The 125,044-nt window shown below is 43.7% G+C and overlaps 5 protein-coding genes across 6 annotated transcripts in view; 3 read left to right on the plus strand and 2 right to left on the minus strand.

Annotated features, from left to right (window-relative positions):
• Positions 1 to 1,335: 1,335 nt before the first annotated feature.
• LOC139555162 (uncharacterized) lies at positions 1,336 to 13,959 on the plus strand. Its single transcript, XM_071368730.1, has 2 exons — positions 1,336 to 11,297; positions 11,384 to 13,959. The coding sequence occupies exon 1, from the start codon at positions 9,794 to 9,796 to the stop codon at positions 10,508 to 10,510; it is 717 nt and encodes a 238-aa protein (XP_071224831.1). The 5' UTR covers positions 1,336 to 9,793; the 3' UTR covers positions 10,511 to 11,297; positions 11,384 to 13,959.
• Positions 13,960 to 43,949: 29,990 nt separating this feature from the next.
• Positions 43,950 to 58,684, plus strand: LOC139554345 (uncharacterized). The gene is made up of 8 exons (XM_071367097.1): positions 43,950 to 43,957; positions 44,299 to 44,408; positions 47,036 to 47,292; positions 47,462 to 47,754; positions 47,875 to 48,458; positions 56,131 to 56,240; positions 56,334 to 56,390; positions 57,923 to 58,684. The coding sequence occupies exons 1-8, from the start codon at positions 43,950 to 43,952 to the stop codon at positions 58,076 to 58,078; spliced, it is 1,575 nt and encodes a 524-aa protein (XP_071223198.1). The 3' UTR covers positions 58,079 to 58,684.
• Positions 58,685 to 58,724: 40 nt separating this feature from the next.
• On the minus strand, positions 58,725 to 116,120 carry LOC139555163 (probable acyl-CoA dehydrogenase 6). 2 transcript variants are annotated; one of them, XM_071368731.1, is made up of 9 exons: positions 115,882 to 116,120; positions 95,238 to 95,358; positions 68,420 to 68,549; positions 67,607 to 67,713; positions 64,735 to 64,902; positions 64,008 to 64,181; positions 62,831 to 62,992; positions 61,492 to 61,642; positions 58,725 to 59,296 (listed from the first exon to the last, which is right to left on the minus strand). In XM_071368731.1, the coding sequence occupies exons 1-9, from the start codon at positions 116,110 to 116,112 to the stop codon at positions 59,206 to 59,208; spliced, it is 1,335 nt and encodes a 444-aa protein (XP_071224832.1). In that variant the 5' UTR covers positions 116,113 to 116,120; the 3' UTR covers positions 58,725 to 59,205. The 2 variants fall into 2 exon arrangements, with proteins under 2 accessions (XP_071224832.1, XP_071224833.1); XM_071368732.1 differs by lacking the exons at positions 67,607 to 67,713; positions 68,420 to 68,549; positions 95,238 to 95,358; positions 115,882 to 116,120 and adding an exon at positions 65,403 to 67,083.
• Positions 116,121 to 116,551: 431 nt separating this feature from the next.
• On the minus strand, positions 116,552 to 117,778 carry gngt1 (guanine nucleotide binding protein (G protein), gamma transducing activity polypeptide 1). Its single transcript, XM_071368733.1, has 3 exons — positions 117,674 to 117,778; positions 117,268 to 117,369; positions 116,552 to 116,989 (listed from the first exon to the last, which is right to left on the minus strand). The coding sequence occupies exons 2-3, from the start codon at positions 117,364 to 117,366 to the stop codon at positions 116,861 to 116,863; spliced, it is 228 nt and encodes a 75-aa protein (XP_071224834.1). The 5' UTR covers positions 117,367 to 117,369; positions 117,674 to 117,778; the 3' UTR covers positions 116,552 to 116,860.
• A 6,447-nt stretch (positions 117,779 to 124,225) lies between these two features.
• Positions 124,226 to 125,044, plus strand: part of LOC139555195 (tissue factor pathway inhibitor 2-like) — a 4,214-nt gene continuing 3,395 nt past the window's right edge. The window contains exons 1-2 of the mRNA XM_071368790.1: positions 124,226 to 124,404; positions 124,647 to 124,817. Of these exons, the coding sequence (XP_071224891.1) occupies positions 124,329 to 124,404; positions 124,647 to 124,817 (247 nt within the window). The 5' untranslated portion in view covers positions 124,226 to 124,328. The remainder of the gene's footprint in view (positions 124,405 to 124,646; positions 124,818 to 125,044) is intronic.

A 125,044-nucleotide genomic window follows, 5' to 3' on the forward strand; every position in this document is an offset into this window, starting at 1 on the left:
CTCGAGTCTTCTTGGGTATAACATTACAAGCTTGGCACACCTGTATTTGGGGAGTTTCTTCCATTCTTCTCTGCAGATCCTCTCAAGCTCTGTCTGGTTGGATGGGGAGCGTCGCTGCACAGCTACTTTCAGGTCTCTCCAGAGATGTTAAATCGGTTTCAAGTTCGGGCTCCGGCTGGGCCACTCAAGCACATTCAGAGACTTGTCCCAAAGCCACACCTGTGTTGTCTTTGCTGTGTGGTTAGGGTTGTTGTCCTGTTGGAAGTTGAACCTTTGCCCCAGTCTGAGGTCCTGAGTGCTCTGGAGCAGGTTTTCATCAAGGATCTCTCTGTACTTGGCTTCGTTCATTTTTCCCTTGATTCTGACTAGTCTCCCAGTCCCTGCCGCTGAAAAACATTGCCACAGCAAGATGATGCCACCACCATGCTTCACCATAGGGATGGTGCCAGGTTTCCTCCAGATGTGACGCTTGGCATACAGGCCAAAGACTTCAATCTTGGTTTCATCTGACCAGAGAATCTTGTTTCTCATGGTCTGAGAGTCCTTTAGGTGCCTTTTGGCAAACTCCAAGCGGACTGTCATGTGCCTTTAACTGAGGAGTGTCTTTCGTCTGGCCACTCTACCATAAAGGCCTGATTGGTGGAGTGCTGCAGAGATGGTTGTCCCTCTGGAAGGTTCGTCCATCTCCACAGAGGAACTCTGGAGCTCTGTCAGAGTGGCCATCGGGTTCTTGGTCACCTCCCTGACCAAGGCCCTTCTCCCCCGGTTGCTCAGTTTGGCCAGGCGGTGAGCTCTAAGAAGAGTCTTGGTGGTTCCAAACTTCTTCCATTTAAGAATGATGGAGGCCACTGTGTTCTTGGGGACCTTCAATCCTGCAGAATTGTTTTGGTGCCCTTCCGCAGATCTGTGACTCGACACAATCCTGTCTCAGAGCTCTACAGACAATTCCTTCGACCTCATGGATTAGTTTTTGCTCTGACATGTACTGTCAACTGTGGGACCTTATAGAGACAGGTGTGTGCCTTTCCGAAGCATGTCCAATCAATTGAATTTACCACAGGTGGACTCCAATCAAGTTGTATAAACATCTCAAGGATGATCAATGGAAACTGGGTGCACCTGAGCTCAATTTCGAGTCAAAGCAAAGGGTCTTATTAATATTTACAGTGCTGTGAAAAAGTATTTGCCCTCTTCCTGATTTCTTATTTTTTTGCACATTTGTCACACTTAAATGTTTCATATCATCAAACACATTTTAATACTACACAAAGATAACCCAAGTAAACACAAAATGTAGTTTTTAAGTGATACTTTTATTTAGGGAAAAAAGCTATCCGAACCTTCATGGTCCTATGTGACATAGTAATTGCCCCCCCTTGTTAAATCATGAATTTACTGTGGTTAATCACATTTTTTGGAAAGCTGAGTTCAATTTCACTAGCCACACCCAGGCCTGATTACTGCCAGACCTGTTGAATCAAGAAATCACTTAAATGGAACCTGTCTAACAAAGTGAAGTAGGCCAAAATATCTCAAAAAGCAAGACATCATGCCGCGATCCAAAGAAATTTAGGAACAGATGAGAAACAAAGTAATTGACATCTGGAAAGGGTTACAAAGCCATTTCTAAAGCTTTGGGACTCCAGCGAACCACGGTGAGAGCCATTATCCACAAATGGAGAAAATTTGGAACAGTGGTGAACCTTCCCAGGAGTGGCCGGCCTACCAAAATTACCCCAAGAGCGCAGCGACCACTCATCCAAGAGGTCACAAAAGAACCCACAACAACATCTAAAGAACTGCAGGCCTCACTTGCCTCAGTTAAGGTCAGTGTTCATGACTCAACCATAAGAAAGAGACTTAGCAAAAATGGCATCCATGGCAGAGTTCCAAGGCGAAAACCACTGCTGACCAAAAAGAACATAAAGGCTCGTCTCACTTTTGGCAAAAAACACTTTTAGGAAAATATTCTGTGGACTGATGAGACAAACGTTGATCTTTTTGGAAGTTGTGCGTCCCGTTACATCTGGCGTAAAAGTAACACAGCATTTCAGTAAAAGAACATCATACCAACAGTCAAATATGGTGGTGGTAGTGTGATGGTCTGGGGTTGCTTTGCTGCTTCAGGACCTGGACGACTTGCTGTGATTGATGGAACCATGAATCCTGCTCTCTACCAAAAAATCCTGAAGGAGAATGTCCAGCCATCAGTTCGTGACCTTAAGCTGAAGCGCACTTGGGTTCTGCAGCAGGACAATGATCCAAAACACACCACAGCAAGTCCACCTCGGAATGGCTTAAAAAAAAAGGTTTTGGAGTGGCCTAGTCAAAGTCCGGACTTGAATCCGATTGAGATGCTGTGGCGTGACCTTAAAAAGGCGGTTCATGCTCGAAGACCCTCCAATGTGGCTGAATTAAAACAATTCTGCAAAGAAGAGTGGGCCAAAATTCCTCCACAGAAATGTGAAAGACTCATTGCCAGTTATCGCAAATGTTTGATTGCAGTTGTTGCTGCTGAGGGTGCCACAACCAGTTATTAGGTTTAGGGGGCAATTACTTTTTCACATAGGACCATGAAGGTTCGGATAGCTTTTTTCCCTTAATAAATAAAATCATCACTTAACTGCATTTTGTGTTTACTTGGGTTATCTTTGTGTAATATTTAAATGTGTTTGATGATCTGAAACATTTAAGTGTGACAAAAAAAATTGCAAAAAAATAAGAAATCAGGAAGGGGGCAAATACTTTTTCACAGCACTGTATGTAAATAAGGTATTTCTGTTTTAAACGTAATTTTTTTTATAAATAAAAACCTGTTTTTGCTTTGTCGTTATGGGGTATTGTGTGTAGATTGATGAGGGAAATACTGTATTGAATCCATTTTGGAATAAGGCTGTAACGTAACAAAATGTGGAAAAAAGTGAAGGGGTCTTAATATTTTCAGAATGCACTGTACATATCTACCTCAATTACTCCAGTACCCCTGTGCACTGTAATTATGGTACTGGAACTGACCCTGTATATAGCTTGCATTCTATATTTTTTCTCCACCGTATTTCTTGTGTGCTTTCTTACTTTATATTATTACTTCATATTTTCCTTAATAATGTTTCTTCTCACCTTGTTAGCGAATACTGCTGTTAGAAAGAGCTTGTTTTTGTGTTGCAGGGTCCAGTGCCATTTCCCTCCCTTAGACCCCCATCCCAAGTCTCCCATCCCATGAGGCTCCCACAAGAAATTAAAAGTATGCCATTTGCATGAATTAGACTTGGAGATACGGTAGGGCAGGTTGGCTGTTAGTGCTCATAAATAAAGATGAAGCTTCAGAAGTCCATAGACAGGCTCCGGAGAGAAGAGGCAGCCACACAGATCAATGCTCTTGAAAGATTTGTTTGCCCGGACCCAAGCTGAGGGAAGCGCTGAGGTAATCATGCATATGATAAAAATTCATTGGTTTATTGAAATGTGTCCTTGAACTTAAAGACATTGTGTTCTGCAGTCTAGGTCTCTTTCTGATTTGTTTGGTAGAATACAGTGCATTACGAAAGTATTCAGACCACTTCAGTTTTTACTCATTTTGTTATGTTACAGCCTTGTTCTAAAATTGATTAAAATAATAATGGAAACAAATAATTATAATTATGGAAACAGGATGCACCTGAGCTCAATTTCGAGTTTCATAGTGAAGGGTCTGAATACTTATGTAAATGTAATATTTCCGTATAAAAAAAAAAATTGTGTGTAGATTGATGAGAAAAAAACACAATTTATTCAATTTTAGAATAAGGCTGTAACGTAACATAATGTGGAAAAAAGTGAAGGGGTCTGAATAGTTTCCGAACGCACTGTATGAACAGGACAATATATCAGACAAATGGCTTATTTGAAACAGCTTTTCATACTTTTCATATGTAAAATTTTATGAGACAGGTTTGAATCATTCTTCTAAATGAGAAAGACCAGCAAAACGACCTCTAAAACCTTATTAGCGTTACACATAATAATGCTCTGTACGCACACACGCACGCACGCACACACACGCACACACACGCACACACACAGGCACACACACAGGCACACACACACAAGCTTGATCATCATCACTCGTAGGGTCACTGTTCATCATACCGTCTCTTAATGTGTCAATGTCAGTACACTAATACTTTATTAATCTAACAGAGAGGCTACTGATGGACTGATGGGCTGTTACAGTGTAGAGGTGATTAGTGTGGACTGATGGGTTGTTACAGTGTAGAGGTGATTAGTGTGGACTGATGGGCTGTTACAGTGTAGAGGTGATTAGTGTGTACTGATGGGCTGTTACAGTGTAGAGGTGATTAGTGTGGACTGATGGGCTGTTACAGTGTAGAGGTGATTAGTGTGGACTGATGGGCTGTTACAGTGTAGAGGTGATTAGTGTGGACTGATGGGCTGTTACAGTGTAGAGGTGATTAGTGTGTACTGATGGGCTGTTACAGTGTAGAGGTGATTAGTGTGGACTGATGGGCTGTTACAGTGTAGAGGTGATTAGTGTGTACTGATGGGCTGTTAAAGTGTACAGGTGATTAGTGTGGACTGATGGGCTGTTACAGTGTAGAGGTGATTAGTGTGGACTGATGGGCTGTTACAGTGTAGAGGTGATTAGTGTGTACTGATGGGCTGTTACAGTGTACAGGTGATTAGTGTGGACTGATGGGCTGTTACAGTGTACAGGTGATTAGTGTGGACTGATGGGCTGTTACAGTGTAGAGATGATTAGTGTGGACTGATGGGCTGTTACAGTGTAGAGGTGATTAGTGTGTACTGATGGGCTGTTACAGTATAGAGGTGATTAGTGTGTACTGATGGGCTGTTACAGTGTAGAGGTGATTAGTGTGGACTGATGGGCTGTTACAGTGTAGAGGTGATTAGTGTGTACTGATGGGCTGTTACAGTGTAGAGATGATTAGTGGGGACTGATGGGCTGTTACAGTGTAGAGGTGATTAGTGTGGACTGATGGGCTGTTACAGTGTAGAGGTGATTAGTGTGTACTGATGGGCTGTATTACAGTGTTGCAGCATGTGCTAGACTAAAGCTCATGTTTTGAGTCCCAAATGTCACATTATTCCCTTTATATTACACTCATTACTTTAGACCATGGGTCTTGGTCAAAACTGGTGCACTATATAGAGATTAGGCTGCCATTTGGGACTCAACCTAAAGCACATGGACTGTAAGGTGTACTGTAGGATGGGTTCCTGGAACCACAGGGACTATTAGTGGAAGAAAAGCACCGCCAGCCGTAGATAAAGTGGTTCAAAACAAGAACACGAGGCGACAAATTGAATCGTAAATGCATCCGTGGTTGAAGAGATTGTTGTCTCTTTTCAGACTGACCTGATGGACCTCTTGTTTCCCATGACAAATCAGACCGTAACAATTGTTGCTATAGACAGCTAGTCCAAAATATACCAAGATATATATGCTATCCTTTGTGTACCTACATTTCATGTACATTTAAATCCAGTAATTGATCCTCAATAATTCAGCCCTCAGTTCAGTCTGTCAGGCCCTGATTCTTAGTAAACCTACTCTTTTCCTAAGTGTTTGGATTGTGTCTCCCCACTGGGCAGAAACTGGTTGTTTACACGTCTTTTAAACCCAAAGATTCTTTGTGATGACGTTGAATCAACTTCGAAATCTGATTGGATTTGCAAAAAGTCATCAAGGTGAGGTATTTCATATTTTTCACCAAACTTTTAAACTAAATCCAATAACATAGTAACATTTTTATTATGTTTTTTTAATTTACGTTAGTTGACAACTCAACCAAATGTAAATCAAAACTAGATGTTGAACTTACACCTTACAACATATAAAACATCTGCTATATGATACAAAGACGGAGAAATCAGTCCAACCAAGGAGTCTATCTCTATATCCATCTAACTAGCCGCTCTAAAATAGCTTTCGTCATTTTGAATTTATATGTTCATGTCCTTTGTCCTTTTCAACTTGAGTGTGGAGAAGATTTAATATCAAAGGAAGGATTGTGTACAGATTAGAATGACAACTCACTGACTGAATTTCCTGCAGAGGAGAGGGATTACATTGTCATCCAGCAGCAGCGATGATATATGCAGGAGCCCTGGGATTCAACTGTTCAACTGTCTCACAGACAGTTACATGAGCAGATCTGCCAGCACTCTGCTTTCAGCGGGAACCGTCAAGTCAACCTCTTTGACCACTCCACAACCTTAACCCAGTCGAACGAACTTACTGCTCAAACAAGCACACCTGGGTTCAAATAGTAGGCCTAGTTGTCTTTTAAATATTTGCACTGCGCTTGATTGAGCTTGCCAGGCGCAATGGGGTGGCAGGTAGCCTAGTGGTTAGAGTGTTGGGCCAGTAACTGAAAGGTTGCTGGATCGAATCCCTGAGCTGACAAGGTGAAAATGTGTCATTCTACCACTGGACAAGGCAGTTAACCCACTATTCCCTTGTAGGCCATCATTGTAAATAAGAATTTGTTCTTAAATAAAGGTTAAGTGGTACCAATGACATAGTCTAATTAAGCCCTGCCCATCTGGCACTTAATACATTTTCTATGTATATGAAAGAAAAAAACAAATCGTTTTTGAACCTAGGAAACCCATAGTATTTCCATGTGCTCATTACAGACTCCAATACACAGAATCGTTGAAAAGACATTGACAGACAGCAACAACAGCAGGGATGCCTATGTGTTTAGAAGGATGGGAAGTACACCCAAGCTCTTTTCAGTGTTTACTGCCTCCAACTAGTTATTTTTTTGTGAAAGAATTCTGTTCACAATTTAAAAACAAAGAATAAACAACAATAAACAACAACAACAAAGTGAAATATTTACTTATGTCTGCACTTTAACTAATCTGAGAATCCTGCTGTGAACGTTGTTGTTGTCTATCGTCGGATGACATCCTTCAAAACTTCCCATTGTTTACTAAATGCACCCATCAGATTCAACCTCCTGACAACAGACATTGATACACAGTCATGAATTACACTGCTCAAAAAAATAAAGGGAACACTTAAACAACACAATGTAACTCCAAGTCAATCACACTTCTGTGAAATCAAACTGTCCACTTAGGAAGCAACACTGATTGACAATACATTTCACATGCTGTTGTGCAAATGGAATAGACAAAAGGTGGAAATTATAGGCAATTAGCAAGACACCCCCAATAAAGGAGTGGTTCTGCAGGTGGTGACCACAGACCACTTCTCAGTTCCTATGCTTCCTGGCTGATGTTTTGGTCACTTTTGAATGCTGACGGTGCATTCACTCTAGTGGTAGCATGAGACGGAGTCTACAACCCACACAAGTGGCTCAGGTAGTGCAGCTCATCCAGGATGGCACATCAATGCGAGCTGTGGCAAGAAGGTTTGCTGAAGGTTTGCTGACATTACATCAAAGTTGGATCAGCCGGTAGTGTGGTTTTCCACTTTAATTTTGAGTGTGACTCCAAATCCAGACCTCCATGGGTTGATACATTTGATTTCCATTGATAATTTTTGTGTGATTTTGTTGTCAGCACATTCAACTATGTAAAGAAAAAAGTATTTAATAAGAATATTTCATTCATTCAGATCTAGGATGTGTTATTTTAGTGTTCCCTTAATTTTTTTGAGCAGTGTATATACAGTGATTGCACCAGAAGAAATGGCAGCAGTTTTACGAGCGCCCAACCAATTGTGCTATTATGTGTTTTTTGACGTTATTTGTAATTTATTTTGTACATAATGTTTCTGCAACCGTATCTAACGGCAAAAAAGAGCTTCTGGATATCAGGACAGAGAATCACTCACCTCGGATTAGACAAAGATGTTTTATTCAACAAGCAAGATGCATAGGACATTCTCCAAACACCCCACAGGACCGACATCCCCGTTATTTGCAAGAGGAAGAAACGCAGGTACAGGTACACAGAGCGGGATGCTTCGTGAGGACCCGCAGAAGGCGAGTGGGAAAGTTGCCGTTACCGTCAATATTACTTGCCAACGTGCAATCACTGGACAATAAATTAGACGAGGTACGATCACGAATATCCTACCAACGGGACATCAACAACTGTAATATCCTATGTTTCACAGAATCGTGGCTGAATGACGACATGGATATTCAGCTAGAGGGATATACGCTGCACTGGCAAGATAGAACAGATTCTAGTGGTCTGTGCATATTTGTAAACAACAGCTGGTGCATGAAATCTGAGGAAGTCTCTAGATTTTGCTCACCTGAACTAGAGCATATTGTGATAAATTGTAGGCCACACTACTTGCCAAGAGAGTTTTCAGCTATACTTTTCGTGACTGTTTACTTACCACCACAGACAGATGCTGGCACTAAGACCGCACTCAGTCAGCTGTATAAGGAAATAAGCAAACAGGAAACCACTCACCCAGAGGCGGCGCTCCTAGTGGCCGGAGACTTTAATGCAGGGAAACTTAAATCAGTTCTACCAAATTTCTATCAACATGTTAAATGTGCAACCAGAGGGAAAAATTTCTAGATCACCTGTCCACACACAGAGACGCGTACAAAGCTCTCCCTTGCCCTCCATTTGGTAAATCCAACCACAACTCTATCCTGATTCCTGCTTTCAAGCAAACATTGAAGCAGGAAGCACCAGTGACTTGGTCTATAAAAAAGTGATCAGATGAAGCAGATGCTAAACTACAGGACTGTTTTGCTATCACAGACTGGAACATGTTCCGGGATTCTTCCGATGGCATTGACGAGTACACCACATCAGTCACTGGCTTTATCAATAAGTGCATTGAGGATTTCGTCCCCATAGTGACTGTACGTACATACCCCAACCAGAAGCCATGGATTACAGGCAACATTCGCACTGAGCTAAAGGGCAGAGCTGCCGCTTTCAAGGTGCAGGACTCTAACCCGGAAGCTTATAAGAAATCCTACTATGCCCTGCGACGAACCATCAAACAGGCAAAGCGTCAATACAGGGCTAAGATTGAATCATACTACACCGGCTCCGACGCTTGTCTTATGTGGCAGGACTTGCAAACTATTTCAAAGGGAAGCACAGCCGAGAGCTAACCAGAGACACGAGCCTACCAGACGAGCTAAATCACTTCTATGCTCGCTTCGAGGCAATCAACACTGAGGCATGCATGAGAGCATCAGCTGTTCTGGACGACTGTGTGATCACTCTCTCCGTAGCCGATGTGAGTAAGACCTTTAAACAGGTCAACATACACAAGCTGCGGGGCCAGACAGATTACCAGGACGTGTGCTCTGGGCATGTACTGACCAACTGGCAGGTGTTTTCACTGACATTTTCAACATGTCCCTGATTGAGTCTGTAATACCAACATGTTTCAAGCAGACCACCATAGTCCCTGTGCCCAAGAACACAAAGGCAACCTGCCTAAATGACTACAGACCCGTAGCACTCATGTCCGTAGCCATGAAGTGCTTTGAAAGGCTGGTAATGGCTCACATCAACACCATTATCCCAGAAACCCTAGACCCACTCCAATTTGCATACCGCCCGAACAGATCCACAGATGATGCAATCTCTATTGCACTCCACACTGCCCTTTCCCACCTGGACAAAAGGAACACTTATGTGAGAATGATATTCATTGACTACAGCTCAGCGTTCAACACCATAGCGCCCTCAAAGCTCATCACTAAACTAAGGGTCCTGGGACTAAACACCTCCTTCTGCAACTGGATCCTGGACTTCCTGATGGGCCACACCCCAGGTGGTGAGGGTAGGTAGCAACACATCTGCCAGGCTGATGGCCAGGCACGACTCCAACACCATTATTAAGTTTGCAGATGACACGACAGTGGTAGACCTGATCACCGACAACGACGAGACAGCCTGTAGGGAAGAGGTCAGAGACCTGGCCGGGTGGTGCCAGAATAACAACCTATCCCTCAACGTAACCAAGACTAAGGAGATGATTGTGGACTACAGGAAAAGGAGGACCGAGTACGCCCCCATTCTCATCGACAGGGCTGTAGTGGAGCAGGTTGAGAGCTTCAAGTTCCTTGGTGTCCACATCACCAACAAACTAGAATGGTCCAAACACACCAAGACAGTCGTGAAGAGGGCACGACAAAGCCTATTCCCCCTCAGGAAACTAAAACGATTTGGCATGGGTCCTGAGATCCTCGAAAGGTTCTACAGTTGCAACATCAAGAGCATCCTGATTGGTTGCATCACTGCCTGCATCACTGCCGGTAATTCTTCGGCCTCCGACCACAAGGCACTACAGAGGGTAGTGCGTACGGCCCAGTACATCACTGGGGCTAAGCTGCCTGCCATCCAGGACCTCTACACCAGACGGTGTCAGAGGAAGGCCCTAAAAATTGTCAAAGACCCCAGCCACCCCAGTCATAGACTGTTCTCTCTACTACCGCATGGCAAGCGGTACCGGAGTGCCAAGTCTAGGACAAAAAGGCTTCTCAACAGTTTTTACCCCCAGGGCATAAGACTCCTGAACAGGTAATCAAATGGCTACCCGGACTATTTGCGTTGTGTGTCCCCCCCCAACCCCTCTTTTACGCTGCTGCTACTCTCTGTTTGTCATACAGTATATGCACAGTCACTTTAACTATACATTCATGTACATATGTACATACTACCTCAATTGGCCCGACCAACCAGTGCTCCTGCAAATTGGCTAACCGGGCTATCTGCATTGTGTCCCGCCACCCACCATCCGCCAACCCCTCTTTACGCTACTGCTACTCTCTGTTCATCATATATGCATAGTCACTTTAACCATATCTACATGTACATACTACCTCAATCAGCCTGACTAACCAGTGTCTGTATGTAGCCTCGCTACTTTTTTAGCCTCGCTACTGTATATAGCCTCGCTACTGTTTTTCACTGTCTTTTTACTGTTGTTTTTATTTCTTTACTTACCTATTGTTCCCCTAATACCTTTTTTGCACTATTGGTTAGAGCCTGTAAGTAAGCATTTCACTGTAAGGTCTACACCTGTTGTATTCGGCGCACGTGACAAATAAACTTTGATTTGATTTGACATGTCACATCTGCTCCTGCAATGCCCTCTACTGCTCATCCTGTGTCTGCTTGACCTGCCGACACTTCTCCAGTACTCTCTCCCTCTCCCTTTCTCTTTCTGTGTGTGTGTGTTATTGTGCGGGCGGAGACAGGTGTGCTGGAGTCAGAGCAGATCCCATCAGCTGCAACCTGTTCCATAATCAAGACCTCTACAAATACTCAGCCCTGCCACTTCCACGCTGCCAGAACGTAATCCCTGCTCAGTCAGTCTGTTTCTAGCCATTTGTTACTATTCAGATCCTGTTGTGCCTGTTTTCCTTGTCTGACACTGTTTTCCTCTCCGCTACAGTTCTGCCCGCTCTGACTCTGGTCCCTGTCTCCAGTCCCACATCTCGTCATCCTGCTACTCTGTCCAGAATTCCCCACTCTACTACTCCCTTGGATTCCCCTCCGGACCTGCTTACCCTGTCTCAACCCCTCTCGCTCCAGCCTCAGCCTCCGTACCTGGTTTCCAGGAACTTGCCCGAGCTTCCCCTGACCTGCACTCCATCTCCCCCCTGTGTTTTAATAAATACCATGGTTACTTCATCCCAGTCTCCTCATCTGAGTCTGCTCTTGGGTTCCCCTGTTCCACTCCGCGTAACACAACATTTATGCTCCTTGGTTGTTTTTCATGAACCTAGAAGAAACAGCATTCAGTCCTGTGTTGCCTACAGATGATTTAACAAACAGACATTTGTATTTGTATTTATTATGGATCCCCATTAGCTGCTGCCAAGGCAGCAGCTACTCTTCCCGGGGTCCAGCAAAATGAATGTAGTTATACAATTTTAAAAACATTACAATACATTCACAACAGATTTCACATCACATTAAGTGTGTGCCCTCAGACCACTATTCTACTACCACATATCTACAACACAAAATCCATGTGTACATGTGTTTGTATGCATGTGTCTGTGCCTATGTGTGTGTTGCTTCACAGTCCCCGCTGTTCCATAAGGTGTATTTTTATCTGTTTTTTAAATCAAATCTTCCTGCTTGCATCAGTTACTTGATGTGGAATAGAGTTTGGTGTAGTCATGGCTCTATGTAGTATTGTGCGCCTTCGTTAGTCTGTTCTGGACTTGGGGACTGTGAAGAGATCTCTTGTGCCATGTCTTGTGGGGTATGCATGGGTGTCCGAGCTGTGTGCCAGTAGTTCGAACAGACAGCTCGGTGCATTCAACATGTCAATACCTCTCAGAAATACAAGTAGTGATGATTTCATTTAAGTTGCTCCAAAGTTCTTTAGACTATGATTCATTATGTCATTTATCTTTGTTTCATAGTGTAGTTTCTTCTTCTTTTTATTCAGTTTAGTCACATGATTTCTCAGTTTGCAGTACGTTTGCCAATCGGTTTTCAGACAGACTTATTTGCCATTTCTTTTGCCTCATCCTCTCAATCATACAATTTTTCAATTCCTCATCAATCCATGGGGATGTAACAGTTTTTACAGTCCTTTTCTTAATGGATGCATGCTTATTAGTAGCTGGGATAAGCAATTTCATAAATGTGTCAAGTGCAGCATCTGGTTGCTCCTCATTACACACCACAGACCAACACATCTTTACATCAACAACATAGGAATCACTACAACAGTTATTGTATGACCTCTTATACCTTCTACTGTATTAAGCCCAGCCTTCGGAACGTCGGTTTTCCTAGATTTGGCTACTATACTGTGATCACTACATCCGATGGATTTGGATACTGCTTTCAAGCACATTTCTGCTGCATTAGTAAAGATTTTGATGATTTCATTCCTGTGCTGTTCGTAACTACCCTCGTAGGTTGACTGTCACGCCTTGGCTTTATCTTTGTTTTCTTTATTATTTTAGTTAGGTCAGGGTGTGACATGGGGGATGTATGTGTTTTGTATTGTCTAGTTTTTTTTGAATGTTTATGGGTGCTGTGGCTTAGTTGGTTAAAGTGTCTAGTCTAGGTGTATGTATGTCTATGGTTGCCTAGATTGGTTCTCAATTAGAGACAGCTGCCTATCGTCTCTGATTGGGAACCATATTTAGGCAGCCATATTCATTAGGTAGTTCGTGGGTGATTGTCTATGTCTATACGTTAGTTGCTTGTGTCTGCACTTTCGTTTTATAGCTTCACGTCCGTTTGTTGTTTTGTATAGTTTGTCAGTGTTCTTCGTTTCGTCTTCGTTATAATTAAAAGAAGATGTATTGTTATCACGCTGCGCCTTGGTCCTCCTCTCTTCCACCATACGACGATCGTGACATTGACTGATAACCTAAACCAGGTTACAGGCACTAGTTACAGTTTGAAACTTTCTCTTGAGTGGGCAGCCTGATGAAAGGCAGTCAATATTTAAATCACCCCAAAAATATACATCTCTGTCGATATCACATACGTTATCAAGCATTTCACACATGTTATCTAGATACTGACTGTTAGCACTTGGTGGTCTATAGCAGCTTCCCACCAGAGTGAGCTTTAGGTGAAGCAGATGAACCTTTGGCCATATTACTGTTATGAATATTATGTATAATGACTAAATGATGTATACATTTAAAAGTAATGATAGGACTATAACTAACAGAATTCTACCCTGTCTGATGAAGAATGTTTATACATAGGCAAAGAGGAAGTGTTAACAGACAACTTGTGACCACTGTGAAACTAACAACAGGAAAGATGTCTCGTCCCCACTCAGGGAGGGGAGAAACCGTTGGACTTGCAGTAGATTGTGTAACATGTTGAAGCATATGATAAGCAATGTAGGCATAAGAGAAGACTTGTAAAACAGCATTGTCATTGTCTGAGAGGAGGAGGGACATTTATGACGAAATGAGAGGTATATAATCCAATGTACATGAAATGATGGGCAGAGCTCTCGAATAAACAATTCTGACTATTGTAGACTGGACTCTGTCTGTTTTCATTTCAACCAGAACCTTACAAACTCTGGGTTACAGACTGAGTATTTAATTGAAGTTCAGTTTATGAACCTTGGGAATTCTAATTCCCTTAACAATTACTTCAACAGTATTTAACATGAGATCCTCTCTAAGCTTTACAGGGATGTGGTTCTGAATATAAAAGGCCACACCTCTACCTTTGGCATTTCTGTCTTTTCTGTAAATCTTATAATCTTGCTACCACTGTATCATTAAAGGTATTATCTTATTTCAGAGATTGTCAAAATATGCATGTCATCTGTTACTAGCAAATTATTGATTTCGTTAACCTTTTTTCTTAATCTACACATGTTCAAGAATGGCCCTTTTCCTTTTATTTCGATTACAACCTCTCACTTTCGGTTATTTGAAAAATATTGCTATTTTAAAACAAGCCATAGAAAGTTGGTTGCAATTTCAGTTTAATCCACAAGAAAAGACAGAAAAAATATTACAACAAATATTGTGGTCAAACTCAAATATACTAATTGATAAAAAAAAACGGTATTTAAAAACTGTATAATCTTTGTAAATTATATCATAACTAGGACTGGTGGAATTATGTCACATGCAGCTAACAAAAATATATGTAAATGTCTGCTCTATCCAAAATTACAACCAACTAATTGCAGCATTACTGCAAAAATGGAAGAGGCAAGTGGAAGGGGGAAAAGTAAGGAACTTGTCTGTCGGCCCTGCATAAAAGACCAAAATTGGTTAAAGAAAATTGTGATAAATAAAAAATGTTCAGCTGTGCCATACAGATTGCAAAATAGTTGTCACGCCCTGACCTGAGATATCTCTGTTTTCTTTATATTTTGGTTAGGTCAGGGTTTGACTAGGGTGGATACGCTAGTTTTTGTATTGTCTAGGGGTTTTGTATTGTCTAGGGTTTTTGTATGTCTAGGGTTTTGTAGGTCTAGGTATTTGTATGTTTATGGTGGCCTGATATGGTTCCCAATCAGAGGCAGCTGTTTTTCGTTGTCTCTGATTGGGGATGATATTTAGGTAGCCATTTCCCTTTGGTGTTTGTGGGTTCTTGTTCTATGTTTAGTTGCCTGTCTGCACTATTCATATTAGCTTCACGGTTCGTTTTGTTGTTTTGTTAGTTTGTTCAGTGTTCATTCTTTTAATAAATTAGAATGTACGCATACCACCTTGGTCCGATTAATACGACGAACGTGACAATAGTAGGAATGAGATTTTTGATGTACCGATTAAATGGCACATGGTTTATGAACTGACAAAATTATTGCAACCAATAGAATGTTATATACAGTGGGGAGAACAAGTATTTGATACACTGCTGATTTTGCAGGTTTTCCTACTTACAAAGCATGTAGAGGTCTGTAATTTTTATCATAGGTACACTTCAACTGTGAGAGACGGAATCTAAAACAAAAATCCTGAAAATCACATTGTATGATTTTTAAGTAATTAATTTGCATTTTATTGCATGACATAAGTATTTGATACATCAGAAAAGCAGAACTTAATTTTTGGTACAGAAACCTTTGTTTGCAATTACAGAGATCATACGTTTCCTGTAGTTCTTGACCAGGTTTGCACACACTGCAGCAGGGATTTTGGCCCACTCCTCCATACAGACCTTCTCCAGATCCTTCAGGTTACGGGGCTGTCACTGGGCAATACGGACTTTCCACTCCCTCCAAAGATTTTCTATTGGGTTCAGGTCTGGAGACTGGCTAGGCCACTCCAGGACCTTGAGATGCTTCTTACGGAGCCACTCCTTAGTTGCCCTGGCTGTGTGTTTTGGGTCGTTGTCATGCTGGAAGACCCAGCCACGACCCATCTTCAATGCTCTTACTGAGGGAAGGAGGTTGTTGGCCAAGATCTCGCGATACATGGCCCCATCCATCCTCCCCTCAATACGGTGCAGTCGTCCTGTCCCCTTTGCAGAAAAGCATCCCCAAAGAATGATGTTTGGATGGTGTTCTTGGGGTTGTACTCATCCTTCTTCTTCCTCCAAACACGGCGAGTGGAGTTTAGACCAAAAAGCTCTATTTTTGTCTCATCAGACCACATGACCTTCTCCCATTCCTCCTCTGGATCATCCAGATGGTCATTGGCAAACTTCAGACGGGCCTGGACATGCGCTGGCTTGAGCAGGGGGACCTTGCGTGCGCTGCAGGATTTTAATCCATGACGGCGTAGTGTGTTACTAATGGTTTTCTTTGAGACTGTGGTCCCAGCTCTCTTTAGGTCATTGACCAGGTCCTGCCGTGTAGTTCTGGGCTAATCCCTCACCTTCCTCATGATCATTGATGCCCCACGAGGTGAGATCTTGCATGGAGCCCCAGACCGAGGGTGATTGACCGTCATCTTGAACTTCTTCCATTTTCTAATAATTGCGCCAACAGTTGTTGCCTTCTCACCAAGCTGCTTGCCTATTGTCCTGTAGCCCATCCCAGCCTTGTGCAGGTCTACAATTTTATCCCTGATGTCCTTACACAGCTCTCTGGTCCTGGCCATTGTGGAGAGGTTGGAGTCTGTTTGATTGAGTGTGTGGACAGGTGTCTTTTATACAGGTAACGAGTTCAAACAGGTGCAGTTAATACAGGTAATGAGTGGAGAACAGGAGGACTTAAAGAAAAACGAACAGGACTGTGAGAGCCGGAATTCTTACTGGTTGGTAGGTGATCAAATACTTATGTCATGCAATAAAATGCAAATTAATTACTTAAAAATCATACAATGTGATTTTCTGGATTTTTGTTTTAGATTCCGTCTTTCACTGTTGAAGTGTACCTATGATAAAAATTACAGACCTCTACATGCTTTGTAAGTAGGAAAACCTGCAAAATCGTCAGTGTATCAAATACTTGTTCTCCCCACTGTATATATATATGGGGATACAACCATCCCAGTTCTGCGGATATCGCTGCGAAGAAATAGAATCATTTGATAATTTGTTTTGTTACTGTCCATATGTAACTTGTTTTTGGTCGCAGGTTCATGAATGGCTGAAGAATTGTAACATTTACCTGACGCTAACTCTGCAAATAGCACTGCAGGGTGATTTGAAAAGTCATATTCAATCGATTAATAATATAATAATACTCGTAGAATTTTTTTTCATCTTTAATTTACAATCTGTAGAAACTATGAGAATAGAAAGGTTCAGAACTTTTGTGAAACATCACAGCAGAGCTGAAAAATATATGACAAATTGATTTCAAAACTGGATGGTCTTCAGAGATAGATGGGAGGGGTTGAGTGGAGCTGAAGGATGGGACTAAAAACAAACAAAAGATAACTAATGCAAATATACTGTGCCTGTAAAATGTATATAGTATGTATAATCTGGAAGTAGAAGTGTTGTTGTCCATTCGTTTACTCCAATTAGGGGAGGGGTGGTAGGGTTAAGGGAAAATAATAAAGGAAAATATATTTTAAAAATTATATAATATATATATATATATATATATATACACTACTGGTCAAAAGTTTTAGAACACCTACTCATTCAAGGGTTTTTCTTCATTTTTAAAACTATTTTCTACATTGTAGAATAATAGTGAAGACATCAAAACTATGAAACAACACACATGGAATCACGTAGTAACAAAGAAAAAGTTAAATAAATCAAAATAGATTTCATATTTGAGATTCTTCAAATAGCCACCCTTTGCCTTGATGACAGCTTTGCACATTTCAAATCACTCTTGTTGAAATATAAGAGGATCAGCTGAACAGTAATTAGATGTGCAGAGAGCAGTATTAGGCCTGTTGGTTTAGGGCGAGGCGAGTGTAGTGCTATCCAGAACCACTAGGGATAGAAACAGAGAAACACACACACACACACACACACACACACACACACACACACACACACACACTATAAGGGCAGTGGTCTGACAAATTAGCCGAAGTTGATACTTAATCAGCACGGTTGATTTGTTCATCAGTCAATGACTAGAGCTCCAGCTGTTTGAAGACTGAAGTGTCTCAGGCTAGCCTCTAGTACTGTGAAGATCCTCTCAATTCTTCATTTACCATCTTGTTTGCACAAATGTCCACCCAGAAGAGAACAAAATGGACTCATTATTGATTCTCACAGTGAACTGGACCAGTAATGAAATAAGACCCAAAGCAGCGATTCTGTGTCTGTGAACTGCAACATCATATTTCATGGTGAAGATCATGGCATAATCATACTCTGAATTAGTGTCAGCCTCATTCATGTCTCTTTCAGTTTCCCTCTACACCAGTAACCATCAGTGTCACATCCTGCTCTCTCTCTAACTCAAACACACATGCACGCACGCACGTACGCATGCATGCATGCATACACACACACGCGTGGACACGCACGCCCGCGCACACGCACATGGACACACACACACACACACACACACACACCACCCCAATGTAATCACTCAGACTAAAGATGCACAATTACGGCCCGGCTTTACTCTATACTGATAAATGTAATTTGTGAGCTTTGAATGGGTTTGAAGTGCTTTTAAATGGCTTTCAGACAAACTGACAGGGCTCATACGTAGGCGATGGGGGGATTTTGTGACACATAGCTAATTCTATAGTGTAAGAGTCTGAACTTCTGATTTTAAGCTCAGCTGCGACAGATCAGTCAGAAATCGGGAAACCACGGGATGAAAAACTATTGACCCTTGACCCCTTTCAGAGAGATAATATTTAGAGGTACAGAAGAGGCAGCCTTGAGAAATGTAAAAAATACAGGGATGGGGATTACATGTTTGTCATTTAGCAGACACTCTTATCCAGAACAACTGGGGTTAAGTGCCTTACTCAAGGACACATCGACAGATTTTTCACCTAGTACGCTCAGGGATTCAAACCATCAACCTTTTCGTTACTGGCTCAATGTTCTTAACCGCTACGCTACCTGCCACCCCAGGTTGAAATACAGTAGCTTCAGTCAGACTCAGAGGTAGACAGAAATACATTTCCATCTCCATTTTCATTAATAAGGAGACAGGTTGATGTTGTCTTAAATGACAGTGATGCTCTTTTGTAGACAAAAGGTTTCTCTGTACTTAAGGACAAGCATTGTCTGCTCTCTGTATTCATTTGTGACTACACATAAAAGCTCTGAGGGTTGTTTATTTCATATCATTTTTATGCAGCTAATTAAAGCAAATATCAACACTTATCTCTGTCACATGTTAACTCACAGTAGGTATACAAGATTAATTATGAACGCTAGTGAAGTGAGGAAGGTTAGAAATGTTTGAACACTTGCTGTGTTCAGAAAGCACAGATATCCACCATGAGAAATATACTTTTCACCTCAGAAAAGATCAATGAAGATATAGAGTACAGAACATTTCCAAAGCAAAAAAATGAGCACTTTTGATTTTGCACCGCAGAATATATATATATTTTTTTACAAAACACCATTTTTCGCCCCTTCTTTTTAATAAAAGTCTGATTTTAGATTAGAAGATGGTGTCCTGAAAAATGCACTGATGTCATTTGTATAATCACTTATGTACAATACAGACAACAAGGGAACTTTTGACTTAACATTAGGAACATGACAGACTGACCAGGTGAATCTAGGTGAACACTATGATTCCTTATTGATATCACTTGTTAAATCCACTTCAATCAGTATAGATGAAGGGGAGGAGACCAGTTAAAGAAGGATTTGTTTATCCTTGAGACATTTGAGACATGGATTGTGCGTGTGTGTGCCATTCAGAGGGTGAACGGGCAAGACAAAAGATTTAAGTGCCTTTGAACGGGGTATGGTAGTAGGTGCCAGGGGCACCGATTTGACTGTGTCAAGAACTGCAACGCTGCTGGGTTTTTCACGCTCAACAGTTTCCCGTGTGTATTAATAATGGTCCACCGCCCAAAGGACATCCAGCCAACTTGACACAACTGTGGGAAGCGTTGAAGTCAACATGGGCCAGCATCCCTGTGGAACACTTTCGACACCTGGTAGAGTCCATGTCTTGCCGAATTGAGGCTGTTCTGAGGTCAAAAGGGGGTGCAACTCAATATTAGCAAGATGTTCCTAATGTTTTGTACACTCAGAACAGTCTATGCCATATGTAATAATACCAAACTCAATTCCACTACTGTAAATGTTTACAGTTTAACCACATAGTTATGAATATATGTTCCTGCCACAGTTGACGTAGTAAGATCTCTTTTGGCTGGGGAGTAGATATGGGAGCCAACGTTTTCATCAAGATACAGTATGTGGGGGAGCCTAGAGGCTTGTGCTGAGAATCTGGACTAGATGGCACTGTTGCTCTTCTCACAGTAGTGTGCCATAAGACGGGATATTATGTCTCAACATAAAGGAGAAAATAGTAGGACCAGTGAGAGGAATCAACATACTGTATAGTCCTATTTAAGATGCTATAATAACTAGCTAATTATACTATAAGATGTATGTCATAAGATGCCATCACATGAATAATAGCTGTAAATAATTGCACTCTTAATGATAACTATTAATTAATGCATTCATGGACTTTCAATGGCTACAGGCCATGTCTACCCTGCCAGATGATGCAGAGAGAGACTTTCTGTTCAGAGAAGTATTAGGGCTTTGGCTTTGGTCTTTTGACAGACATCTAACAGTCAGGATGATTAAAATCATTCAAAAGGGACAGGGATCCTTCACACCCTCACTAGGTGCTCCTCCACACTCTGTTCCCCTCATAGAGAAGTCAGGACACGGGACGGCCAGAGAGAGACGCTGTTGATGTGTACCCAAGGTAACTGAGACCTTTGAATAACTTTAGTAAACACTGCAACTCATACTGAGTATCAAGAGGTTTTCCAGGGGGATTTGCAACGATGATTCATTTTAAAGAAGAAAAAAAAACGAATCAAGATCACTGCTGGGCTTGATTAAGAACGTTAATTAAGCCTGTCTTCAAACATATTCTCTGTGAGGCTTGTGTGTTGATCTCCGCAGATAAATACCTCTAGCTAGCTTCAGCTGTACGTGGTGGGATGTACGTGGACTTCTCTTTTTATTCTGCTTGCTTAAGGCTGACATTTCAAATCAAATTCCACCTTTCTACTGACAATTCATCTAATTCATTTGAATGTCACAAAATCTGTTACTAGAACAGATGAATCAAGGATATAGAGAATGAATACATTGATTTCAAGGAAATTACAGCCATATTTTGAAACGAACAAACAAGCTTCATTGTGTTTACCAGATGCCCGCTTCTCTTGTACTCAAACTGCTCATCATCCAATCTAGCGATCCACAGCCAGTTTCCACAGGGGAAATACATTCTCCAAATTCGGTACGGGACTGCATCTCTGCCAAGCAAGGCATGAATAAAGGAAACAGGAAAAGTGTGTCTAACAGGGTATCGTGTCGTTCTTGGAAAGGCAAGCACTTGTAACAAAACGTGAAGTCCATCGTTGTGCAGTTGGTTGCTACTCGAAGGGGGGTTAAACCAGGCAATTTACTCTATTCAGCAAACTATGAATTACTTGACAAAGCCTGTCACGCAGAGAACCAGCAGTTAGAGGCAAATGGTATTGAGCCATGCTGATACTCAATTATACAGGACAAAAGCATGCAGAGCACGACATACCGAACTGCCCTCCATGGGTAATAAGAAAATAGGGCTATGTCAATGTATACAATTGTGAATGTAATGCACTGATATCCACAGGGGCATAAATAGGTATTTACCGCTGAATGGATTGTGTCTGGTGGTGTCTGGTCTGTGTAAAATGAAAAGAAAGCTATTTGAAGACAAAACAGCGATCTATAAATAAGATGTGATGATGCAGGCAGATTGTACAGTTAACATATTCAAAGATCAAGAGGAGGACATCAATGCACAATGTCTTATCTGTTCAGTCAGTGTTCCCACTCTTTCATGACACTTGTCAGAATCAGGGCAGATGCAATGGCAATACAGGTTTCTACAATTATGGTAGACCAATCACCAAGACAACCCACACAACTACCCAATTAATTTCCAACATTATTTATTAACTAGGTATAGATAACTTTGCAAGTGTCTTATACAGTGACTCATCAGCTATGCTATTTTCTTCACCTCACAAACTTTCCCCTTCATGTTTAACGCTACAGGGGAATCAGCTAATTAAGTGTATATCTTACAGCCTTATTTTTCATGTTACATTATGAATCAGATTCATTAGCTCTTAAGAGGACAGGATTGTCACATTTCCTTTCTTGTCTGTTTGCATCTCAGGGTGTGTCCCAAATGGCACTCTATTCCTTTCATTTCAGACTACTTTCAAGAGCCCTATAAAGGGAATGGGGTGCCAATTGGGACAAACCCATCAAATGACTGATAGGGATCCTTCAAATTGTCACCAGGTAATTCTATACATAGGTAATTAACCTAGCTGGCCCTCTGTGTTGCATCTAGGTTAGTAGGTTTGGACGAGTCACCTAGCTTACTAGGTTTAGGAGATACCTAGTCAGTTGCGCAACTGAATGGATTCAACTGAGATGTGTCTTCCACATTTAACCCAACCCCTCTGAATCAGAGAGGTGCAGTGCCTTAATCAAGCAGGTGTTGTTCAGGGTTAACTGCCTTGCTTAAGGACAGAACAGCAGATTTTTCCATTTTGTCGACTCAGGGATTCAAACCAGCGACCTTTCGGTTACTGGTCCAACGCTCTTAACCACTAGGCTACCTGCTATCTATGTCACCTAGGTTACTAGGTTAAGATAAGTCAGTCCTCTGACTAGGACACACACACGCACGCACGCACGCACGCACGCACGCACGCACGCACGCACGCACGCACGCACGCACGCACGCACGCACGCACGCTAATGGATCACTGAACACCTTGTCAAACATCATCAAGGACAAGAATCTCTACCAGACCACCTGGTTTCATGCATTTATAGGCATAGTCATTCCACTGCATCTATTCGTCACTGTTATCAGTTCAGCTATCAGTTCATCTAACCTGATATACCCACTGATCTATAATGATATACCATTACAGAGACAACCTTAACATCATCTAACCTGATATACCCACTGGTCTATAATGATATACCATTACAGAGACAACCTTAACATCATCTAACCTGATATACCCACTGGTCTATAATGATATACCATTACAGAGACAACCTTAACATCATCTAACCTGATATACCCACTGATCTATAATGATATACCATTACAGAGACAACCTTAACATCATCTAACCTGATATACCCACTGATCTATAATGATATACCATGACCAAGACAACCTTAACATCATCTAACCTGATATACCCACTGATCTATAATGATATACACTTACAGAGACAACCTTAACATCATCTAACCTGGTATACCCACTGATCTATAATGATATACCATGACAGAGACAACCTTAACATCATCTAACCTGATATACCCACTGATCTATAATGATATACCATGACAGAGACAACCTTAACATCATCTAACCTGATATACCCACTGATCTATAATGATATACCATGACAGAGCCAAGGGTTGATTTAGTGATTCTGTACTGTTGTAATCATGGGTGAGTTGAGGATCATACTCAAGAAGAGTATGATGTGGGTGTAGTGATTGTCTGTGCTCAGAATGACCTGGTCTGCATCCCAAATAGCACCATATTCCCTTTATAGTGCACTACTTTTGACCAGGGCTCTATATGAAAGTGTTCTGTTAATGTGGCCAGAGTCACAGACATGTTCAGTACAGACGTTAGCGGACGATGACCCTCCAGATAGAAAACAGCAGATCATGTTCGCTGGAGTGGAAACAGCTACAGCTGTGTAAACACTCAGGCCCAAACTGTGTTGCCTGTCTGGCCCGTGGCACTGTGGTGATGCAGAGGCAGCCTACGTCCCAAATGACATGCTATTTCCTTTATAGGTGCCTTATAGAGCCCTATCGGCCCTGGTCAAATGTAATGCACTATACAGGGAATAGGGTGCTATTTGGGACGCACAAACAGACTACTGTACCGTAGGAGATGGCAGGTCTCTGCGCTCTACTAAATAGGGACTTGTACAATTCAAACGTATTGGCTTCTTTGATCCTGTATAGACATTTTAGCATTTGGTGCGTCTTATCACTTTTGAATTATTCTTCTATGAAAAATGATTTATTTTTCTGTGAAAATCAATGTTGTTGCGAGGCCCAAAATAATATCTCACAGCATATGAATGGAATATGACTCAATATACGCATGACTACTACTGCTGTATTCTTCTGTGCTTCATTTTGATGCTTGGAGGTTTGAAAACAGAAATCACACAAATCCAATAGCATCTTTTATAATAGATACAGAACCTCTTAGGCTTATTTCTGTAATACTATTTGTCTCAGAATAGACAGAAGCCTGAATATGACATTTTTGCCCCACTCTAAACAGATCTCTAATACGAAGATCTGACAGGAACATCCATCCAAATAAGCAATGATGAGTGGGCGAGAGGATGGCTTAATGGGGATTGTCAGTACCAGGCGTTGGATTATTTTCCTGTCTTTCAGATATCAAAATAACAACAGATGAGTTGATCAGGGCAGGCATACAGCAAGTCAAATAGAGGACAGCCTCTATAACAACCCTGTAATAATTCAATGATCTCTGCATGTCTCCCCAGTGACCAGTCATCTTGCCATACCAATAGATAGAGTCTGTGTTTGTTGGAACATTTAATATGATTTTTATTTTATTCAAACGTTGATGCAAGCCACTATTGCCAAAGCAAAGTACGTCTAATAGACCACCTGTGGTATTTCTCTGAATAACACAGGAGACTGTGCAATCAACACAGATACAACAGCGCTACATGATGTGAAATATCCTCCTCCAATGTTCTCCTGTTCAGAGTTCGTCCAGGACAGAGAACATATTTACTGAACACTCAGCCTGTTGGCTCGGATTCATCTGAACAAATATCAAACAAATTGCTGATGAGTATCATTATTGACCATGCATGCTTTTTCCTTGGCTTATAGCGAGCTCAGTTGCTGTTGCTGTGCATGCAGAAGGTTCAGATCCTTGCAGGGACAGACTGGGACCAGAAATCATCCTGGGCATTACTAACACACTGGTCCATTTCTTTCCCCAGAGCTCCCACACCAGTCCATTTCTTTCCCCAGAGCCCCCACACCGGTCCATTCTTTCCCCAGAGCCCCCACACCGGTCCATTCTTTCCCCAGAGCCCCCACACCGGTCCATTCTTCCCCAGAGCCCCCACACCAGTCAATTTCTTTCCCCAGTGCCCCCACACCGGTCCATTCTTCCCCAGAGCCCCCACACCAGTCAATTTCTTTCCCCAGAGCCCCCACACCAGTCCATTTCTTTCCCCAGAGCTCCCACACCAGTCCATTCTTTCCCCAGAGCCCCCACACCGGTCCATTCTTCCCCAGAGCCCCCACACCAGTCCATTCTTTCCCCAGAGCCCCCACACCGGTCCATTCTTTCCCCAGAGCCCCCACACCGGTCCATTCTTCCCCAGAGCCCCCACACCAGTCAATTTCTTTCCCCAGTGCCCCCACACCGGTCCATTCTTCCCCAGAGGCCCCACACCAGTCAATTTCTTTCCCCAGAGCCCCCACACCAGTCCATTTCTTTCCCCAGAGCCCCCACACCAGTCCATTCTTTCCCCAGAGCCCCCACACCGGTCCATTCTTCCCCAGAGCCCCCACACCAGTCCATTTCTTTCCCCGGAGCCCCCACATCGGTCCATTTCTTTCCCCAGAGCCCCCACACCGGTCCATTCTTCCCCAGAGCCCCCACACCAGTCCATTTCTTTCCCCGGAGCCCCCACATCGGTCCATTTCTTTCCCCAGAGCCTCCACCCCGGTCCATTTCTTTCCCCGGAGCCCCCACACCAGTCCATATTTTTTCTTGAGGCCCCCATTATTAGCCAAATAACGATAATTCAGCAAAAAGCCCCGTAAAACAGGCCCACTGGCCTAAAGATGAACCAGTCCACCTGGCATTTGTCCAAACTGTGACCTTTTTGGATCCAGTTTGGAGATCTGAACAGATCCCCCATGTAAAAGAGGGCACAATGAGATCCTCTCACCAACCAAACAGAGGATACATTTATCCAAACAAAGGATAAATCAATAAAGATAAAACAATGACCTCCTGACGGGTCTTGTGTGTCAGAAGAGTATACAGATATATTTGATAGAACGACTGGCTGATGTAGGGCAGAGCCGGGATGAAAATAACACTGGGCGAAAGTTACATGCCCATTTTCTCAGATAACACAAAAGAATGATGTAGCGAAGACAGCATGTTCCTAACGTGGAGGATGACCTCCCTGCAAAACAGGCCAGTCTGACCATGTTTTTCCGAGTTATCAACAAAAAGTGGTTTTGAGCGATGTAAGTAAAAAAACAGACCCGGAATTTTTTTTCTATTGTAGATGTAACGTCAGGTGAATGATGGGTGTAGAGTCAGGCGCAGAGAGAGCAAAAGTATTACGGGGACAAAACGCTTTAATGTCCACAGCATAAAACAGGAACAGGTACAAAAAGGGTGACGCCAAAACACAGGCGCAAAACAACCCACAGACCACTGTTTAAATTAAGCTGGACAGCGAAAATCCCACAATCCAATAATCCACTCACGACGTAAAACATGAACACACAAAATAAGCCCGCACAAACACTAGCGGGCGAAACTAACCTAAATAGTACCCCTCCCAAAACCCCAACAAGAAACAGGTGAAAACAATTAGACAGACATAAACGAAAAGGAAAAAGGGATCGGTGGCAGCTAGTAGACCGGCGACGACGACCGCCGAGTGCCACCCGAACGGGAAGGGGAGTCACCTTCGGTAATATTCGTGACAGTACCCCCCTCCTGACGCGCGGCCCCCGCAGCGCGCCGACGCCGGCCTCGGGGACGACCCCAGGGGCGAGGCGCAGGGCGATCCGGATGGAGGCGATGGAATTCCCTTAGTAGATTTGGATCCAATATATCCCCCACCGGGACCCAGCACCTCTCCTCCGGCCCGTACCCCTCCCAGTCCACGAGGTACTGCAGGCCCCTCACCCCTCTATATCCAGAGGGGGCGGAGGGACCTCCGGAACCTCACCTTCCTGCATGGGACCAGCTACCACCGGCCTGAGGAGAGACACATGAAACGAGGGGTTAATACGATAATACGAAGGAAGTAACAATCGATAACACACCTCGTTTATTCTCCTCAGGACTTTAAATGGCCCTACACACTGCGGATCCAGCTTCCGGCAGGGCAGGCGGAGGGGCAGGTTTCGGGTCGAGAGCCAGACCCTGTCCCCCGGTGCAAACACGGGGGCCTCACTGCGGTGACGGTCAGCGCTCTTCTTCTGCCGTCCACTCGCCTGACGCAAAGACTCCTGGACGGCTCTCCAGGTCTCCTTAGAGCGCTGCACCCACTCCTCCACCGCAGGAGCTTCGGTCTGGCTCTTATGCCATGGTGCCAGAACCGGCTGGTACCCCAACACACACTCAAATGGTGACATGTTGGTAGAGGAGTGGCTTAGTGAGTTCTGGGCAATCTCTGCCCAGGGGATGTATCTTGACCACTCCCCTGGCCGGTCCTGGCAATACGACCGCAGAAACCTACCCACCTCCTGGTTCACTCTCTCCACCTGCCCATTACTCTCCGGGTGATACCCCGAGGTCAGGCTGACCGAGACCCCCAGATGTTCCATAAACGCCCTCCATACTCTGGACGTGAACTGGGGACCCCGATCAGAAACGATATCCTCGGGCACCCCGTAGTGCCGGAAGACATGGGTAAATAGTGCCTCCGCAGTCTGCAGGGCCGTAGGGAGACCGGGCAACGGGATAAGACGGCAGGACTTAGAGAACCGATCCACAACGACCAGGATAGTGGTGTTCCCCTGAGACAAGGGAAGATCAGTAAGAAAATCCACCGATAGATGGGACCACGGCCGTTGTGGAACGGGGAGGGGTTGTAATTTCCCTCGTGGCAAATGTCTAGGAGCCTTACTCTGGGCGCACACCGAACAGGAGGAGACATAGAATCGCACGTCTCTCACCAAGGTAGGCCACCAGTACTTCCCTCTAAGACTTCGCAACGTCCTTGAAATACCCGGGTGACCTGACGAGGGTAGACTATGAGCCCATCGAATCAATTGATCACGAACAGCGAGCGGCACATACCTACGACCCTCCGGGCACTGTGGAGGCGGAGGTTCCGCCCTTAGTGCCCGCTCGATGTCCGCGTCCACCTCCCATACTACCGGTGCTACCAGCTTAGCCGCCGGAATGATGGGAGTAGGATCGATGGACCGGTCATCAGTGTCGTATAGTCGGGACAGCGCGTCAGCCTTAGTATTGAGGGAACCTGGTCGATACGAAATCGTAAAACGAAATCGGGTAAAGTACATGGCCCACCTTGCCTGACGAGGATTCAGTCTCCTAGCTGATCGGATATACTCCAGATTCTGGTGGTCGGTCCAGATGAGAAAAGGGTGCTTAGCCCCCTCAAGCCAGTGTCTCCACACCTTCAGAGCCTTGACCATGGCCAACAACTCCCTATCCCCCACATCATAATTCCGCTCCGCTGGCCCGAGCTTCTTTGAGAAAAAAAAAAGCACAGGGGCGGAGCTTCGGTGGCGTACCCGAGCGCTGGGAGAGCACAGCCCCGACCCCAGCCTCGGATGTGTCACGATCGTGTGGAGGAGAGACGGACCAAAACGCAGCATGTGGAAAATAAGCCATCTTCTTTTATTTTACTACGAAGATGAACATGAAACGAAACACTATTACAAACTATACAAAAACAACAAACGACCGTGAAGCTATAAACGTAGTGCACACAAACAGGCTACAAACGTTCAACATAGACAATTCCCCACAAACAGCTAAAGCCTATGGTTGCCTTAAATATGGCTCCCAATCAGAGACAACAATAACCAGCTGTCTCTAATTGAGACCCAATTCAGGCAACCATAGACTTTCCTAGATACCTACACTCAACCATAGACACAGCTAGACTACAATACTAAACATAAACCCAACTACTCTAATAAACCCCCTAAACCTTACAACCACCCTAGACACTACAAAAACCACATACATTCCCCATGTCACACCCTGACCTAACCAAAATAATTAAGAAAACAAAGAATACTAAGGCCAGGGCGTGACAGGATGCGTCCACCTCAACTATGAACGCCAAAGAGGGGTCAGGATGCGCCAACACTGGCGCGTCGGTGAACAGCGCCTTCAAACGACAGAAAGCTCTCTCCGCCTCTGCGGACCACTGCAAGCGCACCGGGCCCCCTTCAGCAGTGAGGTAATAGGGGCCGCCACCTGACCAAAACCCCGGATAAACCTCCGGTAGTAATTGGCAAACCCTAAGAACCGCTGCACCTCCTTTACCGTGGTCGGAGTCGGCCAATTACGCACGGCTTTTACGCGGTCATCCTCCATTACCATCCCCGAGGTGGAAATGCGATAACCCAGGAAGGAAACGGCTCGTTTGGAAAACTCACATTTCTCTGCCTTCACGTACAGGTCATGCTCCAGCAGTCGCCCAAGAACCTTGCGCACCAGAGACACATGCTCGGCGCGTGTAGCGGAGTAGATCAAGATGTCGTCAATATACACCACTACACCCTGTCCGTGCAGGTCTCTGAGAATCTCATCAACGAAGGATTGAAAGATGGCTGGAGCATTCTTCAACCCATACGGCATGACGAGGTACTCATAATGGCCAGATGTGGTACTAAACGCGGTTTTCCACTCATCTCCCTCCCGAATACGCACCAGATTATATGCGCTCCTGAGGTCCAATTTTGTGAAGAATCGCGCCCCGTGAAATGATTCCACCGCCGTAGCGATGAGAGGTAGTGGGTAACTAAAACCCACAGTGATGGAATTTAGACCTCGATAATCAATACACGGACGTAAACCACCCTCCTTTTTCTTCACAAAAAAGAAACTCGAGGAGGCGGGTGACATGGAGGGCCGAATGTACCCCTGTCCCAGAGCCTCCGTGATGTATGTCTCCATAGCCAACGTCTCCTCCTGGGACAACGGATACACGTGACTCCTGGGAAGTGCAGCGTTTACCTGGAGGTTTATCACGCAATCCCCCTGTCGATGGGGTGGTAATTGGGTCGCCTTCCTTTTACTGAAGGCGATAGCCAAATCGGCATACTCAGCAGGAATGCGCACGGTGGAAACCTGGTCTGGACTCTCCACCGTTGTCGCACCGATGGAAACTCCTAAACACCTGCCTGAACACTCATCAGACCACCCCTGGAGAGCTCCCTGTCTCCACGAAATCGTAGGATTGTGAATAGCCAGCCAGGGAATCCCTAACACCACCGGGAAAGCAGGTGAATCAATAAGGAACAGACTAATCCGCTCCTTATGATTTCCCTGCGTCATCATATCCAGAGGTATCGTGGCCTCCCTGACCAGCCCTGACCCTAATGGTCGACTATCTAAGGAGTGCACGGGGAAAGGGGGGTCTACCTTAACGAGCGGAATCCTCAACCTCTTAGCGATTCCGCGATCAATAAAATTCCCCGCTGCGCCTGAATCGACTAGCGCCTTATGCTGGAGAGATGGGAAAAACCTTAAAAAATAGATTAACAAAAACATGTGACCAACAGGAAGCTCTGGGAGAGTGTGGTGCTGACTCACCTGAGGTGACCGAGGAGTGTTCTGCCTGCCCTCTCGAATCCCAGATGGACTCCTCCAGCACCGACCGGAAGTGTGCCCTCTCCGGCCACAATGGGTGCAGGAGGAGCCTCCTCCTCCGGTCTCCCTAGACGCAGCCCCTCCTAGCTCCATAGGAATGGGAGCGGGGGGGGCAGGAGGTGGAACTGACAGGACCCTCTCAGAACGTCCGCGAGCAGCCAGCAGATGGTCTAGCCGGATTGACATGTCGATCAGCTCATCCAAGCTGAGCGTAGCGTCCCGACAAGCCAGCTCTCTGCGGACGTCCTCCCTTAGGCTACACCTGTAGTGGTCTATCAGGGCCCTGTCGTTCCACCCTGCACCAGCAGCCAAAGTACGGAAATCCAGCGCAAAATCCTGCGCGCTCCTCGTCCCCTGCCGGAGATGGAACAACCTCTCACCCGCCGCTCTGCCATCCGGGGGATGATCAAACAGGCAGTGACCCCTCGCTGAGTCGGGTCCATTCCATACGGCGTTGGCCCACTCCAGGGCCCTACCCAACAGACAGGAAACGAGGACACTCACGCTCTCCTCGTCCGAGGGAGCAGGCCGAATGGTGGCCAGGTAGAGATCAAGTTGGAGTAGAAATCCCTGGCAACCGGCCGCTGCTCCATCGTACTCCCTCGGAGGCGTGATGCGCAGGACGCTGGCACCGGCTCCCGCTGGAGGAGATGGTAATGTTGCTGGTGGGAGGGTAGGTGGGGTAGTAGGGAGACCACTCCTCTCCCAACGATCCATCCTCTCCATCATCTGATCCATTGCCGAACCAATGCGATGTAGGATGGACGTATGATGCAGGACTCTCTCCTCCATCGTGGGGAGAGGGGTGGTCGCTGCTCCTGCTGACTCCATCAGTAGGTGCGGGCTTCTGTAACGTCAGGTGAATGATGGGTGTAGAGTCAGGCGCAGAGAGAGCAAAAGTATTACGGGGACAAAACGCTTTAATGTCCACAGCATAAAACAGGAACAGGTACAAAAAGGGTGACGCCAAAACACAGGCGCAAAACAACCCACAGACCACTGTTTAAATTAAGCTGGACAGCAAAAATCCCACAATCCAATAATCCACTCACGACGTAAAACATGAACACACAAAATAAGCCCGCACAAACACTAGCGGGCGAAACTAACCTAAATAGTACCCCTCCCAAAACCCCAACAAGAAACAGGTGAAAACAATTAGACAGACATAAACGAAAAGGAAAAAGGGATCGGTGGCAGCTAGTAGACCGGCGACGACGACCGCCGAGTGCCACCCGAACGGGAAGGGGAGTCACCTTCGGTAATATTCGTGACAGTAGAGTTGTGTTTAATTGTTTAAGGTTACAAACGTAATTTTCTTACCCCATCTAGTGACTAAATGACAGCATAAGTTTCAAGTACCATGCTAGCCAGTCTTGGGTGCTAGCCTGGGAGAAGTTACAGGAGAGACGGGCGGAACGAAAGTAACACAATGTAAACTGATGATCTGTAGTAAAATAAAATAAACATTGAGGCACAGGCCGGAGAGAGGTAGCAGAAGTAAGCAGGACAGTACCCCCATCGACGTCCAGCTTCAGCCGCAGGATGACGCCGGCCAGGAGGATGGCCCAGTGGGCGAGGTGCGGGCCGGTCCGGATGGCCCCCTCCTCGGATTATGTTGGAGTCCAGGAATTCCGCCAACAGCACACCAGAGCACTCCTCAGGACTGTACCCCTCCCAGTCCACTAGGTACTGGAGCCAACCCCCACGACGTTGAGAGTCCAGGAGGGACCTAACAGCATATGCAGGGGTCCCCTTCGATGTCCAGGGGAGGCGGGGGGTGTCGTGGGGGACAGCATCAGCCAGGGGACCTGGAACCACCGGCCTGAGGCGGGAAACTTGAAAGGAAGGTGAGATCCGGTAGTTGGTGGGGAGTTTGAGACAATAGGTTACCTCATTGACCCTCCGGAGGACCTTGAAGGGCCCCACAAACCGGGGGCTCAGCTTCCAGCAGGGAAGGCTGAGTGGAAGATTCCTGGTGGAGAGCTAGACGCAATCACCAGGATGGAACACTGGAGCCACACTGTAGTGGCGGTCCGCCTGATCCTTCTGAAGGCGGACGGCACGCTGGAGCCTCACATGGGCGGTATACACCTCCTCTGTGCGCCAGAACCACTCATCCACTGCAGGGGCCTCGGTCTAGATCGGAGTCAATCAATCAATCACATTTATTTATAAAGCCCTTCATACATCAGCAGATGTCACAAAGTGCTATACAGAAACCCAGCCTAAAACCCCAAATAGCAAGCATTGCAGATGTAGAAGCACGGTGGCTAGGAAAAACTCCCTATGAAGAAACCTAGAGAGGAACCAGGCTCTGAGGGGTGGCCAGTCCACGGAGCCAGGGCCGGCTGATGCACTAGAAGGGAGTCAGCCTGGTGGAGGAGTGTTGAAGCGAGTCCTGGGCGTATTCCGCCGAGGGAAGGAACCGGCCCCACTCACCTTGTCAGTCCTGACAGTGACTCCTTAGGAACCTCCCCAGCTCCTGGTTGGTTCTCTCCACCTGCCCGTTGAACTGAGGCCAGGCCGGTACCCAGATGTGAGGCTGACCGTGACCCATAGCTTCTCCATAAAGGCTTTCCCGACCCGCAACGTGAACTTGGGACCACGGTGGAAAACGATGTCCTCTGGAAGGCCATAGTACCGGAAGACCTGCTGGAATAGTGCCTCAGCGACCTGGGTAGACCAGAGAGAGGGATAAAATGGCAGGATTTAGAGAAGGGCCGCTGAGACCGCCCTGAATGGAGCCATGAACCTCTCATTGGAAATCAGCTATTCCTCTCCTCTCCCCCAGATGGCTGTAGCACACTCCAACACCCGACCAGTCAGCAGGGAAATGACCGTGGCAACCTTGGACCTCTTGGTGGTGGAGGCTTCCGTCTGATAGGCGAAATAGAGGGAGCACTGGAGTAGGAAGCCACGGCATTTCGATGGAGTGCCGTCATATTTCTCCGGAAGGGATAGTCAGGCATCGCTGACCTGGGCGGACGGCTGGGTAGGCTGGCTCATTGTGACAACCTGTGGTAGGAGGTCCTCTGATAGATTGAATGAAGAACCTTGCTGGTGGTGTCGAGGTGGTGGAGAACGCGGAGGACCTCCTCCATGGCCATAGTTTCGGCCAGCTGGCCATGGTGTTGATGGAGTAGATGACCTTGTTCGTTAACCGTCTGGAAGAGGGTTGAATCTTCTGCTGTTTCCATATTGTTGAGGTGTTATTCTGTAACGTATACACCGGGAGTCAGGAAACAGGTGCAGGTGAGTTAAATAAAGAAATGATGCAGATGAAAAAACATGAGGAGCGTACTGAACGTGAGAGAAAACAATAACACCTAGTGACTGAAGACAACTGAGGGCTAAATAAAGTGGGAGTAATCAAGGAGGGAATGACGACCAGGTGTACGTAATGATGGGGAATACGTATGTGCAATAATGAACCCAGGACCGGTGGTTAGTAGAGCGGTGACGTCGAGCGCCGGAGGGAGGGAGCAGGAGTAGGCGTGACAATTACAAACCAGAAACATGGAGATAAGATAAATATTGTGTACTTCTCGTCAGCTGTTACTTCCGTCCCAAGGCTGTGTTACTCCCGCCCCATTGGCAGATACAAAAATAACATTGCGGTAGTTCTGTTTTCTGTCTATTTAATTTAAACTCATTTACCCTAAAAATGAAAATACAGTTGCTAATCGTAGGGGACACTGAGTATACCCAACATTAGGAACACCTTCCTAATATTGAGTTCCACTCTTCCCCCCAACCCCCTTCCCATTTTGCACTCAGAACAGCCTCAATTCATCGGGGCATGGACTCTACCAGGTGTCGAAAGCGTTCCACAGGGATGCTGGCCCATGTTGACTCCAATGCTTCCCACAGTTGTGTCAAGTTGGCTGGATGTCCTTTGGATGGTGGACCATTCTTGATACACACGGGAAACTGTTTTACATGAAAAACCCAGCAGCGTTGCAGTTCTGGAGACAAACCGGTGCGCCTGGCACCTACTATCATACCCCGTTCAAAGGCACTTAAATCTTTTGTCTTGCCCATTCACCCTCTGGATGGCACACATACACAATCCATGTCTGAATTGTCTCAAGGCTTAAAAATCCTTCTTTAACGTGTCTCCTCCCCCTCATCTACACAGATTGAAGTGGATTTAATAAGTAACATCCATAAGGTATCATAGCTTTCACCTGGATTCACCTGGCCAGTCTATGTCATGGAAACAGCAGTGTATATAAGATGTTTGTCATAAAATATGGTGTCTCTAGCTCTATCTGTCACATCCTGATCTGTTTCACCTGTCCTTGTGATTGTCTCCAACCCCTCCAGGTGTCGTTTATTTTCCCTGGTGTATTTATCCCTGTGTTTCCTGTCTGTCTGTGCCAGTTCGTCTTGTATGTCTTTCAAGTCAACCAGCGTGTTTTCCTGTACTCCTGATTCTATTCTCTTTTTGCTAGTCATCCCGGTGTTGACCCTTGCCTGTTTTCTGACGTACCCACCTGCCTGATCATTCTGCCTGCCCTGACCTCGCGCCTGCATGACCATTCTGCCTGCCCTGACCTCGCGCCTGCATGACCATTCTGCCTGCCCTGACCTCAAGCCTGCCTGCCACTCTGTACCTCTTCGACTCTGAACTGTTTTTGACCTTTTGCCTGTCCACGACCATACCCCTTTTGGATTGATTAATAAATATCAAAGACTCAAACCATCTGCCTCCCGTGTCTGCATCTGGGTCTCGCCTTGTGCCCTTATACTATCGATCTTTGAGTAATAAGAGAAAAAACGAAAGGTGTTACTTTCGTCCCGGTTCTCCCCTAGTCAGTCAGTGAAACACTATATACTGAATTATACGATCATAAATCAGATCATGTATAATAGCATAGATACTGTATCATATGATCATAATTAGATCATGTATAATACCATAGATACTGTATCATATGATCATAATAAGATCATATATAATACCATAGATACTAAACCCAGCAAAAAAAGAAACGTCCCTTTTTCAGGACCCTGTCTTTCAAAGATAATTTGTAAAAATCCAAATAACTTCACAGATCTTCATTGTAAAGGGTTTAAACACTGTTTCCCATGCCTGTTCAATGAACAATAAACAATTAATGAACATGCACCTGTGGAACGGTCGTTAAAAAACTAACAGCTTACAGACGGTAGGCAATTAATGTCACAGTTATGAAAACTTAGGACACTAAAGAGGCCTTTCTACTGACTCTGAAAAACACCAAAAGAAAGATGCCCAGTGTCCCTGCTCATCTGCGTGAATGTGCCTTAGGCATGCTGCAAGGAGGCATGAGGACTACAGATGTGGCCAGGGCAATAAATTGCAATGTCCGTACTGTGAGATGCCTAAGACAGCACTACAGGGAGACAGGACGGACAGCTGATTGTCCTCGCAGTGGCAGACCACATGTAACAACATCTGCACAGGATCGGTTCATCCGATCATCACACCTGCGGGACAGGTACAGGATGGCAACAACAATTGCCCGAGTTACACAATCCCTCCATCAGTGCTCAAACTGTCCGCAATAGGCTGAGAGAGGCTGGACTGAGGGCTTGTAGGCCTGTTGTAAGGCAGGTCCTCACCAGACATCACAGGCAACAACGTCGCCTATGGGAACAAACCCATCCTCGCTGGACCATACAAGACTGGCAAAAAGTGCTCTTCACTAACAAGTCAAGGTTTTGTCTCACCAGGGGAGATGGTCAGTTTCACGTTTATCGTCAAAGGAATGAGCGTTACACCGAGGCCTGTACTCTGGAGCGGGATCGATTTGGAGGTGGTCATGGTCATGGTCTGGGGCGGTGTGTCACAGCATCATCGGACTGAGCTTGTTGTCATTGCAGGCAATCTCAACGCTGTTACAGGGAAGACATCCTCCTCCCTCATGTGGTACCCTTCCTGCAGGCTCATCCTGACATGGCCCTCCAGCATGACAATGCCACCAGCCATACTGCTCGTTCTGTGCGTGATTTCCTGCAAGACAGGAATGTCAGTGTTCTGCCATGGCCAGTGAAGAGCCCGGATCTCAATCCCATTGAGCACATCTGGGACCTGTTGGATCGGAGGGTGAGGGCTATGGCCATGTGGGTGGATGTGGGTGGGGGAGGGGGGGGGGTCTGGTGCAGTAAAGGATGTGGATGGGGGGAGGGGGAGGTCTGGTGCAGTAAAGGATGTGGATGGGGGGAGGGGGAGGTCTGGTGCAGTAAAGGATGTGGATGGGGGGAGGGGGAGGTCTGGTGCAGTAAAGGATGTGGGTGGGGGGATGGGGAGGTCTGGTGCAGTAAAGGATGTGGGTGGGGGGAGGGGGGGGTCTGGTGCAGTAAAGGATGTAGATGGGGGGAGGGGGAGGTCTGGTGCAGTAAAGGATGTGGGTGGGGGGAGGGGGAGGTCTGGTGCAGTAAAGGATGTGGAGAGGGGGAAGTCTGGTGCAGTAAAGGATGTGGGTTGGGGGAGGGGGGGTCTGGTGCAGTAAAGGATGTGGATGGGGGGAGGGGGAGGTCTGGTGCAGTAAAGGATGTGGATGGGGGGAGGGGGAGGTCTGGTGCAGTAAAGGATGTGGATGGGGGAGGGGGAGGTCTGGTGCAGTAAAGGATGTGGGTGGGGGGAGGGGGGGGGTCTGGTGCAGTAAAGGATGTGGGTGGGGGGAGGGGGAGGTCTGGTGCAGTAAAGGATGTGGATGGGGGGAGGGGGAGGTCTGGTGCAGTAAAGGATGTGGGTGGGGGGAGGGGGAGGTCTGGTGCAGTAAAGGATGTGGGTGGGGGGAGGGGGAGGTCTGGTGCAGTAAAGGATGTGGATGGGGGAGGGGAGGGGGAGGTCTGGTGCAGTAAAGGATGTGGGTGGGGGGAGGGGGGGGGTCTGGTGCAGTAAAGGATGTGGGTGGGGGGAGGGGGAGGTCTGGTGCAGTAAAGGATGTGGATGGGGGGAGGGGGAGGGGGAGGTCTGGTGCAGTAAAGGATGTGGGTGGGGGGAGGGGGAGGTCTGGTGCAGTAAAGGATGTGGATGGGGGGAGGGGGAGGTCTGGTGCAGTAAAGGATGTGGGTGGGGGGAGGGGGAGGTCTGGTGCAGTAAAGGATGTGGATGGGGGGAGGGGGAGGTCTGGTGCAGTAAAGGATGTGGGTGGGGGGAGGTCTGGTGCAGTAAAGGATGTGGGTGGGGGGAGGGGGAGGTCTGGTGTGGCAGCCACACAGAGGAATCATGAATAATGATAATGTGTGTATGTCTACTGAAGCCTAGCCCAGCAACAGAGATAACTTATTTCAGCTTGAGTAATGAATGACTCTGAGTGACTGGATCCCATGAAGGAATTAATGACCACGGACGGACGGACGGACGGACGGACGGACGGACGGACGGACGGACGGACGGACGGACGGACGGACGGACGGACGGACGGACGGACGGACGGACGGACGGACGGACGGACGGACGGACGGACGGACGGACGGACGGACGGACGGACGGACGGACGGACGGACGGACGGACGGACGGACGGACGGACGGACGGACGGACGGACGGACGGACGGACGGACGGACGGACGGACGGACGGACGGACGGACGGACGGACGGACGGACGGACGGACGGACGGACGGACGGACAGACAGACAGACAGACAGACAGACAGACAGACAGACAGACAGACAGACAGACAGACAGACAGACAGACAGGATCATCCTGTTTACAGATCCAAAGGAATCTGCTAACATCAGAAGCTACCACTGTTGAATGGTACAACCTGTTCCATGTATCCCTTTTAACGCAACAAAATAAAAACAATGTTGAAATGAAATCACATGAATCTCCCCAGGTAGAGAACATAGGGCATTGCTAGGACTCTGAGACATAAATCCCCCTATGAAAGGACCCCTGACTAACTGAACTTAAAAATGACTAATTTGCAGTCAAATTGAATTTTAGGATTGATGAGGGGCTGGGGGAGATCATGTTAACAGCAGTTGAAAGAGATGTCAAGAGTGAGAGGCAAGATCCCATCTCACATTTAAAAATAGTCTAGTAGAATAACTTATTTTTCCTTCTCTTCCTCCTGGGATACTTTCTTTTCATCTTTTTTTCTCGCTGGGCTCTGACTCATTCATGAGAGATCTCTCCATTTGCCAGACAAATTAGCCTAATCAGGGTGCACCAGATGTTATTAAGTGCTAACATCCTGAGCAGCTAAGAGAAAACGGAAATGGCTAAAGTATTTCCTTTTATAACAGATTTCAATATTCTTGTTCGTCGCATGAAGGCTACTAAAGACTGAACAAGTTTTTTTTTTAAACACAGTTGCAAGAAAAAGCATGTGAACCCTTTGGAATTACCTGGATTTCTACATAAATTTGTCAAAATATTTGACCTGGCAGGCTAATTGATCATTAGAAAACCCTTTTGCAAGTATGTTAGCACAGCTGAAAGCTGTTGTTCTGATTAAAGAAACAATAAAACTGGCCTTCTTTAGACTTGTTGAGTATCTGGAGCATCAGCATTTGTGGGTTCGATTACAGGCTCAAATTGGCCAGAAACAAAGAACTTCCTTCTGAAACTCGTCAGTCTATTCTTGATCTGAGAAATGAAGGCTATTCCATGTGAGAAATTGCCAAGAAACTGAATATCTGGTACAGCGCTGTGTACTACTCCCTTCACAGAACAGCGCAAACTGGCTCAAACCAGAATAGAAAGAGGAGCGGGAGGCCCCGGTGCACAACTGAGCAAGAGGACATGTACATTAGAGTGTCTAGTTTGAGAAACAGATGCCTAACAAGTCCTCAACTGGCAGCTTCATTAAATAGTACCCGCAAAACACCAGTCTCAATGTCAACAGTAAAGAGGCGAGTCCGGGATGCTGACCTTTCAAAAACAAGGACATTTCTAAGTGACCCCAAACTTTTGAACGGTAGTGTATGTTTTCCTAATACTAGAAAATACAGCCAATCTATTTTATACATGTAAAACAGTCCTTTCATAAAGCTTCTATAATCTCCCCTTTAAAGAATGGTTTTCCCATCGCACTGAACCCTACAGCTAAAAGATGTATTACCAACAGTCAATCAATTTACACAAAGCAGAGCAGAGATGCTGCAGAGACTAACAGTGTCCTCTACACTGACAGCTTTTAGAGGCCAAGAGCTGAAAAGGGCTTTGTAAAATGTTTCTGATGGCTCTAATCTTATCAGAGCCCGGTTACATAAAACATATTAAGTACATTTTCCCTTTATCGTTTCCCGTAAAGTTTCCTTACTGAAAAATATGAGTAGGTTAGGGTTGTAGAGAATCGAAGGACCATGAATGTAATAAGAAACATTAGGTGCTGGCTTAAGGCCGGAAGCAACCACTTTAGAACGTCCGGTCAGAACAAGGATGAGGCGGATGTCCAGGTCAATGGGAGTTTAATGGAAGAAGTAATCTACATTTACACACACATCACACACACACACATCAGACCACTCATGGTTCAGATAACTGAGATTCATGTCCAGTGAGAACTGACTTTGACTATGTGTTCCTCAAAGGAAAGAGGAGAAAGAAAACGTAGGCTATAGCACTGCTATAATATGAATGGCATGGTAGCACAGGTTAGTATATAACAGCAAGGGCTGTACAGAAGGCATAAGGCCTAGTCATATGGCAATAGACTAAACAACCTATTGGACTTCTACACATGAAACTCAGGCAAATGTGCTCAAATAAACATTACAGTAACGCTGAAATGTATACATAATATAAATACAATGAGCATGAGTGATATACAGTTTGCACACACCTACTCATTCAAGGGTTTGTCTTTACTTTGACTATTTTCTACATTGTAGAATAATAGTGAAGACATCAGAACTATGAAATAACACATATGGAATCATGTAGTAACCAAAAAAGTGTTAAACAAATCAAAATACATGTTATATTTTAGATTCTTCAAAGTAGCCAGCCTTTGCCTTGATGACAACTTTGCACACTCTTGGTATTGTCTCAAACAGCTTCAACATGAATGCTTTTCCAACAGTCTTGAAGGAGTTCCCACATATGCTGAGCACTTGTTGGCTGCTTTTCCTTCACTCAGCAGTCCAACTCATCCCAAACCATCTCAATTGGGTTAAGATCAGGTGATTGTGGAGACCAGGTCATCTGATGCAGCACTCCATCACTCTCCTTCTTGGTCAAATAGCCCTTACACAGCCTGGAGGTGTGTTGGGTCATTGTCCTGTTGAAAAACAAATGACAGTCTTACTAAGCGCAAACCAGACGGGATGGCTTATCGCTGCAGAATGCTGTGGAGCCATGCCTTTTGTGTGCCTTGAATTCTAAATAAATCACTGACAGTGTCACCATGAAAGCACCCCCACACCTCCCCCTCCATGCTTCACAGTGGGAACTACACATGCAGAGATCATCCGTTCACCTACTCTGTGTCTCACAGACACGGTGGTTGGAACCAAAAACCTAAAATTTGGACTCATCAGACCAAAGGATAGATGGCCAGAAACAAAGAACTTTCTTCTGAAACTCGTCAGTCTATTCTTGTTCTGAGAAATGAAGGCTATTCCATGCGAGAAATTGCCAAGAAACTAAATATCTGGTACAACGCTGTGTACTACTCCCTTCACAGAACAGCGCAAACTGGCCCTAACCAGAATAGAAAGGGGAGCGGGAGGCCCCGGTGCACAACTGAGCAAGAGGACAAGTACATTAGTGTCTAGTTTGAGAAACAGACGCCTCACAAGTCCTCAACTGGCAGCTTCATTAAATAGTACCCGCAAAACACCAGTCTCAATGTCAACAGTGAAGAGGCGACTCCGGGATGCTGGCCTTCTAGGCAGAGTTGCAAAGAAAAAAACATATCTCAGACTGGTCAATAAAAAGAAAATAATAAGATGGGCAAAAGAACACAGACACTGGACAGAGGAACTCTGCCTAGAAGGCCAGCATCCCGGAGTCGCCTTTTGTTTACCCTTCCCCAAATCTGTGCCTCTACTCAATCCTGTCTCAGCGCTCTACGAACAATTCCTTCGATCTCATGGCTTTGTTTTTGCTCTGACAACTATGGGACCTTATCTTGACAGGTGTGAGCCTTTCCAAGTCATGTCCAATCAATTGAATTTACCACAGATGGATCAAGTTCTCTGATCCATCTCTACGCAGACGACACCATTCTGTTTACCTCTGGCCCCTCTTTGGACACTGTGTTAACTAACCTCCAGACGAGCTTCAATGCCATACAACTCTCCTTCCGTGGCCTCCAACTGCTCTTAAATGCAAGTAAAACTAAATGCATGCTCTTCAACCGATCCCTGCCCGCCCGTCTAGCGTCGCAACTCTGGATGGTTCTGACTTACAATATGTGGACAACTACAAATACATAGATGTCTGGTTAGACTGTAAACTCTCCTTCCAGACTCACATTAAGCATCTCCAATCCAAAATTAAATCTAGAATCGGCTTCCTATTTCGCAAACAAAGTATCCTTCACTCATGCTGCCAAACATACCCTTGTAAAACTGACTATCCTACCGATCCTCGACTTCGGAGATGTCATTTAGAAAATAGCCTCCAACACTCTATTCAACAAATTGAATGCAGTTTATCACAGTGCCATCCGTTTTGTCACCAAAGCCCCATATACTACCCACCACTGTGATCTGTACGCTCTCGTTGGCTGGCCCTCGCTTCATACTTGTCGCCAAACCCACTGGCTCCAAGTCATCTACAAGTCACTGCTAGGTAAAGCCCCGCCTTATCTCAGCTCACTGGTCACCATAGCAGCACCCACCTGTAGCACGCGCTCCAGCAGGTATATCTCACTGGTCACCCCAAAGCCAATTCTTCCTTTGGCCGTCTTTCCTTCCAGTTCTCTGCTGCCAATGACTGGAACAAACTGCAATAATCACTGAAGCTGGAGACTCATATCTCCCTAATTAGCTTTAAGCACCAGCTGTCAGAGCAGCTCACAGATCACTGCACATAGCCCATCTGTAAATAGCCCATCCCCATACTGTCACGCCCTGACCATAGAGAGCCCTTGTTTCTCTATGGTGTAGTAGGTCAGGGCATGACGTGGGGGTGTTCTAGTTTAAAATTTCTACGTTGGTGTTTTGGTTTGGTTCCCAATTAGAGGCAGCTGGTAATCGTTGCCTCTAATTGGGGATCATATTTAGGTAGCATTTTTCCCACCTGTGTTTGTTGGATATTGTTTGTGTTAATGTGTTTGTGCACTACGTCGTCACGGTCTTTGTAAGTTTTGATATTTTGTTTTGTTAGTTTCACTTAAATAAATATGTGGTACTATACTCACGCTGCGCCTTGGTCCGCTCATTTCCAAGATCGTGACAGAATATCCCACCAACAAAGGACCAAGCAGCGTGAAAATGAGGTAAGGAAGTTTTGGACTTGGGAGGACATGAGGACACGAGACCCTTCCTTGGCGGGAGTCGCCAAGGAGCATGGAAGGACAGCGACGACACAAGGGACCACGGCCACAGAAACCACAAGATTTTTTTTTGGGGGGGGGGGGGGGGGCACATGGAGCTGGCGGTCGAGCAGCGGAGAGTGCCAGAGCCTGTTTGGGAGTCGGATGAGGAATTTGATGGAAGATTCCGGAGAGAGGTGGTAGCGATGAGAATGCTGCCGTACAGGCGTGCTGAAGAGCGTGACACCAGTCCGGTGCCATCTGCACCGGTTTCACGCATCTGGCCTCCAGTGCGCCTCCCCAGTCCGGTACGTCCTGTGCCCGCTCCCCGCACTCTCCCTGAAGTGAGTGTCACCTGTCGGTGCAACCTGTACCGGCCCCACGCATCAGGCCTCCAGTGCACCTCCCCTGTACGGTACATCCTGTGCCTCCTCCTCACACTCGCCCTGAAGTGCGTGTCACCAGTCCGGTACCACCTGCACCGGCTCCACGCACTCAGCCTCCAGTGCGCATTCACAGTCCAGAGCTTCCTGCGATGGTTCCCAGTCCAGAGGTTCCCGGCGACAGTCCACGGTCCGGAACCTTTTCAGTCTCCTGAGGGGGAATAGATTTTGTCGTGCCCTTTTCACAACTATCTTGGTGTGCTTGGACCATGTTAGTTCGTTGGTGATTTGGCCAACAAGGAACTTGAAACTCACAACCTGCTCCTCTACAACCCCTTCGATGAGAATGGGGGTGTGCTCGGTCCTCCTTTTCCTGTAGTCCACAATCACGTCCTTAGTCTTGATCACAGTGAGGGAGAGGTTGTTGTCCTGGCACCACATGGCCAGGTCAACTTCAGTTTCAATGTGCTGTTTAAAAGTCAGCTTTTCATCTAACCAAATCCCAAGATACTTATAGGAGGTGACCCTATCAATTTGCCGTCTTTTTATAGTTGAAATCTGCAAGTAACTCCATCTGTTCACTTTCAGGGAAGAGAAACCATAAATGTTGTTTTCCTTGCATTAAGCACACGTTTAAATTCAAAAAGCTGCCTAGTTACAGAGTTACACCCAACCAAAGGCATGTTAGGTTAGAGTTACACCCAACCAGACGGAGAACGGTCCACAGTCCCCTCCCCGATTTCATTACGGGGGACAATAATACTGCTTTCTGGGTGTATCCCTGCCAGGTGCTTCTCCTATGGGATCAGGGAGGGGGCCAGCACTGCTCTCATCTCTGGGGTGGCCAAGCCGGGTGGAGGGCACACACTGTTTATCACAGGACAGGATGCAGCCCAAAGTAAGAGAGCGTGTTTGTGTGTGTGTGCGTGTGTGTGTGTATACGTAACAAGAGGGTTGTAATGGGGCTCTGAGTGGCGCAGCGGTCTAAGGCACTGCATCTCAGTACAGTCCCTGGTTCAAATTCAGGCTGAATCACATCTGTCCGTGATTGGGAGTCCCATGGGTGGCGCACATTTGGCCCAGCGTCATCCGGGTTTGGCCGAGGTAGGCTGTCATTGTAAATAAGAATGTGTTCTTAACTGATTTGCCTAGTTAAATTAAGGTAAAATAAAAATTGGTTAGAACATTTTTCTCTACTTTAATTATTTATTTATTTTTTACTACCCATGCCCAGGATGATGCTGTGTCATATGGCTATGTCTAGGTCTATGGGCAGTGTTATTTTCATCACCATAAATAGTGACTCAAATATTTGTCAAACGCCTATTTTTCAGTGGCAATTGACGAGACTATAACTGACTAAATAGACACAGAATAACCTATAACTAAACAAAAATGAGGACTGGAGGATACTCAATTATCTCTGTGACTAAAACCTGACTACTGAGTGGACAGGACAAGAGTTTTTGAAGAGAATGAGAGCTTTTCAGTGATAAGCACGAATAATATTTGTAGCACAGATGCGAAATGCAGTTCTGTTTAGCGTCTCACCTGGCACAGACAGCCTATCAGCATGAACAAAAAAATCCCCTTAAAAATCCATCAGTTAAAGCTAGCTTTTCCTTTGGATGTGTCTCAATCCACCGCATCTGCCTATGTTGCACTTCCTCATCTGCGGTGAAAGGTGACAGAGCTAGAGCATCTGCAGTGAAAGGCGACAGAGCTATTGATGGACGTATACAGTACAGTACCAGTCAAAAGTTTGGACACACCTACTCATTCAAGGGTTTTTCTTTATTTTTACTATTTTCAACATTGTAGAATAATAGTGAAGACATCAAAACTATGAAATAACACACATGGAATCATGTAGTAACCCCAAAAAGCTTTAAACAAATCAAAATATATTTTATATTTTAGATTCTTCAAAGTAGCCACCGTCTGCCTTGATGACAGCTTTGCACACTCTTGGCATCCAGTTTTCAAATCAAAATGCTCATCAAATATTTTTTTTATACATCAAGGGGTCTTAAAATTCCAAATCAATTAGTAAAATTATCCTTGGTATGACTTTCTTAAAACAATTCCACATAGCTTTGTAGCCAAGTCTCCCTCTTTACATTTGAGAAAATGGCGTGATTCTAGCCATTACCGTTAAAAAGATATGAACCATAATAACGGCACTATGTTTTTTTCTTTCTGTCGTGCATTGGCAGGCTGCATGTTACATTCACAAAGTATTTTGTGGGTCGTTCTAAAACAACGCACCATTAACCATTTGTTTAGGCTACAACTTGTTCAGTCATGTTACCTCATTAGCTAGCTACAGCCTGGGGTGTGTTCAGCAGGACGCAATGTTTTCGAACGTTCAGATGGAAATATTCTATGTAGAACAAACATGCCTCTCTGAAATGTTGAATAGGGAATAACGTTGGCTCTATTCATGGGATTTCTACCTGCAACATTCAAGAACGTTTTGCAACTGAATGTGGCCCTAGTAACATTACCAGTAGCCTATATGCAAACATTTTGTGGCACAGAAAGAAAGGAAAATAGATAGCAAACAATGTATTGACTAAATCCCTCTTTCCACTACATTATATCTTTATTTTGAGTTAATGTGGACCATGTGACTCAGACTTGAGCACTAGGACCAGGACTTCAGCCATAGGGACTCGTAAGTCAACTCATGACTCGACCATTGGTGACTCCGACTTGGACTCGGACTCGAGCACACAGGACTTGGGATGCGATTTGGACTCGAGGTTTAGTGACTTGACCTGATCTCTCTTTTGACGAACATATCAAATATATTTCAAGGACAATTTTCTTCCATCTTTGTAACATTGCAAAAAAAAAAATCGGAAACTTTTTGTCCAAAAAAGATAATCCATGCTTTTGTCACTTCTAGATTAGACTACTTGTTACATCTGCTCCTGCCATGCCCTCTACTTCTCATTCTGTGTCTCCCTAACCTGCCGCCACTCCCCCAGTGCTCTCTCCATCTTCCTCTTTGTGTGTGTGTGGGCAGAGATAGGTGTGATGGAGGTAGAGCAGATCCCCAACTAATTTAACCTGTTCCATAATCAAGACCTCTACACATACTCAGCCCTGCCACTTCCACGCTGCCAGATCGTAACCTCTGCTCAGTCAGTCTGCATTTTTTTAGCCGTTTGTGCCTGCTTAGATCCTGTTTTCCCTTGCCTGACGCTGTTTTCCTCTCCGCTACAGTTCTGCCCGCTCTGCCTTTGGCCCGTCTCCAGTCCCACGTCTCGTCAGTCCTGCTACTCTGTCCTGGACCCATCACTCCACTGCATCCTTGGATTCCTCTCCAGACCTGCTTACCCAGTCCCAACTCCCCTCGCTCCAGTCTCAGCCTCCGCACCTGGCTTCCTGCAACCCGCCTGAGCTTCCCCTGGCCTGCACCCCATCTTCCCCGTGTTTCAATAAATATCTTGGTTACCTCATCCCAGTCTCTTCGTCTGAGTCTGCTCTTGGGTTCACCTGTTCCGCTCCCCGTGACAGTACGATCTGGCCAAGATATGAACACAGCGGACTCAGATCCTCTCCACCAAACCCTCGCCAGCCAAGGCACCCAGCTCGAGCAATATGATCAAGACCTGAAAACCCTTCTGGAGCACATCAAGCAGTTTTCACGGAGCCTTTCGGACCTGCAGGGCCGAACCTTCGCCCAGAGCTCACAACCAGCCCCGAGTCCCTCTCCTCTGCCCCGTGAGCCTTTTGTTCCGACCCCCGAGCGTTACGATGGCACCTCGGAGCTTGCAAGGCCTTTTTGGTACAATGTTCACTAGTATACGAGCAACAGCCCTACGCTTATGCTAGCGAACGGGCCAAGATTTCCATCCTGATCGTCAGCTTCCGTGGAGCAGCGCTTTCCTGGGCTACGGTGGTATGGGGGAGACAGTCCCCCATCTGTTCCTCCTACTCCAGCTTCACAGAGGAGATGAGGAGAGTATTCGAACCCCCCTGTCTGCGGTAGGGAAGACGCTAAACGACTCCTGTCCCTCCGTCAAGGCTCCCATAGTGTCGCTGCGATGGCGATCGAGTTTTGCATCCTTGCCACTGATAGCGGCTGGAATGTGGAGGCCCTTCAGGGAGAGGGCAGATGGGGCATGCAACCCTATCACTACATCTTCCTCCTCCAACTGCCTCCCTTCCTATAAGTCTCTTCCTGAACCCATGCAGCTTGCCCGGGCCCGTCTCTCACCTGAGGAGAGGCAGCGGTGAATCAGCACTAGGAGCTGCCTATACTGTGGCCAGGTTGGTCATTTCGTCTCCACTTGTTCCCTGCGGCCAGCAAAGGGAGGTGGCTCAGCAGTTGTGGGGGATATACTGTTGAGCTAAATCGCCGGCCCATCTCCCCCCAGACCCTTGCTAGACGGCACCCTTGTGTGGCAGAGCCAGGCTTTTCCTCTGCCTGCCCTCATCGCCCGGAATAAGACCTCCACTAAACCTACGTCCGGCCTGCTTTGCCCTCTTCCCATACCCAGTCACCTCTGGTCACACATAGCTCTGGACTTTGTCACTGGCCTTCCCCCATCCAACGGTAACTCAGTCATCCTCACCATAATTTACAGATTTTCCAAAGCAGCTCACTTCATTCCCCTCTCCAAGCTTCGGTCCTCTAGGGAGACTGCGGACCTGCTGGTGTCCCATGTGTTTAGTCTGCATGGCATTCCTACTGACATCATTTCCGACAGGAGTCCCCAGTTCACATCCCAGGTATGGAGATCCTTCTGTTCAGCACTGGGTATCAATGTCAGTCTTTCATCTGGATATCACCCCCAGATCAACGGCCAGACCGAACGGGCCAATCAGGAGCTGGAGACGGCCCTACGCTGCGCAACTTCGGCAAACTCTTCCTCCTGGAGTGCTCAGCAACCCTGGGAGGAATATGCCCACAACACCCTCACCAACACCTCGTCAGGTATGTCAACATTCGAGTTTGCTCTGGGTTATCAACTCCCCTTATTCCCCACCCAAGAGGTTGTAGTGGCAGTTCTCAGTCCATGACAATATGCTCCGTTGTCATCGCACCTGGAAGAATGCCCAGGCTGCCCTTCCTGTACCCCTTGCATATAACAAAGTTATCATTACTCATTGTGTATTATTACATGTTTTACTTTTCTATTATTTCTATATTTTCTTTCTCTCTGCATTGTTGGGAAGTGCCCGTAAAGGCTGAACTCATCTAGGCAAACTGAACGAGTGTGCTCACATACAGTGCATTCGGAAAGTATTCAGACCCCTTCCCTTTTTCCACATTTTGTTACGTTACAGCTTTATTCTAAAATTGATTACATTGTTTCCCCCCCCCCTCAATCTACACACAATACCCAATCATGACAAAGCAAAAACAGGTTTTAGAAATGTTTGCTAATTTACTAAAAATAAAAAACAGAAATACCTTATTTACATAACTATTCAGACCCTTTGCTATGAGACTTGAAATTGAGCTCAGGTGCATCCTGTTTATGTTGATCATCCTTGAGATGTTGCTACAACTTTATTGGAGTCCACCTGTGGTAAATTCAATTCAAAACGATTTGGAAAGGCAAACACCTGTATATATAGGGTCCCTCAGTTGACAGTGCATGTCAGAGCAAAAACCAAGCCATGAGGTCGAAGGTATTGTCTGTAGAGCTCAGAGACAGGATTGTGTCAAGGCACAGATCTGGGGAAGGATACCAAACAATGTCTGCAGCATTGAAGGTCCCCAAGAACACAGTGGCCTCCATCATTCTTAAATAGAAGAAGTTTGGAACCACCGAGACTCTTCCAAGAGCTAACTGCCTGACCAAACTGAGCAAAAAGACTCGAGGCTGTAATCACTGCGAAAGGTGCTTCAATAAAGTACTGCGTAAAGGGTCTGAATACTTACAGTTTGTAACTGTGATATTTTAGTTTTTATTTGTAATAAATTTGCAAAAATTGAAGGGGTCTGAATACTTTCGAATGCACTGTACGCCCTGCTAACGCGGGAAAATTGCCTTCAAACACTTAAAAGACACACCTTATCCCCTCAGCCCTCAAATTAAGTGGACACTTCTGATGACGTCTGACGAGTATACACTTGCAGGGCAAGGGGCGAGGGAGGAAGGAATGATTTTTAAATGGACCACCCTTGGCCGGAAATTCATCACTCATTCATTCCACGATGATTGTGTTTTCAGCCACCTGTAGCTTGTTGGTGCTTTATATGTGCTACAGTCAATTATGAGTGCATGTTTACTTATATTAAGTACATAATTATTAATATACACCTAATGTATGATAGCTAGCAAATTAGTTAGCTAACTAACGTTAGCTTGCCTAGCTGGAACTTCTGAAGAATAAAAATGTTTTATTTCTACAATTTCCAAAAGATAACCAAACAAAAACATATTTACTTTTTATGAGACGTGTTTGTGCCGTCATGTGCATTAGTAGCACAATTTGTTACTTATTTGCATTCGTTTTTACTTACACTTGTATGTTGACTTCTCCATTGATGTTGTTTTTAAGTTTTTGCAGACTTTTCTTAGCCGATGTACAATCGTCGCGAATTGAATTATGGGGAGTTTCAGGCCCGGAGTGAACAATCGTACACTTGCAAAGCCCACTAAAAACAAGGGTTGAGGGGCTTATGTTGCAAACTTCCCTTGCTTGGCTAATCATTTGGACCACCCTCCAAGATGGCGAAGGGGATTCCCCCAAGGGCATAAGGCGAGGGTAAGTGGATGAGGGTGTGTCTTTAAGTGTTTGGACCGCAACCTAAATCTTCAAGTATCAACCTATTATACATTATTTTCCTCGCTACACCTAGAATATTTTACGGGCATTTCAATTATATATCACTAATTCACTATTTCAGTACTCTGGATAGGCCTAATAAATCAGAGGAAAGATAACTATGTCTTCATCAGTGTTTGTTTGTCCTTCAATATGTAGCCTATTACATGACTACCCGTCCTTTGAGGTTTACGCATGTAATTACATGCCCTCTGTTACATGCTCTCTTCACTTCGTGTCATCCCTTACTAATGAAAGGGGGAGCCCCATAGTTGGATAGTGGAACTCTAAATATGATATTAATCAGGAGAGGATTATAGGAGGAAATGGGCTAATACTTCTTCATCGGTCATCATGCCTTACGCCACAGTTACAGGTCATATTGCCAAGAACGAACATTACTTTCCTCTTTGGTATTGCATGCCCCCATGTATGAGGGGGGTGGGGGAGGTAGAAAACAAATACTTTGAAACTTGCTGTATAGCCTATTAAAGTTATCTTTGTTCTATTTGCCAAATTGCCAATCAGACTAATCTTGAGTGTACAGGTGATTTTATATTTTGTATTACATTTACATTTACATTTAAGTCATTTAGCAGACGCTCTTATCCAGAGCGACTTACAAATTGGTGCATTCACCTTATGACATCCAGTGGAACGGCCATTTTACAATAGTGCATCTAAATCTTTTAAGGGGGGGGGGGGGGTGAGAAGGATTACTTTATCCTATCCTAGGTATTCCTTAAAGAGGTGGGGTTTCAGGTGTCTCCGGAAGGTGGTGATTGACTCCGCTGTCCTGGCGTCGTGAGGGAGTTTGTTCCACCATTGGGGGGCCAGAGCAGCGAACAGTTTTGACTGGGCTGAGCGGGAACTGTACTTCCTCAGTGGTAGGGAGGCGAGCAGGCCAGAGGTGGATGAACGCAGTGCCCTTGTTTGGGTGTAGGGCCTGATCAGAGCCTGGAGGGACTGAGGTGCCGTTCCCCTCACAGCTCCGTAGGCAAGCACCATGGTCTTGTAGCGGATGCGAGCTTCAACTGGAAGCCAGTGGAGAGAGCGGAGGAGCGGGGTGACGTGAGAGAACTTGGGAAGGTTGAACACCAGACGGGCTGCGGCGTTCTGGATGAGTTGTAGGGGTTTAATGGCACAGGCAGGGAGCCCAGCCAACAGCGAGTTGCAGTAATCCAGACGGGAGATGACAAGTGCCTGGATTAGGACCTGCGCCGCTTCCTGTGTGAGGCAGGGTCGTACTCTGCGGATGTTGTAGAGCATGAACCTACAGGAACGGGCCACCGCCTTGATGTTGGTTGAGAACGACAGGGTGTTGTCCAGGATCACGCCAAGGTTCTTAGCGCTCTGGGAGGAGGACACAATGGAGTTGTCAACCGTGATGGCGAGATCATGGAACGGGCAGTCCTTCCCCGGGAGGAAGAGCAGCTCCGTCTTGCCGAGGTTCAGCTTGAGGTGGTGATCCGTCATCCACACTGATATGTCTGCCAGACATGCAGAGATGCGATTCGCCACCTGGTCATCAGAAGGGGGAAAGGAGAAGATTAGTTGTGTGTCGTCTGCATAGCAATGATAGGAGAGACCATGTGAGGTTATGACAGAGCCAAGTGACTTGGTGTATAGCGAGAATAGGAGAGGGCCTAGAACAGAGCCCTGGGGGACACCAGTGGTGAGAGCACGTGGTGAGGAGACAGATTCTCGCCACGCCACCTGGTAGGAGCGACCTGTCAGGTAGGACGCAATCCAAGCGTGGGCCGCGCCGGAGATGCCCAACTCGGAGAGGGTGGAGAGGAGGATCTGATGGTTCACAGTATCGAAGGCAGCCGATAGGTCTAGAAGGATGAGAGCAGAGGAGAGAGAGTTAGCTTTAGCAGTGCGGAGCGCCTCCGTGATACAGAGAAGAGCAGTCTCAGTTGAATGACTAGTCTTGAAACCTGACTGATTTGGATCAAGAAGGTCATTCTGAGAGAGATAGCGGGAGAGCTGGCCAAGGACGGCACGTTCAAGAGTTTTGGAGAGAAAAGAAAGAAGGGATACTGGTCTGTAGTTGTTGACATCGGAGGGATCGAGTGTAGGTTTTTTCAGAAGGGGTGCAACTCTCGCTCTCTTGAAGACGGAAGGGACGTAGCCAGCGGTCAGGGATGAGTTGATGAGCGAGGTGAGGTAAGGGAGAAGGTCTCCGGAAATGGTCTGGAGAAGAGAGGAGGGGATAGGGTCAAGCGGGCAGGTTGTTGGGCGGCCGGCCGTCACAAGACGCGAGATTTCATCTGGAGAGAGAGGGGAGAAAGAGGTCAGAGCACAGGGTGGGGCAGTGTGAGCAGAACCAGCGGTGTCGTTTGACTTAGCAAACGAGGATCGGATGTCGTCGACCTTCTTTTCAAAATGGTTGACGAAGTCATCTGCAGAGAGGGAGGAGGGGGAGGGGGAGGAGGATTCAGGAGGGAGGAGAAGGTGGCAAAGAGCTTCCTGGGGTTAGAGGCAGATGCTTGGAATTTAGAGTGGTAGAAAGTGGCTTTAGCAGCAGAGACAGAAGAGGAAAATGTAGAGAGGAGGGAGTGAAAGGATGCCAGGTCCGCAGGGAGGCGAGTTTTCCTCCATTTCCGCTCGGCTGCCCGGAGCCCTGTTCTGTGAGCTCGCAATGAGTCGTCGAGCCACGGAGCGGGAGGGGAGGACCGAGCCGGCCTGGAGGATAGGGGACATAGAGAGTCAAAGGATGCAGAAAGGGAGGAGAGGAGGGTTGAGGAGGCAGAATCAGGAGATAGGTTGGAGAAGGTTTGAGCAGAGGGAAGAGATGATAGGATGGAAGAGGAGAGGGTAGCGGGGGAGAGAGAGCGAAGGTTGGGACGGCGCGATACCATCCGAGTAGGGGCAGTGTGGGAAGTGTTGGATGAGAGCGAGAGGGAAAAGGATACAAGGTAGTGGTCGGAGACTTGGAGGGGAGTTGCAATGAGGTTAGTGGAAGAACAGCATCTAGTAAAGATGAGGTCGAGCGTATTGCCTGCCTTGTGAGTAGGGGGGGAAGGTGAGAGGGTGAGGTCAAAAGAGGAGAGGAGTGGAAAGAAGGAGGCAGAGAGGAATGAGTCAAAGGTAGACGTGGGGAGGTTAAAGTCGCCCAGAACTGTGAGAGGTGAGCCGTCCTCAGGAAAGGAGCTAATCAAGGCATCGAGCTCATTGATGAACTCTCCGAGGGAACCTGGAGGGCGATAAATGATAAGGATGTTAAGCTTGAAAGGGCTGGTAACTGTGACAGCATGGAATTCAAAGGAGGCGATAGACAGATGGGTAAGGGGAGAAAGAGAGAATGACCACTTGGGAGAGAAGAGGATCCCGGTGCCACCACCCCGCTGACCAGAAGCTCTCGGGGTGTGCGAGAACACGTGGGCGGACGAAGAGAGAGCAGTAGGAGTAGCAGTGTTATCTGTGGTGATCCATGTTTCCGTCAGTGCCAGGAAGTCGAGGGACTGGAGGGAGGCATAGGCTGAGATGAACTCTGCCTTGTTGGCCGCAGATCGGCAGTTCCAGAGGCTACCGGAGACCTGGAACTCCACGTGGGTCGTGCGCGCTGGGACCACCAGATTAGGGTGGCCGATGCCACGCGGTGTGGAGCGTTTGTATGGTCTGTGCAGAGAGGAGAGAACAGGGATAGACAGACACATAGTTGACAGGCTACAGAAGAGACTACGCTAATGCAAAGGAGATTGGAGTGGCAAGTGGACTACGCGTCTCGAATGTTCAGAAAGTTAAGCTTACGTAGCAAGAATCTTATTGACTAAAATGATTAAGATGATACAGTACTGCTGAAGTAGGCTAGCTGGCAGTGGCTGCGTTGTTGACTTTGTAGGCTAGCTGGCAGTTGTTGACTTTGTAGGCTAGCTGGCAGTGGCTGCGTTGTTGACACTACACTAATCAAGTCGTTCCGTTGAGTGTAATAGTATCTACAGTGCTGCTATTCGGGGGCTAGCTGGCTAGCTAGCAGTGTTGATTACGTTACGTTGCGTTAAAAGAACGACAATAGCTGGCTAGCTAACCTAGAAAATCGCTCTAGACTACACAATTATCTTTGATACAAAGACGGCTATGTAGCTAGCTACGATCAAACAAATCAAACCGTTGTACTGTAATGAAATGAAATGAAAATGTGATACTACCTGTGGAGCGAAGCGGAATGCGACCGGGTTGTTGAGTGCAGAAGTTCTATTCGGTAGACGTTGGCTAGCTGTTGGCTAGCTAGCAGTGTCTCCTACGTTAAGGACGACAGATAGCTGGCTAGCTAGCCTCGGTAAATTAAGATAATCACTCTAAAACTACACACTCTAAACTACACAATTATCTTGGATACGAAGACAGCAAAGACAACTATGTAGTTAGCTAACACTACACTAATCAAGTCGTTCAGTTGGGTGTAATAGTTGCTACAGTGCTGCTATTCGGTAGACGGTGGACGTTTGCTAGCTGGCTAGCTGCTGGGCAGATGGCAGATAGCAGTGTAGACTGCGTTAGGACGACGAAATACGATAATTACGCAATTATCTTTGATACAAAGACGGCTATGTAGCTAGCTAAGAAGAAATTGCTAAGATTAGACAAATTAAACCGTTGTACTATAATGAAATGTAATGAAATGTAATGAAAAGTTATACTACCTGCGGACCAAAGTGCTGCTATTCGGTAGACGGTGGACGTTTGCTAGCTGGCTAGCTGCTGGGCAGATGGCAGATAGCAGTGTAGACTGCGTTAGGACGACGAAATACGATAATTACGCAATTATCTTTGATACAAAGACGGCTATGTAGCTAGCTAAGAAGAAATTGCTAAGATTAGACAAATTAAACCGTTGTACTATAATGAAATGTAATGAAAAGTTATACTACCTGCGGACCAAAGTGCGAAGTGCGACCGCTCGCTCCAACCCGGAAGTGTTGTCGTATGATCAATGGCAGCAACCTGGAATGGTTGTAATCACCATGCTTATTACACATCTTTGGGTTTTGTACGCTTACCTATGGCTGTGTTAACACAGGCAGCCCAACTCTGATATTTTTTTCACTAATTGGTCTTTTGAGCAATCACATCAGATCTTTTCACATCAGAGCTTTTTGAAATATGATCTGATTAGTCAAAAGACCAATTACTGAAAAATAGACAGAATTGAGCTGTCTGTCTAAACGCAGCATATGATGCCCCATTGTACATTTGAAATTAAATCCGCTGCACTCCCTGTGATGAACTATTGATTGGCGATGGCAATTAATTCGATTTTTTTGTTATCATTGCTCTCGGGTGAGTTTAGCTAGCTATTCAAAATGTAACCAAAACCTCATTGAAGTAACTTGACCCAGGCGGTGAGTGGGCGGAGTCATCCATGTAAACATTTGCCTTATCAGGTTTCCGTACGATGTCGTGGCGTTTCCTCTTCTGCTGAATTCGTGTTGCTAGCTAGCTATCTACCACCAACAACACTACTGCTTTGATACACATTATCACCTAAGTGTTACAGTTAGGATTTTTTAATTGAATAAATCAAAATGAGACGAGCAGGTTTGGGTAAGACTCATGCCCTCCCCCCGTTTTAAATAGAGGACGTTCATTCAATAGCTAAAGTTAGCTAGCTAGTTAACAGTATACATTTTAACGAAATAAAGCCTCTGTATCTAGCTAACTTTACTACATCAGGACAGCATTAGCTATAACTAGCGAACTGTCTTAGCTTGTTAATCATGTTACCTACAGGCCTTCATAGATAGGTAACGTTTGCTAACGAAATACGTGTATTTTTAGTTAGCGATACAGTCAGCTCATTGGGTTTGTTCATTGTGTCACAGGCGAAGGAGGACCTCCTGAAAATGTTGTGGCCAGTGGATACAGCGCGTACGAAGAGGAAAATGAACACTTACAAGAGGGTCTGAGAGTCAAAGTCAGCGCCTTGAAGCATGTTAGTATTTCCTGTTCACAGAGTTTTCCAGTAACTGTTTCATGTTGTTATTCATTCCTTTGGTAACACGATTTAATGTTTGTCCTGCTACAGTTGTCAATAGATATCGGAACAGAAGTGAAATACCAAAAAAACATGTTGGACGATATGGTAAGCAAGTGACATGTTCAGTCATGCGTATATAGGCTACTAGGGTTTGGCCCCATAGCTAGCTATATGATTAAATTGAAGATTGTGGTATTTAACATTGACGATATATCGTGAAATACAAGACGATATATGTTGATGTGCAAGACTATTTTAACTTGACAAATCAAAACTGTGCAGTTTTATCAGTTAGGCTGTATCAGTGTCTACATTTTTGCCACACATTATTTAATGAGAATGTGACTACTGTATAATATTGTAAATAAACACAAATTGCACAGTGGAATGATTGTCATTAAAGGCGCAAAACGATTATCGTATTTTGCAATATTTTGAGTAGCATATTGTAGAAGAGGTTTGGAGTAGAATAGGTCTCCCCAAATATTACCCACTCCTATAGGTTACTATACATAATTACTCAACTCCAGAAGCATTCACACAAATCTCCTTTATCTATACCCTCTTCTACCAGATTGCACAATTCATTAAAAGCTTAGTTGGCATCCATAACAGGTCACAATATTGCTCAACAGATAGGGTAAAACCATGAGTACAATCACTTTTTGACAGCATCCCTTTAGATTTGAACAAAACCTTCCATACATTTTTGCCCATTGTAGAAGTGCTCAGAGTGACTTTTTGGACCGAATGCCAAAACATTCAGGAGATGGAGGCGCTCAAAGTTGACCCATTTTGCATACCATCATGAGACATCCATGTCTTCATCACTGCAAAAGATAAACAGTTGAGTCTGCTGCAATTTAAAAGTGTATAAACAGGTTTGTGAAACAACTTAATTATTTATAAAAGAAAAAATGTAATGTGTTATTTTAACCTTAACCTCAATTATAAAACATTTTTAAAAACTCTTTCATATTCACACGTTGTAGATTAGACCCTACTTTACATCTGAGGTTTTTGTGTTGAGACACATGCTCTTGAATTGTGGGTGCCATTTCAACTTCTAATTACTACCACAAAGATGGCCGCCGGTCCACCCACTGTCGAATGTTAACTTAAATGGTCATGTCTACTCTATTATTTCTATGACTTGAATCAGTTTCCTATAGAGGAAACCTATGGCAGGAACAACACACAACCTCAGATGTAAAATAGGGTCTAAGCTACAGCATATGCTAATATGAAGGGGGAAAAAATTGGAGTTCACGTGTTTAGATAATTGACATTTAAGGTTAAATTACATTCAACTTTTTTTTTCAGGAAATGTAAAAAATTGTTTGACCTTGTTTCTCAACCATTTATATTTTCCAGTGATGAAGACATGGCTGTTTCATGGTATGCAAAATATAACTGTTAGCACTGGAATGTTCTGGCATTCAGGTCCAAAGTCACTTTCTGAGCACTTCTACAATGGGCAAAAATGTATGGAAGGGTTCGTTCTATTCATAAAGAGTGCTGTCAAAAAGTGATTGAATTCAAATGGATTTACCCTATTACACATTTCAGAGCAATTCAAATCAGGACTGCAAAACATGTCACTGGATGTATTGTTTTGTTATTTTTCCTCCTAACAGGACTCAGACTTTGACTCAACAGGTGGTTTGCTGGGGGCCACCATAGGGAGAGTGAAGCAGCTTTCCAGGGGAAGCCAGACCAAGCTCCTGTGCTACATGCTGTTCTTCTGCTTCTTGGTCTTCACCATCCTTTACTGGTTTATCAAACTGAGGTGATACGTTACAGGAGGCCCCGGCTTTTCCCTCCCTGCCTCGTGTTTCCTTCCCCAGTCTGTGCCATGCGTGCACCTCTGCATCAGAAGACCAGGATGATGACAATGACTGTAAGAATGTGCTTAATGTTTGAGAAGACCCCCCCCCAAATCATCAATGACAATGTGCAATAGGGATGAGTAGTACCCTGATGGAATGAGTAGACACTGCCATACGTTTACGTTTGTCATGTAACACTTTCATACAGAGTCCCTTAACGATGATGCATAGGATGAGTGATCTATTGCATCAACAAATCTGGCAAGGCTAAGCAGTTACACAGGCAGCCCAATTCTGATCTTTTTCCCAATCACATTTTTCAGAGCTGATTAGTGAAAAAAGATTGGAATTGGGTTGGCTGTCGAAGAGGTTGCTTGATCCAATGTGAGACTGATTTAACATTTGATCAATACAGTGTCTAACAATTCGAGTTCCACTATAAACAAACATCTTGTTTATTTGTTTTGAGGAATAAATTAGGGTACGCGCTCACTTCAAACATTTCCTGTCCCCCCGTTGACTGATGTAAAATGTTTTATATGTAAATAAACATGGATGTTTTGAATTTGACGCTCCAGAGAGTGATTGTTTTTCTATAAGTCACAAAAGATTGAGGTATATAGCCTTTCGTTTATTTTACACAACGGTACATTGTATTCCTGAGACCATCTACAAAAACTTGATCTTAGACATTGATTACAAATTCACAACTACTGTAGGACTGCCGTTTTCAATTGTCATAAAGAAATATAATCTTAGGCATGTTTCCCCAGAATGGAAACATGGAGGCACAATTTGAAAAACATTACATGCATTTTCATAAGTGCAACACAGCATGAATAGTGGTTAAATTGATTAACAAATTAAAATCTTCAACTGCAATTCTGATGTGTTCATTAAATTCCAGAAAATGGTTCTGTTCCTTCTGACCTCGCTCACTCCCCTTCATGGACTGGATAGGTGTAAGCAATATGGCATTAACTAAGAGGTATCACTTCCACCTATCCAGTCATTATAGAGAAGCATAGGAATGGGAACAATGTTCTGGATTGAGGTGCAGCACAAGGGAAAGCCATACTGGCACTGTGACATCACTTCTTGGGTAGGGTGTCCATGTACTTGCAGATGATCGACAGCATGACCTCATCAGCGCCGCCTCCAATGGACAGTAACCTGGCGTCTCTGCGTATTTAAACAAGACAAAAAAGAAAAGCGCAAAATGGACAAATGAACACAGGTCATTCAATGAAAGCTATTACCTCGGCCGTATTCATGAATTTTGTCCATGAAGTGCGACAATAGGGACTCGTTTCTGATTAGATGCCTGAATTAAGTTTAATTTCTTGAGCAAAATTACCAATCTGAATATCCAGAATGTTAGTGGAATTAACTAGTATTGAAAGTCAACTCTTCGCAGTGAAAAAACAGCACCGTTGCTTAACTGTATTGACTCAAATGGTAGCTCAACTGGTTATGAACTTACCGTACATTAATATCCTCCTTACACTATCCATCTGCATATACATAGTATTTGTATATAGCAAGGTTCTGTGGATGTGATGAAACGGAGACCTTTTAACTGACCCAGACAGTGGCAGTAAGACCTGCCCTTTGACCCCCAGATGCCCATCATAATATGTCTCAAATGGCACCCTATTCCCTATATAGTCCACTACTTTTAACCAGGGCCCATCAGGCTCTGGCCAAAGTAGTGCACTAATAGGGAATAGGGTGCCATTTGGGATCCAGCCCATATAACGTCTTCATTTGCCACGCCACTGCGTGTCACTGTAATTAGACTACAGTAGTATCAACCGTGGTTGATTAGTGTACTACTGTAAGAAGTAAAGAGGCCTGAATGGCATCATCTGATCAGTGAAAGGACAGCATACAGCAGTGGGTTAAATAAACTCCTTTTGAGTTTGCTAATACTTTATTTGCACATCTCCTTATAATACACTGAACAAAAATATAAACGCAATATGTAAAGTGTTGGTCCGGTGTAACATGAGCTGAAATAAACGGTCCCATAAATGTTCCATACGCACAAAAAGCGTATTTCTTTCAAATTTTGTGCACATCCCTGTTAGTGAGCATTTCTCCTTTGCCAAGATAATCTATCCACCTGACAGGTGTGCCATATCAAGAAGCTGATTAAACAGCATGATCATTACACAGGTGCACCTTGTGCTGGGAACAATAAAAGGCCACTAAAATGTGCAGTTTTGTCACAACACAATGCCACAGATGTCTCAAGTTTTGAGGGAGCATGCAATTGGCATGCTGACTACAGGAATGTCCACCAGAGCTGTTGCCATATCATTTAATGTTCATTTATCTACCATAAGCCGCCTTCAATGTCATTTTAGAGAATTTGGCAGTACGTCCAACAGGCCTCACAACCGCAGACCACGTGTATGGCATTGTGTGGACGAGCGGTTTACTGATGTCAACGTTGTAAACAGAGTGCCCCATGGTGGCTGTGTGGTTATGGCATGGGCAGGCCTAAGCTACGGACAACAAACACAATTGCATTTTATCAATGGCAATTTGAATGCACAGAGATACCGTGATGAGATCCTGAGGCCCATTGTCGTGCCATTCATCTGCCCCCATCACCTCATGTTTCAGCATGATAATTCACAGCCCCATGTCGCAAGGATCTGTACAAAATTACTGGACACTGAAAATGTCCCAGTTCTTCCATTGCCTGTATACTCACCAGACATGTCACTCATTAAGCATGTTTGGGAAGCTCTGGATCGACGTGTACAATAGTGCGTTCCAGTTCCCACCAATATCCAGCAACTTCACACAGCCATTTAAGAGGAGTGGGACAACATTCCACAATCAACAGCCTGATCAACTCAATGTGAAGGAGATGTGTCGCGCTGCATGAGGAAAACGGTGGTGACAGCAGATACTGACTGGTTTTCTGATCCACACCCCTACCTTTTTTTTAAGGTATCTGTGACCAACAGATGCATATCTGTATTCCCAGTCATGTGAAATCCATAGATTAGGGCCTAATGAATTTATTTCAATTGACTGATTTCCTTATATGAACTGTAACTCAGTAAAATTGTTGCATGTTGCATTTATATTTTTGTTAAGTATATTTTATACATTAATAAATATATGAATGAATGATAAAATATAAATGATATAAAGTTCATGAATAGTTAGCAAACTAAATATTTAGTCATGTTTATGACAAGTTTATAAGCAGAACTTGTAACCTTGACAATGTGTCGCAGAGTTTATTCAGTGCTTTAACGAAGGAGCTTACTCCAAATCACATCTGCAATAAACATAATTGAAAGGAACTAAGCTGCAGTCCTGAACCTCCTTTTAGGGGTTTCTTCTTCTCCACTCACCTGTAAAACCTGCTGACCAGGACATCGCTGGTGAAGCCCATTCCTCCCCAGTACTGCAGGCAGCTGTCCCCCACCTCCCTGGACAGACGGCCTGCCTTCAGCTTAGCCATGGACGCCAGCTTAGTCACATCGTTGCCCTTGATGTACAGAGCTGGGGATGGGAGACACAGGGAAGAGGTTGATGCCAAGATTTAGGACGTGTTTCACTCAAGTCATAAACTGATCTTACTTACTGATATTATTGTCATTGATCTTTAATGTCAGATCAGTTTAGAGGGAATGGGAGAATTGGGATGTGGACAGTGTCTATTTGTGCCAAACAGATGCCTCTAGTCCCTATCTAATGAAGCAATTAACAGCTGCACTAGTGCATTGAAGCTACTGTCTGGTAAAGTGGTTGAGCATTAGTTAAATCCCCTCAAAGGCCATGGAACCCGGCCAACAGCCAGATGTGTCCAGTCTCCTGACAATGACCATTATTAGATGATGTGTTGTGTTACTGGCCTAGATTTGAAAGTTTACAGCTTATTATTATGAATCATACATAGCTGCACCTAACTGATTGTATTTATCTGGCAGTGTTGGAGAGTAGTGAACCAGATGTAGTTCAACTAGTAACTTAACTACATTTTGCAGTAGCTTGGTGGTAGTTGAACTAAATTCTAATCTTGGTATTGTTTTTAGTGTTAGTTACTGTTTTTGCCATGCAGCGTTGCAGCTAACTACTGGAATTACACACTACTGTTTCTGCCCAAATAATAGAAAATATGGGTAAAGTAGGCAAGAATGTCCTTTCTTTTTCTGGCATCAGACCTTCCTAATTCTCACTTGAAACATTCTGTTAACATCTGACTCCAAAGTGAACTGTTCTTGCAATTTGTAGTCTATTATATAATATATATATATATATATATATATATATGATTATTTATCCCAAAGTAGTTTGAATGTCGTGAACTACTTATTCAAAATACTTTTAGTTAAGTAAACAATGTTTTTCTTAAGGGTAGTTTTAGCTTAGCTTTACTTCTTCCAGTGTGAAGTAATTGGTAGCATGGTAAACTGTATTTTCAGAGTAGCTTCCCTAACACGTACCTGGTTGGTATCTGTCTTATTTCCAGTGTTTATGTTTGATGTCTTTAATCTATCCACAAGGCCAAGCTGCAAACAACATTTCCCCATAGAAATCAGTAATTGTCTAAGTTGGGACTCACCATATTCCTCATGTAGTGCACTACATTGACCATTGCTCTTTGGGTCCTGGTCAAAAGTAATGCGCCACATAGGGAATGGAGTGCCATTTGGGATGCAGTCATTATCTTATCTTGAGCAGACCCACCTGTGGAGCGATGGAGGAGGGAACGCAGCAGCTCGATCTCTGTCTCCAGCTCGGCCAGTCTGAAGTGGACTGACTGGTGGTAGAGAACAGGTATCTTGAAGATCTTCCTCTGTCTGGTGTACTGAATGGTCTCCTGGATGATGTTGTCCATCATGGTTAGAACTGAAGGGGAAATAAACGGTAGTATTGAGAATTATTTTGTTTACAAGCAAACGTCACGTTCGAGTTATGTGTAACTGCGCAACTCAACACCAACAAGCGCTGTAGTAGCAGGATAGCTAACGCTAAAGTCTGGACCTTGACAAACTCAACAGTGAGTGAGTGATGACCATGAAAACATGCAAGACTGATGGCTATACTTATGTTTAACAAGTATATTATTCTTCTGGCTTTAACTAGCTCTATTTGTGATATTTTAACTTGGCTGGCTGGCTTGCTAGGTAATCAATCTATGATAACATCTGAGATGACCATCTGATTATGTGTTTGTTTACTTGCATGAGCTGCATTTCAAGTTGTGTGTGATCGTATCCACTGCTACGTAAACAAAGAGCTTTCTGATTCCGAACTGCACGTGCAACTTTTCATGCCGTGGCAGAGAAATTGGCTCTATATAGATGTTGTTTGTCGTTTGTGTTACAGAGGGTGGAATGTGCAGAGGCTGTGAACTATTTGCTGTGTGAGGAAGTTCGTCCTTTATTTTTTTGCATTTCAAAGGGTATCACTAGTTTAACTTGGAAGTGGGTGGATGATACAAATTGATGGAGTCATATAGTGATTCATCAGTGTGGGTATGTGTATCTGTGTGTGTGTTTGTGTGACGACCCCAGGAAGAGTAGCTGCTGCTTTTGCAACAGCTAATGGGGATCCTAATAAAATACAACAAAAAATACCAAAAAGGCTAACAACCTACTCAGACTGACTGTTATCAAGCCCAGACTAAATTAACTGGGATATAACAAGCAGGAAGCTTTCAAGAACTTCCCGTCACCATCAATGAGATATTCCAGCTTATTTATTTGCTAAAGACCTTTTATTTACACTGGCTGACATGCAGAAACCCCTTTGAATGACTCATGATAATAAAAAAAATGTGTTTCAAGTCTTTGGGCTTACAGAAATTCTTTGGCGAGGGAGAGAGGAAGGGAACAGGACGGAATAGGAGAGGTGTGCTTACTGTTGCCACACGCCCAAAGTCTCTCTTCCTGGAACTGAAGCATTTGATAAGTGAAGCCCATCCCCTCCTGACCAATGAGGTTCTTGCAAGGCACGCGCACGTCATCGAAGAAGACCTCTGCCGTGTCGGAAGACCTCATCCCCATCTTGTCGATCTTGCGGGCGATGTGAACCCCTGTGAGGACAGCAGAGAGAGGCGTCATCATGTGTGTCTTGGCTGGGATACCAGAGGCCACCCGGTAGCTCCCTAATGGAGTCTTAACAAATTATAACACTGTCTGGAGATTATAATAATCCCTTGGTCTTGGACATTGGCTTCTGCACATAACACTGAAAATGTTGTGAGTAATCAGAGGTATTACTAAAATGTGAATATAAATGTAATCATCTATAGTTGATAGATCCCAACTTGAGATCGGCTTAATGCATGTATCGATGTGAGATGGAGAGCAGCAGGAAGCCTAGCGGTTAAGAGCATTCGGCCAGTAACAGAAAGGTCGCTTTCGTCAAATCCCAGAGCCGACTAGGTGAAAAGTTGATGTGCCCTTGAGCAAGGCACTTAACCTTAAAATGGGAGCTTAGCACAAATTCTAACAGAATCTCTAATTAGGATTTGGCCCTCAACAATAGCCCGCTATCAATTTCAGAACATAAGGTCAATAACTGGAGATGAAGCTATTGACGATTGGAGAGTTTTTGTAGACTAAGTATATATAATTGTGTCTCACCAGGAGAGTTCATAGGCAGACAGATGAGGGACTTGTTCTTGTGAGACGGACCGTCACTGGTGTTGGCCAGGAGACACATCCAGTCAGCCTGGGTGCCGTTAGTGGTCCACATCTTACCACCGTTCACCACATACTCATCCCCTTCACGCACCGCGTTCGTCTTGATGGCTGGGGGGGGAGAGAGAAAAAAAATATGACTTGTTCTGTAGAACAACCTTTTCCAAAAAACTGTGGCCCACCCCTGTCTTAACACACAGCCCAAAAGGAATCACACTATGGGGAACACTGCTGTAGTTGAGATACAATTTCCATGAGGTCAGATTGATAATATAAAAAATATCCAGAAATGTTCCATATGCACAAAAAGCTTATTTCTCTCAAATGTTGTGCACAAATTTGTTTACATCCCTCTCAGTGAGCATTTCTCCTTTGCCAAGATAATCCATCCACCTGACAGGTGTGGCATATCAAGAAGCTGATTAAACAGCATGATCATTACACAGGTGCATCTTGTGCTGGGTACAATAAAAGGACACTAAAATGTGCAGTTTTGTCACACAACACAATGCCACAGATGTCTACATTTTGAGGGAACACGCAATTGGCATGCTGACTGCAGGAATGTCCACCAGAGTTGTTGCCAGAGAATTGAATGTTAATTTCTCTACCATAAGCTGCCTCCAACGTCGTTTTAGAGAATTTGGCAGTACGCCTAACCGGCCTCACAACCGCAGACCACGTGTAACCATGCAAGCCCAGGACCTCCACATCGGATTCTTCACCTGCAGGATTATCTGAGACCAGCCACTCGGACAGCTGATGAAACAGAAGTATTTCTGTCTGTAATAAAGCCCTTTTGTGGGGAAAAACACATTCTGATTGGCTGGGCCTGGCTCCCCAGTGGGTGAGCCTATGCTCTCCCAGACCCATCCATGGCTGTGCACCTGCCCAGTCATGTGAAATCCATAGATTAGGGCCTAATGAATGTATTTCTGATTTCCTCATATGAACTGTAACTCAGTAAAATGGTTGAAATTGTTGTATGTTGCATTTATATTTTTGTTCAATATAGATTCAACCGCGGGAAGATTTCTTCTTGAGCGGATGGTCAGCGTGCCGGAACATATTTACAAATCATTTATAGACTGCAAATTGACAGCAAGAAGGCCAAACAGATTTAATATTTGACTAAAACATTTCAAACCCTGCTTACATTTGTATACGATCACATATACACTATATATACACAAAAGTATGTGGATACACCTTCAAATTAGTGGATTCGGCTACTTCAGCCACACCTGTTGCTGACAGGTGTATAAAGTCAAGCACACAGCCATGCAATCTCCATAGACAAACATTGGCAGTAGAATGGCCTTACTGAAGAGCTCAGTGACTTGCAAAGTGGCATCGTCATAGGATGCCACTTTTCCAACAAGTCAGTTTGCCAAATTTCTGCCCTGCTAGAGCTGCCAAGGTCAACTTTAAGTGCTGTTGCAATACTTACTACTGAGTTCCAAACTGCCTCTGGAGGCAATGTCAGCATAAGAACTGTTCGTCAGGAGCGTCATTAAATGGGTTTCCATGGTCGAGCAGCCGCACACAAGCCTAAGATCACCATGCGCAATGCAAAGCGTCGGCTGGAGCGGTGTAAAGCTCGCCGCCATTGGACTCTGGAGCAGTGGAAACGTGTTCTCTGGAGTGATGAATCACGCTTCCCTATTTGGCAGTCCGACGGACAAATCTGGGTTTGGCGGATTGCCAGGCTACCTGCCCCAATGCATAGTGCCAACTGTAAAGGTGGGTGGAGGAGGAATAATGGTCTGGGGCTGTTTTTCATGGTTCAGGCTAGGCCCCTTAATTCCAGTGAAGGGAAATGTTAACGCTACACCATACAATGACATTCTAGATGATTCTGTGCTTCCAACTTTGTGGCAACAGTTTGAGGAAGGCCCTTTCCTGTTTCAGCATGACAATGCCCCCATGCATAAAGAAAGCTCTATACAGAAATGTTTGTCGAGATCGTAGTTGAAGAACTTGACGGGCCTGAACAGAGCCCTGACCTCAACACCTATGGGATGGATTGTAACACCGACCGCAAGCCAGGCCTAATCGCCCAACATCAGTGCCCGACTTCACTAATGCTCTTGTGGCTGAATGGAAGCAAGTCCTCGCAGCAATGTTCCAACATCTAGTAGAAAGCCTTCCCAGAAGAGTGGCTGTTATAGCAGCAAAGCGGGACCAACTCCATATTAATGTCCATGATTTTGGAATGAGATGTTTGACGAGCAGGTGTCCACATTACCAAAAGTCTCTCTATTTTGCGTGGGAATACTTTGGAACAGATTTCCAAAATTAATATCACTTGGAACCAAATTGCTGGTGTTTTTAGTCTTTCTTCTATGTCCAACAATAAAAATTATTTAAAAAAATATATATATTTTTTTTCATACTCAGTAAACTTGGGGGGGACAAATAAAATCACACGCGGTCCCGCCAGTTGGGGAACCCTGGTATAGATTAACAATTGATTGGTGCCCGATTAGAGCCTGGAGTGATATTACTCTAAACAGAACAAAAATCCTATTTTCCAAATCAGTGTAGGTGCACAGATAAGCATGCCTTGAAGTTCTTCCTGCTTTGAACAAGATGAAACAAGGGAGAAAATATATATTTGTTATTTTCATGCTATCATTTGCCATTAAGAGTGTTTTAATCATGCTGGTGCTCTGATGTCCCCCGGATTAGAAATAGATTGAGCCTCCTTTTCCGTCCCAGATTGGTTGAGTGTTTACTGAGAATCTGCTTTAGGGATGAGCGGAAGTCAGGCCATAATAAAATACTAGTGGGATACTAAATGAAGGCAACGTACTAGCAACATCTGAGCCGGCTCCGACTTCACTCACTCCCAGACAGGCCACTTTGTCTCCCATTATAGAGGGCAGCAGAAACTCCTTCTTCAGCTCTGTAGAGCCAAACCTACAGTATATGCCATTTAGCACAGTGTCACAACACACAGAGACAATGGGGTTAAAGAGCTGATCAAGTAACTGTTCCAGTAGACTTCCAGTCATTGAGCTAACGCTAGTTAGCTTCTTTCAAACTGCACATAGAAACATAACAATGGAATCCATAAGTTCATCTGACCCTGGGCAAGTAGAAAAAGCGCTTAGTTGCCTTGCACTAAGCTTATTTTGCTACGTATAACGAATAGCATACATACAGCTGCTTGACTCATCATCAACATGATATATTCTGAAGTATTTAAACATCTGTCAATTATTACTTGTAGAAGCCACTAAGTCCTAGTTTTGGATTGTTGGTGTGCATATTGAAGCGGAAATGTCAGAAGAGTGGGTTGTCTCCAAGTCTTCACAAAAGCTTGACTTTACAAATGTGTCTTGTGTGTGTGTGTGTGTGTGTGTGTGTGTGTGTGTGTGTCAGTGGGAATCAGAGACTAATTTATGTAGTTTAGAAATGAAATTACATTGGGAAGGGTGGGGGTAGGAGACAAGGGGGGGGGGGGGGGGGTCCAAAGGGAAAAAGCTATGTGATTGTGCAATTGATTGTATGTTTTTACTTTCCTCTAATAAAATATTATACAAAATAAAAATGAAATGACTTGCTTGATTGGCTCATAATGAAAATAACATGGCTATGGGCCAGATGGGTGCATATACATTACCTGGCCAGGGCAGGTGTGGCCATATCAGTCTGGACTCCGATGGCCATGGGGATGCCTCCACAGCGGATGTTACCCAGCTCCTCTGACACAGCTATACTGTAGCTGAAGTCCAGACCCAGGCCTCCATACTCTGCACAGAACACATAAACACAATGATTACCACCCTGTAGCACTCACTTCTGTAATCATGAAGTGCTTTGAGAGGCTGGTTATGGCATACATTAACTCCACCATCCCACCCCCCCGTCGCCGCTGTGGAAGTGGGTGGGTGCTATGGTCCCATGGTTTCTCTCGACTCACCCGGCTCCAGGATAGATTTTGACTCTCCAACATACCCAAGTCGCTATATGCGATTCCTGACTCTGCTTCTGGTTTTAATTAGTTCCCTGCATCCAGTGCATGCGGGGGGGATTGTTAATTGCGCTACCGAACTGCCCCTAATCAAAACGGCCTAAACCCAAGCCGTCAGAAAACACCGAAAATTTTACTTTTTTCAATGTGTCAATTACTCTCGAGTCATCTGGGACCCACGAGCTAAGACCAAGGGACTACTAGGGAGGCACTTGAACATTCGTAGTGTCATTCCAAAAAGTGATCAAATTCAACATCTACTCACAGACTCCAACCTTGACTTCCTCTGCCTCTCAGAGACATGGCTCTATAAAAACTCTCCATATGCTGCTTTGATTGTGCCTGGCTACAATGTTTTCAGGAGAGACAGGATTGAAGGAAGAGGAGGAGGGGGTGTGATGATTTACATTAAAGAACATCCGATGTAAACAAATTGAGTGGTCATGTGATTATGAACTAAAATGTATTGGCCTGAACGTTACACTGTCTCCCCAAATGTCTTTTGCCCTTATTGGTATGTATAGGCCACCTTCCACCAGAAGTGTGTATTTTTATCAGTTTAATAACATGCTTAGGGAATGGGATTTTGGGAAAGAGGTCATCTTAATGGGAGATTTTAATATTAATTATGAAGACAAGTCTTGTAGGAATACCCTCAAACGGATCACTAATACCTTTGACCTTACACAGCTAGTTAAAGGGCCAACCAGGGTGACTTGTTGCTCTAAAACACAGATTGATTTGGTGTTCAGTAATAAACCAGAGAGAGTGACTAAATCATTCAATATGGTTACTGGGCTATCTGATCATAATCTGACACTTATAGCCAGAAAGCTGTCTAAGAGCAGGTTTAACCTCTCTACTGTTAGAAAGCCGGATCAACTAAGAATACCTAGGAGTGAATTAAACTATTTTGAAAACGCAATTAAGGGAATTAACTGGAATGATCTCTTGTCCTATACAGACGTGGAAGCTGATAGTCAGGTTTTTCTATCCACAATCCAGACTACAATAAATGGTTTCCTAAAGAAAATCAAATCCAAACCTGGCCAAAAGAGCACTCTTCCTTGGCTAAATGGAGAAATCTGGAAATTGATGAAAGAATGAGATTATGCCCTAAAAATAGCCCTAAAATCCAAATTAGAGCATGACAGACGTAGGTTTACCATGTAGAGAAATAAGGTGATGAAAGAAATCACAGGCCAAGGCAAAAAAAAATATTAACATAATTGGTGAAGCAAAGGGAAATTCTAAATTGATCTGGGAGAATCTAAAAAAGTTAACAGGGAAAGACCATAGTAACACTGCAAAAAGACTAGAAATCATGGTGAATAACAATCTAACACAGGATGCAGTCGAAATAGCAATAGCCTTCAATTCCTACTTTATTGACTGTCAGGGTACTGACACAGAACCCCTCCACTGGTTTCTTGGGCTCAGTGCTAGTAAATGACACTCAACCTGTCTTCATCATAAGGGAGGTTTCTGAGTCAAAGGTGAACAAGGTGATTAGCTCACTAAAGAACTCTAAAGCCAAATATGTGTTTGGGCTGGACTCTACCTTTCTTAAAAACTACAAAGAGTCACTCATTGGCCCCATTACTAAGGTCACCAATACATCTATTGGTCTCGGGGTGTTTCCAAGGGTATGGAAGTCAGCCATAATAACGGTCATCTTTAAATCGGGCAACCCTGCTGACGTGAGTAACTACAGGCCCATTAGTATACTACCTGTGGTGTCAAAGGTTGTTGAAAAGTGTGTAGCAGAACAACTGATTGCCCACCTCAACAACAGCCCCTTCACATTACACTCCATGCAGTTTGGCTTCAGAGCGAAACACTCCACAGAAACGGCCAACTGCTTTCTTCTGGAAAATGTGAAGTCCAAGATGGACAAAGGGGGTGTTGTTGGGGCTGTGTTTCTGGACCTAAGGAATGCTTTTGATACTGTTAACCATGAGATTCTCATTTCAAAATTGTCCAAGTTCAACTTTTCCCCCGATGCCTTGAGATGGATGAAATCATACCTTGAAGGCAGAACTCAGTGTGTCAGTGAGCAATGAGCTGTCGCCCACTCTTAGCTATGATGTGGGCGTGCCCCAAGGGTCAATACTGGGGCCCCTCCTGTTCAGCCTGTACATTAATGATCTGCCTTCTGTCTGAAGTTCAAATGTATGCAGATGATACAGTGATATATGTGTATGCAAAGAGCAAACAACAAGCTGCACAAGAACTCACTACTGTAATGGTCCAGGTTACAAAGTGGCTCAGTGACTCGTGTTTGCATCTCAATGTGAAAAAAACTGTGTGCATGTTCTTCACAAAGAGGGCAACATATGCTACTGAGCCAGATGTCTGTGTGTCAGGGGAGAAGCTCCAGGTGGTATCTGATTTTAAGTACCTTGGCATCATACTTGATTCCAACCTCTTTTAAAAAGCATGTGAAAAAGGTAATTCAGATAACCAAATTCAACCTAGCTAATTTCCAATTTATACGAAATTGTTTGACTACAGAGGTAGCAAAACTGTACTTCAAATCTATGATACTCCCCCACTTAACATACTGCTTGACTAGTTGGGCCCAAGCTTGCTGTACAACATTAAAACCTATTCAGTCTGTCTACAAACAGGCTCTCAAAGTGCTTGATAGGAAGCCCAATAGCCATCATCACTGTTACATCTTGTGCAATACACCGACGCATGTCTTGTATTCAAGATCCTAAATGGCCTGGCTCCCCCTCCACTCAGTATTTTTGTTAAACAGAAAACCCAAACATATGGCAGCAGATCCACAAGGTCTGCCATGAAAGGTGACTGACATTTACTCCTGAGGTGCTGACTTGCTGCACCCTCGACAACTACTGTGATTATTATTATTTGACCATGCTGGTCATCTATGAACATTTGAACATCTTGGCCATGTTCTGTTATAATCTCCACCCGGCACAGCCAGATGGGGACTGGCCACCCCTCATAGCCTGGTTCCTCTCTAGGTTTCTTCCTAGGTTTTGGCCTTTCTAGGGAGTTTTTCCTAGCCACCGTGCTTCTACACCTGCATTGCTTGCTGTTTGGGGTTTTAGGCTGGGTTTCTGTACAGCACTTTGAGATATCAGTTGATGTAAGAAGGGCTATATAAATACATGTGATTTGCTAAATCCGCTTTCTCTGTGAGAGTTTTCCATGTCTGGAACAGACTGCCATCAGACACATAACTGCACCACATATCACACTTTCACAAAATGCATGAAGACATGGCTAAAGGTCAATCAGATTTGTGAACATAATCCCTAGCTGTGTATTGCCGCTTTCCATGTTGTCTGTAGCTTGTGAGGTGTGGAAACACTGTTGCTTTTATGAATTTTGTCTTACTGCTTTTTGTTCTATGTTGCTCTGTTTGTATGCTATGTCTTGCTTGTCCTATGTTGCTCTGCGTGTGCTCACTGCTCAATGATTGTCTATAGTGTAATTGTTTTTAATAACCTGCCCAGGGACTGCGGTTGAAAATTAGCCGGCTGGCTAAAACCGGCACTTTTACTGAAATGTTGATTAATATGCACTGTCCCTGTAAAAATAAAATAAACTCAAACTCCACACTGCCCTCACCCACCTAGATAAGAGTAATACCTGCGTGAGAATGCTGTTCATTTGACTACAGCTCAGCGTTCAAAACCCCTCCAAGCTCGTCACCAAGCTTAGGACCCTTTGCAACTGGATTCTGGACATCCTGACGGGCCGACCCCAGCTCGTGGGGGTAGGCAACATCACCTCCGCCACGCTGACCCTTAACACAGAGGCCCCACAGGGGAGTGTGCTTAGTCCCCTCCTGTACTCCCTGTTCCCCCACAACTGTGTGGCTATGCACGACTCCAACACCATTATCAAGTTCTCTGACGACACGAAGTGGTAGGCCTGAGTCAGCATACAGGGAGGAGGTCAGTGACCTGGCAGTGTGTTGCCAGAGCAACAACCTCTCCCTCAACGTCAGCAAGACCAAGGAGCTGATTGTGGAATACAGGAAACGGGGAGCGAGCACGTCCCCTTCCACAGGGCGGCAGCGGAGCAGGTAGACAGCTTCAAGTTCCTCGGTGTCCAAATCACTAGACTTAAAATGGTCCAAACACACACGCACAGTCGGGAAGAAGGCGCGACAGTGCCTCTTCCCCCCCCCCCAGAAGGTTGAAGAAGTTTGGCAAAAGGTTCTACAGTCGTACCATTAAGAGCATATTGACTGGCTGCATCACTGCTTAGTAAGGCAATAACACTGCCCTTGATGGCATTGCGCTACAGAGGGTTGTGGGGACAGTCCAGTAAATCACAGGGGCCGAGCTCCCTGCCATCCAGGACATCTATATCAGGCGGTGTGAAAAGAAGGCCTGGAAAATCGTCAAAGACTCCAACCACCCAAGCCATAGATTTTCTCTGCTGCTGCATTGCAAGAGGTACCGGTGAATCAAGTCTTGACCACAACAGGCTCTTGAACAGCTTCTATCTCCAAGCAATATGACTGATGAATAGCTAATAAAATATCTACACAACTATCCGAGTTAACCTGGCCCTACACACTCAGTCACTCCAACACACACACACAAAATCTGACTCCATAATTTGCTCACTCACACATAATATGCACATACATTTATACAGACTCTACACACCCACTCACATACAAGCTGCTGCTACTCTGTTGATCTTATATTCTGTTGCCTAGTCCCCTTACACATATCTACCTCCATCACTCCAGTATCCCTGCACATGTAAATATGGTATTGGAACAGACTTTTTAAATATTTCCTTTATATAGTATGCTTACTTAATTGCGTATTTCATATATCCTATTCTTATTTCTCGTGTGTTTTTTTCTAGTATTACATTGTTATTGATTATTGCATTGTTGGGTTTTGAGTTTGCAAGAAAGGCAATTCACTGTACTTGTGCATGTGACATTAACACTTGAAACTTAAACAAACACCCTCTTAAAGGGATAGTGATCCACATTAAAACATGACATATTGGTTTCCTTACCCTGTAAGCAGTCTATGGACATGGTAAAACAGCAATCCATGCTTTTAGTTTACCTAGCCACTGTCTCCAAATGCTAACTTTTTAGCTTTTGTGGCACAAATCCAATGCAAGTCAATATCTCCTATATTAGCATTTTCCGCACTTCATGTCCAAATTATCTTAAAGTAACTTTATTGTACTACATAATCAATTATATAGGATTTAGCATAACTTTAGATATAATTGTAGCCTGGTTGCCCGGCAACCTAATAATCAAGGCTTGGAAAGTATTTCTGTGAGTTATGACACAGGTGACACAGAAAATAGAATACATTAGAAATGATTTATTTACTTCTCACTTGAATGACAATTTACATTAATCAACTAGCTCTAATCTGCCGAATGGAACCAGACAGTAATTCAATGGGAAGATAATAGTCCGAAACCTTTTTTCTGATTTTATCATGTTAGTTATGAACACCACAAAGCGTGACTAAACATCAGACACGGAATAAAAAGACAGACACTAATGATGACAAGGATGAATAACAACAAGAACATTGACACCAGAGAGTTCTATTCTCTCCAGCCAGAAGGGTCAGAGTCACCTGCCAAATGGCTCTCAGAATATTGCAGCCAGGGGGAAAACTGTGGCAGGACAAGGAAAACACTGAACATAGGGGCCAAAAACCAGAGGAAAAACTAGAGGAAACAGGCACAGCTGTGTGGAGATAAATGTGTGACAGGCCTGGAACCCTGTGGACCTCATAGACAGAGGTGCGACTGAGTTTTGTCAAAACAGCCCCGCGCGATAGTGAAGGAAAGCAAACAGAATCCCTGCCAGCCATAGATATCCCTTACATGTATGTTTTTGCAGGACGAGGTCCCACTATAGCACAACAATAACCCACCTAAAACAAACAACATTAAGGGCTTAATGAAGCCTTCCTAAGCCCTTCATAAGATCTACATCAAATCAAATTGTATTAGTCACATGTGGCGAACACAACAGGTGTAGTAGACCTTACCATGAAATGCTTACTAACAAGCCCTTAACCAACAATGCAGATCAAGAAATAGAGTTAAGAAAATATTTACTAAATAAACTAAAGTAAAAAAATTAAATCAAAAAGGTAACAAGAAAATTACATAACAATAACGAGGCTATATACAGGGGGTACCGGTACCGTGTCAATGTGCGGGGGTACAGGTTAGTTGAGGCAATTTGTAAAGTGACTATGCATAGATAATAAACAGCGAGTAGCAGCAGTGTAAAAACAATGGGATGGCCATTTGATTAATTGTTCAATAGTCTTATGGCTTGGTGGTAGAAGCTGTTAAAACCTTTTCTCAATACAGGGGGTGCTGTTTCCACTTTGGAAAATATCGTCTCCAAATTAAACTGCCTCATACTCAATTCTTGCTCGTACAATATGCATATTATTATTACTATTGGATAGAAAACAATCTCTAGTTTCTAAAACCGTTTGAATTATGTCTGTGGGTGAACCAGAACTCTTTCTACAGCGAAAATCATGACAGGACATGCGAAGGTCAGAAAAATAGTCTCTGTTCTCAGATCAGTTTAAAGCTCTGTGTGTGCCCTATGGATCGAAATGAACTGCACCCGCCTTCCCCTGGATGTCAGTAACCAATGAGAAGTGGAATGGAGTCTCTACGTATTTCTCAGAGTTTATAAAAGGCAATGGAGTGACATGTCCGTTCTTTTGGACGCTCGCCAAGGCGCAAGAGAGGACATCAGAATGGCATGTTGAAAAGCTCTTGTTATCGGCCTAAGATATATCCGTCTGTGATTTAATTCGATATAGGTGTTAGAAACATCATAACGAAGTTATTTGAAACCGATTTATATCAGTTTATGCGAGTATATTGCTATTTTCTGAATTTTCGTAGTATTGCGTTTGAGGATTTGGACATGTGTGTGCCACGTAGCTATTGTTAGCTGCTAGTTCCGAAGTTGAAGAGGACGTTTTACAACAAAGCAACGATTCTTTTGGACAAAGGACACCTTGCCCAAGATACTGATGGAAGCTCGTCCAAAAGTAAGAGCTATTTATGATTTTATTCCGTATTTATGTGGAAAAATGTAAACGCATTTGTCGGCCATTGTTGCGGCACTAGTCTGGCTGTAACGCACACTGTATGTCTAGTAACGTTAATTTAAAAAATCTAACTCAGCGGTTGCATTAATAACTAATGCATCTTTCATTAGCTGTCCAACCTGTATTTTTTTAGTCAATCTAATCGATAAATAATCGTAAACGTAGGTGCCTTTCCAAGATGGCGCCGGCCAGAATGCATGCCATGTTTTGACAGATTACATTGCATAACCACGATTTGTGATGCTAAATATGCACATTTTCGAACAAACTCTATATGCATTGTGTAATATGATGTTACAGGACTGTCATCTGAAGAATTCTGAGAAGGTTAGTGAAAAAAATTAATATATTTTGGTGGTGATAACGTTATCGCGCTTTTTGCCTTGAATCAATGCTGGGGTGATGTTAGCTCATGTGGTATGCTAATATAACGATATATTGTGTTTTCGCTGTAAAACACTTAGAAAATCTGAAATATTGTCTGGATTCACAAGATCTGTGTATTTCAATTGCTGTACGCTGTGTATTTTTAAGAAATGTTTTATGATGATTAATTAGGTAATACACGTTGCTCTCTGTAGTTATTCTAGTCGCTTTGGTGAGTTTTGTGATAGTGGCTGCAATGGTAAACTATGATTTATACCTGAAAAATGCAAATTTTTCTAAAAAAACATATGCTATACCATAAATATGTTATCAGACTGTCATCTTATGAAGTTGTTTCTTGGTTAGTGGCTATATATATCTTTATTTAGTCGAATTAGTGATAGCTACTGATGGAGTAAAAAACTGGTGGAGTAAAAAAAGTGGTGTCTTTTGCTAACGTGGTTAGCTAATAGATTTACATAGTGTCTTCCCTGTAAAACATTTTAAAAATCAGAAATGATGGCTGGATTCACAAGATGTTGGTCTTTCATTTGCTGTATGCTGTGTATTTTTCAGAAATGTTTTAGGATGAGTATTCTGGTAATTGACGTCGGTCTCTGTAATTATTCCGGCTGCTTCCAACGCTATTTCAGATTGCAGCTGCAATGTAGAACTGTGATTTATACCTGAAATATGCAAATTTTTCTAAAAAAACATATGCTATACCATAAATATGTTATCAGACTGTCATCTTATGAAGTTGTTTCTTGGTTAGTGGCTATATATATCTTTATTTAGTCGAAATTGTGATAGCTGCCCATGCAGGAAAAAAATGGTGGAGAAAAAAAAGTTGTGTCTTTTGCTATCGTGGTTAGCTAATAGATTTACATTGTGTCTTCCCTGTAAAACATTTTAAAAATCAGAAATGATGGCTGGATTCACAAGATCTGTATCTTTCATCTGGTGTCTTGGACTTGTGATTTAATGATATTTAGATGCTAGTATTTACTTGTGACGCTATGCTAGGCTATGCTAGTCAGCTTTTTTACTGTGGGGGGTGCTCCCGGATCCGGGATTGGGAGGAACTAGAAGTTAAGGAACCTTTTGGACCTAGATTTGGCGCTCCAGTACCGCTTGCCGTGCGGTAGCAGAGAGAACAGTCTATGACTTGGGTGACTGGAGTCTAAGACAATTTTTAGGGCCTTTCTCTGATAACGCCTAGTATATAGGTCCTGGATGGCAGGAAGCTTTGCCCCAGTGATGTTCTGGGCCATACGCAATACACTCTGTAGCGCCTTATGGTCGGATGTCGAGCAATTGCCATACCAGGTGGTGATGCAACCGGTCAGGATGCTCTCGATGGTGCAGCTGTAGAACTTTTTGAGCATCTGGGGAGCCATGCCAAATATTTTCAGTCTCCTGAGGGGGAAAGGTGTTGTCGTGCCCTCTTCACAACTGTTTTGGTGTGTTTGGACCATGCTAGTTCGTTGTTGATGTGGACACCAAGGAACTTGAAACTCTCGACCCGCTCCACTACAGCCCCGTCAATGTTAATGGGGGCCTGTGCCCTCCTTTTCCTATAGTCCACGATCAGCTCCTTTGTCTTGCTCACATTGAGGGAGAGGTTGTTGTCCTGGCACCACACTGCCAGGTCTCTGACCTCCTCTCTACAGGCTGTCTTATCGTTGTCAGTGATCAGGCCTACCAGTTGTGTTGGAGTCGTGCTTGGCCACGCAGTCTTGGCTCAGTTGGTAGAGCATGGCGCTTGCAACGCCAGGGTTGTGGGTTCATTCCCCACGGGGGGACCAGGATGAATATGTATGACCTTTCCAATTTGTAAGTCGCTCTGGATAAGAGCGTCTGCTAAATGACTTAAATGTAAATGTAAATGTGAACAGGGAGTACAGGAGGGGACAAAGCACGCACCCCTGAGGGGTCCCCGTGTTGACGATCAGCATGCAGATGTGTTGGTGCCTACTCTTTCCACCTGGGGGCGGCCCGTCAGGAAGTCCAGGATCCAGTTGCAGAGGGAGGTGTTAAGTCGCAGGGTCCTTAGTTATATTATTTATTTATTTAACCTTTATTTAACTAGGCAAGTCAGTTAAGAACAAATTCTTATTAACAATGACAGCCTACCAATAGGCCTCCTGTGAGGACGGGGGATTAAATATTTAAAATAAATATAATATAATGTGGCGTACAGCAGGTCAGCTCTCCGGCCAGGACTAATTGGGGCTGGTGAGTAATCAAGGGCTGATTGCTCACCAGCTGTACGAGTCACATAAAGCTGACAGAAGGGTAGCACACAGGAGAGAGATTGGGGGAAGAAAGGACTCCTGGGGACGGTTCCAGACGTAACAGGAGAGAGTTCAGTTTTTGATCTCCACAGGATACAACAAGACCCGGAGCCCAGAAGATGGTATCCCGGAGAGGGTCTCATGGGGGAAACCTATGCTTTTCTTTTGAACTATTAGGTTAATAAACACTTTTGAAACTGAGCTAATCCTACTCTGTCCCTGTATGATCTGTGTAAACGTTTTGACCCAACCCCCTGGTCTGCCACAATAAATATAGGACAACACACACATCACGACAAGAGCGACAACAACACTACATAAAGAGAGACCTAAGACAACAACATAGCAAGGCAGCAACACATGACAACACAACATGGTAGCAGCACAAAACATGCTACAAACATTGGGCACAGACAACAGCACAAAGGGCAAGAAGGTAGAGACAACAATACATCACACAAAGCAGCCACAACTGTCAGTAAGAGTGTTCATTAATGAGTCTTTGAATGAAGAGACTGAGATAAAACCTGTCCAGTTTGAGTGTTTGTTGCAGCTCGTTCCAGTCGCTGACTGCAGCGAACTGAAAATAGGAGTGACCCAGGGATGTTTGTGCTTTGGGGACCTTTAACAGAATGTGACTGGCAGAACGGGTGTTGTATGTGGAGGATGAGGGCTGCAGTAGATATCTCAGATAGGGGGGAGTGAGGCCTGAGAGGGTTTTATAAATAAGCATCAACCAGTGGGTCTTGCGACGGGTATACAGAGATGACCAGTTTACAGAGTATAGAGTGCAGTGATGTGTTCTATAAGGAGCATTGGTGACAAATCTGATGGCCGATTGGTAAAGAACATCTAGCCGCTCAAGAGCACCCTTACCTGCCGATCTATAAATTACGTCTCCGTAAATTAGCATGAGTAGGATGGTCATCTGAATCACGGTTAGTTTCGCAGCTGGGGTGAAAGAGGAGCGATTACGATAGAGGAAACCAAGTCTAGATTTAACTTTAGTCTGCAGCTTTGATATGTGCTGAGAGAAGGACAGTGTACCATCTAGTCATTCTCCCAAGGACTTGTATGAGGTGACTACCTCAAGCTCTAAACCCTCAGCGGTAGTAATCACACCTGTGGGGAGGGGCATTCTTCTTACCAAACCACATGACCTTTGTTTTGGAAGTGTTCAGAACAAGGTTAAGGGTAGAGAAAGCTTGCTGTACACTAAGAAAGGTTTTTTGTAGAGCATTTAACACAAAATCCGAAGAGGGGCCAGTATAAGACTATCATCTGCTTATAAATGGATGAGAGCTTCCTACTGCCTGAGCTATGTTGTTGATGTAAATAAAGAAGAGCGTGGGGCCTAGGATCGAGCCTTGGGGTACTCCCTTGGTGACAGGCAGTGGCTGAGACAGCATATTTTCTGACTTTATACACTGCACTCTGAGGTAGTTAGCAAATCAGGCCAAAGACCCCTCAGAGACACCAATACTCCTTAGCCAGCCCACAAGAATGGAACGGTGTACCGAATCGAAAGCTTTGGCCAAGTCAATAAAAATAGCAGCACAACATTGCTTAGAATCAAGGGCAATGGTGACATCATCGAGGACCTTTAAGGTTGCAGTGACACATCAATAAACTGAGCAGAAACCAGATTGCATACCCGAAAGAATACTATACACATCAAGAAAGCCAGTCAGTTGATTATTAACAAGTGTTTCCAACACTTTTGATTAACAGGGCAAAATAGAAATAGGCCTATAATAGTTAGGATCAGCTTGATCTCCCCCTTTAAATAAAGGACGAACAGTGGCTGCCTTCCAAGCAATGGAAACCTCCCAGAAAGGAGAGACAGGGTAAAAAAGTTGGAGATAGGCTTGGCAATGATAGGGGCAGCAACCTTAAAGAAGAGTATAAACCATCTGACCCAGATGTTTTTTGGGGGTCAAGTTTAAGGAGCTCCTTCAGCACCTTGGACTCTTTGTAGCAGGGCAGGGGAAAAAGAGGGAGAAGCATCGGGGCTATTCGCATAAGAAGGAGTGGGAGATAAGGAAATGTTGCACAGGCAAGGAGGCATGGCTTAATATTATATATATATATATATACACACACACACACACACACACAGTTGAAGTCGGAAGTTTACATACACTTAGGTTGGAGTCATTAAAACTCATTTTTCAACCACTCCACAAATGTCTTGTTAACAAACTATAGTTTTGTCAAGTCGGTTAAGATATCTACTTTGTGCATGACACACGTAATTTTTCCAACAATTGTTTACAGACAGATTATTTCACTTATGATTCACTATATGACAAATCCAGTGGGTCAGAAGTTTACATACACTAAGTTGACTGTGCCTTTAAACAGCTTAGAAAATTGCAGGAAATGATGTTATGGCTTTAGAAGCTTCTGATAGGCTAATTGACATCATTTGAGTCAATTGGAGGTTTATCTGTGGATGTATTTCAAGGCCTACCTTCAAACTCAGTGCCTCTTTGCTTGACATCTTTGGAAAATCAAAAGAAATCAGCCAAAAGAATTGTAGACTTCCACAAGACTGGTTCATACTTGGGAGCAATTTCCAAACGCCTGAAGGTACCACACATCTGTACAAACAATAGTACGCAAGTATAAACACCATGGGTCCACGCAGCCGTCATACCGCTCAGGAAGGAGACGTGTTCTGTCTCCTAGAGATGAACGTACTTTGGTGCGAAAAGTGCAAATCAATCCCAGAACAACAGCAAAGGACCTTGTGAAGACCTTGCGAAGATGCTTGGAGGAAACAGGTACAAAAGTATATATATCCACAGTAAAACGAGTCCTATATCGACATAACCTGAAAGGCCACTTAGCAAGGAAGAAGCAACTGCTCCAAAACCACCATAAAAAAGCCAGACTACGGTTTGCAACTGCACATGGGGACAAAGAAACGTCCTCTGGTCTGATGAAACAAAAATAGAACTGTTTGGCAATAATGGCCATCGTTATATTTGGAGGAAAAAGGGGGAGGCTTGCAAGCCGAAGAACACCATCCCAACTGTGAAGCACGGGGGTGGCAGCATCATGTTGTGGGGGTGCTTTGCTTCAGGAGGGACTGGTGCACTTAACAAAATAGATGGCATCAGGAGGTAGGAAAATTAGGTAGATATATTGAAGCAACATCTCAAGACATCAGTCAGGAAGTTAAAGCTTGGTCACAAATGGTCACAAAAGCGTGTGCGAGCAAGGAGGCCTACAAACCTGACTCAGTTACACCAGCTCTGTCAGGACGAATGGGCCAAAATTCACCCAACATATTGTAGGAAGCATGTGGAAGGCTACCTGAAACATTTGACCCGAGTTAAACAATTCAAAGGCAATGCTACCAAATACTAATTGAGTGTATGTAAACTTCTGACCCACTGTGAATGTGATGAAAGAAATAAAAGCTGAAATAAACATTCTCTCTACTATTATTCTGACATTTCACATTCTTAAAATAGAGTGGTGATCCTAACAGACCTAAAACAGGGAATTTTTACTCGGATTAAATGTCAGGAATTGTGAAAAACTGAGATTAAATGTATTTGGCTAAGGTGTATGTACACTTCCGACTTCAACTGTGTATATCTCAATGGAATAGTTGTAAGCACTTCATAAGCTCTACATAACTCCATTATAAGCCCCTCTATAGCAATATGAACCCTAACAATATGAGAGTAGTGCTCGAAAGTGGCGCCAGAGAAGGCAGATGTTTTACGTGCCCCCAACCGTTTGTGATTTTTGTTTGTTTATTTACATTGTTTGTAACTTGTTTTTTTTACTTATTTTGCAGATAATGTTGCCGCTACCATCTCTTATGACCGAAAATAACTTCTGGGCATCAGGACTGCGATTACTCACCATGGACTGGCAGAATCCCTTCATTCCTTTAACGAGTCTGACGAGGCCGACGCGAACAATATACTGCTTTCTCGGGAATAGGCCCAGATCCCTGTGATCTGCGTGAAGAGGAGGCAGAGAAAAAGGGGCCGGAGGGCGGGCTGCCTTCTGAGAATTCGTAGGCTATCGAATAAACCCCCACTTCCTTCCATTCTGCTAGCAAACGTGCAATCTTTGGACAATAAAATAGATGACCTACGCGGAAGATTAAACTACCAACAGGACATTCAAAACTGTAATATCTTATACTTCACGGAGACGTGGCTGAACGACGACACCATCAACATACAGCTGGCTGGTTATAGGTTGTACTGGTAGGATAGAACATCGGCATCTGGTAAGACAAGGGACGTCGGACCATGTATTTTTGTAAATAAAAGCCAGTGCATGATATCTAAGGAAGTCTCGAGCTATTGCTCGCATGAGGTAGAGTATCTCATGATAAACTGTAGACCACACTACCTACCTAGAGAGTTTTCATATGTATTTTTCTAATCTGTTTACATACCACCTCAGTCAGAGGCTGGCACTAAGACAGCATTGAATGAGCTGTATTCCGCCATAAACAAACAAGAAAACGCTCACCCAGAGGCAGCGCTCCTAGTAGCCGGGGACTTTAATGCAGGTACACATAAATCAGTTTTACCAAATTTCTATCAGCATGTTAAATGTGCTACCAGAGGAATAAAAACTCTGGACCACCTTTACTCCACACACAGACAACGCTCTCCCTCTCCCTCCATTTGGCAAATCTGACCATAATTATATCCTCCTGATTCCTGCTCACAAGCAAAAATTAAAGCAGGAAGCACCAGTGACTAGATCAATAAAAATGAAGCAGATGCTAAGCTACAGGACTGTTTTGCTAGCACAGACTGGAATATGTTCCGGGATTCCTCAGATGGCATTGAGGAGTACACCACATTAGTCATTGGTTTAATCAATATGTGCATCGATGACGTTGTCCCCACAGTGACCGTATGTACATACCCCAACCAGAAGCCATGGATTACAGGCAACATCCGCAGTGAGCTAAAGGCTAGAGCTGCCGCTTTCAAGGAGCGGGACTCTAACCCGGAAGCTTATAAGAAATCCCTCTATGCCCTCCGACGAACCATCAAACAGGCAAAGCATCAATACAGGACTAAGATCAAATCGTTCTACACCGGCTCCGATGCTCGTTAGATGTGGCAGGGTTTGCAAACTATTACAGACTGCAAAGGGAAGCACAGCCGAGAGCTGCCCAGTGACATGAGCCTACCAGACGAGCTAAACTACTTCTATGCTCGCTTCGAGGCAAATAACACTGAAACATGCATGAGAGCACCAGCTGTTCTGGAAGACTGTGTGATCACGCTCTCCGCAGCCGATGTGAGTAAGAACTTTAAAAAGGTCAACAGTCACAAGGCCGCTGGGCCAGACGGATTACCAGGACGTGTACTCCAAGCATGCGCTGACCAACTGGCAAGTGTCTTCACTGACATTTTCAACATCTCCCTGTCCGAGTCTGTAATACCAACATGTTTTAAGGAGACCACCATAGTGCCTGTGCCCAAGAGCACTAAGGTAACCTGTCTAAACGACTACCGACCTGTAGCACTCACGTCTGTAGCCATGAACTGCTTTCGAAAGACTGGTCATGGCTCACAACACCATTATCCCAGAAACTCTAGACTAACTCCAATTTGCATATAGCCCCAACAGATCCACAGATGATGCAATCTTTATTGCACTCCACACCGCCCTTTCTCACCTGTACAAAAGGAACACCTATGTGAGAATGCTATTCATTGACTACAGCTCAGCGTTCCAACACCATAGTGCCCTCAAAGCTCATCACTAAGCTAAGGACCCTGGGACTAAACACCTCCCTCTGCAACTGGATCCTGAACTTCCTGACGGCCCCCCCAGGTGGTAAGGGTAGGTAGTAAGATATCCGCCACGCTGATTCTCAACACAGGGGCCCCTCAGGGGTGCGTGCTCAGGCCCCTCCTGTACTCCCTGTTCACTCATGACTGCACGGCCAGGCACGACTCCAACACCATCATTAAGTTTGCCGATGACACAACAGTGGTAGGCCTGATCATAGACAAGACAGCCTATAGGGAGGAGATCAGAGACCTGGCCGTGTGGTGCCAGGACAACAACCTCTCCCTCAACATGATCAAGACTCTGTACCGGTACCCTTGCACATGGACTCTGTACCGGTACCCTTGCACATGGACTCTGTACCGGTACCCTTGCACATGGACTCTGTACCGGTACCCCCGCACATGGACTCTGTACCGGTACCCCCGCACATGGACTCTGTACCGGTACCCCCGCACATGGACTCTGTACCGGTACCCCCGCACATGGACTCTGTACCGGTACCCCCGCACATGGACTCTGTACCGGTACCCCCGCACATGGACTCTGTACCGGTACCCCCGCACATGGACTCTGTACCGGTACCCCCGCACATGGACTCTGTACCGGTACCCCCGCACATGGACTCTGTACCGGTACCCCCGCACATGGACTCTGTACCGGTACCCCTGCACATGGACTCTGTACCGGTACCACCCTGTATATAGTCTCGCAATTGCTATTTTACTGCTGCTCTTTAATTACTTGTTACTTTTATTTCTTATTCATATTTTTTTTAAACTGCATTGTTGGTTTGGGGCTCGTAAGTAAGCATTTCACTGTAAGGTCTACATCTGTTGTATTCGGCACATGTGACAATTATTATTTATTTTTTTGATATCGATGGGTTTCTAAGACAGTCATCCTCATAGATTGCTGTATTGAACATGCGTGTAGATTAAACACACTGTAAATCAGTGGAATAGTTGTCTGAGAACGAACCATTTAATTGGCCGTGTCTCCAGAGGGTGGCGAACCTGTGTATCAATGACAACTGCCACTATGATAGACACGATTGGTTCACTGGACTACAATGTATTTCAATGACACGTCATCATGAGAATTCTACAGTAAGTTAAATGGAATGCAAAAAAAGTAACTGCCTCATAATCCGTATCTTAGTTTAAGAATAACGAGTCACTGGTACAGTATGTGTAATATAATTATATTATTACTACAGGAGTCTCTCTGGATAAGAGCGTCTGCTAAATCATTCAAATGTCAATGTAATGACTGAGGACGAATAGTGGAGGGCACTAAGGGAGAAAGTCAGGGGCAACATAACATTGGACCATCATAACAGAACTATCAGAAAAATGTTGACCAGTGGAAAACCCGGCTGGGTTGCCAAGTCTCGTAAATCGGGCCGGAGACGGGCCAATGTCAGAGGCTGAACTCTGAATCCCACTGTCCTGTCTGGGCGTGGAATAACATTACTCACTCACACAGGGAGGTAGAGGTCACCCATGTTCTGCTCCCTGTTGTCTGGGCAACACTTTCCTGTTCTGGTTCTCTTGCTTATGGAAGAAAAGGGGAGTGTTTGTGTGTGTGAGAGCAGCAGAGTTTTTTCCTGTTTCATGGTGGGTAGTGGAGTGAGATAATCAGCTGAAGAGAAATCTGGCTCTGAGGCTTTATTAATGTGAAGGCTGGCTCCAGTACAGTGCCTCCAAACTTTAGATATCATTTGTAGAAACTGGAGTAGGTTGGTCGTGACCTATGGATATATAAATAGTCTAAATATGAATGTTTCATACGTTGATATCTGCCAGGTTTTGTACTGTACCACAGTGCCAAGAGATAGATGTTCCAAGAAATGAAAAGCTTTGAAATACAAGTTGAAGCTGCTTTTAAGGTGAAGCCTGCATGCTTGGCACTAAGGGGCCCGAGTTCTTTGCCTTTAAGCCCTAGACCTCTCATTCCAAAACTGCCCTGCGCTTTACAAGTCCGTCATCGTTCACAGCTAAGTCTTTTTCCTCATCTGAAGATAAGGATGTATCATGGTCCACACATACTAACACAGTCGTGAAGAAGGCACAACGTCTCTTCCCCCTCAGGAGGCTGAAAAGGTTATACAGCTGCACCATTGAGAGCATCTTGACTGGCTGCATCACCGCTTGGTATGGTAACTGCACAGCTTCTAACCCCAAGCCATAAGACTGCTTAACAGTTAGTTTAATAGTTAGCCAACTAGCTACCCGGACTATCTGCATTGACCTTCTTTGCATTAACCTTCTTCACTCATCACATACGCTGCTGTTACTGTTTATTATCTGTCACTTTATTCCTACTTGTATATACTGTATGTACATATCTCAATTACCTCGTACCCCTGCACATCGACTGAGTACTGGTACCCTGTGTATATAGCCAAGTTGTCGTTACTCATTATGTATTTATTATTACATGTTTGCTTTTTCTTTTAATTCTCTATTTTCTTTCTCTCTGCATTGTTGGGAAGGGCCCGTAAGCATTTCACTATTAGTCTACACCTGTTTTTTACGAAGCATGTGACGAATAACATTTTATTTCATTTGATTATTTGACATTTAAATCCCTCAATGGCTATTTCTTCTGTGAAAACCATTCCCAGTCCATCTGGTATTTCTCCATCCCACCAGTACAGGCCTAAGCCTCCTGGTCGGTGTAATCCCCTCCCATTCCAATCAATCTAACCAGACTCATACAGCATACTTTGAGAGCGTTATATTGGGGATAGACCACAAAACGTCTCAGAGTAGAAAAAGTGATAAGAACAGAGACATTATACTGGTAAAATAAAAGCTATGCATCCAAGCCTCTTTAGTCATAAGAGTCCCATCTAGTCAACATATTTAGGAGACCTCGTGAGCTGTCCTAACCAGTTACCAGCAGGTGCCTTGATCATAGAAAAAGGCAGCCAGTCAGTGGTTCCTGTGCCACATACAATTGCTTTAGAGTTGAAAGAATGTTTTGATATTTCTATATGATTAATCCATAAATAATCTAGACCTACATGGAACAGTATCTTTGCTTTTTACAATTATTTCACGAGGCCTATTTCACATGATATGCCTCAATACTTATAACCACTTCTTCCTTCCTTGTTCGTCCATCATAGGTTGATGACGACCCTAACACGATTCATTAGGATTAGTCTGGCGCAGATGGCTGATGAGACCAATCTGAGCCCAGAAACATGCTTTGGCACACTGGACATGATATCTTGGTAAAAGTCTCCTGAGGGACGGCTCCACTAATACTGGTCTTTCGCTGTTGTCTCTTCACCATTGCATTTTTGGTCCTGCTTACTTCAGAGGTTGTAGCGCCATCCCGGATTCGATTCCGCCAGATGGGACAATCCTGAGCAAGGCTTTCTCATGACTTTAGATCAATGTTAAAGCTCAAGGGATGCCTTCAGGGTGTCTATAAATCGTTTCTTTGGCCCACCTTGTGCTCACTTCCCATTCTTCAGCTCTATGAAGAAGATCTGCTTATAGAGATGTGTAGCAGGCATCCTGGTCACATGGCCCATCCATCTGAGCTGAGCTTTCAGAAGCAGTGTGGGAATGCTCATCATGTCGGCACGGCTGAGGACTTCAGTGTCTGGGATTCTGTCCTGCCGCTTGATCCTCAGGAGCATCCTGAAAAAGTTCAGGTGAAAGTTATTTAATTTTCTGGCATGGCGTCGGTAGACTGTCCAGGTTTTGCAGCAAAAAGTAAGGGCTGGTAATATGACTGCCTGGTAAACCTTCAGTTTTTAGCCAGTTTGATGCCTTTTCTATCCCACACCGAATCTTGCAGATGGCCAAATACTGCACTATCCTTGGTGATACTGATGTTTGTTTCTTCGTCTATGTGAACTCGCACGGGACATTGTGCTACCAAGGTAAGTGAATTTGTCCACAGCTGACAGTTTCTGACCTTTCACAGAGATGGTTTGGTCCACGTAAGGATTACTGGGGGCAGGTTGGTACATAAGTTCAGTCTTCTTTGTACTGATTGTGAGGCTGAAGTTGTCACAGACAGATGAAAAGTTGTTCATGAGGATCTACAGGTCAGCAAGCAAGCCAGCAGCTAATGCGCAGTCATCTGCAAACGAGGTTGCGGACAGTCACCTCCTCCACCTTTGTTATGTAACGTAATGTCCACAGGCTGAAAAGCCCCCCATCAAAGCTGTAGATGAAACAGATCCCAGTGTGGTCACTTGGGAAGGCATCTTGCAGCATGGTGGAGAACATCATGCTAAACAAGGTTGGTGCTAGAACACTGCCTTGCTTCACTCCGTTTATGACTGGAAACTGCACAAAGTACTCTTGGTGATCTTGCACACTAGCCATCATGGAACTGATGCACCATTGTGATACATTTTTCTGGGCCGTCGCGCCTTGTGGTGTCAAAAGCCTTTGTCAGGTTGAAAAAAGTGAGGTACAGGTCAGAGTTTGGCATTTTTCTTGGAGTTGGCGAGCTGTAAACATCATGTTAGTTGTTCCACAGTTCTGTCTGAAGCCACACTGGCTCTCGGGCAGCAGGTCTTGGTCTAGGTGTTCTTTTAGACGGTGCAGGAGGATTCTAGCTAAGATTTTTCCAGCAATTGACAGCAAGAATATACCTCTGTGATTGTAACAGGCTTGGTGATTGCCTTTCCTCTTGTAGAGGTGGTTAGACCTTGTCTCCTGAGGGACAGCTTCTTGTCTCCACAATGACTGGAAGAGGTCGGTTAGCTTCTCAACCAAACGAGGCCCTCCCACCTTGTAGGTTTCAGCTGGTATGGTGTCAGCTCCTGGAGCTTTTCCTGATGAGAGGAGGCTGATACTTTTTTTGTTTCCTCCAGGGTGGGTAGGTCTGCAAGAGACAAGTTCATTTCAACTTGCGGCAGCCTGTTGATTGCTTCTTCATTTATTGAGGGCTGAGTTGAATTGTTCGGCCCATCTGGAAACGATGTTGTCTTTCTCTGAGCAATGTAGTTCCATCCGCAATCAGAAAAGTTGAGGTTCTTGAGGGTTGTGGGCCATAGACTGATTTGAGTGAATCGTAGCGTTGTATTGTTGCGGTCAGCATACGATTGAATCTCCTCTGCTTTCTTACTGATCCAAGCATCCTGCATTGCTCTAAGCTTGAACTGGACACTGGACTGTTTTGAGCTCTGTAGAATGCAGCAGATTTCTGAGAGCTGTCCAATCTGCCTCAGCAACTTTAGATTTAAGGACTAAAGATGCTTTTTAAGGACTCCAAACGGTGGTCTAGGGCTTCAACAAATTACTGCCGGATGTTCTCCTCTTTCACCGAGAGATGTTGAGTCGCTTTGAGGATTTTTTTGCCTTGTTGACGTCTGATCCGGATGTTGAGCTCGGAGATGAGTCGGTGATCTATCCAGCATTGCACATGGCCTTTTTCACCCTTGACATCATGTCTGTCTCTCCTCCTGACAATGTCAATCAAGTGCCAGTGTTTGGACCTTGCATCCATGTTGTTTTTTTGCAGTTGAAAGATTGTTTATGATGGTGACCTGCTTTTTGCCTGTAAATGGTGCTTCAGAAGGTGTAACTGGCTCCAACTTCTGCAACCTGTCCCGTGTCAGCTAGCCGTGTCTCACTTAGGGTGGCAATGTACATTTTGTATTTGGCATGTTCTCTGCCAACAAGAGCGTACGTCTCTCAGGTCTGTTTGGTCCAGCAATGTCCATTAGTGTGCGGACATTCCAAGCACCAATATTAAGTGGTGTCACTTATTTTCTTTGTTCGACTGCTGAGGTGGGATCCCTTTCAGCTGTGGTTAGCTGGCCAGGGTAAAGTGAAGCAGACAATGTTAAGGACACCTTTTATAGCCCCTTTCTAATACTGGGGAGGTGAGCAGTGTGAACCTGAATAGTACTGCTCAGACTGCTGCCGAGTTCCACTGCTGCTTCAGGCCAGTGAAAAGCGATCCAATATCCTGAGCCGCCTGTGTGCGAGTCCATGGCTACAGCTTCGTCAATCGCAGAAAGCCACAGGACTTTGGGTGATGGCTTCATGACTTGCGCTTTGAAGTGAAGGAGAGTTATGCAGCTTCAACCTTACGCTCTCGTCCAGGGTCACCTGTATCCAGTGGCAAGACACCGTCAAGATGGCTGTAGATAATTCTGGATGCAGTGGATGGTCTGAGGAGACCTTCTGATGGCATTTCCTCCACCAAGAGTTCCACAGACCCAAACTCAGATATTGAGTTTCCCAGGTTAGTTAACCGCCGCCAGGTTTTCGGTGTTGGGAGCTGCTGGCAGTACTGACACACCAAGGGGGAAAAGGGAAAGCACCTGGTGTGTGCCTACGGTAGCAACTACTGTTCCCAGCAAAGACTGGTTGAACACCCAGCTGACCAGACAAAGAGCACACGTAACCACTAGGCTAATAAATACATTTTATAATTTGATTATAGATATCATGTTATTTCAAGTTTGGAGCACAATATCACATTGTTAAAATGCCATAAATTGGGCATCTAGGGCTTAACTATTTTTTACATTTTATTTAACCTTTATTTTTAAGAACAAATTCTTATTTACAATGACGGCCTACCCCGGCCAAACAGGGCGACACTGGGCCAATTGTGCGCCACCCTATGGGACTCCCAACACGGCCAGATGTGATGCAGCCTGGATTCGAACCAGGTACTGCAGTGACGAGAGTCAAATGAACTGTGTCTAGTGTGAAAGTTGTTAGAGGTAGTTTTGCGAGCCAATGCTAGTGTTAGCATAATGACTGGAAGTCTATGGGTATAGCATGCTAGCAGATACCCATACACTTTTGCATGAACACTAGTTAGCATTGGCTCGTGAAACTACCTCTAACTTCCTTTATACTGGACACAGTGACATAAAAATTGCATCTACGAGTTCATCTGAATCTGGGGAAGTAGATAATGGGCATCATTGCCAAAATCCCGAAGTATCCCTTCAAGAAAGGCAAAGTGATCGTGTTAGGCGAAAATGATATAAAAAGTTTTACCATTGAAACATTTGATGTACAGTCACATTGACCGTGGTTGTCTGAAGAGTTCACAGCTGGTGATGCCTCACTGCGATTGTTTCAAATGCTGGGGAATAACCAATGTCAATGAGCGTCATCCCAATCTTTCCTTTGCTGTACCTCAGACATACACTTTTATGAGTTAATTTTATTCTTAGCTCAGAGTTTGTCTGTGTAGTGTCTTAACATCATCATAAAAACCTACTCCGAGCTGGGAGTTTTTTCTTCTTAAAACTGGTTTTAACAGGATTCCTAGGACCTTTTCTGAGATACTTTGTGGATACGGGCCCTGATCTCTATTGTATGGTAATTCAGGAAAACACAGAAGATACTACTAACTAAATTGGAAATTATTCAATTATATTGATTAGGCAATGCATATCCAACAAATGTTTGGAGGCACATTTCAGCAGACCATTTCACAATTTGGTATTTAGAGGACAAAAACATAGATACAACTAACAAACCACTCTGCTACAGTGTTTTGAAATCCTTTATAAACAATGACAGTGTGAATCCACAATGACATGCCAAACCACAGAAATATATCTTGCCCTCTGTATTGCAAGAAGGGAAATCAATGTTCTGGGACATGCCCACAAGGATTTTGATTGACAGGTCCTCTTGGATGTGGGTGTAACACATGGGGATGTGTGAAACCTACTCCTCAGCCTGAAGTGTCGCTAGTTGCGCCACCGAATTACTAGCTTTTTGCATGGTGGCGATTGGCAAGACGCTTCAGGAGGGGGGTCATGTGTGCAAGCAAGGCAGAGGTCATGGGTTCAAACCTGGTAGGGGGAAGTGGTACTCGCTAAGCAAGCAGCGTGACATTCTTTACATGGGTATGTAAGCTAGTGAGAGAGAGAGATTCTAATTTCCTGTAATGCCTGTTCTGATTAAGTCTAGATAAAGTTCCAAAAAGTGTACCTTCAACTCTTGTGTATATACAATAATAACACAAGTAGGCCTATCAGCAATATAGGCTATCAGCAATATAGGCTATTAACAATATAGGCTATTAACACTATAGTGCATTCAGAAAGTATTCAGACCTCTGACTTTTTCCACATTTTGTTAAGTTACAGCCTTATTTTAAAATAGATTAAATTGTTTCAACCCCCTCATCAATCTACACACAATAGCCCATAACGACAAAGAAAAAACAGGTTCGTAGAATTTTCTGCACAATAAAAAATAAAAAATAAACTGAAATATTACATTTACACAAGTATTCAGACCCTTTACTTAGTACTTTGTTGACGCACCTTTGGCAACGATTACAGCCTCGAGTCTTCTTGAGTATGACAAGTTTCCCCCATTCTTCACTGAAGATCCTCTCAAGCTCTGTCAGGTTGGATGGGGAGCGTCGCTGCACAGATATTTTCAGGTCTCGCCAGAGATCTTAGATCGGATTCAAGCCTGGGCTCTGGCTGGGCCACTCAAGGACATTGTCCCGAAGCCACTCTTGCGTTGTCTTGGCTGTGTGCTTAGGGTTGTTGTCCTGTTGGAAGTTGATCCTTTGCCCCAGTCTAAGGTCCTGAATGCTCTGGAGCAGGTTTTCATCAAGGATCTTCTCTGTACTTTGCTCCGTTCATCTTTCCCTCGATCCTGACTAGTCTCCCAGTCCCTGCCACTGAAAATCATCCCCACAACATGATGCTGCCACCAGCATGCTTCACCGTAGGGATGGTGCCAGGTTTCCTTCAGATTTCACACTTGGCATTCAGGCCAAAGAGTTCAATCTTGGTTTCATCAGACCAAAGAATCTTGTTTCTCATGATCCTTTAGGTGCCTTTTGGCAGCTGTCATGTACCTTTTACTGAGGAGTGGCTTCCACCTGATTGGTGGAATGCTGCAGAGATGGTTGTCCTTCTGGAAGGTTCTCCCATCTCCACAGAGGAACTCTGGAGCTCTGTCAGAGTGACCATCAGGTTTTTGATCACCTCCCTGACCAAGGCCCTTCTCCCCCAATTGCTCAGTTTGGCCTGGCGGCCAACTCTAGGAAGAGTCTTAGTGGTTCCAAACTTCTTCCATTTAAGAATGATGGAGGCCACTGTGTTCTTGGGGACCTTCAATGCTGCAGACATTTTTTGCTACCCTTCCCCAGATCTGTGCCTCGACACAATTCTGTCTTGGAGCTCTACGGAGAATTCCTTCGACCTTATGGCTTGGTTTTTGCTTTGACATGTACTGTCAACTGTGGGACCTTATATATACAGGTGTGTGCCTTTCCAAATCATGTTCAACCAATTGAATTTACCACGGTTGGACTCCAATCAAGTTGTAGAACGCATCTCATGGATGATCAATGGAAACAGGATGCACCTGAGCTCAATTTCGAGTCTCATAGCAAAGGGTCTGAATAGTTATGTAAATAAGGTATTTCTGTAAAAAAAATATATGTATAGATTTGCAAACATTTCAAAGAAACTTTTTTTTCACTTTGTCATTATGGGGTATTGTGTGTAGATAAATTTTGATTTTTTGTATTTAATCAATTTTATAATAAGGCTGTAACGTAACAAAATGTGGAAAAAGGGAAGGGGTCTGAATACTTTCCAAATGCACTGTAGGCTATCAGCAATATAGGCTATCAGCAATATAGGCTATTAGCAATATAGGCTATTAACAATAGGCTATTAGCAATATGTGCACTGTTCTGACAGTGTAGGATAAACCATAAAGAGGTTATCTAATATACCATCTGGTAATCTGATGTGTCTGGGACTTCCTTGTCCCCCTTCTCTCTAATCCAGCCTGTTAATGCTGAAGGGCTCTGTAGTTAGCACTTTGTAAAGCTGCTCGCCCCACTCTTCTCTGACCTAGCTAGATTTATTAGCCAATTTCTCCATAGGGCCCACCACGACCAACACCCACTGCATTGTTCTCTGTAGTAGTTCACTTCAAAATCAAAGTTTGTTAGATGTTTTGACATCTAGGGGGACTAATGTCGAGATGAGTTGTATTTTCTAGTCATTGGGTTGATATGCTGTATTTGGCTCTAGATTGGTGTGTAGTGTGACTTGGACCCATCTCGACCACTTGAGGTCTGAAAACATCTTGACAAAATTAGACTTAGGAATGAATCACCACTTTAAATTCTGAAATGTGTTATATATGATTCAAATATAACAATCAAAGTTGCTCTAAAAAGTCAATTTTTCCCCCCTCAGTGATGCTGCAGGTGGTAGACAGCATTTGAAAATGGAGATCGGACTGACAGCTTTTGTGGAATGTAACTCCACACATTGAGAGTGGGCAAATATCTACACTCACCACAATATGGCCGCTACTCACGTCCACATATTCAGTGGAGTGGGCCAAAGCCAGAATGACATGCTAAGCACTCCTTAACATTTCTTATGAAAATGACAAGTAATCTTAGGCCTATATCATCTTGAGTCTGGTATGCAACAACATTTCTCTACTTAATTTTCTCACGCTAGCCCTTGAGAGGCTCTTCTGTTGAGTTCTGATGAAGATCAGTGCCTAGTTTGTCATTGGGTACTCAGGGGTCTATGAAGAACTCATTACCGCTTGCTGCTGCTTTATCTTTCGAGACCCTTTTACGAGGCTACACCATTTTCTTATTTTCAAGCTGCTTCTCGTCTCACTCTGATTCAGGTGATTGTTCATGAAAACACTAGATTAATTAAACCATCTTTATCATCTGAAATTAGCTGCCCTCTTCAAAGGGAAGTGCTTTCAACTGACACAGTTTTATAGTGGGGAGACAGTGAAATATGTTAAGCATAATTTCCCACAAATGAATCAGAATCAGGCAAAGAAATATCTCAGAAAAAGTAATTAACCGGGTGATTTCCGAGACAATTTAATTTCACAGAGGAAGAGACACAGAAGAAGTTCATACCAACTGGCTTGTTGACACCCAGAAAGCCAGCATTTCCCAAGAGCTTGAAGACTTTGTGGGCAGGAAATATCCCCTCGGCCTCCCATTGGTCCACATAGGGGTTGATATCCTGGTCGATGATCTACAACACATGCAAAGACAGAGGGAAAGATGACAAACGCATAGACGTAGGTGTGGTACGAGCTACGTGGCCTGGACGTAGGTTGTCTGTGTGAGAATGGATATGTATTCCAATGGTGTGGTTGTGTGAGACTAACATTTAAAATTACATTTCATTCCAATCTAATGAATGTTAATATAAATAACTTACTTTCCCCCTGACAATTTACTTGGAAATTGACTCACCATTTTGACAGAACCACATTAAGAACGGTCCATAGTTGTAAATAAACGGGAAGTTGTCAACTGTATTTTCAGCAGTCCTGTTCTGCCTCTACTTCAGTCTATGTAACCTATCACTGGCAGACTTCTAGACTAAGGTCTACATATCAATGAATACAAAAAGAACACAAAACATACTGAAAGAAAATCTCATACGGATGAATAAGAGGGGGATGCTATTGTGCGTGCTACTTCCCACCTATCTATTACACTCACTGTCAACAAGCCTTTATTGCAGTTTCACAAGACTGCCGATAGAGATCTGCTTAGTGTATTACCATATAGCCTAGCTCCCCAAACCCAATCCAAAGTCTTGTCATTAAGAGAGAAACAATTATAATATAGTTTGAGACTAACAAGCCTGTTTGCATCTAACAATGTTAGCCAGAAATAACATCTAATTTCCCTATGGAGTCGCCATAATACTAACTGTACCAGTTACAGTATACCAGCTCCAGTACATGGACATACAGAGACGCATGCAGGAATCTAGAAGCATGAAGATGAAGTGATTCGGATTTAGTGAAACATTAGATCCTCCATGTAAAGCTACAGTAATATATTATGGATTATGAAAATCTCTCTTAAATCCACCTGAGAGCATTCCCTTCATAGCGGGGCCACAGCCAATCTCCCCTGCGCCATGCTTGAAGACTGTTAGGGAGTGAAGGGATGAGGAGCGGAACACTCCCGTTCTGGAGATATGGGAGTGTCAAGAGACCATTGGTACGTCCCTAATTCCATATGTAGTGCACTACTTTTGAGCAGTGCCCAATACATTGTGTACACGAAACATTAAGAACACCTGCTCTTTCCATGACCAACTGACCAGGTGAATCTAGGTGAATGCTATGATTTCTTATTGATATCACTTGTTAAATCCACTTAAAATCAGTATAGATGAAGGGGAGGAGACCAGTTAAAGAAGGATTTGTTTATCCTTGAGACATTTGAGACATGGATTGTGTGTGTGTGTGCCATTCAGAGGGTGAACGGGCAAGACAAAATATTTAAATGCCTTTGAATGGGGTATGGTATTAGGTGCCAGGCACACCAGTTTGAGTGTCAAGAACTGCAATGCTGCTGGGTTATTCCACGCTCAACAGTTTCCTGTGTGATTCAAGAATGGTCCACCACCCAAAGGATATCCAGCAAACATGACACAACTGTGGGAAGCATAGGAGTCAACATGGGCCAGCATCCCTGTGGAATGCTTTCGACACCTTGTAGAGTCCATGCCCCAACGAACTGAGGCTGTTCTGAGGGAAGGTGTTCCTAGTGTGTGGTACACTCAGTGTATAGGGAACAGGGTGTCATTTGGGAAGCAGCCCTTGACTCATGATTTGTGCCTCCAATAGGTCTTCAGCTGGAACACTGCTTAAAAAGACACTATCAAGATCCCACATTTTCTCTGCGAACTCAACCACTTCTTAGGGGGAGATGATGCCTACATGTTTATATGCTAACCTCATTCGCAAAGATAAACAGTATGATGAGATGGATGGTGTTCTTTTTTGAAGGTGCATAGAGTACAGTAGAAGAGCCTAAACGTACAACTACTATCAGCTTTAAAGTGTTTAACATAGCCTATATGCATTTAAATCTACGATGCATAATTGGTTTCAACAAGCCACCTGAAATTGTGTCGCTAAGTCTACATCCTCATAAAAATGGACCTGTTTTTGGGCGGAAATGTTCAAAACAGTTAATACTGCCTATGTAAAATAGTTTGATTTTAGGCAACGACGTGTAATTCCTCCCAATTTCATTTGGGTAGTTAATGTAGAGACCCTTGACAAACCTGTCCATAAATCTGCATTCAAGCGTTGCTGTGGAGCACAACAACTCTCCAATGGCAGGTAGAGAGAATTAAAAGCAATTAAAACCACCATAATTATGCAGTTAAGTGAGGAAAATGACTAATTTAGTGTAATGCAGCTTCCTTCAGTGCGTAAGCCACAGTCAGGGGCCACGAGTCACTGTTCATTATGGAGTTTGTTCTACAATCTTAAAATTCAGTCTTATTAAATATGACTGAGTTCATAACCAGAGTAAAGCACAAGTTCTGGCTTTCCCTGGGGGTTGGAAGGCATTTCAAGACAAATGAACAATTGCCAAGTGGAAAATGCCTCCCCAAAATGCCTGTCTTCATATTCCAAAAGATTGTGCAAGGAGGGATAGCAACATACACAGAACTGGCTCCACTACCAGCCAAGAATAACAAACAGACCTATAACCTAAGAGTACAGGACAGGTAGGACTATAACCTACGAGTAAAGGACAGCTAGGCCTACTGTATATCCTACGAGTACAGGACAGGTAGGCCTACTGTATAACCTACGAGTACAGGACAGGTAGACCTATAACCTACGAGTACAGGACAGGTAGGCCTATAACCTACGGGTTTCTTTCTGGGATTGTCCAGAACAATAACACTATACACACTACACTCACTCCAGGGGAAGGCATGAGAAATAAACCTGTGAGAAATAAAGCACAGTATAATCAAAATGACCAACAGACAGATATGAGCAGAGTGCGGGTCCCGCTCTTCCTCTGCAATAAATGCACAATTTGACAAAGTTCAAATCCTGAGGAAGTGAACAGGGAGGATCTGCTAGGTCTTAGAAAGGGAAATGTCCATGTATACTGGGACTATAAATCATACACAAAGGTTATTTTTGACTGGTAAAGTTGCATACCAGAACAATTTCACAACGCAGAGCTGTGAATTATAAGTTGGGGTCAAGAGCACTGTCAAGAACACTACTTTCCCCTGACATGGCTGTGTTTCACACCTAGCTGGGCACAGTGCAATAACATCACTTAAACATGTTTTCAGGGCAGTCATCATTTCATGACTGAGCCGTGGATTTGAAATTGAGTAATCTCAGAAGTTCTACTTTAAAATGGAACTTAGGTTAGAACAGGTTAGAATATTCTGATTGGATTTGCAATGTGATTATGAACTTCTGACCTTGTAGTAATTCAAGGATTGTTTTGTGTGCCACTACCAAGTTTACAATGCACGGAACCCTCAACTGTATTCTTTTAATAAACTACAGGTCCTATATGTCCCACTGGTGAGTTGTATTCATATTGTTTCTCATTTCCTTTTAGATTTATATCCTTCCCATCTTCCGCATGTCCGTTAATTTTCAACCTCCCTGCATCCTTTGAGGTTTAAGTCACAATAGATAACAATTTTATTTCCATTTACGTCCCTGTCTTGATTTCCTTCTGTTTATGGGCTCTGTATTTTTAGCTCTTTGTCCCCGGTGACTGTCTAGGCTAGTGTTTTACGAAACCCTTTGGCCCGGCAGTCTAGTAACGACACCCGTAACATAACTCACGCAAAGTATAGTAGTGAAAAAGTAACAGTGAGAACGAAAAACCAGACAACTAAATTACCGTCAAACACTCATGGTTTATTTTTAAACACACGGTAAAGGGGAGCCGGAAAAGGGGCTGAGCTGGACCCAAGGAAATAAATAATAAGCATTCAAAAACACCCCTAAGCTAGTGTACCTGCTTCAACAACAGCTAACCAACTAACCAAAAATACAGTGGGTGGTCCGCCCAGTTATAACTAGTGTATTTAGACAAAGTTTACCTACGGGTAGTGTATGCCCATTGGCAACTTGTCTTGGTACCCCCTTTCCCACCATCAAACAAACAGTCAAACACCATAACAAAACAATACTCACAGGATAACGGACAAAGTGACATGTAGTTGCAAAAACAAAAGAGAGATCTCTGCATACAAAGAGAGAGGGAGAGAGGGAGAGAATGAGACACAGAGATCTCTGCATACAAAGAGAGAGGGAGAGAGAGATTGAGACTAGAGGTCGACCGATTAATCGGAATGGCAGATTAAGTTTTCATAACAATGGGAAATCGGTAATTTTGGACGCCAATTTTTAATTTTTATTTACACCTTTATATAACTAGGCAAGTCAGTTAAGAACACATTCTTATTTTCAATGACGGCCTAGGAACGGTGGGTTAACTGCCTAGTTCAGGGGCAGAACGACAGATTTTTACCTTGTCAGCTCAGGGATTCAATCTTGCAACCTTACGGTTAACTAGTCCAACGCTCTAACCACCTGCCTCATGAGGAGCCCGCCTGTTACACGAATGCAGTAAGAAGCCAAGGTAAGTTGCTAGCTAGCATTAAACTTATCTTATAAAAAACAATCAATCAATCATAATAACTAGTTATAACTACACATGGTTGATGATATTACTAGTTTATCTAGCGTGTCCTGCGTTGCATATAATCGATGCAGTGCGCATTCGCGAAAAAGGACTGTCGTTGCTCCAACGTGTACCTAACCATAAACATCAATGCCTTTCTTAAAATCAATACACAGAAGTATATATTTTTAAACCTGCATATTTAGCTAAAAGAAATCCAGGTTAGCAGGCAATATTAACCAGGTGAAATTGTGTCACTTCTCTTGCGATCATTGCACGCAGAGTCAGAGTATATGAAACAGTTTGGGCCGCCTGGCTCATTGCGAACTTATTGCCAGAATCTTACGTAATTATGACATAACATTGAAGGTTGTGCAATGTAACAGGAATATTTAGACTTATGGATGCCACACGTTAGATAAAATACGGAACGGTTCCGTATTTCACTGAAAGAATAAACGTTTTGTTTGCGAGATGATAGTTTCCGGATTCGACCATATTAATGACCTAAGGCTCGTATTTCTGTGTGTTATTATGTTATAATTAAGTCTATGATTTGATAGAGCAGTCTGACTGAGCGATGGTAGGCACCAGCAGGCTCGTAAGCATTGATTCAAACAGCACTTTCGCAATGCTTGAAGAATTGAGCTGTTTATGACTTCAAGCCTATCAACTCCCAAGATTAGGCTGGAGTAACTGATGTGAAATGGCTAGTTAGTTAGCGGGGTGCGCGCTAATAGCGTTTCAAACGTCACTCGCTCTGAGAATTGGAGTAGTTGTTCCCCTTGCTCTGCATGGGTAACACTGCTTCGAGGGTGGCTGTTGTCGATGTGTTCCTGGTTCGAGCCCAGGTAGGAGCGAGGAGAGGGATGGAAGCTATACTGTTACACTGGCAATACTAAAGTGCCTGTAAGAACATCCAATAGTCAAAGGTATATGAAATACAAATCGTATAGAGAGAAATAGTCCTATAATAACAACAACCTAAAACCTCTTACCTGGGAATATTGAAGACTCATGTTAAAAGGAACCACCAGCTTTCATATGTTCTCATGTTCTGAGCAAGGAACTTAAACGTTAGCTTTCTTACATGGCACATATTGCACTTTTACTTTCTTCTCCAACACTTTGTTTTTGCATTATTTAAACCAAATTGAAAATGTTTCATTATTTATTTAAGGCTAAATTGATTTTGTTGATGTATTATATTAAGTTAAAATAAGTGTTCATTCAGTATTGTTGTAATTTTCATTATTACAAATAAATAAATAAAATAAGAATCGGCCGATTAATTGGTATCGGCTTTTTTTGGCCCTCCAATATCGGTATGGGGTTGAAAAATCATAATCGGTCGACCTCTAATTGAGACACAGAGAGATCGAGCTCCAGAAAAAACAACTGAATGGGTTTTTAAACCAAGGGAAAGGAGATGTGATTGGGTAATGGAAACAGGAGGAGGTGTGTCTTCTGATTGATGACTGATTGTGGAATGATGATTGCCATCTGTGAGGGGAGAGAAAATAAATACACACACACAGGATACCTGTATCCATAACACTCCCACCCTTAAAAGAGCAACCCTAGGGGGGATTGCGACCACAGTATTTACAAAACATACCAAAAATCATCATATTTACACACGAGACAAAGCATCTTCTACTACATTTTCAGAACCCTTTTTGTGGCGGATCTCCAAATTATAATTCTGCACAATAAGCGGCCAACGCATAAGGCGCTGGTTCTGGTTGTACATCCGGTGGAGAAACACTAAGGGGTTATGGTCAGTATATACGATCACTGGTAGGGCACTGGAACCAATACATACCTCAAAGTATTGCAGAGCTAACAACAAAGCTAGAGCTTCTTGTTCAATGGTTGCATAATTTGCTTGACATTTGTTAAATTTGTGAAAAATAACAAACGGAATGATCCACTCCACTCTTGTCCTGCTGCAGTAGCCCTGCACCAGCACCTCTGGCACTAGCATCTACCTCAAGTTTAAACGGTAGTTCAAAATCCAGAGCAGCAAGTACAGGGGTATTACATAAGAGTGCTTTAGCAGTATCAAAAGCTACCTTGCAATCAGGGGACCACTCAAACGATCTAGCCGGACTGAGCAAAATCGGTCAATGGAGCAACTACCGCAGATACATTTTGACAGAAACTACGGTAGTAGCCAACCATCCCTAAAAAGTGGCGTAGCTCTCGTCTGGTGGTAGGTGCGGGGAATGCAGTTATAGCCAAGACCTTGGCATCAACAAGGCGCACCTGTCCATGGCCGACCTCTTTGCCGAGATAGGTAACAGTAGCCTTCCCAAACTCGCACTTTGCCAAGTTCAGGGTTAGAGAAGCAGCTGCCAAACGTTCACATACTACCCTTAGAGTTAACATGATCTGACCACTCAGACGAATAAATTACTAGAGCATCAAGGTAGGCACTACAATTGGGAACGCCAGCTAATACGGCGTTAACCAGTCGTTGGAAAGTAGCTGGTGCATTCTGCATCCCACAAGCCATGACTGAGTACTGTAGGAAGTTGTCTGGGGTCACAAAGGCAGAAATCTCAGAAGCACGTGAGGTTAACGGAACCTGCCAGTAACCTTTTAAGAGGTCCAACTTAGTTACATAAGTAGCAGCACCAACAGTGTCGATACAGTCGTCCAGTCTGGGTAACGGGAACGAATCTGGCATTGTGACAGAATTTACCATTCGATAATCCGTACATAACCTGGACGTACCATCAGGTTTAGGAACCAGAATGCAAGGAGAACTCCAAGGGCTTGAACTTGGCATAGCCTGGTCATTCTCCAACAAATATCTCACCTCATCCATCATTATCTTCCTCTTAGAAGCGTTGACACGATATGGGTGTTGCTTGATAGGGGCAGCATTTCCAACATTAATGTCATGTTCCAACACGTTTGTGCGAGTAGGAACATCATTAAAGAGACATGGAAAACTGTGTAGTAGCCTCACAACATCGTCGGCCTGTCCGTCCGTTAAATGAACCAGACCTGACTGGAGAGACAGCAGCATTTCTGAGTTGGGCAATCTTGCTCACTGCTGCTGAGTATTGCACAACTCTAATCCCTCTCCATCAACGTCATTAATATGACAGTCCACTATCATAGCAGAGGAGACAGCAGTACCTTCCGCTGTTTTTGAACTATCTAACTGGGTGATGGGTCGGGTGTGGTTTGCTTTCAACATGTTAATGTGGCACACACGAGATTGGCGTTTTCTATCAGGAGTTTAAAGCACATAATCAGTTTCACTTAATTTATTTTCAATTAAATAAGGACCAGAGAAACGAGCTGACAGTGAAGATCCTGGAACAGGCAATAACACCAGTATTTGGTCACCTGGCTGTAGTGGACGAGAAACAGCCTGTTTATCATAGTGTCTTTTCATACTTCTCTGTGAGGAAGACAAAGCTTCCTTGGCGAGAGCACAGGCTTGGTGTAGGCGCTCACGAAAGCGACTAACGTAGTCCAACACAATCTCATCTCCTGTACACAACTCTTGGGACAAAAACTGTTCTTTAAGGACTTTCATTGGTCCTCTCACTGTGTGACCAAACACTAGTTCAGCCGGGCTGAACTCTAGGGACTCCTGTACAGTTGCACGAGCAGCAAACAAAACTAGAGGAACTCCCTCATCCCAATCTTTCTCAGATTCCAAACAATATTTACGTAGCATAGACTTCAATGTCTGATGCCAACGTTCAAGCGCACCCTGAGACTCTGGGTGATATGCGCTTGACACACGGTGCGTAATTGACAAGGATTTTAATGTGTGTGTGTGTATGTGTATATATATATATATATGTGTGTGTGTATGTATGTGTATGTATATGTGTGTATATATATATATATATATATATATATATACAGTGGGGAGAACAAATATTTGATACACTGCCGATTTTGCAGGTTTTCCTACTTACAAAGCATGTAGAGGTCTGTAATTTTTATCATAGGTACACTTCAACTGTGAGAGACGGAATCTAAAACAAAAATCCAGAAAATCACATTGTATGATTTTTAAGTAATTCATTTGCATTTTATTGCATGACATAAGTATTTGATCACCTACCAACCAGTAAGAATTCCGGCTCTCACAGACCTGTTAGTTTTTCTTTAAGAAGCCCTCCTGTTCTCCACTCATTACCTGTATTAACTGCACCTGTTTGAACTCGTTACCTGTATAAAAGACACCTGTCCACACACTCAATCAAACAGACTCCAACCTCTCCACAATGGCCAAGACCAGAGAGCTGTGTAAGGACATCAGGGATAAAATTGTAGACCTGCACAAGGCTGGGATGGGCTACAGGACAATAGGCAAGCAGCTTGGTGAGAAGGCAACAACTGTTGGCGCAATTATTAGAAAATAGAAGAAAATAGAAGAAGTTCAAGATGATGGTCAATCACCCTCGGTCTGGGGCTCCATGCAAGATCTCACCTCGTGGGGCATCAATGATCATGAGGAAGGTGAGGGATCAGCCCAGAACTACACGGCAGGACCTGGTCAATGACCTGAAGAGAGCTGGGACCACAGTCTCAAAGAAAACCATTAGTAACACACTACGCCGTCATGGATTAAAATCCTGCAGCGCACACAAGGTCCCCCTGCTCAAGCAGGCGCATGTCCAGGCCCGTCTGAAGTTTGCCAATGACCATCTGGATGATCCAGAGGAGGAATGGGAGAAGGTCATGTGGTCTGATGATTCAAAAATAGAGCTTTTTGGTCTAAACTCCACTCGCCGTGTTTGGAGGAAGAAGAAGGATGAGTACAACCCCAAGAACACCATCCCAACCGTGAAGCATGGAGGTGGAAACATCATTCTTTGGGGATGCTTTTCTGCAAAGGGGACAGGACGACTGCACCGTATTGAGGGGAGGATGGATGGGGCCATGTATTGCGAGATCTTAGCCAACAACCTCCTTCCCTCAGTAAGAGCATTGATGATGGGTCGTGGCTGGGTCTTCCAGCATGACAACGACCCGAAACACACAGCCAGGGCAACTAAGGAGTGGCTCCGTAAGAAGTATCTCAAGGTCCTGGAGTGGCCTAGCCAGTCTCCAGACCTGAACCCAATAGAAAATCTTTGGAGGGAGCTGAAAGTCCGTATTGCCCAGCGACAGCCCCGAAACCTGAAGGATCTGGAGAAGGTCTGTATGGAGGAGTGGGCCAAAATCCCTGCTGCAGTGTGTGCAAACCTGGTCAAGAACTACAGGAAACGTATGATCTCTGTAATTGCAAACAAAGGATTCTGTACCAAATATTAAGTTCTGCTTTTCTGATGTATCAAATACTTATGTCATGCAATAAAATGCTAATTAATTACTTAAAAATCATACAATGTGATTTTCGGGATTTTTGTTTTAGATTCCGTCTCTCACAGTTGAAGTGTACCTATGATAAAAATTACAGACCTCTACATGCTTTTTAAGTAGGAAAATCTGCAAAATCGGCAGTGTATCAAATACTTGTTCTCCCCACTGTATATATATATATATAACCTTTTTATTTATTTATTTTCTGACTGGGGGGTACGTTTAATTTAGAAAAATTCTTGTTTCCGATCTAACCCACAATATGTAAATGTACTGCTGTCTATGTCGGTTGCTGATGGTTCATGTTTAGACCGGCATTGCTTAGCAATATAATCTTGTGATGCTATATCTTGCTTATCTCAGGGATTGACCCAAGATGACGCTTAAGTGCGCAATATGTTTAAGTTGCAACCTATTCTCTTTAGGTTTATTAGATGCTAATTGAACACTTCAATCGCGGGCGCCTCCTCAGTTCACATGCGTCGTAGAAGTTCTAGGATAGTGAGAGGTGAACGTATAGTTGGGATTTTATTTTTGTTTTACCTCTTGTTCGAGGTCGCGCCGTGCTTTTTTGGCATCGGCCAGACAATGTGTTTATTATTTTTATTTTTCAATTTTTTTCTCTCCTATTTGTGTATTCCTGTTAAAGGTGGGTTGATCGGGGGGGGGGTAAATAGTGGGGAAAGTAGGGGAACAGGGTGGGAAGTAAAGGTGCTTGCAGGGGGGGAGGGGCTGGTTGGATACTGCTCGGGTGTAGCTGCTACATATGCTGATCGTGATGGTTTGGTGCGCTTTCTTACCTTTTTATTGAGTTACATGTTATGCAGGCCACCATAGGAACTACAAATGAGAGGGGGCGGGGCTCACATTCACTTCCTGGAATGTCAAGGGTTTAAACGAACCAATTAAGAGAGGCAAGGTCCTAGCCCACTTGAAAGCACTCTCGTCTGATATTATATTTTTGCAAGAAACCCATCTGAAAAATAATTCTCATAGCAGACTTAAATGTAGGTGGGTGGGGCAAGTGTATCACTAACTTCTCTGCCAAAACGAGAGGCACAGCGATTCTGGTACGGAAAGGAATTCCCTTTCTACATAAAACCACTATTGTGGATAAAGAGGGTCGTTATGTGATCGTAATAGGAGAGATCCACTCTACTTCTGTAACTCTACTAAATATCTATGGGCCAAACATTGATAACCCCTCTTTTTTCAAAAGAGTCCTTGCTGTGTGCTAGACCAATATTTGGACAGATCCTCTACCCGGCGAACCCCCACCTCCTATTCAAGTGAATTCTTGAATACCTACATAAAGAATTCTAACTTATTTGATATATGGAGGATCACTAACCCTACGGGTAGGGAATACTCCTTTTACTCTCATGTTCACAATGTTTATACTCGAATTGACTACTTTTTGGTTGATGCTAAACTACTCCCCTATACCTGTAATGTGAGGTATCATGATATTATAATCTCGGACCACAGTCCACTCACCTTCTCCCTGAGATTGGGTGACATCGTACCAAACGAGAGGGTCTGGAGGTTGAATCCTCAGCTCCTCACAGAACCAAAATTCTGTGAACATCTTAAAGACCAAATTACATTTTTCTTTGATACCAACGACAACACAGAGACTTCCCCAGCATTATTGTGGGAAACACTTAAGGCTTATTTGAGAGGCTGTATCATCTCCTATCAGACTGCCAGGAGTAGGCAAAACAGGGGAAAATTGGTAGAACTGGAGGGACAAATTCACTTACTGGATAGGGAGAATGCTAGACATCCATCTATGGAGAAACATAAAAAAATTACCTCTTTAAAATTTGAATATAATCAGATTCTCTCAGCTAAAATTGCTAAATCTTTTCTCTACGCCAAGCAAAAATATTTTGAGTTTGGTGACAAACCACACAAATTACTCGCCAGACAACTTCGAAAAAATGTGAGTGACCGAATGATTCACAAAGTTAAATCTGCATCTGGGGAATTACTCTCTTCCCCCAAAGACATCAATGACAGATTCCGTCAGTTTTATGAGACTCTATATACATCTAAAGCAGATCCTAACCCCTTAATTATGCAAAACTTTTTGGAGGACTGTAATCTTCCTGCCCTGAACCAGGAAGATTCTAACTTCCTGAATAAGGAAATATCTCTTGAAGAAATTCGAGAAACAATTAAATCTCTAAAGAGTGGCAAGACCCCGGGCCCAGATGGATACCCTAGTGAATTCTATAAAACATTCAGAAACATGCTCTCTCCCTACCTGCACAAAATGTTGGTTCAGGCCAAGGAGGATGGAGCTCTCCCATCTACTTTGGATGAAGCATTCATTACAGTTATACATAAGAAGGGTAAAGATCCGGAAGAGGTAGGGTCATACAGACCAATATCCCTCCTTAATACAGACCAAAAGATTTTAGCAAAAACCCTGGCTAACAGGCTTAGCACTTTAATTGGCAAATTGGTCCATTCGGACCAGACCGGCTTTATCCCGAACAGAAACTCATTCTTCAATCTCAGGCGCCTCTTCAACATTATGTATTCTCAGAGGTTACCAAACGTGGACCTTGCCGTTATATCTCTTGACGCCGAGAAGGCTTTTGACCAAGTTGAGTGGTCCTATCTATTCAAAGTCCTACAGAAATTTAATATTGGAGATGGGTTCATAAATTGGATCCAGCTTTTATATAGGAACCCCTGTGCCAGAATACTCACTAACCAATCATTGTCGCCCCGATTTAACCTTTACAGAGGGACAAGGCAGGGTTGTGCGCTGTCGCCTATGCTCTTCGCCCTAATCATTGAACCTCTCGCTCAGGCGATTAGATCTGATGCAGCAATACACGGCTATAATACTAAAGATACTCTAAATAAGATTTCCCTATACGCAGATGACATTCTCCTCTATGTAACAGAACCCCAAGCTAGTATTCCAGCTATTCTTGATGTGATTAATTTGTTTGGTACCTTCTCGGAATACAGAATAAATTGGAACAAGAGTGAATTAATGCCCATACGGTTACAAAACACCTCCTGGCTAGAACATCTTCCAGTTAAGTTATCTTCAGAAAAATGTACCTATCTAGGAATTGTAGTTACCAAACAATACTCCTTACTATTTAAAGAGAATTTCCCCTCTCTGATGCAAAAACTCAAGACAAACATACAATTTTGGAGAACTCTCCCAATTTCTCTGCTCGGAAGAATTAATGCCATTAAAATGGTCTTCCTCCCACAACTGCTCTACCTATACCAGAACATCCCAGTATTCATACCTAAATCCTTTCATAAACAACTGGACTCAATTATCAATCCTTTCATCTGGGATTATAAAACACACAGGATAGGTAAAAAACACCTCTGCAAATCCAAAATGGAAGGAGGATTGTCTCTCCCAAATTTTATATTTTATTACTGCACTAACCTCCGCGCTGTTATGTTTTTGCTGGATGACGCACGTCCCTCACCCAGCTGGCTTAGTATGGAGCGGGAGGAGTGTCACCCCTTCTCTATTGGTGCTGTGATTTTGTCGCCTGTCAATCTGGAGAGGTCACTTTATCGTAACAATCCTATTATACATAGCACAGTCCGAATCTGGAAGCAAATTAAAACCCACTTTGAGCTTAGACCATTGTCATTCATGCTCCCTGTTGCCAGGAACCCCTCCTTTGCCCCCTCTAACCTTGATAACACCTTTGAGCAATGGGGAGAGTTGGGGATAAGTACCATAGGGGATTTATATATAGAAGGGACCTTTGCTTCCTTTGAGTTGCTGAGGGAAACTTATAATCTTCCTAGAAGTAACTTTTTCAGATACCTACAAATCAGAGACTATGTTAGAAAACACCTCCCAACATTTGGGAACGCTAAGCCTTCCATGTTTGACGACTGCATAAAAACATCCCCCACCTCAGAAAAACTGATATCTCGTTTATATGATGCTTTTCAATCTGTTAGCACACCTTCTACAGATGCCATTAAGGCAAAATGGGAGGAAGAACTATGGACTGACATTTCGGTGGCAGACTGGGAAGATAGCTTGGAGTATATCCACACCTGCTCCATTAACTCCAGACATCGTCTCATACAATTCAAGGTATTACACAGATTACACTATTCCAAAACCAAACTGCATAGGATATTTCCTGATACATCCCCTATGTGTGATAAATGTCAGGCTGCACAGGGTACACTACTCCACTGCTTTGCCCTATGCTCTAGCTTGTATGGTTACTGGTGTGGCATTTTTAGGATCCTCTCTGAAGTTCTGGAGACTTCAATTGACCCAGACCCGCTTCTAATAATCCTGGGAGTGTCTGATTCCCTAAACGGATTAACCAACCCTCAAAAACAACTCATCTCTTACAGTCTCATTTCGGCAAAAAAACGAATCTTGTTGTTTTGGAAAAAGAGGGAAGCGCCCACTACCAAATTATGGTTCAGCGAATTGGCAAACACTGTACACTTAGAAAGAATTAGATATATTCTGAACAATAAATTATCAACATTTGATCAAATCTGGCAGCCTTTCCTCTCTTACTTGGACCATTCGGCGCTGTGAATTTGTACTTTTTAACGCACTCTCAATTGTAATATTTTAATCCACCTTTGGGCAGCAGGTGCTGGCACCGCCACCCGAGCAGTCGGGAGGGGAATAAGGGGAGGGGATTAGGGGGGGGAAGAAGTGGGGGAGGGATAAAGGGGGGGAATAAGTGGGGGGTGACACCTACCCTCTTTCTTTCTACCTGTCCTTATTCTGTATGTCTTGTTTTGTAATATTTGTTTTGTACCCAGAACTCTGGGTCTTTTTGTTTCTGTCTGCTCTTTTATGTTTAGATAAGAATTGTATACCTGTCTTATACCTATACACCATTCTTGTGTGTGCTCAATAAAAAATATTTGAACGACAAGGATTTTAACACCTGCTTGAAGAGCTTTGATAGGAAATTGGTACCTTGATCACTTTGTACCACCTTAGGTAACCCGAATGTCGTGAAGAATTTAATTAAGGCTTTACTCACTACCGGAGCTATAATCCTTCACAGAGGAATGGCCTCGGGGTATCTTGTTGCCATACACATAATTGTTAACAGAAACTGGTTACCCGATTTTGTCTTCGGTAACGGTCCAACACAATCAACCACCACTTGTTCGAATGGTTCACCTATGACAGGTATTGGACAAAGAGGAGCGGGAGGAATAACCTGATTTGGTTTTCCTGTTATCTGACATGTGTGGCATGTCTGACAGAACTGAGCCACATCTTGTTTTAAGCCTGGCCAAAAGAAATGTCGAAGGATCCGATCATAAGTCTTTGTGATTCCTAAATGACCAGACCACTGGTGATCATGAGCAAGGGATAACACATTTTGTCGAAAGGCTGTAGGAATCACTATTTGGTAAACAGCATTCCAATCTCCGCCCGCGTCAACATGGGATGTCCATTTACGCAGGAGAAGATTACCATCAATGAAGTAAGCCACGTTTTTCTTCTTTACCTCTTCCAATGAGACAACACTAGAAAAACATTTAGCAAACCCATTGTCAACCTTTTGGTTAGCAATCAGCTGCTCACGAGTGACTGGTAACTGTATTGCATCAGCAATAAGTTCAACATACTTTGATTCTTCCCTGGGCTGTTTGTCAGAGGTGATCAGCTTCCCAGAGGTAGCACACAACCCATCCTCTTGATCAACCTCTTTGAACAGAACAGTGTTCGACAAATCTATTACGTCTCCCACTTGTCGTGCCTGAGCACGAGTGACAGCACAAGCGGGGAACACATGTGGATAACTCTGTGCCAGCTCATTGGAGAGAGAGGTCACTTTTATCCAGTACTTCCAATACGGGTACTACCTTTCCTTCGGCAATATCGTTACCCATTATAAAGGTCACACCTTTTACTGGCACCATAGGACGTACCACCACTCTGAATATTCCACTGATTAATTCAGAGCGTACATTCACAAAGTGCAATGGCACTGGGACAAAACCCATTTCAATACCCTGAACTAACACACTGGAACCACAGTATCTATCGTCGGATAAGGGCAACACATCAGACAATATAAACGACTGCGCCGAACCAGAATCTCTAAGGATTTTAACCGGACGCTGAGACACTTTGTCATTCACTAGGGATACAAACCACTCGAAAATGAACGGTTCATAACTGCGGTCAGGGACTGAGACTTTCAAACTACATTTACCCTGAGGCACCTGTTTCGTTTCAGACCTCACCACCTGTTGGCGGCTTGGCACGAAGAGGCATCCCTTGTTTGCATTTTAGCAGGAAGCAATCATTAATCATATGTCCAACCTTATGGCAATAGAAACAGGGACGCTCATTTTTCTGGCGTGCTTGATATACTACTGCTGGCCGACTAGGGCTAAAAGTAGGCAACTCAGTGGCTCTACTCTCAGTATGAGCCGAAAACACGCTCTTGTGCGTCAACAGAAACTCGTCTGCCAACACAGACGCTTCTGACAGGGAGGATACTTTCTGTTCGTTTAGGTAAACTACAATGCGTGCGGGTAAGCAATTTTAAAACTCTTCCAACAAGATTAACTCCCGGAGAGAGTTGAAATCAGTTACCTTGCTAGCAGCATGCCATTTATCAAACAGATTCCCTTGTCTCTAGCAAATTCACACATAAGTCTTACTAGAAGACTTTCTACGAGACCTAAATCTCTGTCGGTATGCCTCCGGCACAAGCTCATAGGCGCAAAAAACAGTAGCTTTGACCACTTCATATTTCAAACTGTCTTCAAGAGGTAGCGCTGACAAAACCTCCTGGGCTTTACCAGTTAATATACACTGAAGTAATAGGCACCATACCTCTTCAGGCCATTTCAATGCTACACGTTCAAAAACACAAAAATAGGAGTCAACCTCTGACTCTATGAACAAAGGTACCAAGGCAATCTGCCTACTAATGTCAAAAGTGGTGGAAGCTCCAGTTGGTGAGGACTGCTCACTAACAGGCACAGCAGGAACGGAGGCTAGCCTCACTGTCTCTGCCTCCAGTTCCATCTGGCGCATTTTGAACTCCAACTGCCGCTGTTCTCGTTCTTTTTCGTCCTCAATTTTACACATCTCCAACTGGAGATTCTCTCGCCTAATTTACGCTCTCTCTTCCGCCTCCAGTTGGAACTGTATTGAACGGACATCCCTCCTCGCATCTCCGGTTGACTGTGGGGAGAGTGGATCAAAACAGGGCAATGTGGCTGGAGCTTTAGCCTCGCCCTCATTCTCAGACACCAATGGATTTACAGGAGCAGCAACATCCCCTACAGGGGTAGTAGGCTCAGGCAGCGGTAATATAAGCACTTGTTCTTCCAACAAAACATTTAACACCAGTTGCTTAACCTCCACTTTAACTAAACTCTGCGGGATCGATACAGAATAATGGTCAGCCAAGGTCAGTAAATCAACTCTACGACATTTGTCAAAAGCCTCCCACGTAGGGTTATCCAAAAAGGATTTCAAATCAAAAGTAGTCATTTTGAAATACTACTTATACACAAGAGCCAACAAATAGCAAACACTAACGCTACATCAGCTATTACGCTCAACACTGAACTAGACAACTAACAAGGTGGGACGCTACCGTCTCATGTACCCTAGAGAGGTTTAAAGGCCCAGGCCATCCACCAAGCCAATAACTACAACGATAACTAATGATAAACAATAGGCTACATAACTATAAAACGTTGAGCATCCACACTAGAGGAAAGTTGATAGTTTATCGATCTACAGTCCTACACCAGTTAATCAACACATCCTACACACTGCTATTAATAAGGTGGTAACAAGACCATTCATGAGGTCTCTAACACACAGATACTGGTTCAGACCATTCAGTGCTTTCAGGGTGTGTTCATTGTCATACTGACAATTGCAAATAATACATCAATGTACATGTAGGCCTAATTAAAAATAATATAGTAACTCATATTTAAATGTAGCAATTCGACAACAAACACTTTTTAGCCTACGCATATTTTAGATCTACATTGCCATGTTGACCAAGTGATTTCCATAATTCTTTTGGTTCTTCTTTTTCACTGTGCTCATCTCTTTCTGTCCTGTGCAAATATCTGCAAAGCATCAGTGCAACAATGTTATCATAACCGGCCAAAACTGATCACACCAATGCACTACCTCTCCTACACTTTCCCAGCATGCATTTTCTATGCTGTTGGCCTGTTTCACATTCAGCAATTAAAAAAAGCAAGCCTGCTTCTTTTCCCAAATAGGCTATTAGGCCTAGTATAAAAAATTATTTAAATGTCCTGTCACTTTTGTAGCCTATAGCTTTTCCTGGGATTTCAAGAGAAGAGGAACGGCCTATTGCGAAGAGGCTTGCGTAGCCTATTGCGCACGGGAACAGCTGGAAGAGAGAAGCTAGTGATGTGTAGCCGAAGTAAGAAGCTAAATATTGGCTAGATATTAGGTGATTCATTAGCTAAATATACAAGTAACCAGATTATGAAATGGCAGATCTGTAGTGCATTCCTCCAGGCTGCGCTCTTTGTTCCCGGGCATGCAAAGCTCCACTATTAATTAAATCCAGTGGCGACCCATCATTCAGGGAAGGTGGGGCAGAGCCTGTTTAAGCCCCACCTGTTTTGAACTCCACATTTTTTGCAAAAAAATAATAAATACAATGACAAAATTGGGCTTGCCTGTTTTTCATGTTATTTTTGGCATTAATGTGTCACATATCAGTTTGTAAACAATGAAAAAAATATATATATAATTGAGTTAATAAAGCCGCATAGAAACATGGTCTCTTTTTTGTTTTCTTGAGTAAGGCAGCTCCAAAATGCAGGTGTTTCTGCCTAGCTCAGTGCTTTCTGTGGTGGTGGGGCAAGCAAGCAGAAGCGCTACCCTATTGTTTCAGTTTTTTAGGGTCAATAAATGTATTCTACCTAGGCTACACCAACTGTAAACTGCAGTGAATAGCCTATGTCGTTTGAATAACCGCTCAAAAGCCGGGCGTTTTGAATGCATATTCATTTCGAAATAACTGCATCTAGCCTGCCTGATTGGGCAACCATTTGGATCAGATATGGGGGTTTTCTAGGCAGTTTAGCCTACAAGGTCCAGGCACATTAGCAGGACAGTAATAGGGTGTATTTTGTCATGATGTATCAGCTAACAGAAACATTCTAATGCAGGGACTAGTGGCGCGCATATGAATTATGATAATGCGCGAGGAGGAAGAAATGTATCCATAGTTTCCGCGTTTGGTGGAAATGGGTGGAGGCAGCAAACAATGTACTATGCCAGCTGTGATTTACAACCTGATAGCAATATTTTTGGAACAACCAACAAATGTATTGGTGAATTATATTACTCATGTATTGAACTGCATCCATCTATTCTGCCAACAATGCCTTACTGTACGTCATGGAATTTTTGGTCAAATAATTTTTTTTTATTTTTTTTTACCTCTTATAAAGTTGGTTTTGTGGTATAAACTGGGAATTTTATATTTTTGACTGATATTATGATTGTCTGTTTGTTTCATATCTGCAAAGTAGTTAAAACACTGCCAGTTCTACTTTAATGATTGGCTAAATTCCACCTACTGGTTAGTCAGGTTTAATGCAAAAAGTTAATCTTATGGGCTTGTTCGACATTGCAGCAGACAGTGCAGACGACTGCCAACTGACTAATCTACAAATCACCTTGCATCATAAATAAGATTTTTTTTCTTAACTGACTTGCCTAGTTAAATAAAATAAAATATCTACTTATTATTTGTAGACTAGTCAGTCAGTCACAATTTACTCATGATACATTATGGTTTTGATGCTCTTGAACACGGCCTATAACTCAAAACACCTGACATACCTGTAGCACTCCAGGACCAGGGTTGCCTTCAATAAGCCTGATGAATATTCAAGTACAGGTTTATGAAGCAGATTCTTCTCAGGGATTAAACAACAGGCAATTGGCTAGTTGTTCCTGAGGAATAACTAAGCGATATCAGAGGTAGATTAATTTGACAAAATTCCAGTTATAAATGCATTGGGACAATTGTGTATGAATACGACATGTGCTTGATGTTTGGCATGTTGAATGAATGACATTGAAATATTGAATGATATTGATTAACAAAAATGTCACTGTCGCTGATTGTGACAGAAACACGGAGATGTTTGTTTCAACCATGCAGCAAAATGGTTCAACCACAACGAGGGCTACAATTGTAGCGCAATATTTCATAAATAACACTAATATTTGGTGGTCTATAAGTGGTATAAAACGAAACTGATTGATACATTGTCAGATATAACTACAATAACAAGGTACTATGTCAAGTGCAGACAGCCGTCACGTGACAGTCAGTGGATGTTTGTTTTTCCCCCCACAAGGCTGTATCCAACTAATGCAGCTTTTGCTGTTTTGTTTAGGTTGTGATGCTTGTAATATTGCGAAATATTGTCGTAGGATAGAACTGAAACTTTATTCAGATAATACGAATAGAAAAATAGTCGTTTGTGTCGATTTAGCCTTTCTGCTAGTGACCTCTCACCTACTTTCATGGTCCTTGAAGTGCGATTATCATTTGCAAGTTATACCACCAATATTCACATCCACGAAAGCTATATTATTATTAACTTTGTGTGAAATTGAATCATGATTGTATTATTCTGTGTTTGATTGTTGTAATGGTACGCTAATTAACTGGCTACCAGTCTTGCATACCTTTTTAAGAGATTCCTTCAACGCAAAATGCTCTGGTGTGTAGAGTAAATGATCAGCCGTTATCTCTGAACCACTGGCCGTTTGGGGTTTAGATGACACATTTTCAGTCAGCTTCCTTGTACTGCTTAGCGAGGTTAATTTGGAGAAATGACGGCTTACTACCAAGTTCAGTCGCTGAGCCATTTCTGTACAAGTAACAGTTTCTGTTGTGTGCGGCAATGAGCTGCACATGCGCAAACGGTAGTGTCACATAGGCTATTGCAACGTTCACAGAAATTGGGAACTCGGAAATCTGCGACTTCAATGCGCTCATTTTCTAGAGATCCGTCTTTCCGACCTGAAGATCACTGACGGCAAGATGTGATTTCGTATTTTACCGAGTTCCCAGTTGTTTTCAACGCGGCATATATGCAGTTGTAGGTCATGCAAGGCAAAGTAGCAAGCTGTAGGCTAGAAAGGGGGATTCCATGATGTTCAGGTGAGCTGCCCATAACATACATGTTCCTTACTTTCATAACTACTTTTTTCCCCATTGATGGCAGATTTGTCATTACCATCTTGTGTCTATAAGCATGTGTCTATAAGCCTGTAAAAGTACTCTGTCTTTCACACAACATTCAGGGTGACTGTGGTTTTGTCCAATAATGAAACAGATGGTGCACACTCAGACTATAGACATTCTCATGGGAGACAAGCTCTTTACTGACAATATAAACCATCCAACAAAGCTCTGACAATCATTCCAAAAACAACCCTTATGTACTGCATCACTCCAAGGAGGGATCACAATCTAGAAGGATTCATTTACATGGTTTCATGAGGTTTAGATTTATTTACATCTGTTTTTTTTACCATCTCCTCTCGGTTAGCTATTGGTGATCCAACTATGTTTCCTAGGAAGGGGGAATGTCCTTGGGCACTAGAGAGGGTCTAATCAGTGAAAGAAAAGCTCCACTGTCTGTTCTGAATCCTGTCTTCTTCAGCAGACGACACATCCACCTTTCAACTCCTTGAATGGGTTCTTGTCTTCTGCGATGCCTTTGACCAGAGTGTCCTCTTCTACACCGGCCTGAACCGCCTCCATAAACTCAGTACAGCACTTAGACGTCTGTCATACAAAAGAAGGGTTAACATGTAACACACACAATATCAGGAATGCATTTACATTTTACGACTACGTGAACAGCGACTTTTCAGTTACTGGCTCCTGACCGCTAGGTTACCTGTCATTACAGTCTCTTTTGATGACCAATCCATTCCACTTTGGAACATTTCATGGCTTTTTATCCATGTACAAATGTATTACTATTCCACCTATTATTATTACATAGAAATTACTTTTACAATTGGAAAAATTATCAATCAAAGTAAAGTGGTCAAATTTACCATCCATCTCTCAAGCTTGACTTCAATCTTCTTTTGGTCTCTTTCCATTTTAGCCTTATCCACGTCTGTCAACTCGTCCATATTTATCACCCCCGGCATTGTCTGTCAAATAATAAAAATACATTGTTGCCAAAGGGAAGGTAAACATATTCTTAAAGCAGAGCCACACTCACAAAAACTATTTTAGAATGTGTCTCGTAGAACCATGACAATCCTCATTGTATGCATTAGGCTGCGTATCTTTTGTTATTTTGTTGATTAGGGTTGTGGATATTATTTTATTTGATAAAAATTGCCCCCAATACTACACTCAGATTATCCATTCCCTATCCCTAATGAATGTAATAGCATTAATTTATCAAATATTTATATTAATTGGAAAAAATACAAGAAAAAAAATACTTACCGCGTTTTACGGGTAACTGTCTTCCACCCCTGAATACTGCCAGAGAAATCCCTCTCCTATCCCTCAATCCGGGTTATAAAGTAATCTGCATAAACATCCTAATCTCTTAATCTGATTAAAACTATGCCCTTTATTCCAACACTGCAGCATCGTAGGGGCCACTCTCCAGGTGTCTGTTATGAGTCTCTTTTTAAACCACATGGCCGTTGTGTTATGACGTCTAAGAATTGCGATGAGAGTGGAAGAATATGAATAATATGTGGATACCTACAATATTTTGCCTGTGATTCTCTTCACTGTTCCAATGCCGATATGGGTCAAGGGGAATGACACGGCAGTTCAGGTTAGCATGACAAGAAGGCTAATCTGTATTTACCCTCAACCTGTCATGTTGAAGGATACATAATCATTACGAATATGACAATGACAGCAGTTCTCCAGGAAGTAAAGTATATGGGATGGATGAGCTTCAACTGAAATCATAGAGAGATATGGCAACAGCTGCCTCCATGAGTTGTGAAGGCTAGTAATCTAAGTAACTATTAGTCTACATGTTCTATGCCTTTGGGATGAAGCAAGGTTACATGAGTTTTCAGTGCAGATAAAAAGCGTAGATTAAGGAAAAATACTGCAACAGATGGATCCATTTTAGACGATACTATTATCCAGAGCAATTTACAGTAGTGAGTTCATACATTTTGATACTGATCCCCCATGGGAATCGAACCCACAACCCTGGCATTGTAAGCGCTACCAACTGAGCCACATGGGACCATCAGATGTGTCGAGATGTGTAGCCTATGGATCTATTAGCCTACATTTTCTATGGCTTTTAGATGTAGCAAGGTTACATGTCAGTGCAGAGAGAAAATGCAGACAGAAAAAATGTGGGAGTATGGAGCTTGCCAGCTTGTAGTCCTAAAAAACGAAAATGAATGGGGGAGAAATGGGTTTTGGAGGTTAACACAGGTTTATGAGATCATATACATTTTGTTCTATGTGTTAATATCAGTCAGATAACATGACCTTTATGAATTATGAAGATTTTATGTGCTTTATTTTATTTCATTACATCAACTCTAATTGTATTAGTCGCATACACATATAGCAGATGTTATTGCGGATGTAGCGAAGTGCTTGTGTTCCTAGCTTCAACAGTGCAGTAATATCTAACAATTCACAACAATACAAACAAATCTAAAAGTGAAAGAATGGAATTAAGAAATATATAAATATTAGGATGAGCAATTTTGGCGATTACAGCCTCGAGTCTTCTTGGGTTTGACACTACAAGCTTGTCACACTGGTATTTGGGGAGTTTCTCCCATTCTTCTCTGCAGATCCTTTCAAGCTCTGTCAGGTTGGATGGGGAGAGTTGCTGCACAGCTATTTTCAGGTCTCTCCAGTAGAGGTCAACCGATTATGATTTTTAAACGCCGATACCGATTATTGGAGGACTAAAAGAAGCTGATACCGAATAATCGGACGATTTTTATATATATATATTTGTAATAATGACAATTACAACAATACTGAATGAACACTTATTTTAACTTAATATAATACATAAATAAAATAAATGTAGTCTCAAATAAATAATGAAACATGTTCAATTTGGTTTAAATAATGGAAAAACACGGTGTTGGAGAAGAAAGTGAAAGTACAATATGTGCCATGTAAAAAAGCTAACGTTTAAGTTCCTTGCTCAGAACATGAGAACATATGAAAGCTGGTGGTTCCTTTTAACATGAGTCTTCAATATTCCCAGTTAGGTTGTAGTCATGTCACGGTTGTCGTAATGAGCGTAACAAGGCACAGCGAGAGTATAGTTCCACATATTTTTTAATCTCCGTGAAACAAACAAAACAATAAAGAAACGTGAAGTCATGACGTGCACACAGGCAACTAAACACAAACAATATCCCACAAAATACAGGTGGGGAAATGGCTACCTAAATATGATCCCCAATCAGAGGCAACGATAAACAGCTGCCTCTAATTGGGAACCATATTAGCACCAACATAGAAATAGACATACTAGAACACCCCCTAATCACGCCCATGACATACTACACCATAGAGAACCAAGGGCTCTCTACTGTCAGGGCGTGACAAGTCATTATAGGAATTATAGGACTATTTCTCTCTATACCATTTGTATTTCATTTACTTTTGACTATTGGATGTTCTTATAGGCACTATAGTATTGCCAACCTAATCTTGGGAGTTGATAGGCTTGAAGTCATAAACAGCGCTGTGCTTCAAGCATTGCGAAGAGCTGCTGGCAAATGCAGGAAAGTGCCGTTTGAATGAATGCTTACAGCCTGCTGCTGCCTAACACCGCTCAGTCAGACTGCTCAATCAAATCATAGACTTAATTATAATATAATAAACACACATAAATACGAGCCTTGGGTCATTAATATGGTCAAATCCGGAACCTATCATTTCGAAACAAAACGTTTATTCTTTCAGTGAAACACAGAACCGTTCCGTATTTTATCGAACGGGTGGCATCCCTAAGTCTAAATATTGCTGTTACATTGCACAACCTTCAATGTTATGTCATAATTATGTAAAACTCTAGCAAATTAATTACGTTCTTTGTTAGGAAGAAATGGTCTTCACACAGTTCGCAACAAGACAGGTGACCCAAACTGCTGCATATACCCTGACTCTGCTTGCACAAAACGCAAGAGAAGTGACACAATTTCCCTAGTGCCTGCTAACATGAATTTCTTTTAACTAAATATGCAGGTTTTAAAAAATATACTTGTGTATTGATTTTAAGAAAGGCATTGATGTTTATGGTTAGGTACGTTGGTGCAACGACAGTGCTTTTTTCACTAATGCGCTTGTTAAATCATCACCCGTTTGGCGAAATAGGCTGTGATTCGATGATAAATTAACAGGCACCGCATTGATTATATGCAACGCAGGACAAGCTAGATAAACTAGTAATATCATAAACCATGTGTAGTTAACTAGTGATTATATTAAGATTAATTGTTTTCATTGTTTTTTATATAGCAGTGTTTTACTTGCTATATTGTACTTACTTTCTCCACCATGGCCTTTTTTTTGCATTTACCTCTCTTATCTCACCTCATTTGCTCACATTGTATATAGACTTATTTTTCTACTGTATTATTGACTGTATGTTTGTTTTACTCCATGTGTAACTCTGTGTTGTTGTATGTGTCGAACTGCTTTGCTTTATCTTGGCCAGATCGCAATTGTAAATGAGAACTTGTTCTCAACTTGCCTACCTGGTTAAATAAAGGTGAAATAAAAAATATAAATAAATAAATAAGATACGTTTAATGCTAGCTAGCAACTTACCTTGGCTCCTTGCTGCACTCGCGTAACAGGTGGTCAGCCTGCCACGCAGTGTCCTCGTGGACTGCAATGTAATCGGCCTTAATCGGCGTCCAAAATGCCGATTACCGATTGTTATGAAAACTTGAAATCGGCCCTAATTAAATCAGTCGACCTCTACTCTCGAGAGACATACGATCAAGTTCAAGGTTCAAGTCGATCAGGTTCAAGTTTACTGTAGAGGGGCTTCCGTCTGGCCACTCTAACATAAAGGCCTTGGGGCCTCCCGGGTGGCGCAGTGGTCTAGGGCACTGCATCGCAGCGCTAGCTGTGCCACCAGAGTCTCTGGGTTCGCGCCCAGGCTCTGTCGCAGCCGGCCGCGACCAGGAGGTCCGTGGGGCGACGCACAATTGGCCTAGCGTCGTCCGGGTTAGGGAGGGTTTGGCCGGTAGGCCTTGTCTCATCGCACTCCAGCGACTCCTGTGGTGGGCCGGGTGCAGTGCGCGCTAACCAAGGGGGCCGGGTGCACGGTGTTTCCTCCGACACATTGGTGCGGCTGGCTTCCGGGTTGGAGGCGCGCTGTGTTAAGAAGCAGTGCGGCTTGGTTGGGTTGTGCTTCGGAGGACGCATGGCTTTCGACCTTCGTCTCTCCCGAGCCCGTACGGGAGTTGTAGCCTGATTGGTGGAGTGCTGCAGAGATGGTTGTCCTTCTGAAAGGTTCTCCCATTTCCACAGAGGCACACTGGAGCTCTTTCAAAGTGACCATCGGGTTCTTGATCACCTCCCTGACCAAGGCCCTTCTCCCCCCCATTGCTTAGTTTGGCCGGGTGGCCAGCTCTAGTAAGAGTCTTGGTGGTTCCAAACTTCTTCCATTTAAGAATGATGGAGGACACTGTGTTCTTGTGGACCTTTACTGGTGCCTTGACACAATCCTGTCTCGGAGCTCTACGGACAATTCCTTCCACCTCATGGTTTGGTCTTTGCTCTGACTTGCACTGTCAACTGTGGGACCTTATATAGACAGGTGTGTGCCTTTCCAAATTATGTCAATTGAATTTACCACAGGTGGACTCCAATCAAGTTGTAGAAAAATCTCAAGGATGATCAATGGAAATAGGATGCATCTGAGCTCAATTTTGAGTCTCAAAGCAAAGGGTCTGAATACTTATGTAAATAAGCAATTTTTTCTTCATTTTTAATACATTTGCAGAAATGTTTTAAAAATCCTGTTTTCGCTTTGTCATTATGGGATATAGTTCTCTTCTTATGTAATTGATATGTATTAGGAAATAGGCCTCTCTTCTTTGACCATGACTCTTATACAATATTCTATCAAATACAGGTCAGGTACAGATGTAGGATCTTAATATAAGACAGTTTGCTACAGCAGGAAAATAAAACTGCAGCAACAATACATTTGAATTATTATGTGGATTACAGTGGAGGCTGCTGAGGGGAGGCCAGCTAATAATAATGGCTGAAATGGAGTCAATGGAGTGTTATCAACCACATGGAAACCACATCTTTCACGTGTTTCATACCATTCCATTTACTCCATTCCAGACATTATTATGAGCCGTCCTCCCCGCAGCAGCCTCCACTGGTGGATTATAATTCATGGACATTTTGTAGGGGTATGTCAAAGGACAAAATCTCAATGAGGGGGAGAGTTTTTTTTTTTAATGCATCCAGGGAACCAGTTGTCGGTTAGGACAGAAATAGGACACATTATAAAGCAGCTCATATTATATTTTCTCGCTCCACTCTCCTTGTTGAAAGGTAAGTAGCCTTGCACAAGCCTTGGCATGTGCAAGACGGAACGGCTCATAGTGTGAGGCAGCTTGATGTACAAGTACACCCCCTGGACAGGACGTTAGTCTATCGCAGGCCCTTACGCCTCAATCACACCGACAGCGTCATTGCACAAAACGGTATGCAGCATCTTCTGGATATGTGTGAAACAAAAGTTCAACATTTAACTTCTGCTACCATTCCTGTCAAGCCATCTATGCATACAGTTTGATGCATACTTTTGATGAATCCAATGTACGCAACACACAGAACGCACTGCATCTGCCTATGCAACGCAATGCTGTAAGGCAAACACAGCGTTCCATTGGAAATTAATGTTCTGTACTTCTGGCGTACCAAAATGCAATGACGCTGTTGGTGTGATCGAGGCGTTACCCCAAATATATCTCTTTAATGCTGCGTGCCAAGCAGAGAGGAATTGGGCCCCATTTTTACAGTCTTCTGATCTCAGGGTGGACACTAACTACAAGGCCACTGAGTTTACTGAGTTTTCCCACCGGTTTACATGTCTACTGGTGTAAAGAGAATAGCTAATAAAGTTCACCAAGGCAGATCCTGCATGGATGCCCAGAGTTGTGATTGCTGTTGTTTCCCTAAAAGGAAACAGCCAGATGTGATGGGGACTATGACACAACAATGAATGACATAAGCTCAATGTGTTAATGTTTTATACTGTATCACTTCCTTAGAGACAAGGCAATATTTTGTGGTGAGTATGTGGACTATTCACACACATACTGTAAATCAATTTCATTCATCCAAATTAGATTTAGGCCTAAAACATGAACTGAATAGAACGTTAAAAGCCTGTAGCCCACATTAATAAATAAAGGCTCAAATTCTAGATCTAATAATTTGTTATAATTAATTACTGGAAACCACTTTGCAAAGTGAGTGGTGCAGCGGTCTAAGGCACTGCATCTCAGTGCAAGAGGCGTCACTATAGTCCCTGGTTCGAATCCAGGCTGAATCACATCCGGCTGTGATAGGGCAGCACACAATTGGCCCAGCGTCAGCGTCGTCTGGGTTTGGCCGGGGTAGGCCATCATTTTAAATAAGAATTTGTTCTCAACTGACTTGCCTAGTTAGATAAAGAAAAAAATAAAGTAGAAGAAAAACAATAATTAACATTGTCATATGTTATCTACTCCAATGACAACATGACACATATGGTCATAAATCTGTTAACAAATCCTTCTTCTCTTGATACTCCCATAGTAGTTTCGTTCCCAGACTAGCCTACATTTATTATAGTTTATTTCCACATCAATGTTTGGACCGTATCTAATGTGCACGATGAAGGACGTTTGACATATTGCGTTATTAGTTCAACAGTGTATGAACGTGACGTTGTCTATGATGCAGATCAAAACATTAATCAGGTCGTTCCTACTCCGGAAATTAGCCATTATAGCCCGCCCCTCGAGCCGCTTGGGAAAGCGTTTACAAGAGTATAAATGGCTGTACTGATGCTGCGAAAAGTTAGAAGAGTTAGGAGAATTGAACTTGGGGAAAATCTACAACAATGGAGCTCAGTTCATTGATTTTTCTGATCCTTTCATGCTCTCTTTGTTACGTTTTTGCATTGTCACCGAAACAAGGTAAAGAAAAATAATTGTATGTATTTTTAATAGCGTAACTGGTAATAGCCACATTAATATTTTATTCGTTTTTCTCGACGCCAAAATACTTTGCAATCATAATCAATCGATGGGCGTTGGCTCATGACTTTTCAGTAGTGATAAAGTTGTTGTTGACATGAATCTGTACTTCAACAGAGATTCCTTGACCTAGTTTTGCAGCCAGCAATAGTGTTGATGTTGTGTGTTTCTGCTCATTTCAGAGGTGTGTCTACTTCAAGTAGATGAGGGACCTTGCAGAGGAAATATCCAACGTTACTACTACAATACTATCACTCAACAATGCGAAGAGTTTGTCTATGGAGGCTGCCAAGGGAATGCAAACAACTTCATGAGTTTTCTGGCGTGTCAGAAAGCATGTTTTAGAATACCAAGTACGTTTTTATTTTTTATACAAGTCTGTTTTTGTGTGGTATTCTCAGTTTTTTTTCTTTGCATTTAAATATTCTACAAATTCAGTATTTATTTAGATTATAGGCCATTTTATGTCATCAAAACAATTCTAAATCATGAATTGTATGAACATCTAGCCTACAGCACCTTTGAAAAGTTGTGGTTGTGAAGTTTTGAAATGGAAATCCAAACCAATTCAGGATAAAAG

The sequence above is a fragment of the Salvelinus alpinus genome, chromosome 26, assembly GCF_045679555.1.
Source record: "Salvelinus alpinus chromosome 26, SLU_Salpinus.1, whole genome shotgun sequence".
In the NCBI taxonomy this organism is placed as follows: Eukaryota; Metazoa; Chordata; class Actinopteri; order Salmoniformes; family Salmonidae; genus Salvelinus; species Salvelinus alpinus.

Bases quoted from the DNA above. Each gene is read 5' to 3' on its own strand.
- LOC139555162 (XM_071368730.1), top strand. From the start codon at position 9,794: ATGGCCAGGCACGACTCCAACACCATTATTAAGTTTGCAGATGACACG.
- LOC139554345 (XM_071367097.1), top strand. The intron at 47,293-47,461 runs GCAAGGCCTTTT...CTCCTACTCCAG, and splicing joins ACGATGGCACCTCGGAGCTT to CTTCACAGAGGAGATGAGGA. The intron at 48,459-56,130 runs GTATGTCAACAT...ATTGTGTCACAG, and splicing joins CCTCACCAACACCTCGTCAG to GCGAAGGAGGACCTCCTGAA.
- LOC139555163 (XM_071368731.1), bottom strand. From the start codon at position 116,112: ATGTGCAGCTCATTGCCGCACACAACAGAAACTGTTACTTGTACAGAA. The intron at 64,182-64,734 runs GTGAGACACAAT...CTGTCCTCACAG, and splicing joins TCTGCCTATGAACTCTCCTG to GGGTTCACATCGCCCGCAAG. The intron at 61,643-62,830 runs GTGGGTCTGCTC...TCCCATCCCCAG, and splicing joins CCTCCTCCATCGCTCCACAG to CTCTGTACATCAAGGGCAAC.
- gngt1 (XM_071368733.1), bottom strand. From the start codon at position 117,366: ATGCCGGGGGTGATAAATATGGACGAGTTGACAGACGTGGATAAGGCT. The intron at 116,990-117,267 runs GTAAATTTGACC...TTTGTATGACAG, and splicing joins TCAAGCTTGAGAGATGGATG to ACGTCTAAGTGCTGTACTGA.